We start from the raw sequence: 144179 nt of genomic DNA on the forward strand, positions 1-144179 counted from the left end.
CCATTGTCTAGTTAGAGGTAGATAACAGACATTGATCAGTCCAAAAGGACTTTGATTTTGAAGGAGACTACGCAGTTCTCTACATTAAGCTATATGCTTCTACCTTGTTAAACAATTGGTAAATTGATTAACTTAGCTTTTCGGAAAAAGCTTCACTTTGTTTTGCATGTAATTCAACATTAATGTAAACACTCAACCTCTAGAATCAGTAAAGTAACAGTAAAATAATTATTGAGACAGGAGAAGCTGCTTATTTAAGGACCTTTATTGTTGCTTAACCGGAAATAGTTACCTTTCGTGAACAAAGACCTGTAATTTGATTTTCATTCCGCGCACTTAAAAGTGGAAGTTGTCAGAATATTGGCGCTGTTGACCATACTGAACTGTAATCCTATTTACCCCTCATCAATATACAACTTTAACAACAATCGCTAAATAATAATTAAACGTAAAGTGTATTATTTTTAGTTTGCCCACTCTATCTGCGATCAGTCCAAAAGGACTTTTGTTTGGAAGTAGCCGAACAACGCAGCCTGTACTGCCACAATATTGTTAAACAATTCCGAAATTGATAAACTAGCTTTTCGAAAAGAAGCTTCACTGTTTTGCATTCAATTTGAGGTGAATGTAAAACCCTTGCCCAAATTAAAGCTACATTATAGATGCAGCAACAATTTAGTTCATTATCTGTTTGATTCTACACGCTAAACCGGCTAACTTAATGTGCTATAGTATTTAAATACATTGTACTTCTCAGTCCAGTTTAGGCTAAAACAAATCAACAGCTACTCAATCTAAATTCTCTAATCGTTTATAGATAATATAACAAGATTACTGAAATTAAGATTTAATATAGGCCTAAAAGAATAAATAATTTGTTTGAATCTTTGATCCTGGAAGGTGACTTTAATATTAGTTTTAATTTCTGAATATTAATCTCAGTTTTTGATTGTTAATCTTTGAATATTAACTTCTGATTTTAATTTTAATATTAATTTGGTAAACAATTTTTTTTAATCTTTGATCCTGGGTGGTGACTTTAATATTAATTTTAATTTCTGAATATTAATCTCAGTTTTTGATTGTTAATCTTTGAAAATTAACTTCTGATTTTAACTTTTAATATTAATTTTGTAAACAATTTTATTTATTTTCTGAATCTTTGATCCTGGATGGTGACTTTAATATTGATTTTAATTTCTGAATATTAATCTCAGTTTTTGATTGTTAATCTTTGAATATTAACTTCTGATTTTAATTTTAATATTAAGTTGGTAAACAAAAAAGAAAAGAAAAGTATATATTTTACCAAAAAGAGAACCACCACAAAACTAAAGTGCCTATCAACATTATCACAATAGCATTGTGTTAATAACTTCCAGTAGCCGAACCAAACATGTCTCACCTCACGGAAGCTGAGAAACTGATGGTCCACCTATCCAAGAAAGAAAACCCAGGATATGTGGAAACTCTGACCGGACTACCTTTCGAAGACGTCTCCAAGAAAACCCTGGAAGTGGTTGCACAAAATGTGGGCCAAATATTGAACAAAGACCAAACTATCAAATGCATATCCAGCCTCGGTCTAAACTATGCTGCACAACTCAGGTTATCAATTGCAGATGTCAAAACACAATGGGAGCAAGCTCTCCAAGATCAAGAAAATGCAAAACAAGAAAAGAAAGAGAACGACAAAACCAGGAACGGCTGGAACAAGCAACCAGCGACCTCACTAAAGAACTAGATGGAGCTAGGAAACAGCTAACGGAACAGGAAACGCAGCTAACGGAACAGGAAACGCAGCTAATGGAACAGGAAATAACCCTCAAAGATGCCCTCAAAGAAAAAGAAAAGGAACAAGACCGACGGGAGCTAATGGAACAAGAAACCAGTGACCTGACTGGAGAACTGGATAGAGCTAGACAACAGCTAATGGAACAGGAAACAACCCTCAGGGATGCCCTCAAGGCAAAAGAAACTGAACAAGAAATCCGGGAGACACTGCAACAGGAGAACAAGGAACTGGCTACGGAACTGGGAGACCTAAAAGAAGAAATTCAGGGGGTTCAGAAACGCAAAAAGGACTCAACCGCCCTCATGGAAAACACAGTGAAGATATTGGATGAAGCTAATGAAAAAGTAGCAGACTACGACCACCTAAAAGAAGAATTGCACACTCTCTACACAAAATTCCAACACCTGGACCAAGATCTCTCACACATCACAGCTGACAGGGAGACAATGAAGAAAGACTTACATGAAACAAAAGTGGAACTACTATCTACCATTCATAAGCTGAACAAAGCGAACGCCACGATCCTAGACAAAGAAAACTCCAACACCGACCGAAGGTGGAGAACTGACATCAGAGAAATGGATCTGCAACCAAGAAACCAGTACCCAAGACAGCTGCAATCACCTGAAGCACCGCTCCACTCAGAATACGAAACAAGAAGACCATATAGGGATACATACCCTCCCAGCCAATCTCTGTACCAAGCTGACATGAATCCACGAAGAACGAGGGGAACATAAGATGTGGAGCAGCAGAGCAGAAGACTGGATGACCAGAAAATGGAGCTACAATTCCAACCTGAATGTCGCGGTCAAACCACCGCCCCAAACAGATGGGATGACGATGATGAACCCTCAAGTCCAGCCTATCCACAAAATGCATGGGAAATGCATGACCTGCCACCAGCAGTGTCACTAGATCTGCTATTGAAAATGAGCAGGAACATAGAGAAGTTCAATCCAGACAATCCCACTCAGAGCATTGAGATGTATCTAGAACAACTGAACTCTAATCTTGAACGCCTGCCTACAGCTACAGACGCGGACAAGCTGTACCTGTTGAAGAACACCTCTTCCAGCTCAATCAGAGCCCTGCTTGACAGGCAACCTGCTGGAGAACGCCACAGCTATGACATGGCTTGCCGAACCCTCAAGGCTTGGCACTCAGAAAGTAAAGGCTCCTGCTGCACTACCGCCCTGCACACAAAACAAAAGGCCAACGAAAACCCAAAGACATTCTATGAGAGGCTCCGGAAAGCCTATTTCGCAACAGAAAACCAACCCGGAGGAGAAGAAACTCCCATGTTCAAGTCAGTGTTCATCAACAACCTCTCCCAATCCATAAAACCCTTCATGACGACCTTCGCGAACCAGGAAACCATGACGGCTCTGAAGCTGAGGGACATGGCATATAAATCATGGGCGAACAACAATCGATCCCAAGACTCAAATGTCCATGTGGTGGAATCAGACTCACACCTACAACTAGAAGGAAGAGAACTCCAGAGACCCTACGAACCCAGCACGGTACCATCACACCTTCTCCTACCCCCGACAAGGAAAGGGTCTTCCCCCTTTGTCCTTCTCCCAGAGGAGAAGCTTCAAAGCTTCTGACCCAGCATGGGGTCAGATACAGAGGCCACACGGCCCACAGTATCAGACAAAGGATTTACAAGGAAGAACTTTCTTATGTGGATTTACAAACATATTCTCAAGGACTACATCGCTCATGGACACTATTTCAATGACAGTAGTTGATGTGTTATAATGTGTGTTTTTCCCATTTACTTAGAACGTTGTTTAATTGAGGTTTGATTATAACTTCCCTTCAAGTATAGTTAAGTCAGCCAATCTTGATATCAAAATGATTGTACCATACTAACAAAACCATTTACGAATGTTGTATTGTTATATTCTGAAGTTTGAGCATTCCATGGACAGTTGAAATAACGGAACTCAAAAGGTACAGCTACTTCACACCTAGGCAGATCTCAGGACGACGCCCAGGTGGGGGGAAACTGACCAATGAAAGAGGTCACCTTCACGGGGACCCCCCCCCTTGTTCTTTGGAGTATAAAACCCCCAAACGTACAATCACCCCCGCTTGTTCGTAGGAATTAAACTGAAATGAACGCGTCATTTCTAAACTATTCCTCTCAACCTGCAAATTCACTGAGCGCCCGGAACTTTGGCCAAAGATTCCGTTGTTCTATTTTCGTTGGACGATAACGAAACCATTGACTCTACCCTTCTTCAAACCGACCAAAGTAACTATGATTTGCAATATTTCTTACCTGTGACATATTGGCATGTTGTGATTAAATTGTTGATGTTTGATTGTATTTTACAAATGAGTTAGCTTAACCCTTGCTAAGTCAGTTGCCCTTGCTCGTCCATTGTTACCACAAAGGCCTACCTGTCCCTCTCTACCCCTCTCTCTCTCTCCCTCCCCCCTTTACATGCGCTCTACACAGCCATTGTGTTGCTCGCCCTCATTTGCATCCAGCCACTGTACTACTCTGACTAACCCATAACTTATCTGGTATTTGTTCATTATAATTACATTCTCCTAAATAAATCATTGTGTATAATATTCGCGTATCACTCACGTTATCTGATCTGCTCTACTTTCATAGAATTCACGACTTAAGATTAGACTGATTATTACGAAGGCTATTATTTAAATATTATTCAATAAGGTTTCCTCTATCCCTTCAACAATAAGAGGTGGTGCCCTAAGAACTACATACTTTATTATTTAAATTAAGTATTACTAATCTTAAATGAGCAAACCCCGCTACACTCTTATCCAGAGCGACTTACAGTAAGTACAGGGACATTCCCCCGAGGCAAGTAAGGTGAAGTGCCTTGCCCAAGGACACAACATCATTTGGCACGGCCGGGGAATCGAACCAGCAACCTTCTGATTACTAGCCCAATTCCCTAACCGCTCAGCCACCTGAGTCCCTATATAGAGGATAAGAGGCTTTTAATTAAAAAAACAAGGCTGGCTTTTCTGTGTTCCTAGGGAAGGGAGAACACATAAGGATGTATTTGTTAAACTTTTTTGTGGGGGTTTTCACCATTTCTATCTTTCAATGTCCTATTTATTCTTTTTGAAAAATGCTATAAAAGTGAATGAAACATCCAAATTCAATGAAAGTAGTGAAATGATCATTTATTTAACTTGTGAAGAGCATTGTATGGTACCATACACATTGTTCTTTTTGGTTTGAAATGTTTTGGTTGAAAGAAACACATTTCTGATATGGAAATGATTAGAAAAAGGCACAAAGCAACCCAAGGACAACAGAATGGGTTAAGGGGAGATACCCCAGTGAATAGGGATAACATATCAACATGAAACCTCCCCAGTTGATAACTAATATTAGGTCAAATATTGTTTTCATTACTAGTTTCCTGTAAATGTATGTTTAAATTAGCTAATGATGCATTAAGTTGTAAAATGTGATATAATGTGCATACAATTCCAGAACGGAAATCAGAACATTGCATAAAGACAGAATGAAAATCCTTGTTTCATTTTGTCAACATATTAGAGTCCAAAGTTTTTACAAAGGGCACTTTGGATATCTCGTTTTCATCACTCCATTAATCAGAATATGGTGGCAACAGCCATTGAAGAAAATCATTTGCAAATTGCGCGGCAGACCGTGTTCTTGCTCAGGTTCTCCGCATCACCCACATTATAAAAGTAGGTAGCGAAATAACGAAACGGTATATATAGTCTGTGGGACTGTGAGCGCACGGCTTCGATGTGTCGCATTGGCAACATACGGCTCAAGAAGCTGGCAAAGATACGTAATTCCCTCCGCTGAGAATCTATATCTTTCATAAAGATACTGATGAGGGAATGCAAAAGGGTTTTGTCGGTCTCTAAATGTTCTGGCTCTTCTGAGCGCACCTCTCACTATCCGCGCACCAAGCTCCACAGGATCTTCTATGAATGGTGACGGCATTATCCTCAAGAATGAGTTAGTGGGCGGGAATTTTATACCGGTTGATCTCTGATCTCCAACTTAACCTGCTCCCGACCAGGTTAGCCGTTCAGCATGTGTTACCATGGCGATCTACCCCGGTAACAAGTGATCCTCCGTCGTAGTACAGAAAACCCTGGGTTGAACCTGAAGTTACCTCGCTAACGCCAAATCTTGATTCGTAGTACAGGCCCCAGGTTAGCCGTTCAGCATGTGTTACCATGGCGACCTACCCCGATAACAAGTGATCCACCGTCGTAGTACAGAAAACCCTGGGTTGAACCTGAAGTTACCTCGCTAACGGCAAATCTTGATTCGTAGTACAGGCCCCTAATGCGCACAACTGCTTTGGTTAGTTTTATGGGTCCACATTTGGAAACGTTTTTCACATAGTATACTGACCTTGGTATTTCCAGACTCTAAGAAATATGTGCAACTATGTAAACAATTCTTATTTGGATCTTCTTGTACAAAAGTGACAACATTATGTAATTGTATTGAATCCACCAATACCATTTTCCGTGTCCTTACCAAAGAGTAATATTCAGAAAAAATAAGGTCTGTGTTAAAACAGACGGTTGCAACGTTTTCTATATGGCGGCCTGTGGCAAACCGGTCGGATTTCGCGGCCCTCATTGTTGGCTATAAGCCATAAAAGATCGAAAAGCGTTTTCTGTCAAAATTTAGATTTTTAATGTTGTGTATAGTTAACACCCTAAATTTCATTGTAATGTACAAAAATTATATGATTACTTATGAAAAACAGTTAATTTCAACGGGTTTTGGACATGTTAGCTAGCAAGATTTTCAAGCCATGTCAAATCGAATTATGAAAAGGAGTGGAATCCGTGTATCATTCGTTCTTTCATTTTTCAATTGATAAACCAAAAACCAAAACCCCCAAATTATTCGTTTTTCCGTTATTCAATTGAACAACCAAAATCCAAAAACCAAATCCAAAAACTGGGCACTGACCGAAAATGATTTAGAAATTGTGTTTTTGGTGACCCGGAAGTTGTTACTCATACGCCCGTTGGCTGCGCGCAGTTTGCAGTGTAACCAGAGCGAGAAACCATGGAAACGAGCGTCCACCAGAAAACACAAGGAAGAATGTAGATAGATCCCAAACTTGAAATGGAATGTTTGCACTTTCAGTGTATATTTTGTTGTATGTATTGTACTTGTGTTTTTCATGCCAACAATGTTAATAAAATGATCAAATGCATTCAGTGGCACTCATAATTTCTCTTATTTTCACCGAAAATGTGGTTAGTGGAAATTCTGATTGTTACCATAGCCACATTGGCTGGTGATCAAAAAAGTTAATTTACATTCCTGATGACAACCGAAAAAATCGGCAGGACCTTCCAGGTTAGCCTATCTATTTTGCCTATAAACCCAGCGCTGCGCTAAGAGCCACTTTGAGTATCAGTGGTGTCGACACCATGGCCGCACATTTTGTTCCTCTAAACAATATAAAACTCCATGATTGTTTGAGTAGGCTATCTAGATTAAGAGACATTAGTGGAATACACGAAGAAGTCATTTGGGTCACAAGTTCCGGGTCACCCAAAACAACATTTCTAAATCATTTTCGGTCAGTGCCCCGTTTTTGGATTTGGTTTTTGGATTTTGGTTTCTCAATTGAATAACAAGAAAAACAATCGTTTTTCGTTTCTCGTTTTTGGTTTCTCAATTGAAAAATGAAAGAACGAATGATACACGGATTGAGTGGAATCTTTGAATGCTGTTTTCTCCCTTATCGCTTTTTGACACAGGTCAACTTTAAAATGATGTAACCTCAGTTGTGCTAAAGATATCTGAGTGACTTAAAAAGGTTTGTATTCAGGCGAGTTTGTAGTTTCCAAATATGTATAATAGCCCGAAAAGTCAAATTATCACCATGTGAAGGGTTTCCGCAGGCAGCCACACATTAGCTAGGGAACATTCATTTTGATGCCATAGTAAAAAAAATATATAATAATGTAGAAAACTGAAAAATATCTCTTAGCACAATGTGTACAGTCTTCCGAAATTTATTAAAAACAGACTGTATTTCAAAATCTACAGTTTAAACAGATGACAAGGCTCTTATTTACACTGCTAGCAGATAAGAGAGATGAAATATATGTCTTTAACAGTAGAGGGAGCTGTTCTCTAAAAATCATGTTACCAGTCAAAACCAAACCTTTGAGTGGTAGGGTTTGATGCTGGTGTAAGCCTTCAAAATGGGAATACTGATTGAGCCAACCTCTGACAAGACTCTGACAAGTGAATCATGCATCGTGTAAAATTACGTTTTGTGAAATGGTTGATAGTGTGCTGTACAAATGTATGTGCTGTGTGAACTTTCTGAGAGAATGCTGCAAGCTGTTCTCTATTGAATTATGTGTCCTATATTCTGTCTTGTCCCAGGATCTTGCCACTCAAAGAGTCTGCTTGACATCACTTTACCCTGTAGGTTGCACATTATGTAATTGTGCACCATATCACCATCTTTATAGATAGGATTTATATCATATTACATTCCTGAAACAAACCAGTAATGTTTGACTCAAACCGAGGACCAAATATCAAGATAAATATACAGTACATACTGTATATAGACAGAATATGTATATATCTAGATATACAGTACATATAACAAACAGTGGCTTCAGAAAGTATTTAGGCCCCTTTTAGCAAATTGTATTGTGGTGTAGATTTAATTGTTAATAGTTCCCAATTCATTTACACTCCCTTAACCCTTGTGCTGCCTTCGGGTCACATGACCCAAAGGTTCATAACGAACCATCGTTGTGTTTACCCAATTTTACCCAATACAAAAACAAATAAAAATCATTTTCTTTTAACCTTCGCAATGTGGAGGGTCTGAGACAGCCCGACGGTTAAAAGAAAATGCTTCACTTTGTTTTTGTATGCGGTAAAGTTGTCACAATACGACGGTGGGTAACAATGACTGATGGGTCAGAATGACCCGAAGAGAACACAAGGGTTAAGGCCATTGCACACTGAGTCCGAAATTCGTGTCCGAAATGTTCGCACGTTAAAAAATAAATACGACCTCACGTTATGTCAATCGCGCTTACACACTGCCTCCGAAACTTTCGTCCGTCAAAAAAAAGTTTGGATCGGGTTCGATTTTCTGCGTGTTTCGCATCCATAGCCAGCATTAATTTTGGGAGTTTTTTCGACAATTCAGAGGCACCGAATGTTGAGGCTGACGATTGCGAAAAAATCCATACAAAAATTTCGCACTCAGTGTGCAAAGGCTCATGCCATAGTGAAAACATGTTTTTTGGCATTTTTGCAAATACATGAGAAATCTGTCTTGTCAGGTGCATCCTGTTTTTGTTTAACTAATCCTATCCTTGACATGTGTCTGAAACGTGATTGGACCCCACCAGTGACAAAATGAATGGATTGGACGGAGGAACACACCTGTGTGTATAAGGTGACACAATTCAAATTGCATGGCAGGACAAGAACCAAGCCATGAATCCAATAAACTGTCTGTAGACCTCCACATGAAAATTGTGGCAAGCAATAGGTCAGGGAAAGGGTATAAAACCATTTATAAATCTTTGAGTGTTCCCAGGCCTCAATAATTGTGAAATGGAACAAGTTTAAAACCACCAGGACTCTTCCTTGATGTGGCTGCCTGGCCAAATCGATTAACTGGGCAAGAAGGGCCTTGGTCAGGGAAGTGACCAATAACCCAAGGTTCACTCTAAGAGAGCTTTGGAAGTCATCTACTGAGATGGGGGGACCTGTTGGAAAATACGACCATCTCACCGGCACTCCATCAATCAGGCCTTCATGGTAGAGTGGCAAGACTGAAGCCACTCTAGAGTAAAAGGCATGTGACCACCCACTTGGAGTTTGCCAAATGGTATTTAACTGACTTTGAGAGCATGGGGGAAAATATTCTCTGGCCTGATTAACTAACTGGACTATTTGGGTAGAACTCCGAGCACTATGTCTGGAGAACACCAGGCACTGCTCATCACCTGGCTAACACCACCCCTACGGTGAAGCATGGTGGTGGCAGCATCTTGCTATGGTGGTGCTTCTCAGCGGCAGGGATAGGGAGACTTGTCAGAATTGAGGGAAGGACAACTGCATCCAAATACAGACAGGTCCTTATAGAAAGCAAGGGACAGAGAGCAAGGGACCTCAGACTGGGCTGGGGTAAGGTTAATGTGAGCTGTGACATCATAGATTTAATTGTTGCTGTAGACTGGTTGGGATGAAGATAGCCACCAATGTATCTGTATTCCCCCCACATTGACCTCAAACCTGACCTTACCATAAATAATAAGAGGTGGATTCTCCTTTTCACTCCTGTTTTTTCTCCCGTCAGGAGGAAGCCCAATTTTTATAATTTATTTTAGGACTAAAACGGGTTTGAGAATTCTGGTTTGGAATGGTTAGTTCTTATATGACAGGATATTTTCTGATTTGATTGAATGCCTTTTTATACATTATAAAATACAACAGGTGAGGCTATAGATTTGCAGACTACACAATTATCATGATCATGGTCTTGGATCTATCTCTTAAAAAATGTCAGGAATCTCTGTGTGTCTGTGTGTGTACAAATTAGAATGGGTTTAGTTTCCCACGATAATCTCAAGAACCAGGCACTCTGCAAAATTCATATTTTGCAGGTGTCCTTTGTATAATCCAACGGAGTGCATTGACATTGGATTTGTCACTGATGTTTACAGATGTCAAAACTGCCTGCACATTGCAAATATGCTACCACATTATAATCACCAGCTGCATCACAGACATGGGCATTATTCCTACCACTTTAGCCTCCTTGGTCGTTTTCTTGAGGCATTGATATAGAGATCCACAAACGGGCATACGACAGGAACAATGTTTGTGTGAATTTAGTCTCCTTGTCCAGTTGTCATGTCTTATTTATGCGAATGCAATATAGGAAAATACAATACTATTTTACAGCATTGTATCCACCTTATTCTCAGGGGGTCTACTGTAGAAATGATTATGTGTGCAACTTCCGGTGAGATAGCGAAAGTTGCGGTTTGCTATACGTTAGTCCCAGCCAGCCGTCAACAGTGATTCTTTCTAAAGTAATTTAAACTATAATTTAACTAAAACTGGTTTGTTTTTAAACATATGTTGTCATTTATATTGTTGTTATTATTGTTATAAAATGTCATTGCGGGGCTCTGGTAGGCTACCTGTTGCGCTGTTCGCAGCTGTACTAACAACCAGGCTAAATCTGTGGCTTCAACGACAGTGTGTTGAACACACACCCACAACAAAAAGGGATTGTTCTTGTGACAAACGGTACAGTTTCCATCGCCTGCCAACAGATGAGGAATACAAAATAATGTTGATGAAAACCCTAGCCTTGACGAGACCACCCAAAACACTGTATCGTATGTGTACTCATTTCATTTTGTGGACAAAAAGCCGACGGAGGAAATCCGCATCCTACTTTGTGTTTGGGCTACGAAAGACCTCCACAGATTTAGCTAGTTGCAGTACTGCCAGTAAATGTTTGTAGTAGTGCTCTGGTCCATGAGCACCCAGCCGTTTGTATTTCACTCTGACGATTAAACTAAAACCCAGGACCGGTGATGTGGGACTTTAAGCGCCGGCTCCGGAAGTCGCGCCCATAATTCAGGAAATGGATGGGATCTAGGAATAAGGTGGATAGCACAAAGGAGAAAATACAAAGTTTATGTAACCATAGCAATCACCTTTTAGGCAGAACTGTAGGCTAAGCGCTGTATGGTGAATTAGGCCTACAATCATGACAACTGGCTAAACCATTGTGCATGTAATTACTTCTGTTATGAAGTAAATGTCTAGATGTTTGTGGTGGTAAGACAATTTAACAGAGAACCAATATAATACATTTTGATAAACATAACATAAGCAATTGATAACGTAGGAAACAGCAGACAAATTAAGGCTACATTTTAATTTGCATGAATGTACAATGAATGTTGGCAATTTGTTTAATATAATGAGAAATTGCTTTTATGATGGGCGTAAGTGACAAGAATACATAAGAAGTAGGCCTACTTCAGAGATGACAGAGCATTTTAATTGTGATCTGAGAAATATAGGTACCAAAGCCACTGAGAAGAACTGTCATCACCAGCTGCACCATGGCCACTGCACAATCTATATAATTCCAGGAATCTGTGTGTGTGTGTTTACGTGTCTACCACCAATTTTATCAAAGGGACTGTGCACTGTCTATAGTTCAAGTAATCTGTATTTATGTGTTTCACTGACATCTTCACAGTAGCGGTTAGAACCGAAACTGTACTGTACTGTAGCGAGTGGTACGTGACAGTGGAGTGAGTGGTACGTGACAGTAGCTAGTGGTACATGCCAGTGCCTCCACTGGTACGTGCCAGTGCCTCCACTGGTACGTGCCAGTGCCTCCACTGGTACGTGCCAGTGCCTCCACTGGTACGTGCCAGTAGCTAGTGGTACATGCCAGTGCCTCTACTGGCACCTAGTGGTACGTGCCAGTGGAGCTAGTGGTACGTGACAGTAGCTAGTGGTACGTGACAGAGCCTCCACTGGTACATGACAGTTACTGTTCTGTTGATAGTGGTATGCAAGTGTGTCGTGGCAGTTGCATTGGGTGTCTTGCAGCTTTTGTTTACTGTCGTGTAACTGCCCCGCGGCCATTTTAGAATAGGAGAACAGGCTATAAACTTTTATTTAACCCTTGTGCTGCCTTCGGGTCACATGACCCAAAGGTTCATAACGAACCATCGTTGTGTTTACCCAATTTTACCCAATACAAAAACAAAAAAAAATAATTTTCTTTTAACCTTCGCACTGTGGGGGGTCTGAGACAGCCCAACGGTTAAAAGAAAATGCTTCACTTTGTTTTTGTATGCGGTAAAGTTGTCGCAATACGACGGTGGGTCACAATGACTGATGGGTCAGAACGACCCGAAGATAACACAAGGGTTAAAAAAAATAAGTTAAACTGTTCGTGCTAACAGACTCCAAACCATACTTTTGATGTCTCACTACAAGCTCACCATACAAAGTAGTTGATTTAAACATTATGTAGCGATCTCAGTCACTACGAAGAGAGGTTTTTCTTGAACGAGCACTTTATTACTTCACAACAATGCACGTAAATCACTGCTACTAAACCGTGAGCACGAAGAGGCTCATCAACCAGAAAACACATTTACTTATTCAGGTGTCCCCGCCCCCCGGCTCCTCTGCCAGCCCCCCCGTAGTGCATAGCAACCCCCACATGAGCTTCCGCTGCTGACAGAGAGCAAGGACACCAGCACACAGGCCCACATACATCACAATGAACATGAACTTGAACAAATCAACACATACAAGACACTACATTTATATTGCATATAGTGTAATTGTGTGACTGTAATGTAAAGCAGACTTGTACACACGTAATGAATTAGTAACAAATTATTTTACTCAGAGTAACTGAATTTAAGCGTGCACATGAGCCACCGTTGTAGACTCTCGTCTCTAATGCACATCGTTGTGTTGTTATCAGCGCCTCCTAGTGGCGTATATCATTAATTGTAATAACTGAAGTCAATATAGGCAGCCTACATTTGCATTTCGATACTCTGAGTAAATATAGTTGTTAATAATAGTTCATTATTTTCATATGAAGAACCTTGTCAATTAATGACACCCTATGATTGCAAATGTACTTTCTGGGTATTATACATATTGTAAACTACAAACTCTCCTGGATACAAATCTGTTTAACCCTTGTGTTATCTTCGGGTCGTTCTGACCCATCAGTCATTGTGACCCACCGTCGTATTGCGACAACTTTACCGCATACAAAAACAAAGTGAAGCATTTTCTTTTAACCGTTGGGCTGTCTCAGACCCCCCACATTGCGAAGGTTAAAAGAAAATTATTTTTATTTGTTTTTGTATTGGGTAAAATTGGGTAAACACAACGATGGTTCGTTATGAACCTTTGGGTCATGTGACCCGAAGGCAGCACGAGGGTTAAATCACTCAGATATCTTTATCACAACTGAAGTTACATCATTTTAAAGTCGACCTGTGTCAAAAAGTGATATGGGAGAAAATCCTTTTGTTCGTAATGACGTTGTGAATGTAAATGTCAGTTTAAGTATAGGCTACATTAATAACTTCTCAGCAAGTTATTTCATTGATCGGTTGTTATGGGCTGCTGCAGCACTCAAAAGAGCAGGCAAATTAAGCATTTGATTTGACATGGCTTGAAAATCTTGCTAGCTGACATGTCCAAAAACCGAAGAAATTAATAGTTTTTCATAAGTAATCATATACTTTTTGTACATTACAATGAAGTTTAGGGTGTTAACGATACAAAACATCAAAAATCTCTATTTTGACAGAAAACGATTTTCGATCTTTTATGGCTTATAGCCAACAATGAGCGGCCGCGACATCCTCGGGTTTCCGCAGGCCGCCACACATATTTAACCCTCGTGCTGCCTTCGGGTCACATGACCCAAAGGTTCATAACGAACCATCGTTGTGTTTACCCAATTTTACCCAATACAAAAACAAATTAAAATAATTTTCTTTTAACCATCGCAATGTGGGGGGTCTGAGACAGCCTAGCTGTTAAAATAAAATGCTTCACTTTGTCTTTGTATGCGGTAAATTTGTCGCAATACGACGGTGGGTCACAATGACTGATGGGTCAGAATGACCCGAAGATAACACAAGGGTTAAACAATTCTATTCTAAAATGGCCGCGGGGCAGTTACACGACAGTAAACAAAAGCTGCAAGACACCCAATGCAACTGCCACGAGACACTTGCATACCACTATCAACAGAACAGTAACTGTCATGTACCAGTGGAGGCGCTGTCACGTACCACTAGCTAGTACTGTCATGTACCAGCGGAGGCACTGGCATGTACCACTAGCTACTGTCACGTACCAGTAGCTCCACTGGCACGTACCACTAGGTGCCAGTAGAGGCACTGGCATGTACCACTAGCTACTGTCACGTACCAGTGGAGGCACTGGCATGTACCACTAGCTACTGTCACGTACCACTCGCTCCACTGGCACGTACCACTAGCCACTGGCACGTACCACTCGCTCCACTGGCATGTACCACTAGCTACAGTACAGTACAGTTTCGGTTCTAACTGCCTCTCCATCTTCAGCACCAACTGTCATTCCTACTTCTATGACGAAAATGATTAGGCTACTTGAATATGGCTATAGCTCCTCCCCTATTTCCCAGTGCCTCTTCTGCCGTCTGAGCCTCTGTAGTCAGGGCTGCCGGACACTGCAGAATTATGCCAAAACCTATACGATACAGTACTGAATTGAACAATCTCATGTATTTACATTGAATAGGTTTATATGGAATATGTTCAATTCCCTGTCCTAATGCGCTTCGTTTTTGTGTCGTTATGTCAAACATGAGGAGACAAACTTCATGGCAGGAGGATATAGCCCGAAACTTTTCCAGACTGTTTCTGAGAAGTAAATCTCAGGATCACGAGAAAACAGACGAGGAGGATATCAGGTAAGAAACTATCATTAAAAATCATAACATCAACAAGGTTTTCTAAACGTTTTATGTATTTTCTCACGGGAGGCTACAGCTTTTTGCGACAATGTATTAAACAACTTTCGATGTGAAATTAGAGGACGATAGATCTTGACATAAGACGCAAGTAGCCTTAGCAGTTAATGTACAGTGTGCTACTTCCTACATCTGAATCATATTGAAGACGTATATGTATTCAGTATTAACTATGTTTATTATCTTCATTTCCAAAATAATAATTCAAGCTAAAGTAAACAGCATCCTGATTATTAACGTGACAATCAAGCAGCGGCTGCGTCAACTGGCACAAATTCTGACCATCTGTCACCCTAAAGAAACAAATGTGTTGTTGTAACCCCCTCCACAGTCACAATGGCCCCATGCAAAACACAGCTTCCACTGGCTGTGATACAGGCTAGATAAAAGAGTATTTTAAATCAATTTGTATTGCAAGCCCAAGGCACAAATATCACACAACTGCGGCTCTGAAATGTATTTTACAAGCACAGGTACGGCTACAGTACCATTCACGTACAGTAGGAGGGCCAGAACTGTCTCTGATTGCTACACCTGCCGCAGGTACCACCTTTTGAGAACTGCAGCCCCCAGAGACTTGTGCAAACACAATACATCCCAAACAGGTTTATTCAGGTATTGTGGTTCTGCAAGGAGTTATGTCCAGCTGTCTACGCTGTAGACAATGCACACTATCACAGTTTACTGTGGAAGTCCTATGCAAAAAAACAAGCTGCATAAAATGGGATTGTGCAGGATCCAAAAATGACAAGAATGGCAATTACTCTGTTATTTTAGATAGTACTGCCAAGAGGATTGCATTTTATGGTGTAGCCAATGATCTATTGTTTTGGTTTTTATCCAGTCCCAATGGCCAGGAGAACGGAGTCTGCAACCTAAGCAGTGGGCCAAGTGATAGAGACCCATCTCTGCTACAGGAGCACCTACCCAAGGTACAAAACATACCCTACAGTAGCACCCCACTTCACTGCACAATAACACATAGAGGCCAAACCACTAAACCAGGCAGAAGTGGTCAGTATAGCTGTCCTAGATGTAGCTTCTGTGCTGTATGAGGAGAGAATGTAAACACAGACAGAAGCTGTAACATCAGCGTTACTGGAGCGGGGTGTCGAGGACAACAGGGAAATGCACGTGGCATCTGCTGAAATTTGTATGAGGGTTGCATAAGATGTGGCTCTAGGGCTGTCTTGAAGCTCTCAAACCCTGAGGCAGTGTGTGTTTTTGTGTGTGCCACTTTTTTGCCTGCGTCTGAGTGAGCTGGTGAGTGTGTGCAAGTGTGTGTGCGTGTACAGTATGAGAAAAAGTGAGCGTGCACGTATGATTCCAGAAGCTTTACATGGAATTTGACCAGGATACTGCCAAGTGTGGTTTTGCATGCAGAACTCATAATTACTACACTTTTTTGACTAATTATGGACACAGGCTCTGTCAATAGTATGTACAAAAAGTTCAGTTTGGATACCATCAGTTATGTGGTTGTCAGCTTTCATAACCCCCCCTTTTGCACTTTTCTACTATTAAAATCAATGCCTTCCATTGAGCAGATTTACGAAGTAAGTCTTTGCTATGAAACTGGGTAAGGTAACAGGTAGCTATTTTGTCTATGTTGAATACAGTGTTATCTTTCAGTTCCTAAATTTGCTTGTAGGAGAACTGGCAGTCGGTGCTCCTGTGGGTTTGGTGCTCTCAACGTCATCGATCAGACTGGTAGCTCTGTCACAGAATGAGCTCTTGCTCTACTCTATATACTCAGCCACTCAGCAGAGAGAGATGTGGTTATACTGTATAAGAGATCAAATGTCATCCCTGCTAAATCAGGCCAGCTCCCCCTTTGATGGGGGATATTAACCACAAGCAAGGCATTGACCTGGGAGAAAGTTGCAAATGAGTGTGGTGCCCTTTCTTATTTTATTATGGCCTTCCAATAGTGTTGTGTGTGACTACAAGATAGTCCATTTGCACCAAGCTCACGTCAACATCTCATGTGACTAGTTGAGATGCATGTGTATATGTGTGTGTGTGTGCACGTGTGGGAGGGTGGGTATACTGCACTCTCATGACCAGGAGGAGCTATATTAGGAGCACTTAAAGACTCCAGAGTTTGGGAATGCTACAGAGTCACAACTGCATGTATAACAACATCCAGAACTTACATTGCCTTGAGTACTATTTCATTCCCATTCCCCTGAAATCCTCCAGCTCTTTTTCACACGGCCGTCCATCATGTCACTCAGCCTAAACATGTGGCCGTGGAAGTGGACCACTTTGTCATACGCTGATTTTGTCATATTTTCTCGTGTCACACTGTGCATATTTACAGTGGAAACAGCAGGCATTTACTGTGAAGACTGGAAAAATTTATAGTTTCTGCAACCTTTAAGAAATTGTGACCCATGATAACAAGAAATTATGAAACTCTGTCTCTCAGAGTGGCAAATCAGAAGCTAAAGTCAGGCATACTCTGCTCATTTTGCATGATTCTGTGTGCATTTCTTAGTGTGGTGTGATTTTGTATTTTTGGGGGGCTTGTGACCCTTTTCTGCTGGTAGAAAGATTGTTCTTGGAAAAATAGAAAAGTAGGTCAACAGCAACATTGAAAGGAGGCTGTTTTCCCCCTCAGTTTGTTGGCTTTGTCAGAAGGCCAAACAAGCAGAGAATGGGTTCATCAAAACACACAGTTCTTTCCCCCTCCTCTGACTTGCGGCTGGTACTCTAAGCGGTGAGAGCTAGGGAGAGAGTTAGAAGTAGCAAGGGAGAGAGAGACTACAGTAGGCAGAGAGTGAGAGGGAGATGAAGGAAGAGCGGATGTGAACGAGGGCGTCTGTCTTATGGCGTGAATGTTTTCATTAGGCTGACTAGGTCTCCGTTTTGTACCTTCTTTTCTGAGGTGTGTCTTTGTTCTCCCGTTTTCAATACACAATAGATAGTGTTTTCTTTAAATATCAAGTACTACAGTCGTGGCCAAAAGTATTGGCAGTGACATAATTTTCGCCCAAAAAAGCTTTTAAAACCTATTCAATGTGCATTATTGTTTTCCAGTATTCAATAGAAACGTGAAAACATTTTCCTCAAATACTGAACCAGCAAACTTTGCAAAACACAAAATTTGTCACTGACAAAACTTAAAGGGGTCATTGATTGCGAAACCGATTTTACCTTGTCATAGTTGAATAACGACAGTTCGGTGGGTGAAATGGGCATACAGTGAACCTCAAAGTCCATTGACACCTCTTTCCTATCTAAATCTCACAACTTGAAACTGCAGCTGTAAATGATCGGTTTTGAAAAAGCTGTATTTGTGACGTCACAAATATAGCATCACCTTTGTCACGCCCCAACATTTACATACAGACCAGCCCTCTGGTGTTCTGGCCCAGGATCTCAGACACTAATTTAGCTGCGCGCTGCTCTGTGTACTTCCACGCAAACAACAAAGGAGAAAGTTTGAAGTATATTGAAAATGGACCATCGTAAATCAGAATCAGAATTCGTGAGGTTTTGGTCCTGATGGACCGCAGCCTTCTGCCAGAGGGGAGTAGCTGGAACATGGAGTGACCAGGGTGGGAGGTGTCGGCCACAATCTTCCTCGCACGCCTCAGGGTCCTCGAGCTGTGCAGGTCCTCGAGGGTAGGCAGATTGCAGCCGATCGCCTTCTCAGCAGTGCGGATGATACGCTGCAGTCTGCTCTTGTCCTTGGCAGTGGCAGCAGCGTACCAGATGGTGATGGAAGAGGTGAGGATGGACTCAATGATGGCTGTGTAGAAGTGCACCATCATTGTCTTTGGCAGGTTGAATTTCTTCAGCTGCCGTAGGAAGTACATCCTCTGTTGTGCTTTTTTGGTGAGGGAGCTGATGTTCAGTTCCCACTTGAGGTCCTGGGAGAGGATGGTACCCAAGAAGCGGAAGGACTCCACAGTGTTGACTGGGGAGTCGCACAGGGTGATGGGGGTGAGTGGGGCTGTATTCTTCCTGAAGTCCACAACCATCTCCACTGTCTTAAGAGCATTGGGCCTCATTCACCAATATCTTCCTAAGTTATTTCTTAAATTTGTTCTTAAGAAAGTTCCTAAGAGAAATCTACGTGTGATTCATGACGTGTTCTTAAACAGCAGAATTGTTCGCAGGTGTGTTCTTAGAATGATGAATCCCAATATTTCGTCAATTGAAAGCTCGTGCCCCGTTGCTCCCATTTAGCATAGTTAAACGCCCCGTTAATTCCCATAAAAGGGCATGATATGGCAGGGCCGTGTGCACACTCAGAGAAATGTCAAAACGACGTGGTAAAGACGGTGGAGGCCTCGACAAAAGACAGAAAAACTTAATTTGTATAATTCTGAAGTGGAGGTACAGCTGCAAGAAGTTAGCGACAAACAACACATCATATTCAATAGCGTCAGCTGTGGATACAAAGCAGTAAATAAAACCGATGCATGCAATGCAATTACTCATGCAGTGAACGCTGTATCTGGATAAGTGCGCAGAACTGATGAAGTGAAATAAAATGGTTTAACTTTATTCTGAAGCAAAAAAACATATTTCAAAACAGCCTAGAAGACAGCTGACTGTTACAAAATATCCATGAGGACTGATCTTGGTAGCCTAAAGCGTCCCAACAGGTACTTGTCACTCTCTGCAAATAAATCGGTATGGTCACGGACGATGCGTTCCCTCCTCAGGGGACGATCTGCAAAATTTTGCAGCAGCAATAAACACGCCATTGTGTGATGTTGTCTTAGTGTGCGGAATAAGACTACTTTGGGCCTATAAATACCGTGATAAGTCACTTATTATTGGATGGCAAGGTTCCCTGTTAACATAATTGATGTGAATTGAAGGCAAAGCAAGGCTAATTAATTTAAATAGGCCTAGCACAATTCATACACCATGGCAATTCAAAGTGCTTTACAAATGAGCAGAAGTGTAAGTGTAGTGTGTATTTATTAAAACAAACAAACATTTAATTATGTGTAAAATAATAAAAAAATATTAGTTGCAAGATAATAAAGGAGACAAAATATTCAATTTTAAATTAAAACGGATGAAAACGGTATAACTACTTATTTTTCGCAAACATGTCAGCTCTCAATTGTGCGTAAGAGTGCTCTTGGGTGTGCGTACATTCTGTTCTTACCTAAGAACAAATCCCAAATAAGAAAACATTGGTGAATGCCAGAATCTTCGTGAAAAATGCGTAAGTGGGGTTTAAGAGCAAATTTGTTCTTAAGAACATTTGGTGAATGAGGCCCATTGAGTTCTAAGTTGTTCTGGCTACACCAGGTCACCAGGTTGTCAGCTTCCCACCTGTAATCAGACCCGTCCCCGTCAGACATGAGCCCAATGAGGGTGGTGTCGTCCCCAAACTTCAGAAGTTTGACAGACGGATGACTGTAGGTGCAGCTGTTGGTGTACAGGGAGAACAGCAGAGGGGAAAGGACGCAGCCCTGAGGAGATCCGGCGCTGATGGACCGGGAGTCAGAGACTTGTGTTCCCAGCTTAACGCACTGCTTCCTGTCAGACAGGAACTCTGTGATCCACCTGCAGATGGATTCGGGCACGTTCAGCTGGGAGAGCTTGTCCTGAATCAGGGCGGGGATGATGGTGTTGAAGGCAGAGCTGAAGTCCACAAATAGGATCCTGGCGTAGGATGCTGGGGAGTCCAGGTGCTGTAGGATGAAGTGGAGGGCCATGTTAACGGCGTCATCCACAGATCTGTTGGCTCTGTAGGCAAACTGCAGTGGGTCCAGGAAAGGGTCTGTGATGGATTTGAGGTGTGCCAGCACAAGGCGCTCAAAAGACTTCATTACCACAAAGGTCAGGGCAACGGGTCTGTAGTCATTGAGTCATGTTGGCCTTGGCTTTTTGGGCACATGGATGATGGTGGAGGACTTGAGACAGGCTGGCACATGGCATTAGGGGTGTCATGATACCAAAATTGCAGTAGTCGGTGCCAATAGCAGTAAAATAACACGATTCTCGATGCCGATTTCGATACCAAATAAAAAAAAAGAAGTTTTTTCTAAGATTCCATGTACTTGAACTTCTTTATTAACCCCTAAAGGAGTAGCGTCGCACATATGTGATCGTTCGAATGTGGGTCTCACAGCGTAACGTCTCACATCTGCGATTTTGAACATTCCAACTGAATATTTTCCGATAGACAAAAACTATGCGACAAACGCTTTAGTATGGCTTCAACATGTACTAATGAGAAGGCTAACAAGTAACACTAGCATGGTAGTAGCATTGCTACGAGTATTATGCTAGCTAATTTAGCCAGGAAGCTAACGAAAGCTAGCTAGCTACTGTTTCGGATAAATAAGTTGCGCTGTGGGGACCGTCGGAAATATTTAGAACTCATACGTCTAAAATACTAGAAAAATATCAAAATGTCATAACAAGACATAAAAACATGTGCAATATAGCATAGAACAACATAATAAAGTGCAATTAATGCTCATAGTGCAACAAGTACTGGAACACTGAAGAGTATGCTGCCCCCATCAGTTCTGGAAGAGGCGCAGCACCGATGCTGCTAACACTGGCATCGTCGCTAACAGTGCGTTCACACTGCAGCGGAGCGGGCGGCGCGAGGCGTCGGCTTCCAATTCATTTTCAATGAAACCAGGCGTTGACGCTCGCGTAGGGCATTGTGGGAAGGCGAGCGGAGCGGATCGTTGCAAGTTGGATTTTCTCAACTTTATGTAAATGAGGAGCGTGAAAACGCTAGCGTTGGCCAATCGGATTGGTTTCTTGTTTCTTGTAACGTAGCAACCGTTGGTCATGATAAACATTTCTAGGTTTCACAATTTCAAGATGGAGGAGAAACTTTTCGTAAGTGTCTGCACACCCAGTTCTGTTCAGAACAAAGTTACTAATGTGACGAGCCTGAATTTAAAGATTACATTAAACTAATAATGCATGGTGCATGGTTGCCGATGTCGTCATTGTTCCTAGTGTGTTTTATATAGCCTACTTTTAAATTCAGTCTTGTCACATTACGTGACTATTCTGTGCCACTGCTAGCTCGCTAGCCCAGCCTACAAACGACCGGTGGTGTAACATGTATTCTACTGTAATCTTGCACTAGTAAAATCTTGCACTTACATAAATGTTGTGTAAAAGTGGTATTTTGATCGATATTGTGAGTACATGAACCCAAATCTGCACGCTTGGCCATGACTACAACAGTGACCTTCGAGAACTACAACTCTGTATTAACTTGTCTAACACGCCCCCGAGCGTGGTGTACTGTGGGAAGGCAAGCGATGCAGAGCGTTAAAAAACGCTGCAGTGTGAACGCAGCGTTACTGTGCCTACGGTGCTTCAAAAAATGGGCATCGTATGTGTTTTGTCATTTTAGAACCGGAAGGTGTCGGTAGTCACAGCCTGATGTCACAGCCTCTGTGAGTTCATCCAGACTATTGGTAGCAGTCGTGAACATATCCCAGTGTTAAATTGATCGTAGAGTCCATCGTACGATGGATCTTAGTTGTACGGGACGTTTCCCGAAACCATCGTAGCTAAAGAGGCACTTGAAAATCCTTGTAGATTAACGAGAGCTCCAGACCAGTCGTAGATCGCTAAGTGCATCGTAGCACAGAGACTCAGTGGAGACACACGTAGGCCGACCATGAAAACTACATTAGACTAATGCTGAAAGTTACTTCCGATGGAAAATAAGATTATTTTGTTTCTCTTTTTACAGCAGTTACACTGGAACTGGGATATTTCTTAGTGAACCATACAAGTTAAAGTGCTGAAAAAATATCAGAATCCGGTTTATTCTCAAGTAAATTTAGGTTACACAAAATAATTTGATTTGGTGGGTTTGGCGCATGCAATGAAGGTATTTAAAAAACAAATGTCAGTCTTATTCAAAATACTATAAAATTTAAATATGGCTGTTGTAATGTGCAATAGTAACTAGAAATGCATTAACGTAATGCTTTTACAAGTACAATAACACAACAACAATTGAACATTGAAGATGTTTATTAGAATTATAGGGCTGGTAGCACGCCAAGCCCGGTGGATGAAGAGGCTGGTGGCAGAGCCGAGCCTGATGTTAGGAGATGGTGGTGCCCAGGAAATGGAAAGACTCCACAGGGTTGACTGGGAAGTCACACAGGGTGAAGGGGCTGGGAGGGAGTGAAAACTCATACAAAAATCATAAAAGCCATTGAAGATAGCCTAAGTCCTGCACTGCAGACTTGTCCTCTCTGGTTGTGGGGAATTGGATGTGGTCTGGGATGTGGCAAAGTAATGCAGTTGTGACAGCCTGCACAGATCTTGACACTGAGGCTTTGGAGAGCCCATGTCCATCTCCAATAACCTCCAGAAAACTGCCAGTGGCATAGAACCTTAACACTGCCAGTAGTTGGGTTGCAGGGGTCAGTGCAAAGGACCTCCTTGTTAGCCTCTGCATGTCTGCTTCTATGTGGTTCAGGAGCAGCATTTACATTTACATTTAGTCATTTAGCAGACGCTCTTATCCAGAGCGACTTACAGTAAGTACAGGGACATTCCCCCGAGGCAAGTAGGGTGAAGTGCCTTGCCCAAGGACACAACGTCATTTGGCATGACCGGGAATCGAACTGGCAACCTTCAGATTACTAGCCCGACTCCCTCACCGCTCAGCCATCTGACAATCCTAGCATGATATCATGATGTCATCTGACATATCTTACACTCATAATGAGTATAATTGATCAACCGTCAATTAAAGTAGAGTTGATTATTCATGTCAGAAACAATGATTCAATGTTGAAGACGGGGTATTCATTACTTATGTGTTTGTCATTTGTCACAATGTCATTTGTGGCCAATATGTGAGAATTATGAGATTGCAAACATGGTCTTGGAAAGCTGTTGGCCTATGCAAGATTGTAGATATAGTCAGCACTAGAAAATAAGACCGTAAATATGTTGGATTGAGATGCTTGTATTTGTACATTGAATTATTTTGGCTGCTAGCTGGGACATGCCATGTGTGATACCATTTATATGCATGGTTTTTAACCTTGTAGTTCAATCAAGTAGTAAATATAGGACTCATATATATATATTTGCCTATGGAAAGTGGAGTAGCCTACCAAGAAGAGTTAAAAACCAAGGCACAAGTAATTTGAGAAATAGTTGTTTTAGTGGAGTATGTTCTCCCTGCCGTAAAGCGGATTGTCCCGTATTGCAAAAGGACACCGGCCCGGCTCCGTATTACGGATTAATTCATCAAGTAAAATGGCCCATGCAGTTGCTGCCAGTTATTTAATTCAGAGCATTGAAAACATAAAACAGATGTCACAGAGCAAATAATACCGTCAAATGTTTTTGTATCTTAAAGGTCACATGACATGCTTTTTTTGGATGCTTTTATATAGGCCTTAGTGGTCCCCTAATACTGTATCTGAAGTCTCTTTCCCAAAATTCAGCCTTGGTGCACAATTACAGCCACTACGAGCAGTCCCACAATGAGCTTTCCTCAAGACGCGCTGTTTCTGTGTCTGTAGCTTTAAATGCTAATGAGGAGGAGAGGCGGCACCATGCGCTAATGTTTACAATGGATGTATCGCAATGGCTCGTAGCCCCTTGCTGTAAGATGCCTCGAATTTGCAAATTCTCATCCGATCACCCTGGTTTGCAGAGGTGCACACTCATAGTCATTTCAATGAGGGGAAAGGCGGATAACGCGCGCGCCATAACACCAATAGCAGAACGGTTATCCAAATAACAAAGAAGTGTACAACACTCGCGTTACAGCGTGTGTATTCACACACATACTTGATGCTATCTACCTTCACATTAGCGACAGTAACTTAGCTGTTAGCTGCAGAGTTACAGCCACATTCTAAGGGTAGCAAGCTAGGTAACCATATACAGTAAAGCAACAAAATGATATAGCGTTAGTTAACTTACTTGTCCGAAGTTTGTAGCTGGACCAAGGAGAGTTACATTTACATTTAGTCATTTAGCAGACGCTCTTATCCAGAGCGACTTACAGTAAGTACAGGGACATTCCCCCGAGGCAAGTAGGGTGAAGTGCTTTGCCCAAGGACACAATGTCATTTGGCGCAGCCGGGTATCGAACTGGCAACCTTATGATTACTAGCCCAATTCCCTAACCGCTCAGCCACCTGACTCCCATGATATAATAATACTAATTAAGAATTTAATTTCAGCAAGGCCAGCTTTGTATTGGCTCAAGTTGAGGAAACAGATCGTGGCTGAAATGTTTGGTGCAGACATACAAAACTTTGGGAAGTTGTGTCGGCGCATTTCCAGAGAAAATAAAATGAAGACACTGGGTCTTCAGAGGCTCGGATGAAGGAACTGTAAAAATACTTTTGTTTTCCTTTGTACATCCAAACTGAGCAAATGTAATGCTTGTTCGTTTGCAAGCCATGATGTCTCTGGAGGATAAAAACACTTGCACGGTCCTCAGTTTCTTATGGGCGGGCCAGATTCTCTGGGCGGGCAAAGCAGAGAGAGGGGAGGTAACCTTCCTCCTTGTGACGTCACAAGGAGAGGATTTTCAAACCGAGCGTTTGAGCTTTCATTTTCTCAAAGGCGGAGAAGAATACCCAGGGCTTGGTTTACACCTATTGAAATTTCTAGCCACTGGGGGACCAAAGGCAGGCTAGGGAAACTCATATTAATGTTAAATAACCTCCTAAAGTGAAGTTTTCATGTCATGTGACCTTTAATATTCAAACTCCATGTTGTAAACAGTTGACTTACATAAGAAATAAAATCTCAAAAGTCCTGCATACTTTTCAAAAGGTTGCATTTTTATTTAAGAAATAATAAAAATTAAGTAAAACATTACGTAAAACATTAAGTACAATAAAGTATAACATGTATAAAATGTATGTATACATGTCACATGTACTCAGACATGTAGAGGGATGTATACATATACATCCCTCTACATCCCTCTACATGTCTGAGTTAATCAAGGAAGCTGGAGCAGTAGATGACCTGTGGTAAATTAAGGTAAGAGTACTTTACACCCATATAATACAATTTTTATACACAAAGTAACATAAAATTTTCCATTGGCTGTGTTTGGAATTAAAGGTATTCACTTTGTTAAAAAAATAAAACTGAAAAAAAAAAGTATAACACTTAAACACCTGCTGCGTTCCCTACATCCACCCCCACGGTCAGATGCATGTTTGAACCATCGTATAGTGTGCTTAATGATTTCGGTGTCTGTGGCACCATTGCAGACACTGCACCTCCTCACTGCACCTGTACAAAAATTACCGACACTCACATCCAAACAGTGCCTATTTACCTATACATCAACTCAAAATAATGAAAAGAAGATTTTGTGGGAACCAATTTTCTACTCATGCATGAGTACAGCCTTTGCCTTCATTTGTCAAAACCTTTTTTTGCCAACCCTAACCCTTGAGTGTCCTGTCCCCCTATTGAAGGTATGACTGCAATCTGTTGTATGAAAAACAAATATTAGGAAACCATCACTGGAATTACTCTTTTTTTAAATAAGATCACAGTGATATGCACTCTGAGCAAAATAGTTAAATGAAAAGACAGACTGAAAACTGAAATACTGTCAACATGACCAACTAAAGATTGAGCATAAGTAAATGAGTTGAGACAGTTTTACACAAACCACACAAATATGTAACAATGGAGCTTACCACTACATGGGATTGGTCCAATCCCAGACCTTGCCACTCGGCATGTCGGTGTAAACAGGCGAACACCATCCCCTGTGCACCCACTTATATTTACATTACATTTACATTTAGTCATTTAGCAGACGCTCTTATCCAGAGCGACTTACAGTAAGTACAGGGACATTCCCCCCCGAGGCAAGTAGGGTAAAGTGCCTTGCCCAAGGACACAACGTCAAAATGATGTTGTGTCCTTGGGCAAGGCACTTCACCCTACTTCCCTCGGGGAGAATGTCCCTGTACTTACTGTAAGTCGCTCTGGATAAGAGCGTCTGCTAAATGACTAAATGTAATGTCTGAAAGGGTAGCTCATACTGTATTGGTGAAGTGTCAGTCCTTACTTGCTCATATAAACATAAAAAGCCATTTTAAGCCTTTTATGTTACATACTACAAGTTTTCAGAACTGTGCAGTCATGTTGTTCCCAGTCCTCTCCAGGCTCTTCTCTTCATCTGACTGCTCTATTTATTCTGTCATCAGTGGTGTAGCATGGCCAAAATGATGCTCCATCACTGTACCAGTCAGATGGAACAACTGAAACAGTTTTGGTCTGAATACATTTTACCAAGTGATACATTCTGAAAGAGAAAAACAAAATGTCAGTCAGTCATTCCATTTGTATCCCAGTGAAGAGAAATAATATTGTATCTTTGCACTTGAACAAAGTCCAGGACCCTGCTTTCTTGTCTTACAATAGTGTAAAGGACCCAATATGTTGTTGCCAAAACAATTCACAGCTGGCACTAAAGTGCTTCACTTTGTCAGTGGTGTTAGGAACGAGAGCATTATATAGGGTCTATATTATTTACATTTATTAATACATACATAATACATACATATATATAACTTAATATTATATGATGATCATTAAAAAAAGATTAAAAAAAGAATAATTAAAGAAAAAAAAATATTTATATACAGTGATCAACAAAGGCTTGTGCGATAAAACAAAAATTGTAGGACAAGAATTAAGAAGACTGAACTTTTCCAAATGGACAATTAAGAAAATAAAGTTTCTAACAAGTCGATCTACGTTCCTACCCTCACCTATGGTCACGAACTGTGGGTAGTGACCGAAAGAACGAGATCGCGAATACAAGCGGCCGAAATGAGTTTTCTCCGCAGGGTGTCCGGGCTCTCCCTTAGAGATAGGGTGAGAAGCTCGGTCATCCGGGAGGGGCTCAGAGTAGAACCGCTGCTCCTCCGCGTCGAGAGGGGCCAGTTGAGGTGGCTCGGGCATCTGATAAGGATGCCTCCTGGACGCCTCCCTGGTGAGGTGTTCTGGGCACGTCCCACTGGGAAGAGGCCCCGGGGAAGACCCAGGACACGCTGGAGGGACTTTGTCTCTCGGCTGGCCTGGGAACGCCTCGGGGTCCCCCAGGAAGAGCTGGTGGAAGTGGCCGGGGAGAGGAAAGTCTGGGCCTCCCTGCTTAGGTTGCTGCCCCCGCGACCCGACCCCCGGACAAGCGGAAGATGATGGATGGATGGATGGAAGTTTCTAACAATTAGTAAAGTTTCAGAGCTGCTCTCTGCACCTGACATGGCTATGTGATGCGGTGTCATTATGTAATTATGCTCTACAGTGGCATCAGGTGGTGGATGTGGTGGTGGAGGGAGCCCCCCCCCTCCCCCTTATCTAAACAAAATGTAACAAAATGTAACAAAAACTAGAGAGGGTACAATTTCTGGGGAAATAATAGGGTGTGCTTGCTTGCGTCGGTTGCAGATGGGTCCATTTAATATGAAACAAGCTGAACCCCCTTTGACACAAGCTATTCTAACAACGTTGTCACCGGCAGTATTTTTCAGATGGAATCGCGATTCAAACAGTAACATCTGCTAACTGAAAATATGCCCCCAAACGCGACTTTTAAGTCTAGAGCCCTGCGTGGAAAAGCTGAATTGTGCTACGAGCAAGCTAACTTAGCTTTTACGAGCTGTTGCTAGCCAAACTTCACTGAGGGGATTGTTTGAATGCGCCGGAAATTAAAAACGTTTCTTTTGACATAAAGTTTAGGCTGTGGCATTGAAGACAGCGACGCACCACACAAGCTTTTAAATACATTATTTAATGTGACATTACTTACTGTACATGCAAGTCTTGAATTGCTTAAATGTATAATGCTGCTAGTACACCATGGCATAATACGATACTTGCTGTGCAACAGCAATGCACGTTGTATCCATGCGTCGTTGCTAACGTGTGCTGACGTTGTGACGTACTCTGGCACTGAGTTCCCTTCGTTGACACAAGGCACTTTTTATTTTTTTCACGGAATTTCAGCCTAAACCGTGCAACGGAACGTAAATAAAAACACGTGCTATTAAGACGCCTCTGCGCAAGAGCATAGGTAGAATGTGTGATGATTTAGCCTAGTTTATTGGCAATGATGTTTCATTCAAATAAATAACCTGTGTTGTCATGTAAATCTACAATTCAAGATGCATGTAATTGTCCAGATCTATCTCTGAAGCTGAGTTGAATCACGATAGTTTGTTTGCTAAGCTGTAGTGCTAACCTTACCCACCTAAGGCGATCCTGTTTGCTTCAACAACAGAAGTGGAAACAACTAACGTAATCATTTCAAATGATATCTAGTCAATCTGTTGAAAACACAATAGATTTATTTGTTCATTTTTATTTCAAGTCTCCCCGAACCAGCGGAAAACCGCGGACCTGGCAACAATGGTGTTGCGTCTTTGCTCCGCAGCTTCACTCGTTGTAAACCAATCAGCGCGCAGCTCATCTATATATTCATGAACATAACTTAAAAGGAGAAAACCTAGCGTTTTTTCCTGGGAAAATTTCACTGGATGTATCAGGGGGCATAGAACAGCACTCGGGCCATTTTCAGCCCAAACAATGTTACATACCCTATTCGGAGACCTTAAGGAACAGTGTGAAATACCCCAAAAACCCAGTCAATCACCCCTTTAAGGCCTTGACTGTACACCCAGTTCCATCTGTAAACCAGCCCCTTCATATTTTCAAAGAAAGCTTTCAGGTGAAAAGTTGTGGGTGGGGGATTCTTCATAAATATTCATTTTGGGGCCTCCTCAAACATTAAAAGTGAAACTTGATCCTGACCAGTTATCATACACAACCCCTCTTTGTGAGACGTGAAAATCTCAAAAAGGCAATTGTACGTCAAAACTAGAGAGGGTACAATTTCTGGGTAAATTGTACGGTGTGCTTGCTTGCGTTGGTTGCACAGGGGTCCGTTTTTGAATGACATTTTTATAACTGATATTTCTGTATATTTTATATAAAAATGCATACTTATTATTTATAAAGATTACATAGATTTAAAAGCATTTTTTTTTTTGCTGCTCATTTACAACTGAAAATACGAGTGAAGTGTATAATGAAATAGATGTCTTCTCATTTGCCCTGCAAGATGCAGCCACATCGTTGAATCAAAATGAATAAATTTGGCAGACCGGTGTAAAAATGGACTTAATCTCTATGACTTAAATGTCCTTTTAAGTTTTTCCCTTATCGTGATATTTTCAGGCATTTAGCCTACTCATTGCATTCATTCATTAATAAAGAACCCCCTTTGAAGTTTTTCCCTTATCGTGATATTTTCAGGCATTTAGCCTACTCATTGCATTCATTCATTAATAAAGAACCCCCTTTGAAGATTATTCTACGACGTTACCGGCAGTAAAAAATGGAACCACGATTCGAACAGTACCATCTGCTAAATGAAAATATGCCCCCCAAAACGTAAATAAGCTTGACATTTATTTAGTGGAAAATCGCTCATTCATAAAAAGCTCACTGGTAGCGATCATTGTCAGTAACAACGCAAAATGCGATATAGCCCTGTGTGGAGAAGCTGCCCCGGCAAATTGTAAAACTACGGTGCAGTACTAGACTACTGCACCGTCTTGGTAGCGATTGCGTTGGTTGAATTAGATGTAACATTACGTTGTACAGTTTAGGCTGAAATTAATTATTTTCATGAACAGATTGACAAAGTTTAGGCTGTGGCAATGAAGTTCAGGTTAGTAGTTAGACTTTTGATTTAAGTAAGGGGAGTGCCGAACATGTTCTGTCGCCGTTTGACTTCCTGAACAGCTGTGTAGATGTTTTTGTAGTGTCTCGTGTAGGCTACAGCGTTGCAGTGAGCTACACTGGTTTGAAACCACAGGTAATGATAATTTCACCCACAAATCGTTTACTTGTAATCTAATGTCATAATAAATCCTACAACGAAAATGTATTTGTGAGGAATGTTTATTTTAACGATTGAAAACAGATGCATCATAGACCACTGTAGTATGTGTTGCCCGGGCAACAGAGGCTAATGTCATGATGCTAATGCTTCAGTGAAATAGTAGACTACCGTTTCCGAAAGTAGATGTGGGCCTACTTCCTTAATAATATCAGATAATATTGTACATTACATTTCACAATTGTGTTTCACATCACAAAGTAAAATGAGTAAATAGTTATCACCCTGGCCTCTTTGCTTGTGGCGTTTCTGCAGCTGCCTTGCAGTAAAGCTATAGTTAGCCTAGCTATCCCCCAAGTTAACAGATGCGAAACGAATGTTCTGCTACAGGTAGTCACGCGTGTTTTCGTGACGTAGTGACTTTAGTAACGTCAGTGACTGTGGCTAGCAAATTAGCCACCGTTAGCTTCACTTTTCGCCACAAAAACTTAACTTGAGCCTAAACCATGCAACGGAACGTAAATCCCAATAGAAGCAACTCAATCGCTACCAAGACGAAACTTTTGACACCTAGGTTGTGTATGTAGGCCAAATATTGACTGAGTTTTTGGCGGGCAAAAAGAATAATAATAATATATATGTGAGAGAACAAAGGTTATGCCCTTGCCGAAGGCAAAGCACACCCAATAAATATATATGTGACAGACCAAAGGTTGTGCCCTTGCCGAAGGCAAAGCACACCCAATGAGTTTAGCCGTGTGTATTGCAGTGATTAAACAAGAAAAATTCTTATTGAGTTACTCTTTAACTTGCTCTTTCCTTCTAAATCTATAAACAGTTACTAGTGAGGAAAGAAACGGTTGCGTATCGGAACACACACATTATGTTTCAGATTGGGAGAAATGTAGAGAAATGCTCTGGGCAACACATTCTGGAAAAGGGTCTGGAACATTAGCTTCTGGGTAGAGGTGCTGCTTTTTGTTCCTAGAGTCAGAGAGATAGGGTTCTAGAAAGTCCTGTCTGTCCTTTATGTCCATGTCATCATTGTGATGAACCCCACATTGCGTCTGACGCATATTAACAGTTCACTGTGAAGGGCTCAGTATGTTTTATTGTTGAATATTGTGAGTCACAGCTGAGTCATGGTATGGTGTAGAGATAATAGAGGAGTGTTGAGTTTCCACTTTTATTTTGAAAATGATTAGATTGAAGTTACGTGTGCTGGGTATCAATACTTGTACATACAATTACAAGTACAAGTATGTCAGAGATTTGGTGCGTAAGTCTAATACTGTGTGGCAAAGTGCCATTATGACATACTACATCTGGTAGCATTTAGCAGTATGTAAGCCAGCATGCTTTTCTGGCTATTTTGATTATAATTCAGTGCGCAGCGGAGGAAGAGGGTACAAAAGTGGACCAATATGAACCTGTCTGTTCAGTTCAAGACTCAAACTGATGAGATTCTTCTAGCTTCCCTTGGACTAACTGTTATTGGGATGTTATTGGTGCTCTGTGGTTGAGATGTTATTGTTGTTCTGTAGTTGAGGTGTTATTGTTGCTCTGTAGTTCAGGTGTTATTGTTGCTCTTTAGTTACATTTATGCATTTAGCCGACGCTTTAATCCAAATCGACTTCCAAGAGAGAGCTTTACAAAAGAGCATAGGTCACTGATCATAACAACGAGATAGCCCCAAACATTGCGAGCAGCCAAAACATGAAGCATACATTGTGGGAAACCAAATAAGTGCCAAAGGGAAGAACCATAAGAGCATGCAGTTAAACAAGTTACAATTGAACAACATGAAACTCCCCACAAGAGTGCAAGAGTGTACCTGTAGAAAAAACAAACAGTAAAATATTTCACAGCGAGTACAATAATTTGAAACTGTTACAACTAACCAACAAGAGCAACAAGTCTCTCAATACGAGTCATTATAATCCTGCAGGAAACTAACAGTTTAGTTGAGATGTTATTGTTGCTCTGTAGTTGAGATGTAGTTGAGGTGTTATTGTTACTCTGTAGTTGATGTTATTGTTGCTCTGTAGTTGAGATGTTATTGTTGCTCTGTAGTTGAGATGTAGTTGAGGTGTTATTGTTGCTCTGTAGTTGATGTTATTGTTGCTCTGTAGTTGATGTTATTGTTGCTCTGTAGTTGATGTTATTGTTGCTCTGTAGTTGAGTTGTTATTGTTGCTCTGTACTTGATGTTATTGTTGCTCTGGAGTTGAGGTGTTATTGTTGCTCTGTAGTTGAGGTGTTATTGTTGCTCTGTAGTTGAGGTGATAATGTTGAAGATGAAGTAGTATGCCCCAAACATGCTGCATTTTATGCATACTGCCTGCAATAGTCCATGCTGTAAAGTACAGTTGCAGTACCTACCAAAAGTTAAAGAAAAGTAAGCATTGTTCATTTCCATGGATTGTAATTCTCTGAAAGCAAAACATAGCCAGTTTTAATAGAATCATCATGCATTTAGATTGTTATTAGTCAAATTTAATTTAATCATAGAACATAAAGGAACATTTTGTTATATCTACATTTACATTTACATTTATTCATTTAGCAGACGCTTTTATCCAAAGCGACTTCCAAGAGAGAGCTTTACAAAGTGCATAGGTCACTGATCATAACAACAAGATAGCCACAAAACATTGCGAGTAGCCAAAACATGAAGCACACATTGTGAACAACCAAAGTAAGTGCCAAAGGGAAGAACCATAAGAGCATGTAGTTAAACAAGTTACAATTAAACAACATGAACCGCTATAAGTGCAAGTGTACCTGTGGAAAAAGCAAGCAACAATAATAAAAACAATATATCACAGCGAGTACAAACATTTAAATCAGTTACCACTAACCACAAGAGCAACAAGTCTCTAAGCAAGAGTCATTGTGATCCTTGAGGAAACTAACATCGGGTCAAGCAAACCATTCCTAAGTACCGTTGTACTCCCGGAACAAGTGCGTCTTGAGCCTTTTCTTGAATGTGGAGAGACAGTCAGTGTCTCTGATGGAGGTGGGGAGTTGATTCCACCACTGGGGGGCCAGACAGGAGAAGAGCTTGTGTTGGGACCGGGTGGTCTTGAGCGGTGGGACCACCAGGCGGTTGTCTGAAGAAGACCGTAGGTGACGGGTGGGGGTGTAAGGCTGCAGGAGAGACTTGATGTAGACGGGTGCAGTCCCGTTCACTGCTCGGAAGGTCAATACCAGGGTCTTGAATCTGATACGGGCCATGATAGGTAGCCAGTGGAGAGAGATATCTATACATAGTATTCATATTTCATACCCCTTAATGCCCTTTTTTGAGGTTTGAATGTTTCTCCATATCACTGAGTATGTAAGGGAGGATGTTACATGATAGATTCCTCTTGGCTTTGCTAATCAGTGTTCTCAAGTGTTCCTCATCAGTTTCTACAACTTCACTGTTAAAGCTGGTGTAGGAAAGGTTTGCGAAGCTATCTATTTTAGCTATAAGGATTGCAACAATGCCAAACGATTCAGACCATAACATCCCACCCCCTCCCTCCAAAGCCACTCCCACAAAACACATGACTACAGAACTGCTGGGAGACTAGTCTAGTTAGTCCACGAGAGAGAGAGCTTTTGAGAGACCAGCTTCGTTTTTCCCCCCTGTCGCATTCAAATGTAAGAACACACACAACACTATCATAATGAACATAAAAATAGCTAACGTTAGTACGTTACTACTTTCAAGCTAGCATGTTAGTATTGGGAAATTCTATAATAGAGTTTTAACCTATTGCTGGTGAGCTATCAACAGTTGGCTGTGGTAACGTTAGCTAGGTAAAGTAAGTTATCAGTCAAGTGCTGGGGCAGAGTGAGCGCAGGTAGGTAGGTAGACAGATAGGTAGCCCGTCGAATCATTAGTCTCGGAATGGTCTTAATGATTTGTCATGTTTATTACAGTCCTGTGACGCCATAATTGATTTCATTTTACCGTCAAACCTTTAGATGTATTGGTTGCTATCAAGATGTGAAGTTTATTCCAGCAAATATGAAAAAAACAACATTGCCTACACCATCTGTAAGTCTGCTTACTCACTAACATGGCTGTCATTTTGTAAACAGTGTCTGGCTGACTGTAGCCAGAAAAACTTAAACGTTTGAACTTAATTAGTAGTAAGAGATGCTTCAATTATAGCAAATTGGCTTGGCTGACAATGCAGATATAATCTTGTTCAATAAACAACAAACATTTTGCACCTTTTCACAACATATTTTATGTACATGTCTGATTTCTGAGATATGCATTTCTTTACATTGAAATGATTTGATTCTGATTTGATTATGCCTAAAAGACAGACAAGAATATGTTCCTAATCTAATCCCAGCAACAACAAAAAAACAATTGTCCATCTAAATGATCATCCTTTATATAGGAACACATAGAATCACTTGTACAACAGCAGGTCCATTGAGAACTACCATTCAGACAAACACCCTGGGAAGCAGGTGCTGGGGATCGATAGATCATTTCTTATCGGAGACACTGATGTGATGTCATTGGATGAAGTCTTCCCAGGGGATTGGTTGTGTGACCAGTCACTAAATGATCCCTGCAGCCTCCATTGCTCTGACTTTGTGTCTGGTGTGTCTGGACTTTGAGAAACAGCTGTCTGATTGGTGATGTTAATTCCACCCCTCGGGGCCCCTCCTCCCACATGTCATGGTGTCATGGTTGACATCTGGAATCCGAACAGTGCTTCCAAGTTTTTTCCTCTCCAACGTACGTTCACTGTGCAATTAAATGGACGAACTTCAGCTACTGATGGTGAAAACAGAGACTTTCTTTCATCTTCGGTTTTGTGCTTCACGGAGACATGGCTGTGCGATTTGATCCCGGACACCGCATTACATCTGACAGGCTTTCAACTCGTGAGAGCTGACCGGGACACTGCACTCTCCAGCAAAACCAAAGGCGGTGGTATTTGTTTCTACATCAACAGTGGCTGGTGTGTAGATGTGACAGTGATTCTGCAACATTGCTCTCCGGGTCTGGAATCATTTTTTATTAACTGTAAACCTTTTTACTCGCCACGAGAATTTGCGTCACTCATTTTGGTCGGAGTTTACATGGCGCCGGGTCCACAGGTTAAAGAGGCCCAACGCATGCTCGCCGACCAGATTCTGAGTGTGGAGCGAGCAAACCTGGATTCCCTTGTTATCGTACTCTGCGACTTTAAAGGTGACATGACATGCTGTTTTTGGATGCTTTTATATAGGCCTTAGTGGTCCCATAATACTGTATCAGAAGTCTCTTTCGCGAAATTCAGCCTTGGTGCAGAATTACAGCCACTACTAGCAGTCCCACAAGGAGCTTTCCTCAGAATGCACTGTTTTGGTGTCTGTAGCTTTAAATGCTAATGAGGAGCGGAGGGGCGGCACCATGCGCTAATGTTTACAATGGATGTATCGCAATGGCTGTAGCCCCGTTGCTGTAAGATGCCTCGAATTTGCCCATTCTCATCTGATAACCCTGGTTTGCAGAGGTACACACTCTGTCATTTCAATGAGGAGAAAGGCGGATATCGCGCGCGCCATAACACCAACAGCAGAACGGTTATCCAAATGACAAAGAAGTGTACAACACTCACGTTACAGCATGTGTATTCACACACATACTTGATGCTATCTACCTTTACATTAGCGACAGTAACTCAGCTGTTAGCTGCAGAGCTAATGTTACAGCCACATTCTAAAGGTAGCAAGCTAGGTAACCATATACAGTAAAGCTACAAAATGATATAGCGTTAGTTAACTTACTTGTCCGAGGTTAGTAGCTGGACGTAGGAGAGTTAGTACTGATCCAGAATTTAATTTCAGCAAGGCCAGCTTTGTATTAGCTCAAGTTGAGGAAACAGTAATGGCTGAAGTGTTTGGCGCAGACATACAAAACAAATGCGCCTACAACAGAAGTTATGTAGGTGCATTTCCAGAGAAAATAAAATTAAGACACTGGGTCTTCAGAGGCTTGGATGAAGGAACTGTAAAAAGATTTTTGTTTTCCTTTGTACATCCAAACTGAGCAAATGTAATGCTTCGTTCGTTTGCAAGCCACGATGTCTCTCGAGGATAAAAACACTTGCACGGTCGTAGCTCAGTTTCTTATGGGCGGGCCAGATTCTCTGGGCGGGCAAAGCAGAGAGAGGGGAGTTAACCTTTTTCAAAGGATTTTCAAACAGAGCAATTGAGCCTTCATTTTCTCAAAGGCGCAGAAGGACACCCAGGGCTTGGTTTACACCTATCAAAAATTCTAGCCACTGGGGGACCAAAGACAGGCTAGGGGAACTCATATTAATGTTAAATAACCTCCTAAAGTGAAGTTTTCATGTCATGTCACCTTTAACAAAAGTAATTTCAGCCACAAACTCCCTAAATACAGACAATTCATCAAATGTCCAACCAGAGAAGAGAACACTCTGGTTCACTGCTACAATACAGTCAGTAGAGCCTACCACGCCGTCCCTCGTGCAGCACTGGGTCACTCTGACCATACCATGGTCCATCTGATTCCTGCATACAGGCAGAAATTAAAGCTCTGTAAACCTGTTGTGAGGACATCAAAACAGTGGACCAGTGAGGCTATGGAGGATCTCCGGGCGTGCTTGGACTGTACTGACTGGGATATGTTCACAACTGCTACCAATAGTCTGGATGAACTCACAGAGGCTGTGACATCATACATCAGCTTCTGTGAGGACTGCTGTATTCCAACACGCACCAGGGTGAACTTCAACAACGACAAGCCCTGGTTCTCAGCAGAGCTCAGAAGGTTGAGGTCAGAGAAGGAGGAAGCATTTAGGAGTGGGGATAGAGACAGATTCATGGAGTCGAAGAACAGGTTTAGCAAGGCGGTGAGAGGGGCTAAACGACTGTACTCAGAGAGACTGAAGCGCCAGTTCTCTGCTAACGACTCTGCTTCTGTCTGGAGAGGGCACAGGCAGATCACCAACAAGCCCAGAGCCCCCCACTCCACTAACGACTCTCACCTGGCCAACAACCTGAACGATTTCTACTGTAGATTTGAAAAACAATTGGACTGTCCTGATCTACCCCCTCACACCCATGTGGCCTCCCCCCCTCTACAGTGACGACTCTCTCCATTCAGGAGGGTGAAGTTAACAGACTTTTCAAGAGGCAGAACCCCCGCAAAGCAGCTGGGCCGGACTCTGTCTCTCCTGCCACCCTCAAGCACTGCGCTGACCAGCTGTCTCCGGTGTTTACCAACATCTTTAACACCTCCTTAGAGACATGCCATGTGCCAGCCTGTCTCAAGTCCTCCACCATCATCCCTGTGCCCAAAAAGCCAAGGCCAACAGGACTCAATGACTACAGACCCGTCGCCCTGACCTCTGTGATAATGAAGTCTTTTGAGCACCTTGTGCTGGCACACCTCAAATCCATCACCGACCCTTTCCTGGACCCACTGCAGTTTGCCTACAGCGCCAACAGGTCGGTGGATGACGCCGTTAACATGGCCCTCCACTTCACCCTACAGAACCTGGACCCCCCAGCATCCTACGCCAGGATCCTGTTTGTGGATTTCAGCTCTGCCTTCAACACCATCATCCCCTCCCTGCTTCAGGACAAGCTCTCCTAGCTGAACGTGCCCAACTCCACCTGCAGGTGGATCACAGACTTCCTGTCTGACAGGAAGCAGTGCATTAAGCTGGGAACACAAGTCTCTGACTCCCGGTCCATCAGCACCGGATCTCCTCAGGGCTGTGTCCTTTCCCCTCTGCTGTTCTCCCTGTACACCAACAGTTGCACCTCCAGTCATCCGTCTGTCAAACTTCTGAAGTTTGCGGACGACACCACCCTCATTGGGCTCATCTCTGACGGGGACGAGTCTGATTATAGGTGGGAAGCTGACAACCTGGTGCAGCCAGAACAACTTAGAGCTCAATGCTCTTAAGACAGTGGAGATGGTTGTGGACTTCAGGAAGAATACAGCCCCACTCACCCCATCACCCTGTGCGACTCCCCAGTCAACACTGTGGAGTCCTTCCGCTTCCTGGGCACCATCCTCTCCCAGGACCTCAAGTGGGAACTGAACATCAGCTCCCTCACCAAGAAAGCACAACAGAGGATGTACTTCCTATGTCAGCTGAAGAAATTCAACCTGCCAAAGACAATGATGGTGCACTTCTACACAGCTATCATTGAGTCCATCCTCACCTCTTCCATCACCATCTGGTACGCTGCTGCCACTGCCAAGGACAAGAGCAGACTGCAGCGTATCATCCGCACTGCTGAGAAGGTGATCGGCTGCAATCTGCCTACCATCGAGGACCTGCACACCTCGAGGACCCTGAGGCGAGCGAGGAAGATTGTGGCCGACCCCTCCCACCCTGGCCACTCCCTGTTCCAGCTACTACTCCCCTCCGGCAGAAGGCTGCGGTCCATCAGGACCAAAACCTCACGCCATAAGAACAGTTTCTTTCCATCTGCTACTGGCCTCTTCAACAAGGCCAAGGACTCTCATTGACATTCATTCATTATTTAACCCAGTATCTGATTGCACTATTGCACTATGTTGACCACTCATGCTGCTCATTCTTATTCTTATTTTTATATATATTTTATTTTATATTTAAATTGTTTTATTCTGAGATTGTTTAGTTCTTAGGAATAGTTAAACTTCTGTACCTTTACTTAATTTAAGATTCGTATATGTTTAGTGTTTCCACCTCCCTGCCACAGTAAATTCCGTGTTTGTATAACATACATGGCGAATAAACCGAATTCTGATTCTGATCTCACTGCTTCCTGTCTTCATCTCTGCTATAAAGACAGGAAGTGCTCCTGCATCGGTGCCAAACAATCATACTACAGTTCCACAGCATGAGTCTGTGCTACCGCCCAAAGCCGCTATGAGTCCAAGAGTTTGTGTGTTCCCATCGACTTTTACAGGATATTTGAGGTGTTTCTGAAAATCAATGAATAAAGTGTTTCTCGTGTTGTGTCAAGGCTACAGCTTCATTTTATGACACAGTTCAAACCAGTTTACAAAAACGGCATAAACTAAATAGCAATTTAATAATCTGTAAATCCTATAGAAAATTGGTTTTCTGTAATCAAATATTTAACACACTTACATTTACATTTATGCATTTAGCAGACGCTTTTATCCAAAGCGACTTCCAAGAGAGAGCTTCACAAAAGAGCATAGGTCACTGATCATAACAACGAGATAGCCCCAAACATTGCGAGCAGCCAAAACATGAAGCATACATTGTGGAAAACCAAATAAGTGCCAAAGGGAAGAACCAAAAGAGCATGCAGTTAAACAAGTTACAATTGAACAACATGAAACTCCCCACAAGAGTGCAAGAGTGTACCTGTAGAAACAGTAAAATATTTCACAGCGAGTACAAGAATTTGAAACCGTTACAACTAACAACAAAAGCAACAAGTCTCTCAATACGAGTCATTGTGATCCTGGAGGAAACTAACATCAGGTCCAAACAAGTATTCCTAAGTGCCGTTGTACTCCCGGAACAAGTGCGTCTTGAGCCTTAAAAAAATACATGTTCAAGTATTGGCAGCCAGGCCAGCATCTGTGACGCCCAGCCGGTCCAGAAATGCGTGCCTCGCTGGTCCCTCCCTCTCCCCTGTGCACCACTCATGCGTTGAAGAAGGCTCACTGACAGGATGGATGTAGAGAGAATGCTGCAAAGTGTCGGCTCTATGAACTAAGACCCCCACCAAACACACATAAGCTACTTATGTGTGTTACTTATAACACCCTGTGGCGCAGCGAGGGTTAACTGCATTGTGGGCTGGGTTACGGGGGGGAGGGGAGCCGTGCGGAGGGTTTTATAGGCACATTTGCATCAGAGAGAGAGAGCTGTTGCTGGCTGATTCTGCCGGTAAGGACAGGCTGGTGTGAAGAGAGAGAGAGAGAACGAGAGAGAGAGAACGAGAGAGCAAGAGAGAGACAGAGAGAACGAGAGAGAACAAGAAAGAGAACAAGAGAGAGAACAAGAGGGAGAGAGAGAGAGAGAGAGAGAGAGGGATAAAGAGACTGTTCTGCTGAGTCCTTCCTCCTCTCCCTGCCAGGGTACAGCTGCTACAACGACAGCAACCTCGCCGCTGACAAAGTTAATCTGTGTTTCTTTTTTTCTCTCTCTTTCTCTGTCCCCCTCTGTCCTCCGGTGCGCTTCTATCTCGCCACTTCTAGGTGTTCCGGAGCACCGAGGAAGAGCTCTACGGAGAGAAGCCGGATAGGAGGGAAGGAGCGGAGAAGGGAGTAGCAGAGGGAGGAGGGGAGAGGAGTGTGTCTCACAATGCCGGGGCTTCCTCCCATGACCAGCTCCCCATCCAGCCCCCTGCCGACTCACCCCAGGAGCCTATCTCCTTACCCGCTCCTTTGCCAGTAGAGACCTCCTTCCTCAGAAGGCTAGGCAGCCTGTTCCAGTTCAGGGCTGAACCCAGAGAAACCACTCAGCCCGAGGAACAAGCGAAGGTAGAGGATAAGGAGGAGGAGACGGCAGACCTCACAGGAATGACATGTGGCGCAGACGGGGACCAGGGACACTGTGACATCGCCCAGACGGAGGAGAGCGTGGAGAGACTGTCTCTGTCTGGGACTGACCCAAAGGGTTCATTATCATATCGACTGGTGGACACGGACGCACAGACTGTGGAGACCCGGTGAGTTCTGGACTTCCTGCTTTGGCTTTTGAAGTATTTGTGTGTGGGAGAGAGAACTGTGGTTGTGAAAACTCAACAACTTTGGCTGTTGTCATAATAAAACTGGAGTTAGAAAGTATCATTGATCAAGAGACCATCTGTCAATCCAAACCCCAAAGATGTTCTCATTTGTAAATGCACAAGAGCGCTCTTAACACAAGTACACACAAACACGATAGTTTCCATCACTATGTAAGGGCCTATGCTTTAAGCATGAAGGAATACACAATACCTCACCTTATGACTATGGCAACACCATAGAGGTAAGGCTGATGGAATCCTAGACTCTGTATTAACTCTTCTGTTAGACTATGAGAACTTTATTCTCCATCAGAAGAAATATATACCCTAATGAACGGAATGGAGAACCCTACACAGTTTATTTTCAAGAATTGCTTAGTAGCAAGTTTGTTCATGTCTGTCTTGCTAGCTTGTACATTTACCATGAGCCTTAAAGGGGTTTCATGCAGTAGTCACAGATTCAGAAATGCAGTGTTGCATCATACAGTCCTTTTATAGATTTTATAAACCGATGACATGATTGTTGTCGGGGTTGTAGTAGAATGTGAATGACATTTGTCAACAAGTTAGATCTACAGCCATCTTGTGGTTCATATTGTTGTGGAGTATGAAAACAAAAAAACAAGCATTTTATGGAAGCTCAATTTCTCCCACAATGTAGTTTGTCTAACGTATGTTTCGTCTTTAACCCTCAGTAAAGAGAGCAGTTTTAAGTAACAGGAGGAGTGGGCTTTTCCTAACACTGACAGGACAATAACAAAAGGAACTCCAAGAAAAGACCAGGAATAGAGTGAGTGTTGTGTTACCAGCTTAGAGGTGGATAAACTTCAAAGGCATCTCTAGCGGTCCTGCTAGCAATTACCACCGTTGTGCCAGTTCTGGAATGTGTGTGTGTGTGTGTGTCAGAGCAGCCCCTGGGCATGGGTGTTGGCACCAGCATCAGGGCAACTCGTGAGATCGTCAGCCAAGCGGGCGATGCCCTATCATAACACTGCATGTAACAATGTGGGGGCACATCACCCCTTTGATGCCAGCCAGTGTTTGGGATAACAGTGCTTCTTGGCACCACTGTTGTACGATAGAGCTTTCTAGAATGTGTGCACAAGATAGTTTTACAAACACTATAATTCTTATCTAAATTTAGCTTATGTTTCTAGATATATGTGCAGAAGAGGTTATAAACTCTGTGTGGTAATCACACTTCAGTAAAATATCTTCTTTTTATTCTGTAATCTTGCGTTTTCCCACCACCTTAATCAGTGAGAAATGGAGAGCAATGTGTTATCAGTGGACTTAATAAGAATAAGAAACTTAAGATTTCAAACTCCAACTTCCCCTAACAAAGATAAAATGAAAAGCAAGAATGTGCGCCCTCTTTTAAAAATAAATGGGACTCTGTGACTTCTTAAGCATATCCTAGAACTATGCCCACGGGCAGCATTCATTTTAACTTCTAATTGGGAGTTCCCATGGTTGCTTGTATTGCTGTTTCACAGAAAGGAGAGTTGCGCTTGAGAAGAGGGATCATATCAGTAACATGCTAATAGATTAGCAGGCAGCTTTACATAAGCTCTATAGACAGTTAAACAAGGAAATATAAATTCAGGGAGCACAATTCCTCCCTTACATTCCTGGCTGTCACTGAGGAAAATACTCCACAAACGTACAACTTTATTAGTGTATTTCTCCATGTCAATGTCATTTTGTTGTCTACCCAAATACCACACACACACACGGTGTAACACTGGATTCAACTTAACTGTTCCTTTTGTGATTATCAAAGTGATATGCTGCACAGGAGCTGACAAGAAAGCAATAAAGATAATACATATCTATGCATGTGGGGTTTTGAAGAAATAGGACTAAACTGAATGAAATACAATCAGACATGTGGTACACATACCCAACACAATGTGCCATACTGGTCAGAAAGACCCCATCAACCAAAACAGGCTATATATCATGCTAAGAGGTGATTCATTATAGTACTGTTGCTTTCAGGTTGCACCATCACAGAGGGTTAAGCTTCTAGCTATTTTGCTTCTTGTTTCTCAACATCTTAGTGTTGACTCCAATTGTATGTGGGTTAATCATAATCGCCATGAACCACAAACCAACTACAACATGAATAATATTTTAGTTGAGTGTTAACCAGTAGAAATGTCTTGTTTAGGCCTCAGGCCAAACTGAAATTGACACTGCCTAAGGAAACATTTCCAACCAGCTACTTAATAAAAAAAGACTGTTTAATTGGAGGAAATAAGGACTGTTTAATGACCTGTTCGCTTAGTTAACTGTAATGACTAAAATACTTTAACTAAGTTGAGAGCTGACCTCTGGTTGGCTGAAATGGGCATGAGTCACATGTTCTGACTGATTGTGTTACATCATCCAGGAAGTGATTCCAAATCCTCCCGCTCACTTCCACCAGCGGCTAACAAGGTCTTCACTCCCAAATCCCAGAGCCTGGGATTTGGGAGTGAAGAGTGAAGAGTGGGAGTGTCTGGGCTCTGGGGTTTTCCACAATACACACACATGCGCGCACACGTACATACACGCACTCTTTCTCTCTAGCTTCCTCTCTTTCTCTCTCCTGTGTGTCTCTCTCCTGTATCTCTCTCTATCTGTTTCTATGTATCCCTGTGCTTCTGTCTCTGTCCCCAAAGCTGCAATATAAGATGCACTGTGTGTAGGGGGGTGTGTGAGGATGACAGTGGGTTAGAACTTGGACAAAGCTGGGCTTGCAGAAGGAGTGATCCCTCAGTCTGATTGTTCAGATGGGATTTGAGAGGTAATGGAGTATCAGACCTGCCTGTTTGCAAAAGTTTGATATTTTTCAACTTGTGATAGACACATTAAATAACGTTTAACATTTTTGGTGTGGCGTTTATTCAAGGGCGGTGTTTATTCGAGGGCGGTGTTTAATTAGTAAGAGAGATTTCGTGAATTGTAGCTGCAGTGCAGCCATAGACAACTTTGTTGCTGGCATTGTGACAAATGAATCATGCAGCTAAAAACGCAGGTTTCATTTAGGCTACTACCGCTGACCTCCTTGTCTATTCTTTGTTTGTCTATGAGAGCGGCAACTCTTCTCATTGGCTATCAATTAGGTGTGCGTTGGTAATACAACTGTCTCAAATACAAGTGTTCTACATTGTGTAGAAATCTGAAGCAGCATGCCTAAACGTTCATACACCTTATTTCAAACAGAAAGCTGTGCAGAAAGTTATGTACATGGGTAATAAATACTGGGGTTGAATTTAACCAATTAAATAACCGTTTTCAGATTTCTTTTGTGCAGCGTTTATTCGAAGGCGGCGTTTATTACACAACGTTCATTTTTGGTGCGGCGTTTATCCGAGGGCGGCGTTTATTCGAGGGCAGCGTTTATTCGAAGAAATACGGTAAATCCAAGACAGCATTCCAGCATGTTTGTGTGTATGTGTTTTTTTTGTGTATGTGTCTCTTTCTCTGTCTCTATCTCACAAACACTCATACATACACACACTTTCTCTTGAGTTTAAATACATTATTTAATGTGACATTACTTACTGGACATGCAATACTTGATTTGCTTAAATGTTCATGTATGATGCTGCTAGTACACCACGGCACAATACGATACTCGCTGTGCAACAGCACATCTATGCACGTTGTATCCATGCATCGTTGCTAACGTGTGCTGATGTTGTGATGTTGGCCCCACTGAGTACCCTTTGTTGACACAAGGCACTTTTTGCCACAAAAACGTAAGTTCAGCCTAAACCGTGCAACGGAACGTAAATAAAAATACAAGCAACTCAATCGCTAACAAGACGAAACTTTTGACACCGACGCTATGTAGTCCAAATATTGACTGATCCTTAGGGGTGGGAAAAGAATAATAATATATATGTGAGAGAACAAAGGTTGTGCCCTTGCCAAAGGCAAAGCACAATTTGCGAGAGGGTACAATTTCTGGGGAAATTGTAGGGTGTGCTTGCTTGCGTCGGTTGCAGGTGGGTCCGTCCCCTTACCTTTTTCTCTTCTAGTGACATTTTTCAAGCATTTAGCCTACTCATATTGCGTAATTCATTAGGAACCCCCTTTGAAACAAACGACTGTAACAACGTTGTCACCGGCAGTATTTCAGATGGAGGAGACGAACGTTTTGACACCGACGTTGTGTATGCAGTCCAAATATTGAGAGATCCTTTGGGGTGGGAAAATAATAATAATACCCAGCGCAATTGACTTTGTAGCTACACCGACGCATGTATCATTCCTATTTTGCACTCAATGCACAGCGGACTTTTCTCTCCACAGACTCACGTCGGTAAATTAGGAAATGAACTTGCGCTCCCGGGTGCGGTTTAGCGAAAAGAGAAGGCGTGTTCCGGCGCAAACGTTTCCCTGGTGCTATTTTGCAGTTTCAGAAAACAATTCCACAGATCAGGAAAAACGTAGTCTAAAGTCAGTGACGCGTTATTCAGATGCTATTTTAAGGGCGCATGCTTGGCCCGTGCGCACTGGCGAGGCCAGGGTCTTCTTCTTGCGAAGCTGCTAAATTGTACTGTTACATTGTTTTGATTTATGGTATGGCTGTGTTACATTTCTTTCATGTCAATGATTAAAAAGATTTTCATGAGAAATTTCTATGTATGTGAACTTTATCCGAAGCTAATTTGGGTGGGTTTCTTCTCCCATCCCCATACAATGTCACTCTATCTTTTACGCCCTTGTTGAGAACGTCGGTCTCCTCGGCTGTGAATCGCTCCTGGCGTGCTCCTGCAAATCCGCCATTATAATAGCAATCCGCCATGGAACAAGCGCCCCTGCTCTTAAAGGAAATGTGAGATGACGCTCTGAACCCTCACTGAATTCAAGTAACTTTTTATGCGTGAGCTTGCCTGGTAACAATGATGAACCTGATAAATAGGGCCTGCAGGTTGGATTGATAACATTCTCTCTCAGTGGCGGCATTGTCACTGTGAAGGTAAAGCACCACTGTGCTTGGAACACAGACAGGCAAAGTTCGACACAAGTCAAGGCTAGTGCTCAGAAGAGAGGAATGAGAGAGAGAAAGAACTGAAGATGGGGCATAGAGGGAGAGAGACATGACAGAGACAGCAACTGCTTTGTCATTGAAGGTGAAACTGCTTTTCATGCACCTGAGAGAAGTAGGCCAGGCAACAGTGCTATTCATAGCTCAGCAATTAACTACAACAGAGTAGAGTAGCCACTTAGAGAGGTAGAAAGTATTGGGGGAAACCAATTTAAGGTGGACGGGGGCTTACCAAATCAAATGAAAGGGAAAATTGCCATGTCGAGGGAGAAAGGGAGAGGGGGAGGGAGGTGGATGAGAGAAGTATGCGGAAGACAAGCGACTGATTGCAATAAGACGAGGCCTGATTGAATAAGATGCTTCATCAGGCTCCGCTACTTGGCGGAGTACAGTTACCAAACACTCTCGGCGCACAATCAACACACACACATACACACACAGTTGGAAAGGGGTAGAGCGAAGACTAGATGAAGAGAAACAGGTTTTAGTTTCAAAGTGAGGTTATGTGCTGTGGTGGGGACTGACTGTAGGGTTATATGTTTGAGAAGGATATGCATTTCACACTCATTGTGGCAGGTAGCTTGTGTGGGAGCTATAAGCTAAAGGAATATAATTAATCTTATCCAATACTTATCCAAGGACTAAAAACGAGTTCCAATGTCCAGGGATGTAAATGGAGCATATCCTTGAAATATATACTATATAGTTGAGAGTGTGTGCGTGTGTTCATGTGTGTGTGAGAGAGAGAGACTGTGGGTATGTGTGTGAGACATTTTGAGTGTGATTCTGTGTGTATTTGTGTTAGCATGTGACTGTAGGCAAGTGTGTGATAGTGTATATTTATGTTTAAGTGTTATTTGTGTGTCAGTCCAGGAAGTCAGTAATAGTCCTGTGAGGGCAGGGTGTGTCTGGCTGTGCAGGGGAAGGCTGGGCTCCTACTCAGCTCTCCTGGCAGACAGTCAGCTCTGGGCCGCTGCTAAGTCGGGATGGGGAGACATGGAAACACTGACGGGAAGCCAGGCAGCAGAATGAGCTTCCGTGCACACTCACACAAACTTCCGTCTCTCTCTGTCTCTGTCCTCCCCCTTATTGCTTTCCAGCTCTCTCTCCTGCCAGCATGGAGAGAGGATATGTTCCGTACAGTTCCTCCCTCTGCGTCAGAAATGTTGGCTGGATTGGAGAGTTACTTGGTTGGAATGGTTTCAGCCATTCGGCCCAGGGAGATGGGTTGATATGGTGACGACCCTTTATGTGTGTGTGTGTGTGGGAAGCCAAGCTAGTCTCTATCCTGATTTGAGTTTTCATATCTCGATACTATCAGTACCAGTAAAAGTCTATTCGTATTCTCACTCATCAAAGTGCAAGGTAGACCGACAGATGAACATTCTCAGAAGACTATCTTCTTGACTTCTTGTTGTTGATTGGTCCACGCCTTCACTGTCAACAGAGTGAGTTGACAGTTGACCTAATTATTCATGTTCTCAAATGGGATTGGGGAATTAACATACATAATGTACAAAGGCAGTCTCATTTATGGTCAAAAGGTAAGATATTTGAGTAATTGAGCAGAACAGACACATTAGTGAGTCTTACTTCTAAGCCCCAAGTCTCCATTTCCACTTAGTGACTCATACATTTGAGCATGAGTACAGCACAGTATGTAACAGACTTACCTCCCACCCACATTGTATAGTCAGCAGTAGAACCTGTATTGCAGCCAATATACAGTATATACAGCCAGACCCCTGTATAGAGGCACATTAGGCCCTCATCAGTATCCCATGTTATCAGGACTATAGACGATATCAGCAAGTACCTTCAAAAACCTGATATACCTCAACCATACCATCACAAAGGAATATGTGTCTTGGATTTTACCATCTCTTATGTGTACAAACCACACTAATGCTGTCTGTGTCCTGTATGTAGCTGTTTGTCAAAAAACACTAATGCTGCAGGGCATTGTTGGAAACTGGCAGGCGTCAGGACATGGAGGCAAAATCAGTGTGCTCCTTGTGTTCTCCTCCAGTCTATTTATAGTTGTTGGTGGAAGTTGGTTGCTGTCCCTTTAGGGACAGATGAAGGTTTTGAATTGAAATACTGAAATACTAAAAATCACTGCAGGAACACTTTTGAACAGAGGTTAAATCCAAATGACAAATATGGCTACAAGGACGTCTAGAATGGATGTTAATAATAGAAGCATTGAAAGAGGGATGTTATTAACACTGTAATGGAGTTCTCTTGTTTTGGTTATGTGCTATTTTCAACTGAATGCTGTCAATAAAAGGATTCCAGTTGGCACTCAGTGGTGAGGTGGTTTTCTTGTGGACTCATACTGTCCATAACACATTCTTTTAGTGCCGACTCCAAGTAACAGCTTGAAAACATGGTTTGAGGCCAACCAAAATAATCTTATAATCTAATATCGTCCCCTGACAACTCCTACTGTGTCTGTATAAAATAATGTTGGTTGTGGGAGGTCTTTCACATCCAGTTGATCTGTGTGTTCTGCCTCCGGACAAGCCCTATCTTTGTACAGCAGCTGTGAGTTAATATTTCATGAGGACGTTCTTGATCTGATGAAGGAAGGGCTGCTTATGCATACATGACCTCTACCTTCCCAACACATCCTTTGTTTAAACCAGCACTGAATATACTGTAAGTTCTTCCTTGTATAATTTAGGTATTATGCTCCAATTCTCTCTATTTGTCTCCCTCTTTATTTCTCTCTATATATATCTCTAATTCTCTCCCTCTCTCTCTGTCCTTTTCTTCAGCAGAACCTCGGAGGACTCTCATGCAGGGGACCATGGGAAGGTGTGGCGGGAGGGCAGGGTGTCTGACAGCGGGGTTCTGAGGGACGGTGAGGTGGCTTCCGACGACCTCCGCCTCCAGGCCCTGTCCCAGCCGCCCGTGGTCACGCACAGGACTTACCGGGGACAGAGGGAGCAGCGCAGGATGAGGCGAAGAAACCAGGTAGCCTCGCCCATCTTGGAGGGAGACGAGAGCCAACAGGGGAGGGGCAGTGAAGAGGGTAGCCCCGCGTCCATGCCCTCTTCTGGGCACCAACAAGGAGGGGAGACCCCCTCTGCTTTAGAACTCTCAACGTCTTATCCAAATGACAGTCAAACTTTGTTGACCAATCTCAGCACGGCTCCAGAATCAGAAACCAACGACAGGGAAGCTTGGACTTTAGAAACAAATTCTGCAGCTTTGGGGCCTACTGGGCAATGCCATAGTTTCAGCGACATTCCAGTTCTAACTCAAATTTCAGGGTGTAGTGTCGCAAGTCAAAGTGCCTTCTCATCCTCCAGAGAGGGAGACTCAACTGCGAGGGAAGGTCACTCCACAGACTTCTTTTCTGGGGTGAAATCGTACGGAGACAGCCCTCCTGAGCTCTGGGTGGCTCCAACGGCTGGAAAAATAAGTGTGTCTGTCAGTGAAAGCCCCAGTGTGGAACAGAACCCAGAGATGGAAGTAGGGGAGGACACAGGCAGGGACGTAGACAAGGCTCTGCCTGAGCACACAGGCACCTCACCTGTACTGTCTGCCCAGACTGGGTCCCCTTCGACGGTTGCTGAGTTGCTCAGCGAGCCAGGAGGCGCTGGAGGGACTGCAAACACACACCTGTCTGCTGCTGTTGTCAGCGACAGCCAGCTGGCTCCTCATCGCATTTCAGAGTCAGGTTCTCTGGCTGAGGACAGTGGGATACCTGTTCCAACAGGCATGGTTCCTGACTCTGGGGCTATACTGGATGCATCCTGCGATGCTGAAGTGAAGCCCTCAGCTTGGAGGGAAGTGGAGGGTGGGGTTGGAACGCCTGACGGGGTGCTCTCAGAAGACCAGGACTTGTATGAGGAGGCCCTTCGCTTGGAGTCTAAAATAATGGTTGATAACATTCTGAGGAACGCTCTCATAGCTCTGGAGGGGATACAGTCATCCGAATTCAAGGCAGAGACTCTTCAAAGCACTTGCGAGGAGACTAAGTGTGCTTTACCAGAAGAGAATGTGGAAGATTTCGGACACTCGTTTGAGCTAGATAAGCTACCTGGGGCTAGTCTGTCAGAAGATGGACGTGATACCTGCTCCTCAGCTGCCCCAACAGAACAGGCCCTCTCGTCCTCCCAGGTTCAGGTTGAGGGCATTAAGTCCACCCCATCCTCAGGATACGAGTCCATAGCAGGGTCAGACACTGACATCAGGAGTAGTCCTGGCCCCAATTGCGACAGTATATCCACAATTGGCTCTACTTTGAAAGTCTTGGATGAGATGCACGGAGAACGCTGTTCTGAGGGAACCACAGTCATTGGTCATCTGACAGAGGTTAAAGGGCAACAGTTAATAGATGTGAGCAAGCTGTCTGTTGTGGATGGGGCTTCTCAGCCAGACGATAACAGCGTTGGCGCTGAATACTGCATTACTGAAGTTGAGGGAGGCAAGCTTGGTCCAATGAGCAGTCAAGGTCCCCATGGAGATGGAGGTATAAGCCCAATAGCGAGAGCAAGCAATGAATACAAGCAATGCAAGTCAATCTCAGGAACAACAAATGAAAACAAAGGTCAAGTGGTCTGCTCTGTGAGGGATAGTGACAATAATAAAGTAGAACACATTGGAAATCCACAAGTAGGGGATTTGCCAGTCGGTGTAGCCAAAGATGATAGTGAAAGCAATACACGTTACAATCAGATAAATACTGAATATGATGTTACTCTCCCCAATAACCTTGAATATCCCTATAAGCTCGCTGGTTCTCTAAATAACAATGCTTCACTCACAGAATCTTCCGGAAGGCAAACGGCATCTCTTGACTTACCAGTGACAGTTTCTAATTGTGAAATACAAAACATTGACGGGCCAAACCATGTGACTGTCAAATCAAAACAAGTGTCGGAAGCCAGGCATACGATAGGCGAAGATGTCACAGATATCGATGACAAAGCCCAAAACAGTGGAGCTGGAATAACAGTATCAAGCCTCCAGAAAGTTCCTTTTACAGAATACAACAGGCTAAACGACAACGAGGATCAAAGCTTCGTCCTGGTGGAGACGTACTTAGCAGCAGTGATCGAGGATGGCTCTGACTCGGGGGGTGAGGAGGACGGGGCTTGCAGACCTGGGAGTTCTGTCACCATGGACCGTACTTCCTCACAGAGATCCCCAGAAGACCTGGGCTCCTTTGAGGTCCTGGCATCTATATCAGCCCCAGGCTTCAGTAATGGGGACAGGCCTCAGTGGAGCACAGTGAGAGTGACTCGTTATGATGTCTCTGCCGAGCTTGAGCTCAGTGACTCGGAGACACAGGGACACAGTGCCTCAGTAGCGGCAGGAGGAGGACCAGGAGGAATGGCAGGGTCACATGCAGACCTGAGCAGCAGGCTGTCAGGGATCCATACGTGGGCTGGTCGAAGAGGGGGCCACCTCCCTGACCTGACAGCCTGTTCCGTCCGAGCCCAGGCCTTGGGCCCCCTCCCCCTCCTGGACCTCCACGAGGTAGAGGCCGGGGGCTTCGCCATCATCGACGAGGAGGAGGAGACGGACGCTGTGTTTGTCAACGACACGGGGCCCATGCTGAGCCCCTCTAGCAGGCGCACCAAGGCCTACCCCTTTTCCCTCTCGCCCATCGTCGAGGAAGACAATGTCCGCGAGGAGGCCGGGGAGGGGCGGCTGTCGTGTGAGGACAGGGACCTCCTGGTGCCACCTGCCACCGAAGAGGAGCTGAGGAGTTTGAGTGGAGGAGGTGGAGCTGAGCAGCAGGCGTCGGCGTCTGCGTTGTCCATCCTGTCTCTGTTGCAGTCCGTCAGCGAGCGTCTGCAGTCCAGCGCTCTGCCAGACAAAGACCCAAATGGCTCCTCCTCGCCCCCCTCGCAGCTCCCCCTATGGGAGTGTTTCTTCAACAGGGATCAAGGAGAAGAGGATGGGGAGATGGAGGGTGGCAAACACCAAGCAGTCGATGAAGACCAAAGATTTGCACTGTACCCTCCATGCAACAGGCAAGAAGTTCCTGATAGCCGCATGATTGGATCCTTTAGCAGTGTAGATGGACTCGCAACTGGATGCGAGGAAAAGGCTGATTTGTTCAGTCATCAGATTACTGTTCAGAAACCTGCCGACACGCCATTCTATAAGTACCTGAAATCAGCAGCCTCGATACCACTGGAGTACAACGAAGGTGAACATGAAGCCACTCAAGTCAAAAAACCCAGCGAGAGGTGCACATCATCAAAAACTGATGAGGTAAGAATGATCCTTTTACATTCTAACTAGTCAAAAGACATTTATCAACTTTTTAGAAATCATTATTGCTACGAATGCTATTTGACCCAATTTCACCCCGTTTCTTTGTAGGAGGAAAATCTGAGGTTTTTAAATACCACCCCAAGGCCAACCCTGGTGAGGGGACATCTGTAGTACGACTCTCCCACTGTCTCACTCAGACTAATTTCTGTTCTCATGCTAATTACTATCTGAACGTCCTGGGCAGTCGCTCCCCAAATCGCTGTGCTGAGTAGACTGAAGATGCCATGCCAGTGCCTGTTAGCCGGCCAGAACATTTTCTTTCATCAGCTAATGATACCTTAGGCAGCAGAACCGAAGTAGGGCATCAGCTTGTCTCCCTTTTCACAGTTCAATCTCTACAATGGCCTGTCATAAATGTAAACAAACTAGTGATTATGCAATGGCCCATTAATTTCTTTAAAAAGGCTTTCTCATCTGATTTGGTGGACCTGCAGTTTTTTTTATTCAAGGATATATACTTTAGACTGTTGTCTCTGTCAAAGACTAACAAAGAATCAATACCAAGCTCTACTATTAGGCCAAATCACAATACCCCTTACCCTTACCCCTCGCCCTTAGTTTACCCCTAGCCCTTGTGTCTCGAAACTATGGGGTAAGGGCTACATAATCGACACCACTTGGTTAGGGTTCCGTATATCGATGTCTCCAAAGCAAGTAGTTATGCACTGATATCAAATGAAATTCGCTGCTAATGGAGTTTAGTTAAAACTGTAGACGTGTGGAGTCCATTCAAGGCTAATCAGAGAAATGCGTGACTGTTGTGCGAATCAGCAATGTAACGTAAGCGTAGCAAACTAGCGTTTTTTTTTAAACGTTTCAATAAAGAACATGGTTGCAAATACATGTAGAGGACTGTGTAGAGCACAAAACAAGACTAATTTTTTAATTAATTATTTAAGCTGAAAATATTACATTTATGGGACTCTGGATGATCTGTCCGCCATTGTTGCAGGTTGAGCAGGATTCACATACCCCTAGGTTTCAAGTAAGCTCCCGAAAACAATTGGTTTTAAGGGGTGTATACCCCTTCATCTTAATCCTACACCTCGATCAAAAAGAGTATTGGGACACCACTTACTCTCATGTGAACACGCAAAACTAAGGGCTAGGGGTAAGGGGTAGGGGTAAAACAGAGTATTGGGATTCAGCCTTAGTCTGGGCTGTTTACAGAGAGCACTGCATCCGTCAGTCAGGAACTTGCTCAGGTACTGCGCACTGTCTAGCACAGTGTTGCTCTGGAGTAGCACAGTATAGTACTGTGTAGTTTAGTGTTGCATTGAAGTAGTATTGGAGTTGTCCTATCCAGCCCAACAAAACAGATAAAGAGTGTTGATTTTCCACAAGACTTTGTGTGGGATGCATAGATTATTAGGCTTAGGCACACTACATTACATTTTATATTTACATTTTAGTCATTTAGCAGACGCTCTTATCCAGAGCGACTTACAGTAAGTACAGGGACATTCCCCCGAGGCAAGTAGGGTGAAGTGCCTTGCCCAAGGACACAACGTCAGTTGGCACGGCCGGGAATCAAACTGGCAACTTTCGGATTACTAGCCTGATCCCCTCACCGCTCAGCCACCTGACTCCCTACACTACACATGCAGAGGACAAAAGACTGCATAAAACACAACGTGCTGAGCGAGCTGGCCAAACAAAGCATGGACGGGGCTTTGAAACATTGTTTCACAAGCACTAATACAATTGCTTTTGCAGCACCCAATCACAGTTGTCTGTTAACTGCTCCAAAAGTATGTTGTTGTTGTGGTTCAAACAAAGCAACAAAGCCAGAAAACAATTCACGAGGAAAGTTGGCTGATTCCGTGTTGATGTAGGGATTAACAGAAGAAAAAAATCACCCTCTTAATCATAGAAAAAGGAATGCTCCTTAATGATTGCTTGGGGCACTTCTGGGGCAGGTAGCAGGATTAAGAACAACTAGTATCAACAGTTAAGATACAACAGTATCTTAATTTTATTTTCTCTGGAAATGCGCCTACACAACTTCTGTTGTAGGCGCATTTGTTTTGTATGTCTGCGCCAAACACTTCAGCCACGACAGTTTCTTCAATTTGAGCTAATACAAAACTGGCCTTGCTGAAATTAAATTCTGGATCAGTACTAACTCCTTCGTCCAGCTACTAACCTCGGACAAGTAAGTTAACTAACGCTATATCATTTTGTAGCTTTACTGTATATGGTTACCTAGCTTGCTACCCTTAGAATGTGGCTGTAACATTAGCTCTGCAGCTAACAGCTGAGTTACTGTCGCTAATGGAAAGGTAGATGGCATCAAGTATGTGTGTTGTGAAGCACGGAGACAGACTCCAATAGAGAAGGTACGCCAAAGGGTTTTAATAGCACCTTTTGGTACAAAACAAAAAAACATTAACAAAAACTGAGTTACGTCGGCGTGTTTCTTGTTCTCCCAGGGTTTCTTCCTTCAGCCCTCCTGGCTCATGTGGTTGGTCTCGGTTCTCCTACGGCGAGTCTGTGTAGCACAAAAACATGTCAACCCCCCTATTGCCCCTGTTTGTACTCACCAGGCGTGAGGTAGATGAGGAACAGGTGTGCCTCGTTGAGGCTTTGCTCCTGTAATGAGGCCAACGGGCTGCCAGGCCCATGGCTGACAAGGCCCCCTTGTCACATACCCCCCCCCCCAGGAGCAAAGCCAGGCCCAGCAGGAGAGAGGAATGAGGCCCAGAGAGAGTGGAGGCGGGAGACGCCATCGGCATTGCCGTGGTCGGCCCCGGACCGGTGACGGACATCATACGAGAAGTCCTGGAGGGAGAGAAACCACCTGGTGATGCGAGCGTTGGTGTCTTTGGCCCTTGCCATCCACTGCAATGGGGCATGATCCGTGATCAAAGTGAAGTGGCGACCCAGTAGATAGTAACGGAGTTCCTGGACCGCCCACTTGATGGCAAGGGCCTCTCGTTCTACCACTGCGTACTTCCTCTCTGCAGGAGCCAGCTTTTTACTGATGAACAGAACAGGGAGTTCCTCTCCCTCAAACTCCTGTGACAAGACCGCACCAAGGCCAGTATCTGATGCGTCGGTCTGGACAACGAAAGGCTTCGAGAAGTCCGGGTTACGCAGTACTGGTTCAGTCGTCAAGGCCCTCTTTAACCTTTGGAACGCTTGCTCTGTGTCCGTCGTCCACTCGACCTGCTCTGGCATGGTCTTCTTGGTAAGGTCAGAGAGAGGGGCGGCTTCTGCGGAGAACCCGGGTACGAATCGACGATAGTACCCGGCTAAGCCCAGGAATGCTCGCACCTGGGTCTTGGTTTTGGGCCTCGGCCACTCTAGGATGGCCTGTACCTTCTTCGTCTGGGGCTTAAGAAGACCCCGTCCAATGGTGAAGCCCAGGTAGCGCCCCTCCGTCAGGCCCAAGCAGCACTTCTTAGGGTTGGCCGTCAGATCCGCCTGTCGTAGGGCCCCTAAGACCTTCCGGAGGTGGACCAGATGATCCTCCCATGATACGGAGTAGACAACGACATCATCCAGATAGGCTGCAGCATAGCCCCCATGGGGTCGCAGGACTTCATCCATGAGTCGTTGGAACGTGGCTGGTGCCCCATGGAGGCCGAAAGGCAGGACCCTGTACTGCCAATGGCCGCTTTGTGTACTGAATGCCGTCTTCTCTCTGGCCTCCGGGGCCAGGGGAACCTGCCAGTAGCCCTTTGTGAGATCCAGGGTACTGAGGAAACGGGCTGAGCCCAGCCTGTCTATCAGTTCATCAACCCGGGGCATGGGGTAGTGGTCAAAGGCGGAAACCTCATTCAGCCTGCTGTAGTCGTTGCAGAACCGCCAGGATCCATCCGGCTTGGGCACCATTACAACTGGGCTGGACCAAGGGCTGCGGGACTCCTCAATGATGCCCAGGTTTCTCATACGGACCACCTCTTCTTCAACTGCTTTCCGCCGGGCCTCTGGTACACGATACGGCCGTAGCTGAACGGTTACCCCGGGGGTCGTGTTGATGTAGTGTTGGATGAGTGTGGTGTGGCCCGGGCTTTCCGAGAACACGTCGTGGTGTTGGCTGATTAGCTCTTGAAGGTCTTGGTGCTGGCTTGGGGACAAGTCGTCACCGAGAGGCACAAGGAGCTGTGGGGAAGTGACGGCAGCAGACAGGACGGGGTCTCCCTTGCCTTCCCATTCCTTCAGCAGATTGATGTGGTAGACCTGGTTTTCCCGTCGTCTTCCCTCTTGTCTCACCCGGTAGTTCACAGAGCTAAGCCTCTCGGCGATGAGGTATGAGCCCCTCCAGGCGGCCAAGAACTTGCTCCGGGCGTCTGGAACCATCACCTTATCCCCTGGAGCAAAGACGCGTAGGCGGGCCTGTCTGTTGTATGCTCTCCTCTGGGCCATCTGGGCCTGCTCCATATGTTCCCTCACAAGAGGGAGCACTCTCTGCACCCGGTCTTCCATGGCTCTCACATGGTCAATGGTGGTGAGAAAGGGGAAGGCTGTTATTCCCAGGTCTCCCTCGCCAAGTCCAGGAGGCCACGTGGTCGTCGGCCGTACACTAGTTCGAACGGGGAGAACCCAGTGGAAGCCTGGGGAACCTCCCGGACGGCAAAGAGGACGTATGGGAGCATGAGATCCCAGTCCCTCCCATCTTCGTCCACCACTCGTCGGAGCAGTCGTTTCAAGGTTTGGTTGAACCTCTCCACAAGGCCGTCAGTCTGGGGGTGGTAAACAGAGGTTCGGAGATGTTGGACCCTCAGCATCCCACACAGGTCCTTCATCAGTCGGGAGACAAAAGGGGAGCCCTGGTCTGTCAGGATCTCCTTGGGAACACCCACCCGACTGGCGAGGAGAAAGATTTCTTTTGCGATGGCCTGGGATGTGGCCTTCCGTAGCGGGATGGCTTCTGGCCACCGGGTGGCGTAGTCGACCATGACTAGGACGTATTCGTGGCCCCGGGATGACGGAGGGAGGGGCCCCACGATATCCAACCCGATCCGCTGAAACGGAACGTCTATGATAGGGAGCGGTACCAATGGTGCTGGAGGCGGTCGCCGAGGTGCAGTACGCTGACAAACTGGCCATTGTCTACAGTGCCTTTCCACATCCCCTCTCATGCCGGGCCAAACGAAGCGGTCACAGATTTTCTCCAGGGTGTTAGCCCCTCCCAGGTGTCCACCCAGAGGGTGGCCATGAGCCATCCTGAGGACCGCCGGAACTTTGGTCCTGGGTAAGACCAGCAGATCCACTGGCTCACCTCTGCGTATCGTGTTCTGGTAAAGGAGGCCATTCCGTACCAGGAAGTAGGTATCTGGTAGCCGGCCACCTCCCTGTCGGTCCCCCTCGACCACCTGGACCTGTCCCCAACAGTGTTTCAGGTTCTGGTCTTCCCGCTGTTCCCTCATCAGGGAGCCCCCACCGCCTGGAAGCGAGAACACAGACAAGGGGTGAGAGACGTCTGGAGGCTCACCGTCTGCGTCGGCTTCGGTCTCCTCTTGACCCAAGCAGGCAGGAAGAGGAGGGCTCGTTAACACTCTCTGGTAGGGTTGGTGAGGCGGCGCCCTCTTCTTCCTCCGGGGCCTCACTTTGGCGGGCGACAGGGTCCCCAGGTCTGGCCAGTCGCGCCCCAGGAGGAGGGGAACTGGAAGGCCTGGGACGACGCCTACTGTTACGTCTCGGACCTGTGCCCCAGTCCCCTGGATCTTCAGCGTTGTGGCAGGGACGTGATGGATGTCTCCATGTACACACGCGACGGGAAGAGTGCCTTCGGTGTGGTATTGCGGGTTCAGCACAGAGGGGTGCACCAGGGATATAGAGCTCCCTGTATCCAGCAGGGCCTCTATGGTCCTTCCTCCCACCTTTACCGTCCGGGTTGGTGCTTTGGGCCCTGCCGAGCCGTGTACTGCACACCCAACCTGCCATGGTTTTTCCCTGGATCGGTTGGTGTTCAAGCCCGGGTCTGTAGGCATAGACTCGTCCCGGGTAGTGGGTGCCCGGGAGGTTGGGGCCGGCCCTGGACGGGGCCAATCTCCTCTCTGATTGACCGGAGGGGGCCCCTTGAGGTTGGGGAGGAAAGGCACAGCTTCCCAGTCCCTTTTCCGGGCGCCTGGAATGGTCCGGAACACCTCCGCCTTTTCGACGGCCACCGCCAGCTCCTGTAGATTGGATGGGGTGTGTATGCTGGCCATGCGGCGTTCGTCGGGCCCCAAGGTCCTCAGAAAACGCTCTACGGTGACCCGTTCTGTGATTTCGCCGGGGTTGAGGTGATCGGGCTGCAGCCAACGTTGTGTGATCCTGTGGAGGTCATCGATTCGCTGTCGGACAGGGAGGCCGGGGGTCTGACTCCAGGCATGGTACTGCTGCGCTGCCATCAATGGGGAAAGGCCCAGACGGTTCAGGATTTCTGCCTTCAGCCGCGGGTACCGGAGGGCGTCCTCTGGGGATAACGCCTGGTAGGTCCGTTGAGCCTCCCCCGTGAGGAAGGGCGCTAGGATGCCACCCCACTCGTCCGGGTCCCAGCCTTCACGCCGGCCGATCACCTCAAAGGTGTGGAGATAGGCTTCAGGATCATCGGTCGGAGTCATCTTTGTCAGATGCCGTGATGCAGCCTGTCGGACCACGCCCTCCGCGACACGCATGTGGATCAGCTCCTCTGTTATCTGGCCAAGCCTGGCCGTCAGGTGGGTTGTGGCACGCTGCTGCTCTACAGTCACCTGTAGCAGGTGAGTGAGGACCGCTGTTGCGTTGTTGGGGTCTGGAATAGACCCGTCCCTTCCGGAACCTTCTTCGGGAGAGGTCTGGTGTGCTTCATTGGGGCTCGTTCCTGCCCGCATTCTCCACCACTTGTGAAGCACGGAGACAGACTCCAAGAGAGAAGGTACGCCAAAGGGTTTTAATAGCACCTTTTGGTACAAAACAAAAAAACATTAACAAAAACTGAGTTACGTCGGCGTGTTTCTTGTTCTCCCAGGGTCTCTTCCTTCAGCCCTCCTGGCTCATGTGGTTGGTCTCGGTTCTCCTACGGCGAGTCTGTGTAGCACAAAAATATGTCAACCCCCCTATTGCCCCTGTTTGTACTCACCAGGCGTGAGGTAGATGAGGAACAGGTGTGCCTCGTTGTGTGGCTCCTGTAACGAGGCCAACGGGCTGCCAGGCCCATGGCTGACAAGGCCCCCTTGTCACAGTGTGAATACACATGCTGTAATGTGAGTGTTGTACACTTCTTTGTTATTTGGATAACCGTTCTGCTGTTGGTGTTATGGCGCTCGTGATATCCGCCTTTCCCCTCATTTAAATGACTGAGTGTGTACCTCTGCAAACCAGGGTTATCAGATGAGAATGGGCAAATTCGAGGCATCTTACAGCAACGGGGCTACAGCCATTGCGATACATCCATTGTAAACATTAGCGCATGGTGCCGCCCCTCCGCTCCTCATTAGCATTTAAAGCTACAGACACCAAAACAGTGCGTTCTGAGGAAAGCTCCTTGTGGGACTTCTAGTAGTGGCTGTAATTCTGCACCAAGGCTGAATTTCGGGAAAGAGACTTCTGATACAGTATTAGGGGACCACTAAGGCCTATATAAAAGCATCCAAAAACAGCATGTCATGTCACCTTTAAGGTGTGTCAAACTGGGTAGTGGAGAAAGATACATGGTTAAACACCGGACCAAGTTATTTGTAGTTTAATAATAAGAAATGATGCAATCACAAGAATACACAATGAAAACAACACACCAAGATGTTCTTAGTCTTCACAGAAACAGAGTCCCAGAATAGATCAAACGAAGGCCTTCGTACATTGGGGTTCACCCCGGTGGACGAGAGGGTAGCCTCCCTCCGCCTTCGGATGGGGGGACGGGTCCTCACTGTTTGTGCTTATGCACCAAACGGCAGCGCAGAGTACCCACCCTTTTTGGAGTCTCTGGGGGGGGGGGGGGGGGGGGTGCTGGAAAGTGGTCCTCCCGGAGATGCCCTCGTCCTCCTGGGGGACTTCAATGCTCATGTGGGCAATGACAGTGAGACCTGGAGGGGCGTGATTGGGAGGAACGGCCCCCCCGATCTGAACCCGAGCGGTGTTTTGTTGTTGGACTTCTGTGCTAGACACGGCTTGTCCATAACGAACACCATGTTCAAGCATAAGGGTGTCCATATGTGCACTTGGCAGAATCGCCTGTCAGAAGGAGCTTCAACTCCCACCTCCGGGAGAGCTTCGATCATGTCTCGGGGGGGGGCAGGGGACATTGAGTCCGAATGGGCCATGTTCCGGGCCTCCATTGTTGAGGTGGCTGACCAGAGCTGCGGCCGCAAGGCGGTCGGTGCATGTTGCGGCGGCAACCCTCGGACCCGGTGGTGGACGCCGGAGGTGAGGGATGCCGTCAAGGCGGAGTTCCTTAAGGCTCTGGATGTTGTAGGGCTGTCTTGGTTGACACGACTTTGCAACATCACGTGGACATCGGGGACAGTGCCTCTGGACTGGCAGACCGGGGTGGTGGTTCCCCTCTTTAAAAAGGGGGACCGGAGGGTGTGCTACAACTTTAGGGGGATCACACTCCTCAGACTCCCTGGGAAAGTCTATTCAGGGGTCCTGGAGAGGAGGGTCTGTCAGATTGTTGAACCTCGGATTCAGGAGGAGCAATGTGGTTTTCGTCCTGGCCGTGGAACTGTGGACCAGTTCTACACCCTCGGCAGGGTCCTGGAGGGTGCATGGGAGTTCGCCCAACCAGTCTACACATGTTTTGTGGATTTGGAAAAGGCGTTCGACAGTGTCCCTCGGGGGCTCATGTGGGGGGTGCTCCGGGAGTACGGAGTTTGGTCCGCATTGCCGGTAGTAAGTCGAACTTGTTCCCGTGAGGGTTGGACTCCGCCAGGGCTGCCCTTTGTCACCGATTCTGTTCATAACTTATATGGACAGAATTTCTAGGCGCAGATAGGGCGTTGAGGGGGTCCGGTTTGGTGACCTCAGGATCGGGTTGCTGCTTTTTGCGGATGATGTGGTCCTGATGGCTTCATCGGGCCGTGACCTTCAGCTCTCACTGGAGCGGTTCGCAACCGATGCGAAGCGGCTGGGATGGGAATCAGCACCTCCAAATCTGAGGCCATGGTTATCGACCGGAAAAGGGTGGAGTGCAATCTCCGGGTCGGGGAGGAGATCTTGTCCCAAGCGGAGGAGTTCAAGTATCTCGGGGTCTTGTTCACGAGTGAGGGAAGGATGGAGTGCGAGATCGACAGGTGGATCGGTGCGGCGTCCGCAGTGATGCGGGCTCTGCATCGGTCCGTCGTGGTGAAGAAGGAGCTAAGGCGAAGCTCTCTATTTACCAGTCGATCTACGTTCCTAGCCTCACCTATGGTCACGAACTGTGGGTAGTGACCGAAAGAACGAGATCGCAAATACAAGCGGCCGAAATGAGTTTTCTCCGCAGGGTGTCCGGGCTCTCCCTTAGAGATAGGGTGAGAAGCTCGGTCATCCGGGAGGGGCTCAGAGTAGAACCGCTGCTCCTCCGCGTTGAGAGGGGCCAATTGAGGTGGCTCGGGCATCTGATAAGGATGCCTCCTGGACGCCTCCCTGGTGTGGTGTTCTGGGCACGTCCCACTGGGAAGAGGCCCCGGGGCAGACCCAGGACACGCTGGAGGGACTATGTCTCTCGGCTGGCCTGGGAACGCCTCGGGGTCCCCCAGGAAGAGCTGGTGGAAGTGGCCGAGGAGAGGGAAGTCTGGGCCTCCCTGCTTAGGTTGCTGCCCCCGCTGGATGGATGGGATGGAAGGCCTTCGTTGAGAAAGTGTTTGTGACAGAGATCAGAGAGAGTTCTACCCACTCCAAGTTCTGTCTCCCTGTCCCCGGGAGACAGGTCTTGTAACCCCCCTGACGGGGAGAACTCTGATAAGTGATTGGTCAGCAGACCATGGGGCGGGAATGTGGTTGTCCAATTAAATGTCCAGGGCATTCATGGTGGCACATGGGGGGCAGTCCAAGGATCTGGTGATGTTCATAGAGGGAGGGGGCGGAGAAGATCCACAGGTCTGCTCAGGGAGGGGGGCAGACAAGACACACAGGTCTGAGGTAATCCAAGGGGGGGGGTTCTCCAGGGAAGGGAGTAGATCACCCCAAGGTCCTGATGGCGTGCAGGGAGATGGGAGCTGCGTCTCCAGGGAAGGAAGGGGGGTGTTGTGTCTCCAGGAGAAGGGGTGAGGCCGACCAGGCCAGGGTCAATGATGTATAGGGGGAGGTGGGGCAGGGTCTCCAAGGGGATGCAGGTGGGGCAGGGTCTCCACGGGGAAGGGGTAGATCATCCAGTAAGAAAGGGGGGGGGGACAGGGGGGCAGGGTCTCCAAGGGGATGCAGGTGGGGCAGGGTCTCCAAGGGGAAGGGGTGAGAAAGGGGGGGGGGACAGGGGGGCAGGGTCTCCAAGGGAATGTGACCTCAGAACAGAGTAAATTAGAGTAAGGTAAGCAGATCGGCCAGTCCTGGAGCAGAGAAGAATTACAGTCCCAGCTTTACCTTATCTCTCATTTTGACACTCTGCTCCCAAGAGCTGAGTAGCCCATTGTGCTTGCACCAGTCCCTGAACGCCAGAAACTCGACTCCCATGTTGCTCACTTGACCTCTGCATTTTTGCACGCACACCACAGTGTTACTTAGAAGGAAACATTTCAGCATGACCTCACTTACTCAGAAACATCTTGATGCCTGATCTCATCTGTTCTTTAATAAATCAATTGATCACAATTGGATATATGTTTTAGTATTAAACATTACACATTTGATGTACTTGAGGTAGTGATTGGTATAGCAGCATTGATTAGCAGTACAGTTATCATTCCTTCACACTACCCAGTCCCTGTCTTCTCCTCTTCTCCTTGTTTACTACCCAGTCCCTCTCTTCTCCTCCTCTCCTTGTTTACTACCCAGTCCCTCTATTCTCCTCCTCTCATTGTTTACTACCCAGTCCCTCTCTTCTCCTCCTCTCCTTCTTGTTTACTACCCAGTCCCTCTCTTCTCTCAGAAGTGAGACTTGGGACCTCAGGGCTTATGACATAGTAGAGGTCTAGCACACATCCTGTTCCATGCTAGAAGACCTTTGCCCCTGCCTCTGGATTTTACCCTGTCTGTGAGTTCAACTAAGTAGCCCAGCTAGCTACGATATAGGGTGAAGCTATATTGTTCCTTCAAACTCTTTACAGACCAATTGTGAAACATTTCAATTTCAGTTTTTACTGGTACATTTTGTTACACACAGAACATAAAGTGCAGCCTTCGGTACTTAAGATTATTAACAGGCACCATTTTTTTCTCTTTAAAGGGCTATTATGAATCCTTTGTCAGATTTTAGATCATTGTGATGTCTAGCTAACAAATGTTCAGGTTACTGTGTATTTACTTCTCCAATTTGTCCACGCTCTCTTCCCCTCTCTCCCTACATCTCTCCCTCTGCTAACTAACCGGCTTGCAGATGTACATCTATGAAGGCACATCTTTCTCTGGCGAGAAGAAGGAGTTTCATGCCGACCTGGAGGATGCTGGGATACAGTTCCCAAACGGTGCCTCAGTGCGAGTACTGGGAGGAAGGTAAGAGCAGATAAAACTCTCTATCTTTGTGTTCTGATGAAAATGTACTCTTCAATCGCACATCAAGGTAATTTTGTTCTTTTGGACTTCCGAAATATGTTCGTATCACAAAAATTGTGTATTGAAAGAAGCTCTTAACTTTCCTGACAATTGTCCACGTTCGCTTGCTTCTTGTTGGTGTTGTGTAACAAAGAAAAGGGTTGTAAAAACAGGGAGAAGGTAGTTAAATGGCACATGCTTCAAGATCCCCAAGATTATCTTCTCTTTGGATTTGAACTGGGAACACCTCGTCCCTCTTCATGCCATGCTACTAAACACACAGGAAACAATTACATTTGGCAGCTGGAAAGCATGTAAAACGCATTTGCAAGTTTCCTTCAAAGAAAGCATCAGAATCTTCCGGCAGATTGCTTCTTGTGCATCTTCTCTCTTATCTCTTGGGCTCTTCTCAAACTCACATACACAAACTCACTTTCCTGTCCTCTCAAAGAGACTAAGCAATACGAGTAATTTAAAATATGTCATGTTTTGATGACTTCACATTCATTTGTGTGTACCTGTGTAAATGTGTGTGTGTACCTGTGTAAAGGTGTGTGTGTATGTGTGCTTGTATGCTGGCACGTGTGTGTATGTGTGTGAGTGCGCACGCCTGTGTAAATGTGTTTGTGTGTTAATCTGGCTTGGCTGGCACTGACGGTGATTGGATAACTCATCAGTCTGGCTTTGGGGCTTCTTTCATTGAGAGAGGCCTGACCTCTGATTAATTTGCCTCTGTCTGACCCTGCTCTGGTGGAGTGCTAAATGTTTGATCACACTAAACTCAGCTATATAATAACTCATGTCGCTGGAATTACAGTCTTCTGGAGTGTGTCCTCTTTTGTGTTATTGTTGGAATGCTGCTTCAGCATTCCAACTATTGTTCTTAAAAGTTAAAAGTTTCAGCTAATAAAACCGTTCAGCTATCAAAAAATTCAGCACTTTCTGGTTATGACTTTTCAGCTTTCTACCTCTTATGCTTGAATTAATATAAATCAATATTCATAATATTTTTAACATGGTTTTCCAATTGAGTTTTTTTCATCCTCTTAACTTCTTAAACTTTCAAATCCTTCTTCTTCCTCAATATTTCAACTACAGCCACCATTTACACTTTAAAATGTTGACAAAACATTTTTTTATATCTATTCAAATTGTTTAAATATTTTAAAATTAATTTCAGCTTTCAGCATTCCAACGCATTTTCTTCAGGAAATGCACTTCCTAGTTACTACTGCAGTGCCGATGGAAAGGTGATGACAACCTTATTGGGTGTGCTCAAGCCTTTCTCTCTCATATATATTCTTTCTTATTTATTTTCCCACCCCTAAGGATCCGTCAATATTTGGACTACATAGACAACGCCGGTGTCAAAAGATTTGTCTTGGTCCCAATTACGTTGCTTGTATTTTTATTTACATTCCGTTGCACAGTTTAAGAGGTTACAACGTTTTTGTGGCAAAAAGTGCCTTTTGTGCACAAAGGGAACTCAGTGCTAGCCTATGTCACAACGTCAGCACACGTTAGCAACGAAGCATAGATACGACGTGGATCGATTGTGCTAGGCTGGCTAGACTGTTGCACTATCGTGCCGTGGTGTACTAGCAGCAGCATCATACATTTAAGCAATTCAAGACTTGCATGTACAGTAAGTAATGTCACATTAAATAATGTTTTTGAACTCAAGCTTGGTGCGTCGCTGTCTTCAATGCCACAGCCTAAAGCTTTTTGTCAAAAGGAACGTTTTTCATTTCCGGCGCATTCAAACAATCCCCAGTAACGTTTGGCCTTTATATATATCTATGAAGTTTGGCTAGCAACAGCTGCTAGCTTGCGCGTAGCACAATTTCCACACAGGGCTCTCGACTGAGGCCTAATGGTCGCATTTGGCATTGTTACTGACAATGATCGCTTCCAGCAAACTTCTTTTGAATTAGCCATTTCCCCCTAAATAAATGTCAAGCTTATTTTGGGGGCATATTTTTAGTTAGCGGATGGTACTGTTCTCGCGATTCCATCTGAAATACTGCCGGTGACAACTTTGTTTAGGGGGACAGACCAAAAACTTCCTATCAGTTTTGCTCCGTTTTTCTTTCCATTCCGTATTACATTTACATTTAGTCATTTATCAGACGCTCTTATCCAGAGCGACTTACAGTAAGTACAGGGACATTCTCCCCGAGGCAAGTAGGGTGAAGTGCCTTGACCAAGGGCACAACGTCATCTTGCACAGCCAGGAATCGAACTGGCAACCTTCTGATTACTAGCCCGCTTCCCTAACCGCTCAGCCATCTGACTCGTATGACCCGTATGTAACCTAACGTAACTTAAACTAATCCGAAGTCAGATTTCAGTTACCTCTATTAGTTTTCTCACAAATCCAGTTTTTAGGCATGATTTTAGGTAATTTTTTAAACGTTCCACCGCTTTAAGCCTTGAGTTTTGTGGCACCAAGAGGCTGTCAAGCTCCCTTTAAGAACACCATTGTTCTACGTCACAGAGCTCTGCTTCTAGCCAGGGCGGGAAATATGACTTACATTCTTTGTACATTGCGAGCTAACGGTGTCCGGTACTTCGTTATAAATAATGATGTTAAATCGAGACCACAAATCTGCAAGTGTTTGTCACGTTTGGCGCTACTGCTGTAATGTTAATGTTTGGCCACTTGGGGGTGTATTTAACCTTGAACAGGGCTTGGGTGTTGGGTGCTTGTTGTGACATTGGCATTGCCCATTCTTTTCAAATACCGTATTTCTTCGAATAAACGCTGCAGCGTTTATTAAGTAACGTTCATTTTTGGTGCAGCGTTTATTCAAGGGCGGCGTTTATTCAAGGGCGGCGTTTATTCGAGGGTGGCGTTTAATTAGTAAAAGAGATTTTGTGAATTGTAGCTGCAGTGCAGAGATAGACAACTTCGTTGCTGGCATTGTGACAAATGAATCATGCAGCTAAAAACGCAGGTTTCATTTAGGCTACTACCAATGACCTCCTTGTCTATTCTTTGTCTACGAGTGCGGCAACTCCCTTTCTCATTGGCTATCAATTAGGTGTGCGTTGGTAATACAACTGTCTCAAATACAAGTGTTCTACATTGTGTAGAAATCTGAAGCAGCATGCCTAAACTTTCATACACATTATCTTTCAAACAGAAAGCTGTGCAGAAAGTTATGTACATGTGTAATAAATACTGGGGTTGAATTTAACCAATTAAATAACTGTTTTCAGATTTTTTTGGTGCGGCGTTTATTCGAAGAAATACGGTACCTTGATTTGAACACTTCTGTTTGTTTATGATGGACAAAAAGTATACACTAATTGTATTATAAATAAGTACGGATGAGCCTTACGGTACCGCCCCCCCCCCCTCCTGTCTGAGAGCCCACCCCTATCGTCCTCTACACCGTGTTGACTACATCATGCACCATGCATTGGGCAGAGCCGGATGCTTGCTCTCTGCTTGACCAAAATGTAGCCTAGTCCCATCAGAAAAACAAACCCCAGCGGTTCCGAATTTTTAGCCCAGTTTACTAGTACCGTCTGTTGTAAGAGTGAGGTTGTCTTCGTCTATCAACCTACCTTTGATCTGCTGCAAGGATACATGTCTCGCCTTTGTTACATTTTTACACGTTGACACGCTAGGTAAAAGCTCTGTTACTAATCCTGACATATTTTTTAAAACGCCATCTATAGGCCAATTTTTTGTTTGTAAAGATTTGGTGCAATGTGGTGGCAGAAAACCGGGAAGGGATAGCCTTTATAATGCCTAAAGAAGTACACGGATTATACAAATAGTTTGATTTAAAAAGACCAAAAAGGTCAAAGAGAACAGCCTTTAAGAGAGAAAGCGATTCCCCATTGATCTGTCACATCAGAATTTTGATTTGGGTCACGAAAGTCTTGAAATTTGAGTGAGAATGTCGCCCCGGTAGACCGCATAGTCTTAGGCGGCAGCCATGTCTTCACGTCATGTCACAAAGTCCGTTAGCCAGGCTAGTTTTGCCCGATCACTTGGTCAGGCTATTTAAAGGTATCGGGTTCAAGTGACTTTTGTGCATGGACAAATGAAACATAAATGTACTTGTGCCTCAAAAAGTTAATGTCAAGCCCCAGTGGCCAGAGATATATGATGACCTGATCGACACTCCAAGTGTATTATACCCGGGAGAAGTTCGTCTTTTGCCTCCAACATGCGCAGTTGAGCCTGCTTGACAGTCGTGTGGCGTAGGGTGAAAATTGGTCTATTACTTCCGTTGCTTTGTTCATACTTACCCCTAATACCAAAGTCAGCTCCATTACGGTCTGCCTAGTTTTATCATTAAATACACGACCATCTAACGTTGAGACTAATGCGCTTCTGGTCTGATCTTCAGCTTTAACACTTCGATCCTGCCAGTAGACCTACAGTATTTGGTCATTTAAATCAGTAATTTTGTCCGGTAAGCTACATCTCTCCTCTTGAGGTTTTTGCTTTTCTTTGTATCTTTTACCCCTAAGACTTTGCATTTGGAATTGCAAGTTCTCAATCTTCTGCTCTAGTCTTTCTCTCCCTGTATTGAGCTCTGCATTTACCTGCTCGAACTCATGCGCTACTTGCAAATTCCCTTTACATTGAGCTTTAAGGTGAAAACGGAGTAGTATAAATTGGCCTTAAGTGTAACGTGTTCCCGGTGAGGGTTGGACTGCGCCAGGGCTGCCCTTTGTCACAGATTCTGTTCATAACTTATATGGACAGAATTTCTAGGCGCAGCCAGGGCGTTGAGGGGGTCCGGTTTGGTGACATCAGGATCAGGTCGCTGCTTTTTGCGGATGATGTGGTCCTGATGGCTTCATCGGGCCGTGACCTTCAGCTCTCACTGGAGCGGTTCGCAACCGAATGCGAAGCGGCTGGGATGGGAATCAGCACCTCCAAATCTGAGGCCATGGTTATCGACCGGAAAAGGGTGGAGTGCAATCTCCGGGTCGGGGAGGAGATCTTGACCCAAGCGGAGGAATTCAAGTATCTCGGGGTCTTGTTCACGAGTGAGGGAAGAATTGGAGCGCGAGATCGACAGGTGGATCGGTGCGGCGTCCGCAGTGATGCGGGCTCTGCATCGGTCTGTCGTCGTGAAGAAGGAGTCAAAAGGCGAAGCTGTCTATTTACCCGTCGATCTACGTTCCTACCCTCACCTATGGTCACAAACTGTGGGTAGTGACCGAAAGAACGAGATGCGAATACAAGCGGCCGAAATGAGTTTTCTCCGCAGGGTGTCCGGGCTCTCCCTTAGAGATAGGGTGAGAAGCTCGGTCATCCAGGAGGGGCTCAGAGTAGAACCGCTGCTCCTCTGCGTCGAGAGGAGCCAGTTGAGGTGGCCTCCCTGGTGAGGTGTTCTGGGCACGTCCCACTGGGAAGAGGCCCCGGGGAAGACCCAGGACATGCTGGAGGGACTATGTCTCTCGGCTGGCCTGGGAACGCCTCGGGGTCCCCCAGAAAGAGCTGGTGGAAGTGGCCGGGGAGAGGGAAGTCTGGGCCTCCCTGCTTAGGTTGCTGCCCCCGCGACCCGACCCCCGGACAAGCGGCAGATGACGACGACGACGACGGTACTCTATTTTAGTGTCGTTAACTATGCTAACTTGTTCCTGTAAACCAATCACTAAATCATTAGCTTCTCTAACATCAAACATTTCATTTTGACTTTGACTCATTTGACTCACCAGCATCATGAGATGCGCAGGGCGGAGTTTCTACAACTTCACGAAAAGAGGGGCCTGAGGAGAGAGTTCCGGCAGAGAATGTCTAATATGGGCTCTGGTTCCGGTCTCAGGGGCCTGAGGAGAGTTCCGGTTTAGAGGGGCCTGACAGAGAATGTTTAATATGATCCGTAGACGGGCTCTGGGCCTGAGGAGGGAGCGCTGCCGGAATGAAGGAATATTCACGCTTTTTCTTGAATAGCTTTGCATTTCCTGACAGACAAAAAAGCTAATGATTGGTTCCGATACGTGATATGCAACAACATTTGCATATCACTACCATGAATCATTTCGGTCGAAAAATGTCTTTAAAAAGTCACCAAGAGAGTTGGTTTTACATTGCCAATGTTTGTTTTTTGTTCTGACAACTGAAATGATACATGAAAAGTGTCTAAAATATTATTTTTTTAAACCAGTAACCATGACCGATACTTGGATACACATACGTTAGGCCTTTGCTGTTAATCGTGTGATCATTAATGAGTGGTCATCTCAAAGTACAACCTGATTCAGTTGACGTGAGAAATGGTAGCAGGCTTGCATGTAGACCAAGCGCGGGAGTTCTTGAGGCAGCCAGTGTCTGACGTCACGTTGCTTAAAGACTCATTCAGGGTGCCAAAACCCCAAATGTATGTCTTTCGATTAAAAACTGACTGATTGAAGACTGATGACGTATTCCCACCTAACCTATCTATTCAGGAAGTGTCAGTGTGGTGCCGACATGCTGGAAAAAGTTACAAAGGACTTTAAAAAAGAACACTTTTTTTCTCATTAGAACGTTCAGATTTCAATGCATTCCTATGGGATTTTCATCAACGTGTCTTCAACTTGATTTTTCTCAAAATGTATATGTTTTAAAATTGACTAAATATACCTTATTTTGAAGAAAACAACCTACTCTTTCATTTAAGATATGTCTTCCGGTGGTGGCGACCTTCTATGAAAGGTAGCCAAAGCGGCAAAAACTATAAACATTATTTTCATACACTTTCTCAATGTGTATTGCAACCAACATTTGATAGCATTAAGGGGTAAGTGTCTACATGTTAACTGGCATGTTTGTTTTTAATATCTCGTTAGTAGTCGCTAGTTATAGAGCTAAGAAAAGGACGTGGACCTGAAAATTCCGGTGCCAGATTTCTCAGTGGTGTTCTTAGCTACTGTACATTCAGGCTAACTTAGCATTCGATTCAATGCGTTTGCTACCGGCGTTCCACAGTATTTGACAGTTAGCCTTGGCCAAAAATGACGCGATCTATTGTTCACCCTACTTTGTTACAATAGTTTGTTTCAAAGGGGGTTCTTAATGAATTAATGCAATATGAATTGGCTAAATGCTTGAAAATATCTCTAGAAGGGAAAAACTTTGAGGACGGACCCATCCGGGGGTCCGAGGGTACAATTTCCCCAGAAATTGTACCCTCTGTAGTTAAATTCTGGAATATTAAAGATCCCATATAGGAGTACAGATTCAAAAGGTTCTAGTCATTTTAAGATATAGTCATATGCAGACCCAAACAGATTTTTTTTTTCACTTTTTCTGCGGTTATTCAGACCGAAAATCTGCGGAATTCGTATAGCTTTAAAGAGATTCAACTTTTTTTATATTTTTATTGCAAGATTCCTCACGGGGAAATAAACACTTAATAAATATATAATAAACATTAAATATACTGTATATTTTTTATAAATACATAGAGATTTAACAATGAAGTGCAAGGACATAAATATAAATATAACATTTATAAATAAAACACAGAATACATCTACGGTATCTAACAAACATCAAACGACAAACCAATTCACATTTCCTAAATGTTTTCACATTTGAGATTTTTTAAATTATTTAAACAAAATGTGTGGTGTATGTTGAAGTGTTTGTGTGTGCGTGTTTAGGGCTGAATGCTGTTGAACTTTGCAATTAGCAAAAAAAAAAAATTTCTCAGTGAGGCTCCTTCTATGCTGTCTACTGAGGTAGTGGGGAGGCAAAGATGGATGGGTGCTATGTTTGCTAAGACAGGCAGGGCTCAACCAATTTTTTATTTTTTTTTACTTACTGGCCCCAAGACAATTTTTACTGGCCCGCCCAGTATGCCACTGGCATACTTATATTCTATTTTTTATTTTTTATAACATAATTATTCATAAGTATGCAGTGGCATACCGACATCTCTGACGTTGATAACAAACCAAACCGTTTCAAAATAGGTTGAAAATTGAGAAAGTTATGGTCATTTAAAAAGTACATGTAGCATCAACACAATGTTATGGGTGAGCGAGTTGACCGTCGCAAGATGGCCGCCATGTGCGGACGTTCGACTCTGTTGTCCGGCTACGCGGACGAGACATCTAGTGTTTATATATATCTATGATTCAAAGAACAATACTTGGAATGCTGAAGCAGCATTCCAACAGTAAAGAGAAACAGGAAAATAATAGTGATATATATGTGAGAGAACAAAGGTTGTGCCCTTGCCGAAGGCAAAGCACAACCAATTAAAAATCGGGGTATAAACCGCGGCTTTATTTACAAAAAATACGGTAGTTGTTATGCCTTGCCATCAAATTCGCCATAGAGGGCTTAGCTGTTGTGACGATAACGTAACATTGTTCTCATATTTAATGGATAGAGAGAAACCCTCAGGTTTTGCTAACCTGTTCACCCCTTCATGTTTTTCTGTGGAACGACTCACTATTGCAGGCTCACTCCAGTTAAGGTTTAGAAAGAGGCTTTATGCAATATCTCATGCTTTATGGATGTGGCTCTCTTTTTTGTACAATGGCGGATATCACTGACACACGAGCACACACACACAAACACACAGATGAAGAAACACTGCAGAACTCTGGTCCTTCTGAATTATTTACAGCAGTGTGACATTCCCAAGCCCAAAAGTAGGAAAGGAAAACAAGACCGTCCCCGACCATGTGAGTGGTTGAAAATCTCTCCACTGTCCACAGAAGCCAGCATAGACAGGAAAATTAACCTCTTTGCCACAATATTGTGACCGTCTCCTCTTTGCCCATAAACTTCTTATGCTAACAACTGAAACCACCCCTCTTTTGTTCACTTCTAAAACTAAGAGGAAGCTGCCTGGATACAGTTGTTTCTCAAGTTTTTCCTTAAACTGTCAAACTGCTCTTGCTTAGATTTGAGTCTGCTTGTGCAGGAGCCAAATATCTATTTGAATGCCTATTGTGAATGTCCTCCTGTGAGTTCTCCAGACTTATCTCCAGACCTATCCTGTTAGAAGTTATTGATCTCTGTCTCTCATCGCACAATAGAACCGGATGGGAAAGGAGGCATCCATGTTGTTACAATAATTCTGTCTGTCCGAGTCCATTTAGATGGACTTCTCCTGATTAATACAAAGAAATCAATGATAATGTTTTTTTTTTTATTGCTGTGTACCACTTGCACGCTTATATGCACAAACCAGACGCTTATGTAAATGTTTGCTGTGCACACATTATCCCGGTGTCATTTTAGAATCCCTCAGTGTTTGTTTACTCTATGCAAGCTCTCTGAAAGTTAAAAGGTAGCTCTGTAGCCACGTCATGGCATGACAGAAGGCTTCTGCTGGTGCTCCCCCCGCCTCCTGTTGTGTTCCGTGGACGTGTAGTTTAGGGGCATGAGTAAGCCTCTGAATATTTCAGCCAAAGGAAAATGTAAAGTGAGAGAGCAGGATTGATTTCCATTTGTGCCAGTGCAGCGCCAAAGTGTCTTCTCCTTGAACACTTATGAATCATCATTACAACTGTTGTGTGGGTGGGTGTGTGTACGTGTACCTATTTGTGTGCAAAATAGACTCGAAGTGTGTGTGTGTGAGAGGTGTCTTTGAATCCCAAGCCTCATCACCAAGGAGAGGAAGGTGGGGCCATGTTTCCATGGCAGCTGCCCAGCACTGTTTGCGTGTGCTTTCAGCAGTTGGTGGCTGGCATTCACGAACTATTTTGCGCTGTGTGAGAGAGACAGAAAAAGAACAAGTGAGAGAGAGAGATGGCAATGGGGACTGAGACAGTGTGTGTGTCCCGTAGCTGGCTGCTGTACCTGGAGCCTGGCTTTATGGGGCCTGGGGTGGTTCTGGAGGAGGGTGAGACTGTGCTCACCCACCAGCCAGGACAGCACACCACCCAGGACAAGCCCACTGCCATCACCATTGGCTCCATCAGAAGACTTGTCAAGGTGAGGATCATTAAGCACCAGCAGACATTGTAACTGTTGTTCAGAATCAGCCCCACATTGTTTTGGAGATTGTTTACAAAAATAGGAGCCAGTTGTTTCATATCCAAAGTAGTTGTGATAGCCGTTTGAACTCTAGACAAGGTTTAGGAGTCCAGACTGTTTTCTCACTCGTTCACACACACTAGGCATTGTATTAGAATACAACTGATAAACCAATTTTGTGAAATGTCTCCATGTCATTGTTTCTTTCTCTGTCAAACTCACTCTTCAGGACGACAACACCCCAGAAATACATCTCTCTCGGCCCGCAACGTCGGCACAAGATACTGAATGCCTCTGCTCTCAGACTGACAGCCTGGAGACACACATACCTGTCCACCCGTCAAACCTGAGAGTCCAGTCTGGATGGTAAAACAACCAACTCGTAGCCTGTTAAATTGTAGAGGAACTTGATACCATGATGCGTGGGAAGCTGTTACACGGTAGCCACTGGTTACACACACTGAAATAGGAAGTCCAGAGCAAAAACAATGGAAGGGAGTGACTCAGTAAGGGGATGCATCCTTGCCAAGTACCACATTGTTTCAGCGACCTGTTGAATTGTTTAAACACTGAGTCAGTGGGCTCTGAACGGGCTCACAGGCACCTGCTAGGGAAAGGCTGTTTCCTGCTCAAATGGACAAATCCTTCTTGGTGGAAGTAGTGAACTTAAAAACTCCATACTTTATGTCTGACTTGAAACCTCAACTAAGAGTACTGGAGTCCTACTCTATATACATGTAAAATAAAATTTGTGTTGCCTTCGTAATCCAGTGATTATTGCTTGATTTTGTTTACCCTCTTAGCTGGCTCGCCTACGACAGTCCCGGTTGTCATGGGAACTATGTGGTTATGGAGGCTGCTGGTTTATCGACACCTGGCCCGGGTAAATCCAAGGTCACCAGTGTGAGGTCACTGCGACCTTTGAGAAGGGTAAGGGTTACAGAGGGGTCAAAGATCATTCTGAGTAGACAGTTCCTTGTTTCCATAAGCAAGATTTGGGAGACTCCATTTTGTTTAGCATTTATGGAATTAGCTGACACAGAAACGTACATGACAAAGAAACATATCCAAGGTCTTAGATCATTTTATAAAATAATGGAATAGATGACGTGGAAGAATTTGGTATGCCAGTGGAGAGCTTGGAAAGGAAAACCACTGTCTGGTTTTAAAGATGGTATAAGGTTGTTGTTTTTGTCTATCTGATAGGGGGGACTCAAAGTGAGAAGACCTTTCGATCCTAAGGTAAGAGCATGTGACTGGATTACCTTACAACAGGAAACCCTCAATCTGACACTTAACTACAATAATATTCCAAAAAGATCACCGTGTTTATTATTGATAATGAAATTCCTTCTCCATCATCAATCACCACATCTGTCTAGCACAGTTAACCAAAATCCAGCAGTGTCAGAAGTGACCTGTTGCTTACTGCTGTTACTGTTGTTTCATACTGTAGATACTGGTGTTTGAACAGACCCTCTTCCAGGGGCGGGGCAGAGAGCTGCTGGGCCACACCCCTCTCCTGGGGACTGCTACTGGACTGAATGGGGTGGCGTCACTCCGTGTGATTGGTGGAGTGTGAGTGTCTGTGTCACTGTGCTCTTTCCTCTCTGCCTGGTTACTTACACACAGCTGTTGGAGATAGATGAGGGCTTTCACTTCTAGACTCGGATGAATGAACATTGCCAGACCTCCTTTTAGTAGAGAGGAATGAGTGTGTATGTGGTGTGTGTATTTGTGAGACCGGGACATTTTTGGATGTGCTTCAGGGACCAGGGTATAATTGTTTACATACTTGGTCTTTAGGTGTGTCTTCAGCACAGTTTCACAATTACTTGATGATGACATTAATCAGGAATGCTTCTCCTACACTTATCCAAAAGCATCCCGCCTCCCTTTGCAAACATGAGTGAAGTGTGTGTGTGTGTGTTAGCGTATGCATGTGTGCTCAAGGTACAGGGATGATTTATTATGAATACTCTTGATAACATCCCAATTGTAAAAAAAAAACTAAACAACAACAAAAATATATTTTTTAATATATACAAACCCTCCACAATCATAATCAATCAAACTATAAAAATGAATTAACCTTTTGTCTGTACCTTTCCATGGCTGCAGTTCAAATGTTGATTTGTACCAGAAAACACCCATATGGTCATCACAGTATCACTGACTCACAGACTTCTATTCTAGCTTTGTTAGGAGAAATGCGTGTGGGAGTATTTGCACCTCACTTGACCCCTGACCTTTGGTGTTTGACAGATGGGTGGGCTACACTGGAGAGGGATACACAGGGCGGCAGTATTTACTGGAGGAGGGGGAGTATGCTGACTGTGAGGAGCTGTGTGGGACCGATCCTCCTCTGCTGCTCTCCTTCCGCTTCTTACAGGCTGTAAGTCATCTTGTTTTCTTCATTTGCAATGTCAACCTCATGTGACGCTGTAGTGAAAAGCGTGTCTGGTGTTTTTTAGTTTTTCTTTTTCTTGCATATTACAAAAGTTAAAGTGTTGAAGTAGTCACTCAATATCATAAACACCATGTTTATGATCACTAAATACTGATGAATTGTTCTTGTTTACCCAAGCTTCCAGTTGAGTTATGGGCGCATCATGCGTGATGTGATTTAATTTGCATCACTAATTTTAGCGTGGATAGGGGGTCAATGGTCCACTAATAATTGCTAGATGGCGCTTTTTGCACGCAGCCAAGGCAACGTCAGAAACCGAAGTGACCTTCGTCAATCTGTCATTCATTTCTGTGTTGATAGTCGGTGACTATTTCATTAGAAAGATTGTTGTCTAGCCCTTCAATCATTCAGCAAAATGTAATTTATTATAAAGGATGTCACACACGTTGAGGGTTAGACTTCAGTTGGTCTATAAATGCGTAGTCCGACATTATGAACATTCTATTGTCGGCTGACAATGATCACGTCGTTGTCCCGAGTCAAAGGTATAAACACACAGAGACATCATAAATGGTCTGATAGATCCAGGCATAACAATTATTGTTCATAATTTAGTGTCAGGTAGTCTAAGTAGGCCTATTGCAAATATGAGAGGCAAGTGTCACTTCTCACATTTCTTCTGAAATGTGTCCTTTCATTTATTACTGTAACATTGGGACACCCCCCTCTACATCCTTTGGGCCCACCACCCATGGGAGGAACCATGGGAGTCGGGTGCGCTGCCACATGAGTGGCAGTGAAGGCCAGGTGCCTAGACGGACCAGACCAGGGCGGCGAAGGCTGGCTCTGGGGACGTGGAACGTCACCTCGCTGGGGGGGAAGGAGCCAGAACTGGTGAGGGAGGTGTAGCACTACCAGTTGGATCTGGTGGGGCTTACCTCTATGCACAGTCTTGGCTCGGACTCCATATCCCTGGATAGGGGATGGACTCTATTCTTCTCTGGAGTTGACCAGGGTGTCAGGCGACGGGCGGGTTTGGGGATCCTCAAAAGCCCCCGGCTGAGCGCCGCTATGTTGGAGTTTACCCCAGTGAACGACAGGGTCGCCTCCCTACGTCTCTGGGTTGTGGGGGGGAAACCTCTGACTGTTGTCTGTGCATACGCACCGAACAGCAGCTCGGAGTATTCTGCCTTTTTCGAGACCCTGAATGGAGTGAATGGGAGGAACGGCCTCCCCAATCGGAACCCGAATGGATGTTGGTTGTTGGATTTCTGTGCTACTCACGGCTTGTCTATAACAAACACCATGTTCGAACATAAGAATGCTCATAAGTGTACGTGGTACCAGAGCACCCCAGGCCGAAGGTCGATGATCGATTTTATAATTGTGTCGTCGGATCTGAGGCCGTATGTTTTGGACACTTGGGTGAAGAGAGGGGCTGAGCCATCTGGTGGTGAGTTGGGTCAGGGGGTGGGGGACAGGGTTGGGGAGAAACTGATTACAAGTAATTGGATTACTGTAATCTGATTACAAAGTAATTGTAACTGTAATCCGTTACTTTACTGGGATTTTTTTTAAAATCAGATTACAGATACTTTTGAAAAATATTGAGGATTACTTATACATTTGGGAGTAGTCGAATTTCTTTTGAAAAATGTATCCTTTTAATTGCAAAATTGGCTGTTTTATCATTGGTCATTTTCTCCATGACGTTTCACATTTGCTTAACAGACACACTAGCTTGTTAAAACTTTGATCATGGCTGCCTAACAAAGTCAAACGCAAGCGCAAACATCATGTTGCACCAACACACTGCATTTTTCTCCTGGTGTTTCAACCATAAATTTCTGCTCAAAGAAGAAAAAGGCAAAAACACAACAGTTCAATGCCTAGGGTGAAGCTCAGGGGCGTCTTTAGACCCTTTTTACTGGGGCACGTGCCCAGTATAAATCTGCTGTGCCCCAGTAAAATAAAAAGTTGTAGTTTAAACAATTTACTTTATTAGTCAGTGCATTAATTTAGATTGATAATCCCTGGAAAAAAAAACGTTAAAAAAAAACTGTAATGAATGCGAAAAAAATGTGCGCGCTCGCATTAACTATTGATGTCCCTGCCAAAGCTGATATCAATATTGCGTCCCTGAACTGTTGTATCGTGGGTTAAGCAAGGGTAGTTTCTATAGCCGAGTAGTGCACGGTGTGCAGCAAGCTTGAATGAAAAAAATGGGATATGAATAGGGGCCTGTGCCCAAGTAGAGCTTTATGTCTAACAACGCCCCTGGTGAAGCTGCTGTCTGCGTCAAAAGATTCAACTTCACACTTGAAGCATTTGGAGGTAAGGCTATTGGCTAATGATAATTGGCAGCAGGTATACATACGTGTACTGGTTACATAAAAGTTGCCGTCCTCCGCAATAGCAAGCACAAGTTAAATGGGGTTAGCTAGATGGCTAGTCAGCTGCTAGCCCCTTATTTAACCGATTAGTTGGCTAACTAATTAACTTGAAACATTGTCAAGTACAAAAAAAATTAATTGTGGTGAAAGGTATGCTGTATCTTGGCATACATCTATATCCTTTTTTTCTTTTGGTGCACTACCACTGGCCATCAGTCCACCTAGAGTGTAATTCCCTTATTGACATAAATTGGGGTGACCTTTCTATTTATTTTGGAGTGCTACTGTATGTCTTGCTGCAACCGTTTCTGGGGTGCAACATATATATTTTTTGATTTAGTCTTATTCCAGGTTATGTAAACAAACTTCAACTGGTTATAAAATAGGTTTTGAAAGTAATCCAAAAGTTATGGAAAGTAATCAGATTACATTACTGAGTCTGGGTAATCCAAAAGTTATGTTATTGATTACAATTGTGGATGAGTAACTAGTAACTGTAACGGATTACATTTAAAAAGTAACCTACCCAACCCTGGTGGGGGAAGACTCTGGACAGACCTGGTAAGCCCAAGCGAGTAGTGTGGGTGAACTGGGAATGTTTGGAGGAGGCCCCTGTCCGCAAGATCTTAAACTCACACCTCCGGCCTCAAGGTCTTGGGTGCCTCAAGGGGCGGTAACCCTCAAACATCACACGCCATTGTGCTACAAAGTTTGTCTGCTAGCATTTTGTGCTAGCTACCTATTTAAACAGAAACCGCTCTTCACAGTTATTGGTTAAAACAAAGGCATGCAAATGTCCCATGGCTCTTCTTTCATTGGTTCCCTTGCATAGACCTGGCGTGCGTGCATGTTTGAGTGTGTGCGCTCTCTGACCCCTCTAAACTTGACCATATGATTAACTATTTTATGGCCTCCAGTAAGATAGTGGTCAAGCCCACTTGTTTACGTAAGCCTAGTGTTACCCAGAGTTCAGATTTGGGGGTAGGCCTCTCTTTGCACAGAAAGCTAAACACAGTATCATTTTATACAGAACAAAAGTGTTACATCTTCAATTTTTCCGACAGACCCGAAACTGGATAAGCGGTTGACAATGCATGGATGGATGTACATTGGGACTCCAGGTTTCCCAACTCCATTCAGTAGGCTATCTTTCTAGTGCAGTCCCCATAGAAATTGATCAGCCTATAATAGCTGTAATGTTTTGTATGTAGGCTGTGTTTGTCTGTACAAAGTGTTGTATCCCATCCCCCCTCCATATCACCAAGTAGTGAATCGGCAGATTTGGTCTGGAGTCAAGTACCCTTAAATATAATGTTTCACAAGTAGTTATGTCAACTTTCAAGCATGCCTTCTGTGTGTTTGGCATACATTTTTGTTGTACGTTCGTTTTAGCCTACATCCACGGACTTAATAGAATGAATAGGCTAATCTCGGGCATTGCGCACAGGATTAATTTACAGTAATTTAATATACTCATTTACTCATTTATTGTAACTTACTTGACTCATGTATACCTCTTGATATTTCAGAAATGCATTTTTGTTATGTGTATCTGCTTTACAAAACATAGGCTACTTCATTTTACCATCACAATTATTGTTATCGCTAATGGCCGGGTTTCCCAGATTCGTTAAGAAGCTCTTAACACTAAGAGCTTCTTAGGAACGTTCTAAGAGTGTTAAGAGCTTCTTAACGAATCTGGGAAACCCGGCCAATGTCATCACATGGGGAGTCAGGTGGCTGAGCGGTTAGGGAATCAGGCTAGTAATCAGAAGGTTGCCGGTTCGATTCCCTGTGCAAAGTGACGTTGTGTCCTTGGGCAAGGCACTTCACCCTACTCGCCTCGGGGAGAATGTCCCTGTACTTACTGTAAGTCGCTCTGGATAAGAGCGTCTGCTAAATGACTAAATGTACTGACAAATAAGAATTGCGCTTACCTGTCGACACACAAATGTCTATGTAGTGAAAAAAAATGCACTTCATAGAATTCAATTCAATTTGTTGTCAACATTTTGCATAGGCTATACATATTTTGCTATACATCAAATTTAATTTAGGTTATAACCGTCTGAATTACATACTTGTGCAAGGGAGCCTTTGCGACATCTGCTGATAGAAAAGCAAATCTCAGCCTTGAAAGGTAGAGAAAAAAATGGGAGAATGCGCAGCCGTCAGCAATTGAACAGAAACCGGAGGAAAATAGCTTTTCCCTGTGTGGGTATTATACTGGGTGATAAAACATATCTAAAAAAGCAGGATCCTGGAATTTGATCCAGTGCGAAGGTATCTTTTTTTTCTTCTCTTCACTGCGGTGAAATGACCGGTGTTACGTCCCAACTGGTTCCCAATTTAACTGGTTCCCCAGCTGTGCGTGCACCTATCAGTCTGCCTCTATCACCAGATTCGTCAAAAATTCACAAACATATTACTGGCGATTTTCAAGTCGGATCTCATATTTGCTGCGGCAAATATGAAAGTAGGCCTATAGGCTACGTGCACACTACATTAGGCTACCATTCGCGACAAAATAAATGGAGACAAAATAAAACATTTGCAGGCTCGCATGAAGTGGGATTCGATCGCACTAGAGCAAAAATACGTGCGCACCATAGTCCGTTGATTTACACCGCGAGCTACACTAGCTCACAAATTTTAGCTAAATCGTTACGTATTTGTTAACTACGTTGGCCTTCAGGTAACACTTTGATTTGGCTTCTTCTGAATCAACTGGTTCCCATAGACACTACCTGAATGTAGGCTACTATGCACATATTTTGGGTTGTTTTCGAGGCAATAGCCTTATTTTCCACGACATCACAGCTCCTTCTGACACCACATATTAAAAATTCATACTAAGAACGTCGCTGCTAACCCAGACAATACGATCAAAATATGCGTAACACAGCATGGAAACATTCAATTCCTACTACATTACAGCCATTCACGCCATAATAAATTATTATAACATTTATTTATTGTTATAAATTATAACAATGCATGTGTTTTTGCTCGTGGGATCGAATCCCACTCAAATCTTTTATTTTCTTAGCTTCCATTTATTATGGCGTGAATGGCTGTAATGTAGTGCTCACTACATTTGTTCAGAATATACAATTATGAAATGAATTGATTTCAAGATATAGCGAATAAACACTCAGCCATAGGCTACACGAAATCGCATAGGAATTGAATGTTTCCATGTTGTGTTACGCATATTTTGATCGTATTGTCTGGGTTAGCAGCGACGTTCTTAGTATGAATTTTTAATATGTGGTGTCAGAAGGAGCTGTGATGTCGTGGAAAATACGGCTATTGCCTCGAAAACAACCCCAAATACGTGCATAGTAGCCTACATTCGGGTAGTGTCTATGGGAACCAGTTGATTCAGAAGAAGCCAAATCAAAGTGTTACCTGAAGGCCAATGTAGTTAACAAATCCGTAACGATTTAGCTAAAATTTGTGAGCTAGTATAGCTCGCGGTGTAAATCAACTGACCATGGTGCGTACGTATTTTTGCTCTAGTGCGATCGAATCCCACTTCATGCGAGCCTGCAAATGTTTTATTTTGTCTCCATTTATTTTGTCGCGAATGGTAGCCTAATGTAGTGCGCACGTAGCCTATAGGCCTACTTTCATATTTGCCGCAGCAAATATGAGATCCGACTTGAAAATCGCCAGTAATATGTTTGTGAATTTCTGACGAATCTGGTGATAAAGGCAGACTGATAGGTGCACGCACAGCTGGGGAACCAGTTAAATTGGGAACCAGTTGGGATGTAACACCGGCGCTCGGCACTTCGAATGATAACACAAAAACAATCACACCCTGTCTGAAGGCGTGAAAAGGTCTAGAATATTTCAAGGGAGATTTCTCTGCTAGAGCATTCCAGCTTTACAAAAAGTGAGCATACACTGTGATAAGCAACCAAGTGCCAATGGGAAGAAACATAAGAGCAAGTAGTTAAACAACTTACAAATTAAACAACATGAACCTAAAAAATGCAAGAGTGTACCTGTAGGAAAGCAAGCAACAACTAGACAGGGTACAATTTCTGGGGAAATTGTAGGGTGTGCTTGCTTGCGTCGTTTGCACAGGGGTCCGTTTTTGAATGACATTTTTACAACTGATATTTCTGTATATTTTATATAAAAATGCATACTTATTATTTATAAAGATGACATAGATTTAAAAGCATTTTTTTTTGCTGCTCATTTACAACTGAAAATACGAGTGAAGTGTAGAATGAAATAGATGTCTTCTCATTTCCCCTGCAAGAGGCAGCCTCATCGTTGAAACAAAACGAATAAATTTGGCAGACCGGTGTAAAAATTGACCTAATCTCTATGACTTAAACGTCATTTTAAGTTTTTCCCTTCTCATGATATTTTCAGGCATTTAGCCTACTCATTGCATTCATTCATTAATAAAGAACCCCCTTTGAAGATTATTCTACGACGTTACCCGGCAGTAGAAGATGGAATCGCGATTCAAACAGTACCATCTGCTAACTGAAAATATGCCCCCCAAAACGTAAATAAGCTTGACATTTATTTAGTGGAAAATCGCTCATTCATAAAAAGCTCCCTGGTAGCGATCATTGTCAGTAACAACGCAAAATGCGATATAGCCCTGTGTGGAGAAGCTGCCCCGGTAAATTGTACTACTACGGTACAGTACTAGACTACTGCTGTGTTCGTCTTGGTAGCGATTGCGTTGGTTGAATTGGATTTAACGTTCCGTTGTACGGTTTAAGATGAAATTAATTATTTTCATGAACAGATTGACAACGTTTAGGCTGTGGCAATGAAGTTCAGGTTAGTAGTTAGACTTTTGATTTAAGTAAGGGGAGTGCCGAACATGTTCTGTCGCCGTTTGACTTCCTAAACAGCTGTGTAAGTTAGATGTTTTTGTCGTGCGTAAGCTACAGCGTTGCAGTGAGCTACACTGGTTTGAAACCACAGGTAATGGTAATTTCACCAACAAATCGTTTACTAATGTCAGAATAAATCCTACAACGAAAATGTATATGTGAGGAATGTTTATTTTAACGATTGAAAACAGATAACGCTACATCATAGACCACTGTAGTATGTGTTGCCCGGGCAACACAGGCTAATGTTATGATGCTAATACTTCAGTGAAATAGTAGACTACTGTTTCCGAAAGTAGATGTACTTCCTTAATAATATCAGCTTATACTGTACATTACACATCACAATTGTGTGTCATATCACAAAGTAAAATGAGTAAATAGTTATCACCCTGGCCTCTTTGCTTGTGGCGTTTCTGCAGCTGCCTTGCAGTAAAGCTATAGTTAGCCTAGCTATCCCCCAAGTTAACAGATGCGAAACGAATGTTCTGCCAAAGGTAGTCACGCGTGTTTTCGTGACGTTAGTGACGTAGTGACGTTAGTAACGTCAGTGACTGTGGCTAGCAAATTAGCCACCGTTAGCTTCACTTTTCGCCACAAAAACTTAACTTCAGCCTAAACCATGCAATGGAACGTAAATTCCAATAGAAGCAACTCAATCGCTACCAAGACGAAACTTTTGACACCTACGTTGTCTATGTAGGCCAAATATTGACTGAGTTTTAGGGGGGCAAAAAGAAAAAAAAAAAGAAAAAATAATAATAATATATATGTGAGAGAACAAAGGTTGTGCCCTTGCCGAAGGCAAAGCACACCCAAATATATATGTGAGAGAACAAAGGTTGTGCCCTTGCCGAAGGCAAAGCACACCCAATAATATAATTTACAGCGAGTACAAGTAGTTGACTCAGTTGCAACTAACCAACAAGTTGCAAGTAACCAACAAGTGAAAAAAGTCCCTCGGTAAGTGTCATCGTGTTCATGGAGGAAATAAACTAACGTTGGATCCAACAAATCTTTCTTAAGTACCGTTGTACTCCCTATTAACTGTTTAGTCCGCCACCACTTAGGCTAATAACTTCTGTTAAACTTGAGGGTGTCAAACGAACGACAAAATCAGTCAGGAAATGCATGTCACCCTCTGTATATGGTTAATATTGCACGCAGCACGGATTATTTACCACAGACCGAGGTGGCACCACAGGTCCAAAAGTGGTGGGGTAAAATGTGCTATATTTTTTTGGAGCAGCAATGAGTTGTTGAGAGGGGTGGTCGATGCTCTGCCCCTGGGGCCAGGTTGGCTGTAGCGAGGAGATCACTGTGACTGACAGGTGCATTCAATTGTTGAAGTCAGTGTATGAAGTAGTGCGTTACAGTCAACAGAGTAAACAAACGTTTTTTTCCCATTTTAATAGTAGATACATTAAATGCGCTCAATACTCCGCTGAGTCAAAAGTGGTGGGGCGGGGCCCTACCACTTTGAAAAGTCAGTCTGAAAAATCAGGCCAGTCATTCACGTTCGTCACCAGTCTGACCTACTTTAGCCGCCTTTTTCCTCATCCTATCCCACACATTTCCATAAATCCTCTTCACTGTAGAGCTGAAGTCTTATTTTAGCATCCTCTGAGTCTGCTCCTATCAAGAGGTAGAAGCTGGCTGATAACTAACACTTTCTGTGCTCGCTAAATCCCTGCTAGGCTAAGCTAGGCTACGCTTATAACAGGATTAGACAGGTAGAGCTAATTGCTAGCTGTCGTGTCTTTCCTGTGTTCATTAGCATTCTGCCTCTCCAGCCCTCATGCCCTCTGGCTATTACTTCGCTCTTTTGATCAACTCAGAGCTGACGTTAAATCAGCAGTAGCCACCTGCTACATTGTTCAAAGCTCCCATTGTGAAGGGTGCTTGCTATGATTGGGATCCAAAATACTCCATCCATAAGCTAAACGCAAACACTATGCTTATGCAGCTTTAATCAGGCCTTGTACATTTTGAGGCTACTCAAATATGAAAGGCAAAGCTCAATCACAGAAAATGACTACTGTCTGTTTGAAATATTGTCAGGCGACATTCATGATCTAGATCTATAAACTGCTTTGTGTAATCGTTGTTGTGTTTTGAACAGGACTTTATAGAGCCCTCACTGTCACTCCTGGAGGAAACTGGCTCTCCACCAAGAGCCGATAAGACGGATATCTTGGATCTGAACATCCCTGATCTCAAGAAGGCTGGAGCCACTGACAAAACCACATCCATATGTGTGAACAATGGAGTGTGAGTATATGGCCTTAAAACATAATTGGAAAAAACAATATACAAAATACAGTTGACCAGTGTTCTTCAACTGGTCTAACCTCAGAACCCAATTGACATGACATGTAAGTACTCAGAACATAGGTTACACCCATGATAAGCTAACATATAATATAATAAACCTCCAAAATATACAAAATAATAAACAACACAGGCTGGACTACAGTTTCTTTCCAAGGGCCATCCGAATGCTTCGGTATCGCCTGCCAGAAGGCAACGGGGTAAAAAGACTGAAGGGTGGGTGGTAACAGTCTCTTAGAATCCTGCCAGAAGCCTGCCAGCCAGGCATTGTGTATGGTAGGTGTCCTGTAGGGTAGGGAGCTTCCTGCCGATGATGAACGCAGCAGACCGGACCACACTACGTAGGGCCTTGCGGTCCCTGTCTGTGCAGCTCCCATACCACACTGTGATGCAACCAGTCAGTATGTTGTCTATAGTGCATCTGTAGAGGTTAGTGAGGATGACTGAGTCCATGCCAAACTTCTTCAGTCTCCTTAAGAAGAAGAGGCGTTTCCGGGACGCTTTGACCACCTTGTCCATGTGAGCAGACCAGGTCTGATCATTGCTGTTCTCCCCGAGGAACCTGAAGCAGCTGACCTTTTCCACTTCGGATCCGTTGATGTGTAGGGGTGCATGCTCCTCCTCCTGCCGCCTCCTATAGTCCACAATCATCTCCTTAGTCTTGCTGATGTTGAGAGAGGTTATCGTCCTGACACCATGATGTCAGGGTATTGTGGGCAACATTGTGGGCCTCGAGATGAGGCCCACAATGTTTGTGTCATCAGCAACAAGGAGGTTGGAACTGTGCGTTGCCGCACAGTCGTGCGTGAACGAGGAGAACAGGAGAGGGCTGAGCACAAAGCCCTGGGGGGGGCTGTGTTGGTGATCAGTGTGGATGAGGTGTGGTCACCGATTCTCACTACCTGCGGCCTCCCCATCAGGAAGTTGAAGATCCACTTGCATAGGGAGGTGCTTAGTCCCAGGTCCACAAGCTTGGAGGCGAGTCTGGAGGGGATGATGGTGTTGAATGCTGAGCTGTAGTCAATGAACAGCATATTCACATACATATTCCCTTTGTCCAGGTGGGAGAGAGCGGTGTGCATCGTCTGTAGACCTGTTGGACCGGTATGCAAACTGCATAGGGTCCAGGGTGGGAGGCAGCAAGGAGAAAGCTATCAACTGGGTGTCTCACGGTAAATGCGTGAGCACCCTTCAAAATAAAAGCGCACCATTGGAAGTTCGGTAACTTATAAAAAAATATGTTTGAGCCAAAGCAGACGTCCGCGACCCTCTCCACACCAGCTGAGAAACACTGCAGTAGACCATTGCAAGGGTCTTTCTCTATACTCTAAGTCACTTCCTCGTTAGAGAACTGTGGAACTGCGGATGGTTTACATTCGCCCTCTGTGACAAATAAATGTTGATTTGATTTGACTTGAGACTGTGAATGTGCTGGGTTCACCTGTGTTTCAGATGGGTAGCCTACAGTGAACGGGGCTACAGGGGAGAACAATATGTTCTGGAGAAAGGCAGACATCCTAGCACTCTGGACTTCAGCAGTGGCAACCGGCAAGCTGCCAAGTCTGTCCAACCCGTCCGATTGGTGAGTTCCACAGCCATGTTAAAAACAAAAAAAGGCTTGAAAGGGGTCATGGTGTATCATGGTGAGATTTGTGCTGTCCAGGCGAGCTTTCTAGAGAGTTCTGTGATGTGAAGTCCAAGTGGGCATCGCTTGACATATCTGTCCCTTTTCCAGGATTTTTGTGGTACTGGAAAACTGAGACCATTGGTAAGTTATCTACAGGACATCTATATACAACAGATATTTATAACCCTATCCATATTTAGAATTTCAATATCAACAAAGGACAAAAGTCCACGCTCCAAAATCAGAAGCCGTAAGCACTTTCAAGGATAGCCAGGCTACATTATATCCCTCTCCCTGTTTGCATCTGTCCCTGCAGCTAGCCGTGTACAACCAGCCTCAGTTTGAGGGAGAAGCTAAAGAGTACGAGGGTGAAGTGATGAACTGTGGAGCCAACACCCCCAGGTCCCTCAGGGTCATTAGGGGAAGGTGAGTTCCACCCTGGCCTCTACATCCACACTGATAAAGCAACAGTAGTCTCTTATCGATGGTTTGATGAAATGTTGTTGTTGCTGTTGTCCTATCATGTACAATGTAAGGTTGTTGTTGAGATGGTGTTGTTGCTGCCCTGACTGATAGAAAATTAAGAATTGTGTACTTCTGGTCCTTGCTTATCTGCTGTACTTACTGTCGTGTCTATGCGACTACTTATTAATAAAATAATCAGGCTTACTCTGAGGTTAAGTTCACATCCTTATTAAACACTACACTCCTCCCTTTTTAGATTAACATTACACTTACTATGCACTATTTGTTTGTCACTTCATCATCTTTTAAATTAATAAGGTGTAAAATTTGAACAAACCAATTGTCAACCTACTGTCCACTAATGCTAACCCTAACCAGAGTGGCAGTCGCTAGTTTGTTGATAGTTGGAGTGTCTTTAAACGAGACTACATTACCACTCAAATTAACTACTCAAGTGTTGCCACTGTGGCTGTGTAAAATATTCCTTGGCTCACTGGTTTCTCTCCTGACTGGATAGAAATACATTAGCGGTGTCAAACACAGGTACATGGCACACAAATGCAAATACAAAGTTAATTCAAGGTTGAAAAACAAACAAAACTGCAGGCACACTGCACAATAGAGTTGTGTAGGCTACTGTACCGTGTGTCCCTGGTTGACCCACCAGGCGGATGTGTGTTTTTGTGTTCCTCCCTGCTCCTCCCACCACTCTCCAGCTGGCTGCTCTTTGAAGACGAGGGTTGCTCTGGTAACCAGTATGTTCTGGGAGAGGGTATTTATCCTGACCTCATTTCCTGTGGCTGTCTGACCACTTCTGTCAAATCGCTGAGGCCCATTCCCTATGTGAGTGTACTGCATCAATACAATAAGCTGTGTTTAGCTGGCGCAGGATAGCAGAACATGACCACACACACAGCATTATTCAAATTAAATCCAGGTAAATGTCACACACTTTGTTTTAGTTGATCTAAAAGCGCAAATAATTATTGTGCAAAACAATTGTGTGCAATAATGTACCGTTGCCATACACGTGATTTAAAGTGTCCTGTTTTCTCAGCACATGGCTCTTCGCTCAACTAATATGGCCGCCTGTGTTGTCACTGTAGAATTTCTCTGAGCCGTCGCTCAGCCTGTTCAGCCTGGACTCCTATGAGGGTGTAAAGACGGCTGTCGTGACCCCCCTGGACAGCATGAACAACATCTTCACTCAGTCTCTCCGAGTCGACAGCGGAACGTAAGACCTTTTTTAAAACATGGTTTTGTGTCGACATGTTTCTACAACACTTAGCCTACTGGAAAACATGTCTAAATTGAACTCAACATCAAGCCTGTTTCACACAAGATTTGGCTGCTACCTTGGGTATTAAGTGCATCCAGAAAATATTCACAACGCTTCACTTTTTCCACATTTTGTTATGTTACAGCAGGGGTCACCAACCTTTTTGAAACTGAGAGCTACTTCATGGGTACGGAGTCATACGAAGGGCTACCAGTTTGATACACTCTTCTTAAATAACAAATTTGCTCGGTTTACCTTTAGTTATATATTATTATTAATGGTAGTCATCTATGTGAAGACACTGATCATGTTAATGATTTCTCACAATAACTATCAACAATGACTTAACAAGGTGGGAAACAGATAATATCAATATTCAACACTTCATTTCTATTAATCTCAGCAATTGTTTAAATTTTCAGATGATCACTTCTACATTCTCCAAAGCAGCACAAACAAAAATAATTGCAGTACAAACGATTGAGACTATTTTGATGATGTTTTGCGTTGGGTGTATAAGTATATGGTTTGGTGGAGGGCCAACTTCAATCAGGTATTTTAATGCCCGTAGCGCGCTACCCAATGGATAGTTAGCATGGTAGCTTTTGTGACAGGTAGTGAAGTGTCTCTCCACATTGTGCAGCTTTGCCGTCGCCACATTCGCCCCGCAAATGAGACACTAGCAGCTTTCTTTCACAGTAGAAAAAAGAACTGTTCCTCCCATTCACTGTGAGAATGATCTGTATTTTTGATTTTTTATGCCATGTTTTTGGGGTAAGAAACCGCATTCAGCTCCCCATCTTCGCTGCGCCCGCCAGCTTACACTCTCCACGAATGCTGAAGTGTTGTCATGCGCACAATACTGGTTTTTACTTTTATCAATAAAAGCATTTATTTATTTATTTTAAGATATCGTCATTTTCAAATATTTATAAATGCAAGTGTGATTAAAAAAGAATAGCAACAGAATAACATTACATTTTAGACTCAAGTTGTGGCAAGTTGTGCTATTTTTAGAACCATGTTGTGTGTTACAGCCTTTGAATCCTTAAAAAATGGATTCAAAAAAATAAATCTTTAAATTTCTACCCACAATACCCCATAATGACAAAGTGGAAAAAGATTTAATAGATTTGCTAAAGTTAAGAATGAAAATAATTAGTGCTTTCAGTTAAACGCTTTATTACGGCGTTAACGCAAACCAAGCCCCCACCCCTCGCCCCTCGGCTTGAAGCAACGGCCCCGGTGGATGTAGGTGGTTTTGCATTTCTTGTTAGACTTCCGGCTCTTCCGGTCGTTTTTATTCTATTAACTCCAGTCAACATTTACAAAACTATCTCCCCCAATAATTTTTGTTCTATTCTCGAACCTGGCTCATACTACTAGCTTTTTCATAGAATAATTTTTCCTGATTTGAAGTTTGAAACCAATCCGAAATGGGTAAACTAGCACCCCATGTATTTGCTTACGTCAATAAAAGTTGCCTGCAAATGTGCTCGCGGATACTAACAGGGCACGAGCACAAAAGTTCACATTGGCCAATAGCCGATTTCCCTGGAGCTGAAAGAAATGGCTCGAGTTGCCTGCCCTGTTGTAGCAAGTTTAGCAAATGGTTGTCACACATACATGAAATGTTGTTAATATAGTTTATTCCCGTTATTTTAAAACAGATTTGATTTTTCGTAAAAACGTTCATGACATGATGGCAAATATTATATTATGTTAAGCGTGAGCATAGATTGTTGACATGTCTATCTGGAGCAAAGACGAAGATTAATACTTTAACTGATAACCACAATAGGAAATGATATATATTTAAATAATATTAGTCTTGCCTTCAGAAGCTTTTGTTAAACACACTCATTATTCTTTTTTTGATCGTGTCATCAAACCAGACTGCTTTTGTGGGACAATGAAGGTCCTCAGTGACTCTATGTTTCACCCCCACTTATATCTGATGGAAACGTCTTGTATATAGTTCTGTTAATATGCCCCTTTCAAAGGCACATGTTCAATAAAGTAGACTATATTTTAGACACACTTCTCAATTTATTACATTATTACCAAGTCTTGTTAGATCACATTATATCCATTAATAGGCGTTTGGTTTTGTAGGTTGAACATATAAAACACAGGCCACATTTCTACACTGATGTTAAATTGAAGGCAGTGTGAATTCGTGGCATTTCGTTTGAATATAAAGTTGACAGTAAGCTATGGTAAGTCTGCATTATGGAAGATTTCTGTAAAAAAAATAACTATTGAGCTTTCTTTGCCTGGCGAGAACAACGACGGAGCTAAGTGGAAGTGGAAAGATGGCGCGGTCCAGTTTCGTGCTCTGGCTTGCCTCACTGCGCCACTGAGCACTTTTCATAGAAATGAATGGGGACGCCATCTTGGAAGACAAAACTTGCTTCCTCTAGTAATATTAACTCTATGACGCAAACCCCTTTTAACGGCGTCAATTTTTTTATCGCGAGATTAACGTTCTTTTTGGCCTAGCAAACTTTGTAGTTTTTTTTTCACATGCTGTTGCAACAACTACTGACGTTAGAAAGACTACAACACCACACCGGATCTAGCTAGGCCGGAAACAAAACAACAGGCACGCCGCACACACTTATTTGGGCTTGCGAGCCGGCTAAAGAGTAGTAGCAGAGCCTGTTTTTCTATATTACACATTCTCTGGTAGTAGGCTAACGTTATGTTTCGAGTGGATGGCGAGCGCGAGACGCCGAAATGGATGCCAATAAGATTCTGAATGGAAAGTTTAGGCTACTTTTAAAAAGTTGACAAATGGTTCCATTGACATGACCAAAGTGATCTGTGTGTTTTGTCGTTGTGAACCGAGCTATCATCGCAGCACCAGTCTCAAATACCACTTGATGGCCAAGCACACAACTGATGCGAATTCACCGGACCCTCGTCAAAGCCAGGCGATTGCAATGTTGTTTTCAATTAAAAAAAAAACCAATTGCATTAAGCAATCCGATCCACTTTTCCATGTTGATAAGAGCATTCAAATGAGAAAAAATTATGGGACAAAAAGAAATCAAGGGACATTTAGAATAGATAAAAATGTGCGATTAATCGCGAGTTAACTGTGACATGAATGCGATTAAATATTTTAATCGTTTGACAGCACTAAAAATAACATGTGCATAAGTATTCACAGCCTTTGCTCAATACTTTGTTGAAGCACCTTTGGCAGCAATTATAGCCGAGTCCTTTTGAGCATGATGCTACAAGCTTGGCACACCTATTTCTGGGCTGTTTCTCCCATTCTTCTTTGACCTCTCAAGCTCCATCAGGTTGGATGGGAAGTGTCAGTGCACTGCCATTTTCAGGTCTCTCCAGAGATGTTAAAGTCTGGGCTCTGGCTGGGCCACTCCATTCAACATTCACAGTTGTCCCAAAGCCACTCCTTTGTTATCTTGGCTGGGTGCTTAGGGTCGTTGTCCTGTTGGAAGATGAACCTTCTCTCCAGTCTGAGGTCCAGAGTACTCTGGAGCAGATTTTGTGCATACCTGCAGCCCAGGGTGTATGTCCAGCTGAGAAGTAGTTGTGAGGGCTCGGTGCTGACAGCTGAGGACGTCCAGGGAGACTCGTCTCCAGCCAGAGTGTCCCTGATTTATATACCGTATTTCTTTGAGTAAACGCTGCAGCGTTTATTAAATAACGTTCATTTTTGGTGCTGCGTTTATTTAAGGTCGACGTTTAATTAGTAAGGGTGATATCGTGAATTGTAGCTGCAGTGCAGCCATAGACAACTTCGTTGCTGGCAAATGAATCATGCTGCTAAAAAAACAGGTTTCATTTACTACTGCTGACCTCCTTGTTTATTCTTTGTCTATGAGTGCGGCAACTCCCTTTCTCATTGGCTATCAATTAGGTGTGCGTTGGTAGTACAACTGTCTCAAATACAGATGTTCTACATTGTGTAGAAATCTGAAGCAGCATGCCTAAATGTTCATACACGTTAGCTTTCAAACAGAAAGTTATGTAGGCCCTACATGTGCAATAAATACCGTTTTCAGATTTTTTTGGTGCAGCGTTTATTCGAGGGCGGCGTTTATTACCCAACGTTCATTTTTGGTGAGGCGTTTATTCAAGGGCGGCGTTTATTCGAAGAAATACGGGAATCGGGCTATTAATCAAAAGGTTGCCGGTTCGATTCCCGGCCATGCAAAATGACGTTGTGTCCTTGGGCAAGTTACTTCACCCTACTTGCCTCGGGGGAATGTCCCTGTACTTACTGCAAGTCGCTCTGGATAAGAGCATCTGCTAAATGACTAAATGTAAACTATTTTGAGTGTCATGGCAAAGGCTTTCAATACTTATGTACATGTGATTTTTTTTTTTTTATAGATTTGCAAACATTATCATTATGGGGTTTTGTGTGTAGAATTCAGAGGGAAAAAATTAATCATATCCATTTTGGAATACCGCTGTAACATAACAACATGTGGAAAAAGTGAAGCGCTGTGAATACTTTCCCGATGCACTGTATGTATACGTTTGGGGTATTTACAAACTTCTGAGAAGAGCTTTTCCCTTTTTTTGTCAGTTTTTTTGTGTGTGACTAAAGCCAAGGCCCAGAACTAACTGCTGGTCTGTGTTGTCCCTCAAGGTGGGTGGCATACGAATATGCTCACTACCAGGGAAGACAGATGCTGCTACAGCCGGGGCAGGTGCCCAGGTGGGGGGACCACAGTAGCTGGGACTCCATCTGCTCCGTACGGCCCCTCAGACAGGTGACACCACGGTTAATCTTTCCTCTAAAACATGGGCCTGCTTAAGCAGATGCTGACAACATTGACATATTCTGGATCACACAAAATCAATTACATAGAATTTGAAACCTGAAGACATTTCAGCTTGTTGAAAGTGAAGAGTTTGTTCCACTGAAGTTACCAGATGATGTTATTGTGGAGGCTGTACAGTTGTGTGTGTTTGTGTTGTGTTGCAGTGTGTAGTGGTAAGCCACTTCCCACAATGACATTGAGCGGTTTATTGTCTGTCAGAGAAGCTGTGGAGCGCTGGCCAGACTGCAGGGTGGAGGGGATCGTTATTGTGCTGTTAGCTCTCAGTGCCTCAGCGACATGCCAGGGACTTTGAGCTGAAGCCTGCTGGGTTCTGATAAAAAACCCTTTCTGAGAAAGTTATTTATACCCCTGCCTTGTGTGTGTGTGTCAGAGAGAGAGACAGAGAGTAAATATGAGTTGGATGGATAGTCAAGGCAAGGGTTAATGAGGATGCAGGTATGTCTATACATTTACATTTATGCATTTAGCAGACGGTTTTATCCAAAGCGACTTCCAAAAGAGAGCTTTACAAAAGTGCATAGGTCACTGATCATAACAACGAGATAGCCACAAACATTGCGGGTAACCAAAACATGAAGCATACATTGTGAAAAAGAATCCCAAAGGGAAGCACCATAAGAGCATGTAGTTAAACAAGATACAATTAAACAACATGAACCTCGAAAAAAAAGTGGTGTACCTGCGGAAAAAAGAAAGCAACAAAATATATTACACAGCAAATACAATAGTTTTAAGTCAGTTACAACTAACCAACAAGAGCAACAAGTCTCTCAATAAGAGTCATTGTGATCATCAGGTCCAGACAAACATTCCTAAGTGCCGTTGTACTCCCGGAACAAGTGCGTCTTGAGCCTTTTCTTGAAGGTGGGGAGACAGTCGGTGTCTCTGATGGAGGTGGGGAGTTGATTCCACCATTAGGGGGCCAGATAGGAGAAGAGCTTGTGTTGGGACCGGGCGCTCTTGAGCGGTGGGACCACCAGAAGGTTGTCAGAAGAAGACCGTAGGTGGTGGGTGGGGGTGTAAGGCTGGAGCATAGACTTGATGTAGTCGGGTGCAGTCCCGTTCACCGCTCGGAAAATCAGTACCAGGGTCTTGAATCTGATACGGCCGTGATGGGAAGCCAGTGGAGGGAGATGAGGAGCGGGGTAACATGGTAGCGTCTGGGTAGATTGAAGACCAGGCGGGCTGCCGCGTTCTGAATCCTCTGGAGAGGGCGGGGTGCACATGCTGGGAGACCGTGTTGCAGTAGTCCAACTTTGAGAGGACAAGTTCTTGGACTAGCAGCTGGGTGGAATGCTCAGACAGGTATCTCCTGATCTTCCGGATGTTGAGACCGCAGCAATGTGGGCTGTGAGGGAGAGCTCGTCATCCATGTCTCTTCTCCTGTCTCCTGTCCCCGAGGTTCCTGGCAGAGGATGAACGGGTCACCGTCGCAGATCCCAGGGTGATTGAGAGATCGTGGGAGATGGAGGGTTTGGATGAGGAGTTCTGTTTTGGCGAGGTTCAGCTAGAGGTGGTCATTCAGGCGGAGATGTCTGTGAGGCAGGCCTCGATCCTAGCTGAGATCCCTGGATCAGTCGGGGGGAACGACAGGTACAGCTGCGTGTCGTCAGCATAGCAGTGTTAGGAGAAGCCATGGGAGGTGATGATTGGTCCAAGCGAGGGGGTGTAGAGGGAGAAGAGGAGGGGTCCAAGGACGGAGCCCTGTGGGACACCAGTGGAGAGCTGGCAGTGACACTTTGCCTCCCCAGGAGACCTGGTAGGATCTTCCCGACAGGTAGGATGAGATCCACTGAAGTGCAGTGCCAGTGATGCCCATTTCAGAAAGTCTGGCCAGCAGGATTTGATGGTTAACCATACCAAATGCTGCAGAAAAGTCCAGCAGAATGATGACGGATGACCTCGAAGCCGCTCTGGCAGACTGGAGGACAGTGGTGACTGACAGGAGGGCAGTTTCTGTGGAGTGGCCAGTCTTGAAGCCCGATTGGTTGGGGTCAAGCAGGTTGTTCTGAGAGAGAAAGTTTGACAGTTGGTTAGACACAGCGTGTTCAATTGTTTTAGAAAAGAAGGGTAGCAGTGATACCGGTCTGTAGTTCTGGAGGACGGCTGGGTTAAGGGAGGGTTTTTTGAGTAGAGGATTAACTCTGGCCTGTTTGAAGGCAGAGGGGAAAGTGCCGGAAGTAAGAGAAGAGTTAAGGACATGGAGAAGAAAAGTTATGATGGAGGGAGAGATGGTTTGAAAGAGAGGAGAGGGGACTGGATCAAGGGGACAGGAGCTGGGGCGATGAGAGAGAATGAGGTCAGAGATCTCTGCCTCGGACAGGGGAGAGAAAGAGTTTAGACATTTAGTTGGGTCAGTCATAGAGGGTGAGTGGGTAGGAAAGGTGGGTTCAGGGAACCGACTGCTAATGTCAGCAACTTTTTTCTCAAAGAAGGAGGAGAAGTCGTCTGCTGTCAGGGTGGAGGGTAGGGGAGGTGGGTTAAGAAGGGTGGAGAAGGTAGAGAAAAGTTTGTGAGGGTTTGAGGCAGAGTTAATTTTGTTCAGGAAGTAGTGGGTTTTAGCATCGGTTATGCGGGCAGAGAAGGATTTGAGGAGGGAGTGATACTAATTGAGGTCCAGACCGTCTTTGGACTTGCGCCATCTCTTCTCAGCTGCCCGAGGATGGACCATTCTTCACGAATAATATCCGTGAGCCACGGGCAGGAGGGAGAAGATTGCGCAGGCCTGGTTGACAGGGGACAGAGAGTGTCGAGTGATGCAGTTAGTGTGGATAACAGGTTGTTGGTGGCAGTGTCAGTGGGGTGGGACATGAACTCGTCAATGGGAGGGAGGGAGGATGTTACAATGGAGGAGAAATGAGAGGGGGATAGGGAGCGGAGGTTGCGGCAGAAATTTACGAGGGATGTGGAGGTAGGAGGAGATGGAGGGAGAGAGACAGAGAATTGGATGAAGGAGTGATCAGAAATGTGTAGTCGGGTTACAGAGGTTAAGTCAGTGATACAGTTACGTGTCAGGATGAGGTCGAGCTGTTTTCCTGCCTTGTGGGTCGCCGGTGTGTTCAGCAGCTTCAGGTCGAAGGAAGTCAAAGAAACTTGAAGTCGACGGCCTGCGTTCCTTCGAGGTGGATGTTGAAGTCCAAAAAGGAGTATCAGCTGGGAGGACGTTGAGGAGCATGTCCAGCTCCTCCACAAAGTCGGCTAGCGGCCCTGGTGGGCGATAGAGGACAACAAAAAATGCTTTGATAGGATCAGTTAGCATCACATAATGGTGTTCAAATGATTTGGCAGTAACAGAGAGTGGGGTGGATGTGTATTTAATATGTGGGGAAAGAAGCAAACCTGTCCCACCACCACGAGTGGGTGACGGAGAGAGCAGCTGGAGTTGAAGTGTTCTCTGGGCGGATCCATGTCTCTGTCAGCGCAAGGGCGTGAAGAGAAGCATGGGATGCAAACGCCGGGATGAAGTCTGCCTTGTTCACAGCAGACTGGCAGTTCGTCGGCCATCCTCGGTGGACTCCCGCAGGTAGACTCCCTGTCTTTGTTCGACCGAGTCTTCGTGCACCGAGGCTGCCAGACGAGGCTGCCACTGCAGTGCAAGCCGCCTTAAATATGCTAAGCACAGCCGACGATGGCCCTAATTATAATGTCAAGATAGCTGGGTCTGCGGCGACAAGTACCCATAAACTCGCTAGCTAGTTACCATAAACTAATCTAGCTGATGTATCCTAAAGCTCTGCCCGTGAGACTAAGTCTAGCTAACACAATTATGAAACAAGGTCAGATTAACCCACTAGTAAGATGACAGTCACGACGTTCACTCAGCAGAAACACAGATGCACTCACAAGTGTGTGTGTGTGTCACCGCACTTGATAAGACAGATGGGATCCGGACCAAGGTCATGGTGATATACATCGGATTCCCACTCAGCATGCTTTGACTGAGGCTATCACTTCACATTGACATATTGTTTACACTGGTATAAAGCTGAAACCTTGCATCGGCCTCTATGAATATATAAGCTATCTGTGCTCACAGAGCCCTCGTTGCTACAGAGTAGATGGACATGAACGGAGGTCAGGAATGGTTAGCCAGTTCTGTCCTGTCGTGCTATTAATGATGAGTCAGTGGTATCATGCTGACTTGATCCCTGCTGCCTAGAGAGAACCTCCCAGTTCCAGCTCACCCACAGTATCTCCACTTCTGTGCAGTTCTAAAATAATCAGATTCACCCGTCATGAATGATAAGTTATGGAAATGCTTCTGTTAATGTACGAGCCACGTAAGGATGCTAGCGGGTGTGTCTCACTGAGAATAATCATCGTAAGCTAACAGCTGTATGTCAACAGACTCAAAATTGTTGATATGTGCATAAAACAAGTTCTGAAGGTGATCACAGAATAATGATGCATTATGGTGTATTAATGTTTCTGTTAATTTGTGTGTGGGTGTGTAACGTGTGTAACTTGTGTGTGTTTTTAACGTGTGTGTTTGTAACATGTGTGTGTGCGTTCCTGCAGCCCAGGGTGTATGTCCAGCTGAGAAGTCGTTGTGAGGGCTCGGTGCTGACAGCTGAGGACATCCAGGGAGACTCGTCTCCAGCAAGAGTTTCCCTGTCCCCGTCCTGCTGTTTGGACACGCAGCGCTGGCTCCTCATCGGCGGCCTTCTCCGCTGCAAGGTGTGTGTACATGTGTTATCTCAGCAAAGACGCCTTCATTATAAGATGAAGAAAAACATTATTTTTGTATTATTTGAGATTCAGTATAATTTCCTAACTCAAGTTGAAGAAGCGGGTGGCACACAATCATGCGACCATGTCTAGGTATGATATGCAGCTGTGCTCATGATGGGAAGTCACTGTGCAGGGGGTGCACACTTTCCTCTGTGTGCACACCCACGAGCTTGCACGTGTGTTCTGTGCAAAATCAGCCTCGAACAATCCACATGCATGCAGAATATTCCACTAAGCCCTGCTCTGGCGACAGACTAGTCAACTGGGGGGTGAGCTGGGAGGTTGTTGTGGACCTGGACTGCTGCTTCTAAACTGTAGCTGTTCTAAATATGGAGCCGGAGGCTGGCCAGCTATCTTTAGCTCACAATTGAAATTCTAAGTAACGGGAGGATTGGGATTTGAGGATGACACGTGACGCTCATGTAAGGTATTACAGGACATGGTTGTATGTGCTGTTTGTCACTCAATAAGTCATGTTGCATGTGGTTTGGTGGGGGTGCATGTGTTTGTGTGTCTGCCAGCATGTATTCCACATCTGCATTATCATCACTACGTAAGACAGACCGAGATTGTGGTTGGTCTCATCTTGCAAGCTCCTGTTGTGTTTGATTGAAACTTGTTGTTCGCTCCGCAGGCTGGTAAAGGGTGTCTGTCAGTGATCGGTGCCAAGGCGGTCGCGGGGGCCAGAGTAGCCGTGTGGCCTGAACACGGACGCACACACCAGAGATGGAGCCTGAACCACAATGGGACCATCTCCTCCCATCTCCACCACAACCTTGTACTGGACTGCAGAGGTAACCACATTAACCATGCGGCCATGCATGCAGTCTTCTTCTCTCTTTTTCACAGTAGCTTCTTCTGCTGTTAAAAGTCAGGATCCAGCTTGGTTTTTTTGGTGGTTGGACTATGCTATGTCTAGCCAGTTGCTCTAGTTCTTTCAATAACTACTACCTAGTATTCTTTTGATGCAATTCTGTCCACTGAATGGTACTTGTTGTTGTGTTTTTTGTTTCAGGTGGGACAGGTTTTGACAAGGACCACTTGGTTGTCAAGGAATTTTCCTCTGACCAGGCTACACAGTACTGGGACATTGAGGTGGTATAGGAACTAATTTTACCAGAGGAGGTGTAAAAACTAATATTCCCATGAAGTAGAGATACCTGCCCAAAAGCCCTGCTAAGTCCCAGGCTAGTGGATTTTGGGATTTAGAGTTTGGGTGGATCACGTCTGCCCAGACAGCTTGCCTCAAAACGAGAGGAGTTTCATTTGCAGTGTCTCTTGTGTTTTCTCTCAGGCGCTAGATACCATCACAGCAGTGTTGACACATTGAACAGTGTGACAGTGACCCAGATACTCCGAAATGCACTCTTTGCCAACTCCTGTAAAAAATCACACATTGGTCTGGACGTGATGTACAACTGAGAGAAGGCTAAACCTAAACTACACAAATACTGTTGAGCAGTATTTGTGTAGTACTCAGTCACTCAGTGATATGATAGGTTATAGCTACCACTACATTTACACATTTGAAAAAGTATGGAAGCGAGCCAGTTATATGTCCTAATTATTCAGCCTTTCTCTGTTTGAGGTTATATAAGTTTGGATTTCTACTTCTGATGTTTTCTCTCAAGCATTTTTGCACTACCATGAGTTTTCACTTGAAGTGTCCCTATGCCCTCGAAATACAGAATGAAAGGTAAAAAAAAAAAAAGCATCTTTTCTTCACCGATGTCAAGGGTTCCCACCACTGAGAGCAATCTTAATCCTTAAAACATTACATGGGAACATAAACACTATGATTTTGTCCCCCTCAAGATTAATTACCACTGGTCCTCAAGTGTTTTTGACAAGAATGACATGGTATTTTCACTGGAGGAAAAAATGCAAACATTAATATATACTGTGTATTATACTAAGGAATAGATTCAAAATATTCACAATAAAACAAACATGATGTATATAAAGCTGATTTAACAGTGTGTACAGGCGAGAAGGAATATTATTAAAGACGTTTGTTTTTTATTTGTGATTGATATTAAAGGTAGGTGTCATATGTTGACAACTTGCTTTAATTGAGAGATTAAACCCTGTTGCAACTACAAGGCAATCAAAAGCTCTTTGAGCTTTGGAGGTTGGATTTGACATTCACATCCATTTGTTTGAATAGTCAAACATAAAGATACAGTAAAATTAAATGCTAAACGGGTGGTATCATTACTGCTAGTTGAATTAACATTTCATATTAATATTTGCAACAGTTGCAGGCAAATAGTTTGTGGCTCTAGCATAGAGGTATCAAAACCCTTCCCATGTTGTGTTCTGCAGTGTTGGTGTGACCAACAGTGTCAAAGCTGACAAAAGCATTTACGTCAACGTTTGCATAACTAGTGTATGGGGAACAGTCTGAGCGGTGACAGGTTTATCTTATCTGTTCTAGTCAAATCTTATCTGAGGAATGTGTTGCCTTAAGTTGGTTGCTTATAATTACACTTGGAATATGGTGATTACTCAAGCAATCTTAGTTCCAGTGGTCGAATAATTCAATACAAATGCATATAGATATACACTATTCATGCACATGCATGATAACATCCCCTCTATGATACCAAAATTCTATAAAACAGGATATTAAGTATGCCGTTATTTATTCATAGATGTCATTGTTTAATTGAGACAACTGCCGGGTTTGCTTAGTCGGCCGGTCAGCACACAACCAGCAAGCTTTCTGTCCAGAGGGCCAGGGCCAGGTTAACCTTGTCTCCATCTGAGGGCAGCTCCAGCTGGGCCACTGGGATGCATTCTGCCCCCTGCAGCTGACTGAGAGCCTGGAGGTGGGTAAGAGGGAAGCGCAGGCCCCGGGGCTGAGGAAAGAGAGAGGGAGAAATAAAACATACACAAACAGCACAGTGTGCTACTAAAAACATCACCGTTCAGAAGATAAACATTCCACTTCATACTATTACTTTGGGATATAACCAATTGAAGCCATGTTCCATATTCAGGTCAGAGCCCAGAGTCTTGGGTGAAGGCATGCTTGTGAGGGTGACATCTTACCTGAGAGTCTAACACTTCATCCTCCTCATCGTCATCCTCGTCACCACCACTCCCTCCCATCATGTGTGTCTCCCTGTTGTTTCTCAGAGAGTGTAACACAAATACCACCAACTCTGTGGCCTCATCCTGCACACACACACAGTAGGAAGTGATCACGTTTTTGCGAACTTTATGAAAATCACCCCAAGAAGACTGAAGCGTCACTCACTGTTCTATCCTGACTGGCTTCGAATGTCACCAGAATGTGGTCCTTGAACCTCAGGCACACAGTATCTTCCAGCGCAGGCATCTTTCCAGCTGTGAAATGACACAATCACACAGAGCAAGAAGCTTATCAAAATGGTGGGCAATCTAAAACGAACATACTTGTGCACGTGCGCACACACACACCTGGTGAGAGGTCTCCCTGCTGCAGTGTGTAAGGGGGAAGTCTGCTGGTGACAAAGTCTCTTTTCATCTCAGTGGAGCGCAGCTCCTGTTTGTCCTGCTCTATCTCATCTGCCAGGCCTCTCAGGAAGGTGGCCAAGCGCCCGCTCGTGTCTGAAGCCCCACTGGCTCCCTGCGAACCAGAGTGCCAGAGAGACAGACACGCAAGGAAAACACAGAGAAACACACACACACAGTCACTCACAGTCGAAGTGTAACGACTGTGTTCGTCAACGCTTGACAGTAAGTCAATTTCCTAGAATGGATCCGTCCAACATGCTTTCAGAGATAAGCATGTTTACAAGCTTATGCTGTCTGGACCTGTTACAGTGTTCTCTCTGCACTGTGATTCGCTAGACAGAGTGTAATCTGTGTCACTAGATGTGACAGCGCAAAACTGCAGAAGAAAGTTGACTTGGATTTGCAAGAAAATTCTGACAGAAGTTTTGGTATTTGAGCTGTGGTGAAACTGCAACCTTTAGAACTATAAGTCAAGTGGACAGTTGGCAAACAGAATTGTAATACAGTTATAACAGTCAACATGCCTTAAGAAGTACTAAGTGATAATTTTTTACTTTACATTTAGTCATTTAGCAGACGCTCTTATCCAGAGCGACTTACAGTAAGTACAGGGACATTCCCCCGAGGCAAGTAGGGTGAAGTGCCTTGCCCAAGGACACAATGTAATTTTGCACGGCCGGGAATCGAACCAGCGACCTTCTGATTACTAGCCTGATTCTCTAACCGCTCAGCCACCTGACTCCCCGAATTTTTCGGGGAGTCATGAGTATGAGTTCAAGAATAGAAGCCAAGTCTACGCTATCCCTGCCGCTGTGGAGTATACTGGCTCACCAGTAACAGTCTGCGGGACATGCCCTCTCGCAGGCTCACATCTCTCTTCATGGAGTCAAACAGGAAGCTGGGAAACACATCCAGCAGGAAGTCTCCCCATGACCTGGGGGAGGATATGAGATCTTAGGTCAAAAACAGGGGCTGATTTTGATGGATGGCAAGGTGTCATTTCAGAGCATTACAGAGGCATACAAATGAAACATGTCAACTTTATTGTTTCTCCCTGACTTGAGATTTGACAAGACTGTGCTGTGGGATAACTGGAGAGGGGCACATCCAGGGGAGGCTGGGAGGAGTTCAGCTTTTAGCAGCAGCAGCTGGCCTTACGTACGAGTTCTGATAGGTGCTGAGGGTTAGATGGGTGGAATGTTCCACTCCAACGGGGGTGTCAGCCTGATGAATGGTTCCTCTGGGGAAGTACAGAAGATCACCAGCCTGTATACAGAAAGACCAAACCATCTGTTCCATGTTGCCTGCATGACGGTTCGTCCCAGTCATATTATGGACGGACCTGTAGGTCAACATGACTTTCACGTCTTGCACATGGCTTGTATTTCATTCAAAGCAATCAAAACATGCAGGGTATAAACAAGACTGAATTTGCAATAGCTGCAACAACATATGCGCATGCCATTTTTATGAACAAACCACCCAACAGACAGACAAAGTGAACTATTGAGATGCTAGCTGCTCCTAAAAACTATTGAGAACACAAACTTCCCTGTTAATATTAAAGTCAGTCAGCGAGCGACCTGGGTTCCACCTGTACCTCAGGGTTTTGCAGTACCTTGAGGATGATGTCGTGGGTGGGCATGCCGATGCGATCCTCTGGCTCCAGGCTATACTCTCTCGCCAGGGGCACAGTGGGACTGTAGAGCCGCCAGTGCTTCTCCCCCTCCAGCTGCAGGATGAACACCTTAAGGGGAAAAAACGTTTGTCATTAGCAGGTAAAGAATAGACATATGCACGACTGAAAAAAAATCCCAAGACTGGTGTCCTTAAACATCTGAAACCAGTGTGTTAAACAGTACTTTGGCCCAGTCTCAGTGAATTCTGTATGTATATGTGCGATTAAGATTAAATAACATTTGGTCAGTGTAGTGTTGAATCTCTTCAATTTGAATTGAATTGTTGCTGGTTGTTATTTAATCAGTGGAATGTTGTTGTACCTCAACATCGTCGTAGTGGGGAGGTAGTCCCTGGGACTCCTGGGGGGTGATGTAAACGTTGGAGCCCACCAGAGCACCAAAGAAACACTCCAGCTTCTCCTGAATGTGCCATAGTTCATCCTGAACACAGACACCACCACTTGAAGACTTCAGAACACACACTTCAGAACTTTCTACTCTCGGCATGCCGGTGTGTGCAACATTTGTACTTTATTGCCTCCAAGTGGTTTGCTGAGACCCTTACACCCACACATTTGACTTGAGTGTCACAGGCATGAATGACTAACTGGCTAATGCAATAAGACACCAAACTATTTATAGATTAGCTCTGTGTTGAGAAAGAAAATAACTACAGATAGGCTAACACCACAGTTTTTAGAACTTGCTTCTTCCTCATATTCAAAATCCATCACCTTACTTTGAACCTTTGTGGCTGGTGGAACTGGATGGTTGCTCTCTTCTGGTCGAAATCCTTCCTCAGCTGACTGTAGTTGACACGACCTGTCTTGTTCAGCACTTTTTTCTGTCCCTGGACACAACGACAAACGTTTAGGTCCCGGGCATACTCCAGCCCCAGGGAAGAAAGCTCCTTCAGGTCTGAGAGCTGGAACAGAGACTGGTTGTAGGACGCCAGGGCTGGGTCAGCTCTCTGCAAATGGAGAGGCTTCTTCTCCCAGTAATCCCGAAAGAACTCATCCTGACTCAGAGGTGAGATCAAGCTCTGGAACAGACTGGACGGGGTGTCAAAGCGCAGGGGGGACGATACACCGTTGGAGACAGTCTTTCTCTGTTTGCTGGGGACGTCCTTGATGGAGGCTGCTCGTCTCCCTTTCTTTGGCATTTTCAGGCTGAGAAAGGAGAAGTGATCCAGCTACTTCGGTTGTCTTTGCATTCAGAATTAAAGTGTAGACCGATAAATTAACGGTTATTTGGTAGCATAACAATTAGACAGCCCATGTTTAGACTATAACACTGTTTACTATAATATGGTAGAGGAACCAAGATACAACGTGTTGTTACAGCCGGGGTACTGTATAATATGTTAGCTACAAGCTACCAGTGAGTAGAAGCTAAATTCCCTTTTTACCAAGCTAACTTGTTCGTCAATGTATCATTATCATTTACATTCTCTAAATAAAGTACTAAGAAAATTTACCTTCTCAGTTCCAGTGTATGAACCACACCTGTTTAAGCCTGTTTAAGGATATATTAGACATTCTCTGACCACACGTCAAGAACGGCAACATGTGAGACTTGTGTCCCACAACGTAACATGTCCGACAAGAAACAACTCATTTAATTCACACTCCGTGGATCACTAAACAATATAATTATACAATGAACATATTCAGCTCCAAAGACGGATTATACACTTTGTGATGCAAATACTGTATGTGATTGAGTTATTTGTTCATATTTTATAATTATATATATGTTTGTATAATGTGCCAAATTATCCCCCGAGATCTCCCTGGCTTTAGCAAATAAAAACATGAGAAAACCTCTCAGGCTACAGTACGTTAGAACAAATATTAAAGTTTACATTTTTTATTAGATGACATATGACTGACATACAGTACAACAAGCAGAGAATATAGACGATTCTATCACAAAAGCATAATAAACAGTTTGGTAGGCCGCAAGTGAGATGTTATTTTAATGTTAGATGTGAAGTACACAAGCCTCTACTTCAGTAAGCGGAAACAAATTCTGAAAGATTAAATCAATAGAAAAGGTATCTTTATTTACAAATGGTCTCTTTTTATCTTTGCCATTTTGTTTACGAGTGGAATGGCAATCCACCTGTTACATTTCTATAATATCCTTGATTGCTGTGTGTTGCCCATCCTTCAAATTCAAGACTACGCAATCAAACAAAAGACTAATATGGAGTTCAAATATAAAAGCCTATTTCAGTCTATCCCACTGCCCCAACAAAACATCTAAATACAAGAAATGGTGAACGTCCCTCTGAATCAGAAGTCTTGACAATGGTAAAATAAAGCTACGTGAATTAAGTTCTGTGTGGAAGGGGGAGGATTCTGTGTTTCAGTTGACTCACAAAACAAATACACAATGTCTTTTAGTAGGGTGGGGGGTGAATTCTGCCTTGTTCCACAGACCTTCGGCTCAAGTTGAGACAGGAGGGTGTGAGTTTGTGTGTGTTGGTTTGCAAGTGTGTGACGATTCCATCCTCAAGCCGTTCTGCACGTGTTCATGGGGTCTCCTCTGTAACTTCTGGCTGGGCATCCGTCACTGGGAGCTCAAGCTTCTCACACTCAGTCAGTTTGACGGATAAGTGCTGGGAGATCTCATTAGGGTCTGTGTACAGCATGGCAGGCACGTTCTGAACAGAGAGAACAGTCTGTCAGGACAGTGATGCTTTATGGTGGAATTATCTGTGTCCTGTGACTGCCATCTAAACTGGTCTGTACTTCTGAAGAGGGGGGGAGGGGGGGAATCGTACCTGTAATTCAGAAATCTTGCTCTCACGGGTACTAAACTCTCTCAGCATGTAATTCTGTCCCGCCTGTTGAGAAATGCATCAGTGTGATCAAGGATTTCTCCATGTCAATACAAATCCTGACTTTCTCGCCACTTGACGTAACTTGCGGATATCCAATGGCTACTTTAGTTACGTGCCTCATGATAAAGCCGTGTGTCATTTATCCTGATGAGTACTCCATCCACTCGCAAAAAGAACCGCAGCAGCAGGAAGAAACTGGTGGGCATTACTCTCTGCATCACACACATGAAACATGAACAACAAGTCATTCTTCACCCACACTAATGACAGCCCCTAAACAATGTTGTTTCTTGAAAGGAAATCACTTTGCAAATGTGGCCTCTCCCACCTTTCTACACATAAAAAAATTAAATTATAATAATTTGTTGGTGGCATCTAAGTGAATACACAAAACACTACGCAGCTAAATTATCTTTTCAGAATTTCGCATGGATTGACATGGCCATTGTTATTGCTACCTGGCACAGGCACGATTTTGGTTGCATGTGTTAGCCTAAAGAGTCAGTTCCTCCATTAGGGATATTTTGAACTCACTATTTTGACACTGATCATGGACACGCCGTGGTCATGGAGCTCATCTTCAAACAGCAGCACATCGTCAAAGAACATGATCTGCTCTCTGGCCTTGAGCTTCTCCATGTCGATGCGCTCGGATGTTTCAGTCACCTTGCAAATGAACAGCAGACTTACTCAGATACTGACGCAAAATATGTGAACTTCGGCAGTGCAGAATAGTTTCGAAAAAACACAAAATACTTCTTTAATGACCAAGGTGTTTACTTTGTGACATGCCTTGTAAGTGGTACAGGGGCCCGTTCTCCGTACGTCGCTTATTACATCCGAGATCAAATGACACATCCAAGATGACATCATCTTGCTTATCATGATCTGGCTAATTCAGTTCTTCGAACACACTTGTTGTTTATGATTAGTATAGCTGGATTGAGTTATACGTTGGTCTAAAAGGGGGTATGTATCGATAGTAGAAACCTTAATCAGCAACGCTGCTCACATAAGTCTATGGCTGCTCACCATGGCCAAAAAGAGCGCCACGTTTTTTCCGCAACAGAGCCAACAGAGCAACAGCTTGCTCGAAGGTTACTCCGAATTTGAAGATTTAATCAGAATGCCAGGGAACACCTCAGTCTGCAAATTCAAGAAAGAGGGCTGGCAAAAAGTAGCAGACCAAATTAAATGTATAGTAGTGACCACGTTAGATGTTTTATCGCTTATTACAGTAAGCTAGGCCTATGTTTTTTTATTTTAATACTTTGTTTATCATCTTTAATGTCATAATGTGATTGCAACAAATTTATGATGTAAATGACACCCTCACAAAAAAAACGATAGGCTATATCTCTCAAAAAGTATAGTCTATTAGCATATCGCGCTGTGCTTGGATCTATCTATCACGCAATGAGCAATTAATTCGGTTTCATGTTAAATTCTGCTAATTATTCTTACACCTTCCGCAACAGATTGTTGTCGTAAAAACGGACAAGACATGTCTGTGACAGACTTCCTGTATCACCTCTGCTTAGTCGCAATCAAATCTTGTTTACATAAAATAAACCTGCTCCCGAGCAGGTTTAAGCTAAAGGACTTGTTGTTTTGACAGCAAGTCCAGAATGAGCTTCGAAGAACCGAACAATCCAAGATAATGACAAATCGTCAACAATCAAATCTAGCTAACTGAGTTAGCGACGTACGGAGAACGGGCCCCTGCTCTCTAATAATGAGAGGAATCTGTGTGTGTGTGTGTGTACGTACAAATTAGAATGGGTTTAATTTCCCACGATCACAGAAAGAACCGGGAACTCTGCAAAGTTCATATTTTGCAGGAGTCCTTTTTATTATCCAACGGAGTGCAGTAGCCTACTGCGATTGAACAACTAGTACATAGTGTCCATGATCAAATTGGTGGCGCACACACACAGATTCCTGGAATTATAAATAGGGCACAGTGCCTGCGATAATGTTGGTGACACACACATATTTCTGGAACTATAGATAGATGCAGTGCCCATGATGCAGCTGGTGATGACAGTTATTCCCAGTGGTTATGATCTGTCATCTCCAAAGTATTTGTTCAACCTCCACATCTATTCTAGTCAAATTGCCAATGCTGTGGTAGCCAACTTTTATGCAAATGATTATGTAGCCTTCATTTGTCTGATGGTTCCTACATTGTAAATAACTTAGATGTTTGTGGTGGTAAGACAATTTAACAGAGAACCAATAAAGTTGGTCAACGTAACATAAGCAATTTATAACGTAAGAAACAGCAGAGAAATTAAGGCTACATAATCATTTGTATGTAGCTATCTATAATTCCAGGAATCTTTGTGTGTGGCATCAATTTTATCACGGGCACTATGCACTATCTATAGTTCAAGGAATCTGTATGTGTATTTCACTGACATCTTATTCACCAACTGCATCACGGGCACTGTGCACTAGTTTATTATAACTGGAGGATTTCACGATCTTACCCTAATCTGCAAGTCATCCCCTATAAAGGTGCCTCTGTAGTCTGTGGTGTATGTCCAGTCATAACGCTTTACTACTTCTTTAGAGTGTTCTGAATCAGCTCTGCAAATACAAGGACAAAAACCTTTACAAAGTATCATCCATCACAACCACAACATCTCAACCAAAAATCTCTAAACTTTTAACAACGATTGCAAATCTACCATTCAAGCTGCATAGCCACCTGCTCTCTTGCCATTCCTGTGCACATGCCACCTTTACAGAGTCCTGCATGTTGTTGACTCTCTTCAGGGCGTCGACGGCGTTGAACTCGATCCCATAGCCGTCTGTGTGCTGAATGCGAAGGACGTTGTCCCCAAACAGCATCTCAGGGAGCGAGGGCATGCTCATCTCTTCAGCTAACCTGGGACGAAACGGACCGGACTGAGTTGTTAATAACCTTAATAAAAACCAAGTATGACCATAATACCCTTGCAGTTACAAGGTAGTCTCTGTGCCCAGAACTCAACTTGTTCAGTTACAATGGGGATAAACGTACCGCTCAATGTCTTTGGACTTCATAATATGAGTTTTTGCCGCCGTCACCTTCCATGGTCCAAAAGTGAAGTCCTGTTTACTGCTCTTAAATCCATGGGACACCATGGCTGACAGATTGGCCAACATCAACAGGCAATTTACCTATAAATGTCAAGAGGCATAATTAGCACCAGGTATGTCATCTAGATTGCTAACTTCAGTCTACTTTAGAGAGTGGTCGCCACAGTGGATAACCATACTCTGTTTATGATTAGTCGCACGCTGCTAGAAGGCAAAGCGCTACCTAGCCCTGTCCTCCTGTTTCGGATGCAATTCAACACCAAGCCTAATACGTCTAGCCTCAGATGGGAATTTAGGGTTGGGGATGGGGTAGCAAATCATCGTTGCATGCTCTGCCACGGATTCACCTAACGTTGCTAGCTGGCTAGCCATCTGCTACATTTTGACTGGCTTTATAGCTAGAGCTAACTAGGCTAGTCTGATGCCCCCGCTCATTGGATAATAAATAATCTGGTAGACAAGTCAGCAAATTATTGATAAGTAGCTAACCAATGTGCTAGTAACACATTAGAAAAAAATATAATTGTGCTATTGACCAAAAACAAAATCCCTTACGTATCAATGTTTTGATAATCAACTTGCGTCCAACGTCCATGTACTTTGAGAGTCTTACAACTGCGTCCGGTGTAGATAACGTTGGTTCTAACTTTGGTTCCGCCTAAGTCTAATTGATGAAACGGTGATTTGCATTTTTGGTATGTTGTTATCTATGGTTGTCACAAAAAAACTGCTGATCCGCTGATCTGCTTCTCTGACACGGACTTACCAAGGACAAAAGTAATTATTATATTCTCATTATCCAACCGAAAAGGATTATCTTTATCTGTAACATCTCTTGTGGCTCATTAATAAACCTCTTAGAGTCGAGCGTTTCATGGACACCATTCCTCTCTGGACAGTGCTGGTGTCAAGGCTTGTAGTGTAGGCTATAGTAAGTATGGAGAAACTGATGATGGTCTGCTAATGTAGAGCACACAGGAGGAGGTAGTAGCGCAGAGAAGGCACACTGTGGTCAGACTCCTGGGGCGTAGAAGTAGGTAGGAGGATTCTGTCTACGAAATAAAGAACATGCCAATGATTTTACATATCCTGTTAGAAATGTAGACCATATGCTTTGTTTCTAACTGGGTATTCTATTGTTAAGCTAATGTGCAGTGTTGTGCTGTAGTACTTCTTTTGTGCAGACCTCAAAGTGAAAGACCAATGGTAAATTTATATCGTACAAATACGTGTACTCATTAAGATAATGCCCATCACTGGCAGAAACACACCACAGCCGACCACTATCAAAACCCAGATAAAAGGAAAATCTGTATGTTCTGCATCAATTTATTCTAAGTATTAATATTCTGTGTGTACTAAGAACATCAAAATCCAACTAAAATTGTGAGTGATATGCTGGTTAAGAGCAGACTGGCTGACCCAGAAGGAGTAAAGGTCATGCTGTTTTGGAGGAATTAAACCAAGATTACCAAAATGTTGGGTATTTTAGGAACTCAACTAGACATTTATTGGACAGTACAATAAACTAGTACACTTTCTGACTGTGCTGTCGTTCTATGAGTTCAGCTGCCATCAAATATGAGGAGATCCCTGCTGAGGTCCCCTTCATGACCAAGACAGTTCACATGCAAGACACCATCGTTGAGGCTAGGCATACAGCTGCAACTCACTGTGACTTCCTTGAGTGGTGGAAATGGGATAGTATTGGTGTAGCCTGCGAGCCAAAATGTGGTGGATGTCGTTGTGGGAACTGCCAGCCTGGAGGAAAGGAGATGACCTTAGCAGAGGAAAGGGAATTTGAAATAATAAAAGATGGCCTGACGTACATCATGGAGGATGAACACAGCAAGTATCTACACTGGGATGCGAGTTATCCTTGGATAATGGATCCTGCTTGTCTTCCCAACAACCGGAGTGGAGGGGAGTTTTTGAGGAGGCCATTAAAGGAATGGCCAATAAAGTCAGCTGAGGAAGTGGTAACTGACGCCAGGGACAGCATCAGTAAGAGGAAGGCCTTTTCGGCAGTAATGACAAGAGGTCAAGTGAAGAGATGCCGAGGGGTCACCACCCAGGAACACACCAAAGCTGAATACTCGGAAGCTGATTCAGAAATGAGACAGGGTGAAGTTGCGCTGGGAGTAGCACTTTCCAGCTCAGCCGTCAAAAATCTTTTGGAGGTGAAGAGATTTAGCTGCTTGTCCAGCCTGGTGAATGTTGTTGCTTGGGTAAGACAGGCTGCTGATAGCTGGCTAGGCCTTAAAGACCAGACCGGAAAGAAATCAAAGTGGGAGGCATCGCCCTCGAAAGAAGAATCTAAAACTCTTGTGCTCAATGTTGAAGACTGTGAGTATGCCTTCAGAACTCTCTGCTTGGCAGCTCAAGAACGCACAACATTTCCTGACACTACCCTCAACCGGTTAGTAGTGGTTAGGCACAAAGATGGACTCCTCCTCTGCGGCGGCAGAATTCAGATCTTCAGAGAAGACAAATCTTTAGTGCCTATTCTCCTTCAAGATGCGTGGATTTCTACATTGCTCGCACAAGACACCCACAATGTTAGTCATGAGGGTATAGCAGGAACACTGTTGAGGATGAGAAGAAAAGCCTGGGTGGTTAAGGGAAGAACGATTGTCAAAAAAGTAGTGGACAATTGCGTAATCTGAAAGCAAAATGATGTCAACAAATAATGAGCGACCTACCCCCTGAGCGAACCGCGCCAGCAGCTCCATTTCAGTTCACTGCCGTGGACCTATTTGGGCCATATGAAGTGAAAGATGAGGTGAAGAACAGAGTGAGGCTGAAGGTGTGGGGTGTCGTGTTCAGTTGCATGGCATCCAGAGTAAGCAGAAGGATTTCTGCTTACTTATCAACGATTTAGATCACTGAGGGGACACCCCAGCAAAGTATGGTCTGACCCAGGCACCAACTTTGTTGGGGCCAAACTTGCCTTTGAAGACCTTTATCGGTTCCTGGATAATCTGGAAAGGTCAGGAGTGGAGGAAAAGGTGGCCAAGAATGGCACAAAATGGTCTTGGAAGATCCATCCTGCCGACTCACCTCATAGAAATGGAGCAGCTGAAGCGGCAGTGCGGACTGTAAAGAGAGCCCTCCAGAACGTAGGTGGTAATGGAGTCTTCACATGGGGAGAATTCCAGACCTTTGTGTATATGGCGGCCAATCTGGCCAATGAGAGGCCTGTAGATGCGAGAGCACAAAGTCAAGAGTATTGCGTGTAGTATATCACTCCAAACTCTCTCCTGCTGGGGCGGGCGAGTTTAAGAGGAGACCCAGGAGATTTCCAGTTTGAGGGTTACCCCTACAAAAAGCTGAGAGTGATCCAGTTGGGGGTGAATAAGTTCTGGAAGAAGTGGTGTCAATTAGCAGGCCCGAATCTCTTTGTAAGGAGCAAGTGGCACACGAGGGAGAAGAAAGTTGCAGAAGGAGACGTTGTTTGGCTTGCAGATCAGAACGCCTTAAGAGGTCAGTTCAAATTCGGCAGGGTGATCAGTGCGTTTCCTGACGAGAAAGGAGTCGTAAGAGACGTCAAAGTCAGAACGTTTCCCAGTTATCCAGTCAAGAAGCCATCCCGTGAAGAACATGGTGGGAGAACCTCAGCGGTGAGGAAGCTTTCCAACAAGATCCCTGCTACAATCCTACACAGAGACGTCAGGCGTCTTGTTGTGTTGATTCCAGTGGAGGAGCAATGAAGAGAAGATCGGCACGCTCCAGAGAAGAGTGACGTGACCTCCTTAGGTTCTGGCACCAGGAGCTCAAGTGGGAGGTGTGCTGTCAGATCGTAACTGGAAAGGGACTTTTGTTTGAGGAAATTACAACTTTTATTCTGAAACAGGAAGTGGTCCTCATGCCAGGAAATAGGAAGTGCAGAGTCACTTAAGCACATGTAGTGTGTGTGAGTGTTGGTAAAGCACATGGTGACTGCTAATGGATGGTGAATTGGGGATTTAGCTTGCTGGGCATTTCCAGGGATGCTACTGGTAGGATAATGGTTTGATGATGGTATCTGTTGATCTGGTTAATGGTAATCTATTGTAAAAGTGTGCTTAAGTGTTTTAGTTAGTAATTTATATCTGACTGTGTGCTCGTGTTAGTTCATTTAGTTCATGTAATGGAATGTTTATTGTAGAGTGGGAGTAATGCTCGTTTGAAGTATGTTGTTTGGTGAAACGGTGTAAGGGTGAGAATAACCTGAAGGTTGTTTGTGTATTTGATGGAGGGCAGTTTATGAGTGCTGTATCTTCTGTGTTTGTTTCTTGTAAAGGTTTTCAACCCGAAAAGACGTGTTGCACTGAAAAGAAGTATTTAACCCTTGTGCTGCCTTCGGGTCACATGACTCAAAGGTTCATAATGAACCATCGTTGTGTTTAGCCAATTTTACCCAATACAAAAACAAATAAAAATAATTTTCTTTTAACCTTCGCAATGTGGGGGGTCTGAGACAGCCCAACGGTTAAAATAAAATGCTTCGCTTTGTTTTTGCATGCGGTAAAGTTGTCGCAATACGACGGTGGGTCACAATGACTGATGGGTCAGAATGACCCGAAGATAACACAAGGGTTAAACCAATGACTAACTAAAATAAATCAAAGAAGAATGAAGAAACCGTCTGAGTAGTTTCCATTTTAATCCTGTTGGTGGACAAGGCCTTGTCAAGTTTGGGCAGAAGCTAAGAATCCCCTGATAACTTGACACTGACCTCTCCGGGAACCATCATCTTATCGTGGTGGAGAGGTTTGTGTGTCCTTATGAACCTGAGGGCTGTGTGGAGCACCAGGCTCCTACCAGGAGCCTGGTGCTCCTGGTAGGGTCTCTCAAGGCAAAGTGGTCTCAGGTGAGGGGCCAGACTAAGAAGGTTTGAAAAAAAACTACATGATATATCTATATAGAGGAGGAGTTACCCTGCCCGGAGGAAGCCCGGAGCCCCCGTCTGGAGCCAGGCCCAGCACAGCCCGAAGAAACTACGTGGCACCCCTCTCTACATCCTTTGGACCCACCATGGGAGGAACCGTGAGAGTCGCGTGCGCTGCCACATGAGGCAGTGAAGGCCAGGGGCCTAGACCGACCAGACCAGGGCGGCGAAGGCTGGCTCTGGGGATGTGGAACATCACCTCGCTGGGGGGAAGGAGCCAGAACTGGTGCGGGAGGTGTAGCACTACCAGCTGGATTTGGTGGGGCTTACCTCTATGCACAGTCTTGGCTCAGGCTCCATACCCCTGGATAGGGGATGGACTCTATTCTTCTCTGGAGTTGACAAGGGTGTGAGGCGAACATTGCGGCTGAACTCCGCAATGTTGGCGTTTACCCCAGTGAACGACAGGGTCGCCTCCCTACGTCTCTGGGTTGTGGGGGGGAAACCTCTGACTGTTGTCTCTGCATACGCACTGAACAGCAGCTTGGAGTATTCAGCCTTCTTGGAGACCCTGAATGGAGTCCTGTATAGGGCCCCAGTAGGGGACTCCATAGTACTGCTGGGAGACTACAACGCGCACGTGGGAAATTACAGGGACACCTGGAGGCGTAATTGGGATATGTTGTCCCGGAGGTCTCCGGAGGCAGTTGCAAGGTACCGGTATCTGAACCCAAATGGATGTTTGTTGTTAGATTTTTGTGCTAGTCACGGCTTGTCTATAACAAACACCATGTTCGGACATAAGGATGCTCATAAGTGTACCTGGTACCAGAGCACCCTAGGACGAAAGTTGATGAACGATTTTGTTATCGTGTCGTCGTATGTTTAGGGTTGGGTATCGTTTGGATTTTTACGATTCCGCTGCCGAACCGGTACTTTTTAAAACGATTCAGATTCTTCAACTGATTCTTGAAAAACTGAAAAATTACCCCTTTATAGAGTTTTTTTAAAATAGAAAATTATTTAAATGTAACAATATATTAATGTTTAAAAAAACGTACATATATAATAAGTAAACATAAGTCACGTAACACACAACTACAATAATTAAAAAATTATATAACAGTCACACTATTATCAAATAACAACAAAATAAATGTTAGTATGCTAACTAAACCAGCTTCAAACTTTAGCAGTTCTTTTGCAGAAAAATTACCATATTTGCCTTCTCTGGCAAAATACAACACCTCTGCTGACCTATGCACGTAATCATTTTGAAACATTTGTTGCATTTTGTGATGTCGGAATCTTTGCTTGTGAAATACAGCCACACTTTCGACCGCTTCGCTTTAGGCATTTTAAATGCACTAAAAGCTAGCTAGCTAACGATAGACTAGAAGAACAAGTGTAATATGTTTACTAGCAATCACGTGCAGTGAATGGTTAATATGCTTTTACGTCCGTTTTGGTGAGCCCAGAGGGAAAATATGTCATTTTAAAAGTAGCCTACATTTACGGTAGCTAGCTACTATGGAGGCCGCAGTATGGGACTCCATAGTACTGCTGGGAGACTACAACGCGCACGTGGGAAATTACAGGGACACCTGGAGAGGTGTAATTGGGATATGTTGTCCCGGAGGTCTCCGGAGGCAGTTGCAAGGTACCGACAGGCCAGAAGGGCTGCAGCCTCTGCTGTGAGAGAGGCAAAGCAGTCGGTGTGGGAGAAGTTCGGAGAAGCCACAGAGAAAAACTTCTTGGTCCACCAAGGCGCTTCTGGAAAACCGTCTGCCACCTCACGAGGGAGAAGTGGGGAACCATCCAAGCTGTGTACAGCAAAGATGGGACACTGTTGACCGCAACTGCGGAGGTTATGGGGTTATAGGAACACTTTGAAGAACTCCTACATCGGTGATCCAATTCCTGTACATCCAAAGTCGAGTTTGTTCCATGTGGGGGTTGGCCTCCGCCAGGGCTGCACTTTGTCACCAATCCTGTTTGTGATATTCATGGACAGGATATGGAGGCATAGTCGGGGTGGGGAAGGGGTGCGGTTTGGTGCAGGCACGCTTCAACACTGCTCATTGCTAAACACGATGTGTCATTGAGCGTTCTGAAAGGGTTCTGAAAAGACGCTTTGCATGCCTTAACCCTTGTGTTATCTTCGGGTCATTCTGACCCATCAGTCATTGTGACCCACCGTCGTATTGCGACAGATTTACCGCATACAAAGACAAAGTGAAGCATTTTCTTTTAACCGTTGGGCTGTCTCAGACCCCCCACATTGCAAAGGTTAAAAGAAAATTATTTTTATTAGTTTTTGTATTGGGTAAAATTGGGTAAACACAACGATGGTTCGTTATGAACCTTTGGGTCATGTGACCCGAAGGCAGCACGAGGGTTAAGTACTTACGAGTGGATTCACAGGGAGCATGCAACATAATACTTGCCTGTATTGTCCTGCACAACATTGCTACCAGGCGCAATGTCCCTCTCTGTGATGACATTTATGATGCACCTGATCCTGTTGAAGACCAATACCGACCTGGAGGTCTCTCAGAATGAGGGACTGACTGGACGTGCATTAAGGGATGCAATTGTTAGAAATAACTTTTGACTGGTTAATCTCTGATAATTGTGTACATTTAATAAAATACAGTGATGAACGTCAGTTAAAAATACAGATGCTATTTTTGTTGACAGCTGCTTAGGAGATTCATTTATGGGGATTTATTTATTTTCTAAGAAGGCTTAAGTGGCCTAATGTCTAATTTGTCTACTTTATCGGAAAATATATATAAATAAATGTATATGTACTACATGATACAAATATAGTTTTATTTGACCAATTTCAAGTTTTATTACATTTTGTTGTTGAAATCCACCCTAAATCCACCCTTCTGCTGGTATCAGAATGATCTAGATTTTTTGTCCTACTAAAAAGTTTTGAACAACACATTGAAGCAGTGGCGGCTGCTGGTCTTTCAAAGAGGGGAAGCTCATTTTCGGCCTACATCCTAAAAATGTTTTATTTATTTGGCTATTCACTGGCTAGTTCACCCCTACGACCTAGCCTACTGAATGAATGAACGAACGATCTAACAAAACAATATTAATCAAGGAGGAAATGTGGAAATTAGGTTCAACTGAAACAAGGAACGTGGTGTATAATTGTATGAAATGTATGATGAAAATTGGTTTGCAATTTCGCCAAGCAAATACCAAGAAAAAGGTTGCTGCAGCTTCGGTGACTTTTTGTAGTACAAAATTACTGTCAATCAAAAGGAGATGCAGTCTTTCGACAGACCCTCCAATCATCACGCGGAAACTCAGCGTCCAGGCCAGCCCACTCCTCCATTCACCCCCAGAGACGCTGAGCGTCCGAGGCGGGACCTAATCTCAGCATTCATCCAATGACCGTATAGTTTCGAAGCACTGAAAACAACTGTTAAAAGCAGCCCCATTTGAAGTCCATGGAAGCTGAGCTTCAACAGGGAAATGCACTGTGACGCTACGGGAATGTATGAGAAGGAAATCATTCAGTCGACCTGCTAATATATGTAGCTGATTCTAAAATAACTTTTTGAAATTTTAGGGGACGCTGAGCTTCCATTGCAGTCTTAAATAAATCGCCACTGTATTGAAGGTTTGATCCAGATCAAAACCAAGATTGGATTACGTGATCTAATCCAATTTCAGAATCCTTTTTTAATTTTGAACAATCCATTTTCAAGATTTGATCCAATCCAAAAGCCAAAATCCGATCAGGGGTGCGTTTCCCGAAAGCGTCGTAAGCCTAAATTGAATCGTAGAATCCATCGTAGGACGAATCTTAGTTTTACGGGCCGTTCCTAAAGACATCGTAGCTAAAGTGTCTCTTGAAAATTTGTAACTCTTGAAAGTGCATAGATTAGCCTACTCCTTACGAGCATGTTTGGGAAACGCAGGTAAGAAATATCGATGGTTTCGTTTTTTGCTCTATCGTTGCTACAATCCATCGTTATTGGAAAACGCAGCCCTGATCATTTCTGAACAACTGGCCCCTGGTGCTCCGAAGCGGACGAAGCATCATCAGTGTACATGGTCTCTAGTTAAATTATTCTGCATTCATGTCTCGTGGTGTCAGAATAATCTGAAAAATGATATACAGACTGAGAACATTTACGTGAATGTAAATTGGCAGCAGTGTTGGGGGTCAGATTACATTTGTCTGTAACGCAGTAATGTAACGCATTACTGTTGATAACTTCAGTAATCGCATTACAGTTACTAATACAAAAATGTCTTTACTTGCATTACTGCGATCTGCATATCGAGAGGAGAAAAAAACAACAAATCAAACTTCCCTTTACAGTGGGCTACGTGTGTTTGCTTAACACTCGTCAGTTGACTTAGCCCCAGAGTTCAGAAGGCGAAACAAGAATGGCAGAGATGCTTAGGACGTCTTTTGAGGGATGGAGGTATACCTCCATCCCTCAAAAGACCCTCCCTCAAAAGATCCCTCAAAATGCACATTACTTCGTATTAGTTGCGCGAAAGGACAAAAACGTAACTGTACAATGTACATTGTGCCCACGCCAAAAACACCTCCACCGCCGCGAACACAACCTCTAATCTGTCAAAGCATCTTCAACGGCTAATAAATGCTATCTCAAGACTATAGCCAGAGAATGTCTAATATAGAACTGTGTTTATCTATGTTTAATACAACTAAATGCCCCGATATTTTCACCTTGTATGCATTGCAGTAGGCTACTGTGTATGAGTTCTCTTTATCTCGCACGCTACTTCACCAATTTAACAATCCTAAAAACCAACTGCAACTTGAATCAACTATTTAATGATTCAGCAATTCAGTATTTCTTTTTAACTTACTGGGGGAGTAGGATTTTGGCAACACTGTTCATCATACCTGCCGAAATCCCCCCCACCCCATATCTTGGGGCTATATGATCTGACACACCCCAAATTTATTTTGGTGGCTCCTCATGCCCTGTAAAGTGTGCCAGAAAAAGCTTTTGATACTAGTTGCAAAAATGTAAAAGTTAGAAGGGGAGTAGCATTTTGGCAACACTGTTTTTCATACCTGCCGAAATCCTCCCCCCCCCCCTCATGTCTTGGGACTATAAGATCTGACACACCCCAAATGTATTTTGGTGGCTCCTCATGCCCTGGAAAGTGTGCCAGAAAAATCTTAGTAACTAGTTGCAAATATAGCTGCAAGCAGCGATGCGGGTTCCTCTGCATAATGGCAAAATATTATAAACATGTACACTGTAGAAGATCGAGACCTGGACAACAAGAGAGCAAAACTACTTCATGTTTGGCCAACAACAATAGGCTGAACGGGGATTTGAACTCATGAGTATAAGGTTACAAGTCAGTCTCTCTAGCCTCTCTGCTACTAGCGATGTGTCGTTCTTGAACGATTCGTTCATTTTGAACGAATCCTTACAAGGACTCGGGAGTAACGAGTCCTCTCAAAGAGTGATTCGTTCAGTTTCTTGTGGCCGCGCATCGGGACTGTCGCATAGGCTCGTCCAAGTAAACAGAAACGATTCGTTCATTTCCCGTCTCGGTCTTTCTACGAGTCTTTGGATAATTTTTCACGTGACCTGCATAGGCTCTGTAGTGGTAGCTAGAGGAAACGAACGATTCGTTGATTTCCCGACTCGGCCTTTCTACGAGTCTTTGGATCATTTTTCACGTGACCTGCATAGGCTCTGTACTGGTAGCTAGAGGAAACGAATGATTCGTTCATTTCCCGACTCGGTCTTTCTACAAGTCTTTGGATCATTTTTCACGTGACCTGCATAGGCTGTGTACTGGTAGCTAGAGGAAACGAACGATTCGTTCATTTCCCGAATCGGTCTTTCTACGAGTCTTTGGATCATTTTTCACGTGACCTGCATAGGCTGTGTACTGGTAGCTAGAGGAAACGAACGATTCGTTCATTTCCCGAATCGGTCTTTCTACGAGTCTTTGGATCATTTTTCACGTGACCTGCATAGGCTCTGTACTGGAGGAAACAAACGATTCGTTCATTTCCCGACTCGGTCTTTCTAAGAGTCTTTGGATCCTTTTTTCACGTGACCCACATTGTATTTTTTAGTAGAGGAAACAGTTTCCTCATTGAAGAACCAAATCAGTAAAATGATCCGAACTTCCCATCACTATCTGCTACACACCAACACACCTGAGATTTCATGATTAGTAAGGGCTGAGTGTTAACTTTTTATAGGATATTGAAACTCTTCTTGAGTTGATCTTTCCAGACTCTCAGTCAATGCACAACTAACAATAGTCATGTGGGCAACTGGGATAGGGCAGAGCTCATATTCAGCTCCTTGTGAGAATAGCCTGTGACAGTACAGCAGCCGACTCTCTGGTCCTATTAAACTACACAACATGCACAACCAGGGTGACCAACACGATTATATTAACTAACCAACAATAACATTACAAACATTTAACTGAATGAACACAACAACTGAAATCCCTTGCACGGCTGTTGTAACCAAACTATTTTCCACAAGTCTTTGCGTTTTTTGACATGCCGCACTGCATGCTGGGTACCCAAGGGCACTGACGCTGATTATCTAGCTGTGCTCCGACTGTGTGATATGAGTATTAGTTTTTGGTCAGCTTTGGGACAAAGGTTAAGAAACGGTTGACATTTCAAGGTGAAATTGCATGAAATTGCGCATGGTATTTCAGAATGATGTCTGCCTGTTTAACTAAACAAGTAATAAAAATTGACAGGCCAAAATACTGTGCCTGGATTCGAACCTGTGACCTTGCACTTTGTAGGACACCGTTTCAACCCATTGAGCTACCCTCAAGGATGAGACTACGTGGTCAGTTACTGTACAAAAAAAGGAAGCCGTTTCTCCTGTAGCACGGATTGTTCGATTTGGCCAAAGTTTAAACAGCTCTAATTCAATGATCTTTTGACATATCAAGGTGAAATTGCGCATGGTACTTCAGAACGATGTCATCCTGTTTAACTAAACAGATATTCAAATGTAAGACAGGCTCAACCACTGTGGCTGGATTCAAACCTACGACCTTATACTTAACGGGTCACCGTCCCAGCCCATTGAGCTATTCTCAGTGTTGAATAGTGTCATGTTCAGTTAGTGTATGAAAAAGTAAGCTGTTTCTCCTGTGGTAAGCGTTGTTAGATTCAGCCAAGGTTGAAACAGCTCTAATTCAATCATATTTTGACATACCAAGGTGAAATTGTTTATTGTACTTCAGAGTGATGTCATCTTGAACCCTATTAGGTTTGAAAAACCATCATTCAAAATGACATTTGATTTAGTGACACAAACGTATTGAGGCAATGTGGACATTTACATAAGTACACCCCTTTCAGCCATTTTGTATTTGATTCAACTGTCTTAAGTAACGTTTTTAGATACATCCATGATACATATCTGTTCAAATTTCAAGTCAATTAGAGCTTTGGTTCAAGAGAAGAGGAATTTTGAAGGTTTTCCCAAATTATCGCTGTACAGGATAATCCATCATGGTGGACCTTATGGGTCCTTGAGGCTTTTTTGTTCCTCATGAAAAATGAGCCATGCACACCAAGTTTCAGAAGAATTGGAGCAATGGGGTGGAAATGACATCACTTTGAAAATCGGACTTTTGGGCGTGGCCTGTGGCGCCCCCTACAGTCGAAGGTGTCCCATATTTGGTGTGGGGGTACCCACTTGGATGTAGTATCAATGTGCCAAATTAGAAAATGTGTTACCAATAACATGTTGAGTTATTGTGGCGCAAGGAGAAGAAGATTATTATTAATAATAATAATAAAACTAACGAATACAATAGGTTCCCTCCTACCGGAGGAACCCTAAATATAGCTGCAAGCAGCAATGGCGGATTCCTCCTTCAAAATGGCAAAATGTTGTAAAATTGACATAATAGATAGTTACACTGGGATTAACCAGAAGACTTGAAACTGTAATTTCTGTCAGAATAAATAAAATAAAAAGTTTATACCTTTGCCTGGATTAGAACCCACCACCCTTCGCACATCAGCACTGCGTCTCATCCTACTAAGCCATTCGCAGACTTAGACATTTGTTTGTTCAGTTTTTGTATCAGGAAATAAGACATTTCTCCAATGGCAAGCATTGTCAGATTTGGTTAAAGTTCAAACAGCTGTAATTTAGTCCTATTTGAATATGGGACATAACAATGGGACAACGGGATGACTGGGTTGCTGCTGTAAAGAATAGCTTACTCGTAGTGCTTTAAAAAGGTTGTTTGGAGTGCCATAACTTGTCATGGAAGGGAATTTCAAATCATGCCTAGCATCAGTGGCAATTTGTCCTGGCTTAGGTTACTGAAATGAATTTGTGCAACAGGCAAGGGATCCACCTGAACAATCAATATACTTCATTAAAGCTAACTCGGTTGTGAATCTGACACTACCATGCATAGACTCCAAGTAGCTAGCTACTGTGGTAAACCTGTCTTGTTTTGCAGTGGTTTACACAGTCTCGCTAAACAGATGATCGGAGTGTTGTTATGGGCTCAAATAAGCACTCATTGCTATGTTTTACAACCGGAGGATTGATCGGAAGACTAGAAACCGTTTTGTCAGAATAAAAAAAACAAAACTATGCCTATGACTGGTTTTGAACCTACAACCCTTTGCTTACCAGCACAACATCTCAGCCAATTGAGCCATTCCCAGACATGGATTACACAAAACTGGATAATAAAAACAGCTGTTTCTCCAATGGCGAGCATTGTCAGATTTGGTCGAAGTTCAAACAGCTGTAATTCAGTCATATTTCGACACGTCAAGGTGAAACTTTGCATGGTACTTCAGGGGAATGTCACCTTAAAGCCTATTAAGTTTGAACCATCCTTCAAAAATACATTTGATTTTGTGACACAAACATATTGAGGCAATGTGTACATTTACATAAATACACCCCTTTCAGCCATTTTGTATTTGATTCAATTGTCTTAAGTAACATTTTTAAATACGTCAATGATACATATCTGTACAAAATCTCAAGTCAATTAGAGCTTTGGTTCAAGAGAAGAGGAATTTTGAAGGTTTTCCCAAATTATCGCTGTACAGGAAAATCCATCATGGCGGACCTTATGGGTCCTTGAGGCTTTTTTGTTCCTCATGAAAAATGAGCCATGCACACCAAGTTTCAGAAGAATTGGAGCAATGGGGTGGAAATGACATCACTTTGAAAATCGGACTTTTGGGCGTGGCCTGTGGCGCCCCCTACAGTCGAAGGTGTCCCATATTTGGTGTGGGGGTACCCACTTGGATGTAGTATCAATGTGCCAAATTAGAAAATGTGTTACCAATAACATGTTGAGTTATTGTGGCGCAAGGAGAAGAAGATTATTATTAATAATAATAATAAAACTAACGAATACAATAGGTTCCCTCCTACCGGAGGAACCCTAAATATAGCTGCAAGCAGCAATGGCGGATTCCTCCTTCAAAATGGCAAAATGTTGTAAAATTGACATAATAGATAGTTACACTGGGATTAACCAGAAGACTTGAAACTGTAATTTCTGTCAGAATAAATAAAATAAAAAGTTTATACCTTTGCCTGGATTAGAACCCACCACCCTTCGCACATCAGCACTGCGTCTCATCCTACTAAGCCATTCGCAGACTTAGACATTTGTTTGTTCAGTTTTTGTATCAGGAAATAAGACATTTCTCCAATGGCAAGCATTGTCAGATTTGGTTAAAGTTCAAACAGCTGTAATTTAGTCCTATTTGAATATGGGACATAACAATGGGACAACGGGATGACTGGGTTGCTGCTGTAAAGAATAGCTTACTCGTAGTGCTTTAAAAAGGTTGTTTGGAGTGCCATAACTTGTCATGGAAGGGAATTTCAAATCATGCCTAGCATCAGTGGCAATTTGTCCTGGCTTAGGTTACTGAAATGAATTTGTGCAACAGGCAAGGGATCCACCTGAACAATCAATATACTTCATTAAAGCTAACTCGGTTGTGAATCTGACACTACCATGCATAGACTCCAAGTAGCTAGCTACTGTGGTAAACCTGTCTTGTTTTGCAGTGGTTTACACAGTCTCGCTAAACAGATGATCGGAGTGTTGTTATGGGCTCAAATAAGCACTCATTGCTATGTTTTACAACCGGAGGATTGATCGGAAGACTAGAAACCGTTTTGTCAGAATAAAAAAAACAAAACTATGCCTATGACTGGTTTTGAACCTACAACCCTTTGCTTACCAGCACAACATCTCAGCCAATTGAGCCATTCCCAGACATGGATTACACAAAACTGGATAATAAAAACAGCTGTTTCTCCAATGGCGAGCATTGTCAGATTTGGTCGAAGTTCAAACAGCTGTAATTCAGTCATATTTCGACACGTCAAGGTGAAACTTTGCATGGTACTTCAGGGGAATGTCACCTTAAAGCCTATTAAGTTTGAACCATCCTTCAAAAATACATTTGATTTTGTGACACAAACATATTGAGGCAATGTGTACATTTACATAAATACACCCCTTTCAGCCATTTTGTATTTGATTCAATTGTCTTAAGTAACATTTTTAAATACGTCAATGATACATATCTGTACAAAATCTCAAGTCAATTAGAGCTTTGGTTCAAGAGAAGAGGAATTTTGAAGGTTTTCCCAAATTATCACTGTACAGGAAAATCCATCATGGCGGACCTTATGGGTCCTTGAGGCTTTTTTGTTCCTCATGAAAAATGAGGCATTCACACCAAGATTCAGAAGAATTGGAGCAATGGGATGGGAATGCCATCCCTTTGAAAATTTGACTTTTGGGCGTGGCCTGTGGCGCCCCCTATGGTCTGATGTGGCCCATATTTGGTGTGGGGGTACCCACTTGGATGTAGTATCAATGTGCAACATTTATGACAAGGGACTTTTTGAGATATTGTGAGGCGCAAGGAGAAGAAAAAAAAAATAAGAAGAATACCAACAATAACAATAGGAACCCTAATAAGAATTTTTAAGGCAACACTAATAATTTTGAAGATTAAGAATAATAAGATTTTGGCAACACTGTTTTTCATACCTGCTGAAATCCCCCCCCCCCCATATCTTGGGGCTATAAGATCTGACACACCCCAACTATGCGGGGATGTGGACAATCTGGAAGGCAACACTAACTGGGTAATAGCTTGTTAACTGGTATTGAATACAATACTTTTTTCACTACTAGACACATTTATAATGAAGCATTGGTATTTCTTTGTAGAAGAGGTCATGTTATTATAGATGACAGTGCCAGTTTTTGCCATTCCTAATGTTTGATCATTCATTATCATTCCACAAATTTGTCTTAATGTTTATCCAAAATCTCAGGTTGGCTGTGACAGCTGCCTCAGATGGTTCCATCACTTGTAGCAGAGTGCCTAATTCATGCCGCCGCTTTAACCTATACGGGTCACGTCAGGAACGCGGCTTCCACTCATGTTAATGTGGGAGTGGTCCCTGCGTATGGGAGTGGTACCTGCGTATATTAGGGTCCTCCGAATGAATGGCAAGGGAGCGAGAAACAGACACAGGAAACAGACGGAGCCTGAAGGAGTTATCCAGTTATTTTGAAATACGAGTATCGGTATACGGTACTAAATACGGTATCACACCCTAGTTAATTGGCAGGATTTTGGGCCTGCCTGGCCCCCGAACTTTCACTACCTGGGGTTGCCACCGTTACAGAGTGGCGCCCGAACAGGGACTTGAACTGAACATTTGGAGACTTGGTTGCTGACCTTTTCGGACTCTGAAACCTTGAACTCTTTGAACTCTTTACAGAGACAGAAAGAAAAAAGAAAAAGTACATGACAAAAAGTACATTGTATATATATTGTGCTATATGTGTTTTGTGTACAGTGGTGCATAATTGCTTTGCAGTGCTCTGTGTGTGTGAAAGTACTGTGGGGTTTTTGGAAAAGCTCTTCTTGCTGTGCTGATTCATGTTATCTTGTACTAAGTTGGTTGTTTATACTTGTATAGCTACTTGGGTTATAGAAACAATTTGCGTGCTTCATCATGTCTGCGGGAGATCAGTCACGGTCACATATAGTGTGTACCCCACAAAGCATGTTTCGCATGACACAATACAATCCCCTTCATGATAGCACCCGCCTTCCCATTCCTTTGATCTCCAAGGCTTCTAATGATGCAGAGGTAGAGCTGTCCCCTTCTACATCCTTTAGGCTGCAACTTGAGACTTCATGGGCTTGTCCAGATCCTCCAATGGAGGCTACACAACCACCTCCATACCTAGCAAGTAACGAGGACATGTCACTGGCAACTCCACCTTCCGTCTCTGGTTCAGACACCTCATCACAGCGTGAATTGCCGGCTGTCCTACCTACACCTGGGAGGACAGCTATACAGTCTTTGGACCAACTGAATCCCTCACCTACAGGCCCGCTTGGGAACCTGGATGAGAAGACCATCAGTACTCTTACTAAAGAAATGTCACAGAGTTGTTTCCATCTAGAAGCCAGACCCAAGTCTTTTGCAGATAGAACAGGAGAAGAAATGATTAACCTAAACACATTTGTAACAGACAGCAAAGCTGAACTTGTAAATGAAATGGAGAAAATGTTAAAAGGAATGAAAACATTGGTTGTGGAAGAAACAAAGGAACAGAACACAACACAACTTGGGGTCCTTCGCTTTATGATGGAGCAATTACAACAGGAAGTCCAGCAGGATCTCCGTAACCACCAGGGAACCGTTGCTGTCAATCATGGAAATCTGTCACAAAAGATGGATCACTGTATCAGAATGATGGATAAGATATGTACTTCTCTGGGCAGTTTAGAGGCCTATGTATCACAAGGACACCGTGAGCAAGACAGTAAGATGCAAGCTCTTGACAATAAGATTGAAACTTGTTTCGCTTACACTAACTCACTACTTTCTCAAGTGAGACCCTTGTTCACTCATACCATGCCTTTGTCTGCACAGTCATCAGTAACCCTGCCTCTGTCTGGTACGATGAAAACTGATCTGACACATCTTAGGTTATCTTTTCCTACCTATGGCAGGTCAAATGATGATCCTGATCCTGTCTTGTATTTGGCTAAGTGCCGCGATTTTCTGGCTGTTCGCCCTCTTTCAGATCCTGAGATTCTTGCTGCTTTTAGGACAGTTCTTCACGGTACCGCCCGTGATTGGTGGGAAATTGCCATGAATAATGTTGTGACCTGGGCAGGTTTTGAGAAAAGGTTCCTTTCTGCTTTCTTGTCGGACGACTACCAGGAGGAACTCACAGAACGAGTAAGGAGCCGTAAATAGGGAGAGGGTGAATCCATTTGAGATTTTGCCTTTTCTTATCGTGCTCTTTGCAAACTCTGGAAGCCTGAGATTACCGAGATGGACGTTGTGAGGATGATCTTGAAAAATATCAAACCCCAGCTTGCTAGTTACCTCCGAGGTCGGGCTCAGTCTGTGGAGGAACTGGTGAAACTTGGCCATCAGTTGGAGAAAGACCTAGACCAACACTCACTGCATGAACATCGCCTTGCTTACAATAATACAGCATTTTGCAGAACTGTTTAATTGTATTAAATATGAGCCTTATCATGTTGGCAAAATAGAGGAGGAAAGTACTTGTTTTCACCCCAATGAGGTTCTCAGTGCCATTGGGCAACTTGCAGGAAAGAAAGCTAGTGGCCTGGACAACATCACAGCAGAGCACCTAAAGTTAGCTGGCCCCAGGTTGGCAGTGCTATTGTCTGTCTGCTTTACTGGGATGGTGACTCATGGTATTTTGCCAGACTCCATGCTGTCAGTAGTTCTTGTCCCAGTTATCAAAGACAAGGCTGGAAAAATCGGAAGCATTGATAACTATAGACCCATAGCACTTGCCAGTATTCTCTCTAAAGTGCTAGAAAGATTAATCCTCGACAGAATGAGTGAATATTTAACCACCACTGACAATCAGTTTGGCTTTAAGCCCAGGCATAGTACCGACCTATGTATTTATGCTCTTAAAGAGGTAGTTGACACATATAGAAGGCAGGGCTCTACTATGCTTGTAAGGTTTATTGATGCATCCAAAGCATTTGACCGCGTCCACCACTTTAAACTGTTTAATAAGCTCAAGATTAGGGGTGTGCCCAGTAGCTTTGTACGCATCCTAGCTTACTGGTACGCAAACCAGAGCATGAGAGTAAGATGGGGGAGCATCTTATCTACCCCTTTTAAAGTTGGTAACGGGGTCCGGCAGGGCGGTATATTATCCCCAGCCCTGTTTAATATATATATGGACGACCTTTCCAGGCAGCTGGGGGGATGCAGAACAGGTTGTATGATAGGTGATTCCCTGGTCAACCACTTTATGTATGCTGATGACCTAGCTTTACTATCCCCTAGTAGCAGCGGGTTTCAACAGCTGCTTAACATCTGCTCTAATTATGGGGTTGATTTTGATGTTCAATATAATGCCAAGAAGAGCGTGGTAATGGTCTGTAGAACTAAGGATGACATGGATATTAAGTTCCCTGCCTTTCAACTTTCTGGGCAAACTCTGGGGGTGTCCAGTAGTACCAAATACTTAGGGCACATTATTACAGACACATTGAAGATGATGCCGACATGTTCAGACAGAGGAGATTGCTCTATGTCCAAGCTAAAATGCTGGTTAGAAAATTCCACCACTGTACACTTGACGTTACAATTAATTTGTTTAGAGCCTACTGCACCCCTCTCTATACAGCTCCACTCTGGGTGAATTACAAGAAAGAGAGCTTGCGTAAATTGAAAGTAGCCTATAATGACTGTCTTAGGATACTACTGAAGAAACCCAGGAGTACTAGAGACAGTGAGCTGTTCTGCAATGTGGGTCTAACCACCTTCGTGGCCTTGTTGAGGAATCTTACTTTTAAGTTTATGAGTCGGCTTGACCGACTCATATTGAATTTTATAATTGATCTGATGACAGACCCTGGCCGTAGCTCTGTCAAGTACACCTCTAAGATCTGGGAACACTGGCATGAGTGCCTTTTTTAGCCCTTCTTTCCGTGCATATTTCTATTTAATGAATTATTTGTATGTATTGTTTGTTTTTGGTGTTTTTTGTGTTTTTTTTTGTTTGTTTTTTACCATGTGGGCCTTGAGCCTGTAATAAAGTTTATATAATAAGCACTCACAGCCACAGACACAGAAGGGTACTTCCAAACCTTTGGAGCAGCCTCCTGTGACTTGCTGGCAGTGCAAAGGTCAACACCCACCTGGTTCGTGCCCTCGATATCAGCCCCCTGCTGGTAGCTATCAGTCTCCACAACAACCCTCAAAAAGCATGCCTCGACCTCCCAAACCTGGACAACAAGGCACTGGAAAGTTTGGGGTAACATCCTCCACTCGTGGCACCCTTAAGAAAGTGCTGACAACCAAAACTACAAAGGAAGTAGGACCTGGTGCTCGCAACATACCTCAACAGTTGGTAGTTCCTTTGAACATTGGCACATGGAATGGCAAGGCTATCGTAGACACAGGTGCGAGCTACACTCTTATCCATGTTAGTGTGTGGAAAGCACTGAACAGACCCAACGATGACTTTAAGCCTTGGACAAACTTTTCTTGGCTAATGGAGAAACAGAGACACCTCTTGGCTGGGCTGAAGTGACCATTGATTTGAGTCACAATGCTTGCACCTTACCAGTAGCAATCCTATCTCCAAAAGCACTGGCTTACAGGGTAGTCCTTGGTCCTCCGTACTATCTGTTTTGCAGTGGACTGCAGATTCATGCTGCTGACTGTCAGTATAGTTTCAAGGGCAGACCAGAGACATTCCTGTTTCAGCAGAGCGACGATCAAACAATGAACTACAGTGTACTGCCCACACTCACACTATTGTCCTCTATTCCTCCCCCATGCTTACCCCCTCAACCTGTTGTCTTAACAGCTCAAGGTTACATTGATCTGGCTGTAGCAAATGCTGACGTGGAAGAATGGGAAAAGGCAAGCCTTAGACAACTCTTGGAATCCAAACCTGATCTGTGCTGTTTGACTCCAGGGAGAACCAACGTTTTGCAACACCACATACACACCAACACTGAAGTACCGTCGAGGCAGAACCATACAGGATGTCTTGGGAGAAACAGCGCGTTATAGAACAACATCTGAAGGAGATGCTTGATAGAGGAATAATAGAGCCATCTTACTCCGGCTGGGCCTCTCCAGTCGTTATGGTACCCATGAAAGATGGAGGGCTTAGATTCTGTGTTGACTACAGGAAACTTAACGCTGTAACAGAAACTGATGCTTATCCATTGCCGAACATCAATGAGCTGTTGGAGTCGCTGGCTGGCTGTTCTGTCTTTACCACCCTAGACCTCAATAGTGGCTATTGGCAAGTCACCGTGGATGCGTCCAGTATAGCCAAAACTGCTTTCATGACACACACTGGTCTCTTCCACTTTAAAGTCATGCCTTTTGGTATTAAAAACGCCCCTGAAAGTTTTCAACGTTTGATGGAACTGGTACTGGCTGACCTGAGAGGAAAAATATGTTTGCCTCGTCTACCTGGACGACATTGTTGTATACTCACCCTCTGTGCAACGCCATTTCCAAGACCTACAGGCAGTGCTCGAAAAGCTTTGTGCTTCTGGACTCACCGTAAACCTGAGAAAATCCAAGTTCTGTCTGCACAAAATCAAATATCTGGGACACGTGGTCTCTGCCAAGGGTATCGCTGCAGATCCAGTGAAGGTTGACGCCATCAGAGCCTACCCAACCCCAACAACATCAAAGAGGTCCAGCGCTTCCTGGGTTTAGCAGGCTGGTACCATCGATTCGTACCCGGGTTCTCACAAGTGGCGGATCCCCTGAATGCCCTTAAAAGGAAAGGACGTAGATTCCAGTGGAGCGATGAGTGTCAGAAGTCCTTTGAAGAAACACCTCACTTCTCCTCCCATCCTGGGACACCCTGATCTAAACCTTCCCTTTTTCGTCTACACTGATGCCAGTGACGTAGGACTTGGTGCAATCCTGGCCCAGAGGAAAGGAATTGGGGCATGAGGAAGTGCTCGCGTTTGCTAGCCGAACCTTGAATAAACCAGAACGTAACTATTCGCCGACTGAAAAAGAATGTCTGGCAGTTGTCTGGGCGTTAGAAAAATGGCAGCACTACTTGGACTCAAAACTGTTCACTGTGGTGACTGATCACGCCTCTCTACAGTGGGTGCTGAACAGCACAAAAACTTCAAGCCGTCTTCTCCGATGGGCACTTCGTCTTCAGAAGTTCAACTTTTTGATTGAGTACCGGAAGGGAAAACTCAATGTTGCACCCGATGCTCTTTCAAGGAGTCCTGCTGGATCGGTCTGCATGCTGGCTACAAGTAAAAAATAGTCAGATGACTTTCCATTCTCAAACACCACCTTGTGGGAAGAACAGCACACTGACCCTGGAATACAGAAGGTCATGCAAGACATGGCGGAAGGCTGCAAAGACTCTGAAGAAAAATACACTGTGGTCGAAGACATACTGTACAGGAAGATTCCCCTGGCTGACAACAAATACCCTTTTCGAGTTTGGGTGCCCAAGACACTCTTACCATCTCTCTTACAAGCGTATCATGACTCTCCTTTGTGTGGCCATCAAGGTATGTTTAAGACGTACAAACGAATCCATGATGTGGCTTTCTGGCTTAAAATGTGGGAGGAAGTGAGGAGCTATGTCCGTGCCTGCGTGGTTTGCCAGACTCGCAAAGGAGAAAACAAAAAACCTAGTGGAAAGCTCCAACAGACAGAAGTGAGCTATCCAAATGAAATGCTGGGAATCGACATCATGGGGCCTTTACCCTGCAGCCCAGAAAGAAAGGAACACCTTCTTGTGCTTGTGGATTACTACACTCGCTGGGTGGAAATTTTCCCCATGCGCACAGCATCCGCACCAGTCATTGCTCGCTTGTTCCGGAAATAAATCCTCACTCGCTGGGGAGTTCCAGACTTCATCCTTTCGGACAGAGGATCTCAGTTTGTCTCCAACTTGTTCAAAGAACTTTGTAGGAACTGGACAGTAACCCCAAAACTGACAACAGCCTACCATCCTCAGACGAACCTCACTGAAAGGGTGAATCGCAACCTAAAGTGCATGATTTCATCCTACATTGTCGAAAACCACAGAAAATGGGATCAGTACTTACCCGAATTCCAATTCGCCCTAAATTCTGCCGTCCATGAGACCACGGGTGTATCCCCAGCCGAGCTACACCTTGGGCGGAAACTTCGGAGCCCCATGGATAAACTACTGAAGGGTCAAAATCTTTCCCCCGATGCTGCCGGATATGATGTAGTACAACACATCAAAGATCTGCAAAATAAGGCAGACCTCAGCAGTAAGAAAGCAAAGGCGAGACAGCTGAGAAACTATAACAAACACCGAAAAGATGTTACATTCTTGCCGAAAGACAGGGTATGGGTGCGCAACCATCCTCAATCTTCCAAAGTAAAACACTTTTCTGCGAAGCTGGCTCCGAAGTGGAAAGGACCGTACAGAGTCTTGCGGCAGCTAGGCCCAGTGAACTTCGAAGTGGTAAAAGAAGACACTGGAGAAGGTCTGTGCAATGTACATGTGAACAATATCAAGGCTTGTTATCCAACTGCAGCCGAGATTGACAAGCAAGAGACAAAAACTGTATGACATCTTCTGGGAGTACTGTTGTGCTCAAATCCAACTGACAGGAATATGTCTGTGCTGCCTGCCGTAAACAGCCCTGACCTGTTTTCATGATCAAGCCTCAAACTTGTTAAAACTCTTATTTAAATGATCACAATTTCTTTTTTTCTACCTTTTGTTAAATATATCATTATAGGTTTTTGTTTAAAATAAATGTGATGGAACCAATCAAAATGTCATCATTTATTAGATGTTTTTCACTAGCCATTCACAAAGGGAAGGTCCAGGCTTATCAGGTACTAGAACCAAGCACTGTACACAGCAAATTTGAAAGCATTAAATCAACACTCACAGTGTTAAAATTAACACTTTTTCGGGGTTTATATAGGTCCACACTAAATAGTTAGTTAATCCAACACTTTAAATAGTCTTACTTTTTTTACACTTGCTTAGTGTAAAAACAACACTGTAAGTGTTCACCGTTAACACCATTAGTGTTTTACCCCCTCATTTAAACCAAGTTAGTGTTGAAATTAGACTAGGTGTGTCAGTATCTCAACACCAAGAGATTTATTTCCGCACTTATAGTGCTCATACAAACCCTGATTAAGGTAATTAAGTGTAATTGGTATTTTGACTAAAAATACATGTGTGCAATGTGCATTCAATTAAATAAGTCAAAACGCTGTATCAGTTTGAAATTTTATTTTCAACAACACAGTTGAAACAATTACACCAACACAAAGGAAGGTACAATATACTCCCATATGTACACTGCAGATCAAAAGGCCTGTAGAACTTCAAGCTGTTGGCTTTTACAAGTTCACCCAACTCACAGTATCTCTCTACTAGATGTCCTCTTCCACATTGGTGTCGGTGTCATCAAAGACTTGCTGCAGTTCTGGCTAAGACAAATTTGCCCTTAACTGAAAAGTAATTTTAACAGCAAAAAATATATATAAATAGGTTTTGTTAGTCACCATGCACTAAGAATAAACAATAACCTACTTTTGTTAATGGCACTTGTTAATGTTCATAAAAAAAGTAAACATTTTCTAATACATTATAAAAATCAAAAGTTGTAGGCCTATCTGTTAACATAAATGCACTATGAATTTTATTTAAAAAAAAGGTTATATTTTTATTAACTAATACTAAAGTTAGTTAATGGTAAAGAAACACATGAAATTCCATGCTTTTTGGCGTAAACGTCATACCCAAATTAAAAGTGGTACAGCTCCCATATACTTTGACACTGGGGTGTTCCTGACATCATTGGAAAGGTAACATTCTAAAATGTTTTCACAAAAGTGTCAGGGTGACTCTAGGACTTACTGACAGAGAAACAAGAGGCTAGAATGGCTAGAATAACTTTATAACAGTTGTATGCCTGCTATAAACCATATTATGCTTTGTGAGTGGGCTTAGTTTAATCATGAGTGTCTTTCATTTGATGTGTGGCATGAGCATATATTTAGAAGATTTAATGCTTTAAAGTAAAAAAAAAACCTTTATAAGTGGAGGTAAAATCAGCGTTACAGGGGACAAAGTGTGCCGTACACAGTACAGTGATTCTTAATGTTTCAACAAATTAGACCATATTGTAGAGTGTTAACATACACAAGCCCTGTGTACTTGAGTTGGCTTATATTTCAAGCATATTTCTATATGACTAAGTACATTTCTAAGCTTCTTACCTTCATTGAGAAAACCTAGACTTGCTGAGATATTTCACACATTTCTTTACACCTTGATACTGAACTTTAACCAGCATGATGAAAGCTGTTGGTCAAGAAAAAAAACAACTGATTATGACGTTGTTAATATTAAAGAAGTTCCCGCGAGCACCCCACAAATGTTACATTAAAGTAAAATTGGAGCAAATTAATTCGTATCTACTATCATGTAATTGTAGTAGCCTACATATTGCAGATGAAGTATGCACGTGGTCTCATATGATGAGCACACGTTAACTTAAGTCATACTGGCAGAGAGTTCAGCTAAACGCTTCTTGCTTGATTAATGGATAAATGATCTCCGCTGCCTTTTACATTGCAGAGAAGGATAATCGCTGTAGGCATAGACTATGCTATACTTGTAAAATATTGACCATCCGAAGCTGCGCATTTTATGTGCACGTAAAAATAAATAAATAAAGATTTGCGCATTATTGCTGCTCACTTAAAAAGTCAAATAACGTTCAGTTATACTAAAATATTGTGTTGAATACGCCTTATTTTAGCAGCACAAATAACGTGAGCCCCGAGAAGGGGATGTGGATGCTGTTATTTGCCTCATTAACCTGTTAATTAGTTAGCGTCACACATATGTGATCGTTCGAAAGCGGGCCCCACAGAGTACCGTCACACATGTGTGATTGTGAACATTCCAACCGACTATTTTCCGATAGACAAAAACTATATGAAAAACGCTATATTATGGCTTTAAAATGTACAATTAGGAGGCTAACAAGTAGCACTAGCAGGTAGTAGCATAGCTACGAGTATTATGCTAGGTTGCTAGGTAACGGAAGCTAACTAAAGCTAGCTAGCTTCCGTTTTTCAAAAATAACTCACTCTGGTGGAAGCGTCGGAAATATTTAGAACTCACTCGTTAACAGGTTAAACAGTTAACATTAAGCTAAATCACAGACTTTATCCTGTTATCTATCACAGATTCAAATATATAAGAAAACTTAAGTTCAAAACTGCTAACTAAAATAAACTATGCAACTCTTACCTCAGTTTGCCAGCGAACTGGCAAAACGGCCTCGAGATCAGATCGATGGTCTGTCGTCGTATATGAAAGGAAATAAAGTTAGCACTCGGACGATGTTGAGAAACGTACTACCAGGGTTTTTCCTGGGTCAAAATGGGTCTTCTGTGCTCCAAAAATATATATATATGTATATATATATATACAGTACAGTTAGGTCCATAAATATTTGGACATTGACACAATGTTCATCATTTTGGCTCTGTATACCACCACAATGGATTTGAAATGAAACAATCAAGATGTGCTTTAAGTGCAGACTTTCAGCTTTAATTTCAGGGTATTTACATCCAAATCAGGTGAACGGTGTAGGAATTACAACACATTTTATATGTGCCCCCCCCCCCCCCTTTTTAAGGGACCAAAAATTATTGGACAAACTAACATAATCATAAATCTAATTGTCACTTTTAATACTTGGTTGCAAATCCTTTGCAGTCAATGACAGCCTGAAGTCTGGAACCCATAGACATCACCAGACGCTGGGTTTCGTCCCTGGTGATGCGCTGCCAGGCCTCTACTGCAACTGTCTTCAGTTCCTGCTTGTTCTTGGGGCATTTTTCCTTCAGTTTTGTCTTTAGCAAGTGAAATGCATGCTCAATTGGATTTAGGTCAGGTGATTGACTTGGCCATTGCAGAACATTCCACTTCTTTGCCTTAAAAAACTCTTTGGTTGCTTTCGCAGTATGCTTCGGGTCATTGTCCATCGCACTGTGAAGCGCCGTCCTATGAGTTCTGAAGCATTTGGCTGAATCTGAGCAGATAATATTGCCAGAAACACTTCAGAATTCATCCTACTGCTTTTGTCAGCAGTCACATCATCGATAAATACAAGGGAACCAGTTCCATTGGCAGCCATACATGCCCACGCCATAACACTACCTCCACCATGCTTCACTGATGAGGTGGTATGCTTTGGATCATGAGCAGTTCCTTCCCTTCTCCATACTCTTCTCTTCCCATCATTCAAGTTGATCTTGGTCTCATCTGTCCATAGGATGTTGTTCCAGAACTGTACAGGCTCTTTTAGATGTTTTTTGGCAAACTCTAATCTGGTCTTCCTGTTTTTGAGACTCACCAATGGTTTACATCTTGTGGTGAACCCTCTGTATTTACTCTGGTGAAGTCTTCTCTTAATTTTTGACTTTGACACAGATATGCCTACCTCCTGGAGAGTGTTCTTGATCTGGCCAACTGTTGTGAAGGGGTTTTTCTTCACCAGGGAAAGAATTCTTCTGTCATCCACCACAGTTGTTTTCCGTGGTCTTCCGGGTCTTTTGGTGTTGCTGAGCTCACCAGTGCGTTCTTTCTTTTTAAGAATGTACCAAACAGTTGATTTGGCCACACCTAATGTTTTTGCTATCTCTCTGATAGGTTTCTTTTGATTTTTCAGCCTAACGATGGCTTGCTTCACTGATGGTGACAGCTCTTTGGACTTCATATTGAGAGTTGACAGCAACAGATTCCAAACACAAATACCATACTTGATGAACTGAATGAACTCTAGACCTTTTATCTGCTCCTTGTCAATGAAATAACGAACTCCCATGAGGGAATAACATACACCTGGCCATAGAACAGCTGAGCAGCCAATTGTCCAATTACTTTTGGTCCCTTAAAAAGGGGGGGGGGGGGGGGGCACATTTCAAATGTGTTGTAATTCCTACACCGTTCACCTGATTTGGATGTAAATACCCTGAAATTAAAGCTGAAAGTCTGCACTTAAAGCACATCTTGATTGTTTCATTTCAAATCCATTGTGGTGGTATACAGAGCCAAAATGATGAAAATTGTGTCAATGTCCAAATAATTATGGACCTAACTGTATAATTTTTTCTAATCAATGTATTTATTCACAGGTGTTTTGCATCTCCCCCCCCCTCCCAGGTTAACAGGTTAATGTAATAGTCTAATAGCTAATGTAATATTGCACATATTTTCGTCCTATTTCCCCTAAAGCAATAAAGTTAGGCTACTTAAAGACACCTTACACTCATAAAGTATGTTCTAAATGGCATAAATGCTGCCAATTAATAAGTGACGTATAACTTATTGTAAATGGTCAGTAGCCTAGCCTATCGATTAAGGTAGGCCACTCTGAAGCATGTACACTGCCTGCTTCATTTGATCTTGATAGGCTAAGCATTCTGTAGCAAATACTAACAATAAACCCACTTTTTATTAATTAAAACTACTTCAGCATAATAATGCACCTAAAATTTTAGGTTTGAATCAACAGACAATTTAGCTAGCAGGGGAAGAATACAGACAACGAAAATCACCAGTTAACTTGATTTAAATTTGCAAGAACTATAGACTTATACAATAACAGGCTTAAATGAACTGACAACATAAATTATACGACTTACAGTTCTCAAGGACGCACACACGCAATCTCAACTGCGGTGTAAAGCGCGTGTCCGTGCAATTCTCCGACATGCACTCTAACAATCACTGCTGATAGACGGCCTAAAATGTTGTACAGCCTGATTTCTGATAACGTGGCGGCAGAAATTTAGCCATACAGGACACACTGCACTATATATTATCATTCCAGGTTAAGAATACCAATGGAGGCTGTGTTTGAAATCGTAAATCAAACTTTTGTCAGCATTTTGAGTGGAAATATCATTTGCATTTGTACAGGTGTACTCATGCACGTCGGGCTGGCCCTCGCAGCGGAACGACAGTTTTGTGGCCACTCTGTCCATTCGCGCACCTCACAGTTACGTATTGATCAGACAAGAAGACACGCTTATCAACTCGATTACTATTGATCAAAACAGAACGAGGGTTCGGCTGTAGCCTACTTGAAACATACTAATGAGAACATATTCGCTGACATGCATTGCACACGTGATGAACACAGGTTTTTTCTTTTCTACATCACTGACTTTTTTTTGCCTTTGGCGCTCGGGATTTGTCATTGGCGCTCGGGAAAACGGCTTTGGCGCGCGCCAAAATTGTCTCAATGCAGGAAAAACCCTGACTACTAATATTATTCTGAATTGTGAGAAACGTAAATGAAACATGAAAATTGGTAAAAACTTAAGTGGTTATCAAATATTATACCTGTTTGAACTCTCCTCTCCTCATGGTCGCGTCCGCCATTAATCAAAAAGGAAACGATGTGCAAGAACCGGAAATCAGAATCAACTCATCACCAGTGTCAATTATGTCAACTCACTGTAATTACGCTGACTCAGACCACTGATTCACTCTGTAAGTGTTGATGCCATTTAAATCAACACCAGAATCAACACTTTTTAACTCTGAAAAATTAACACCATAAAAACAACTCTAAACTACACTGGATATTTTGCTGTGTACATTGCAAGTTAGAAGATACTAACTAGGCTATGGGAAGCAGGATCTATAAAATGGATATGATTGTAAACACAAAACAGTTGTGTGGCAAGTAGTTTACTGAGAGGGAAATATAGAAGTTGAATTCTGGTAGGGACCTGTGAGCAGGGGCCTTTTTCTATACATTTGTAAAATAATGTAGGTATACTCATTTACCAGACCAGAATTGGTATAGTGCATTTAGTAAGTAGCCTATAACAGCAAGTACAACGGAATCAAGAATCAGAAGTGAATAGTTCTACTAAAAGTGATTTGTACAAATGAATTCAAAGAAGGATGCTCGCTTTTACCAGACAGTGTCATAACAGCAGTCGCAACTACAACATAATTCACATATTACCTCATTCCGATAATAGGACAGTGTAGCACAACATCAACATCGTTTCTCAAGTGCAGCTCAACATTACGTCTTTTTTCGTGAGACATTCATTCAGATTTTACATGTAGCACGACATACAAATCGTATAGGCTCTCAAGTGCAGCGCAACATAACGTATATTTTAATGAAACATGAATTAAATAGCCTACTGACAGTTTCCTCAACGCCTAAAACGAGGGAACCTAGGCTTAACATTGTAAAAATCGCCTCGGTTCGCCAATCTACACATGGCAATACGCTAGGAATGCAGAGCGCGTTCACGAGTAGGGGAGTGGGATTCTGCGGGGGAGTGAGAATTCGGTCCAACACCGACACCAGCCAAGCAGCCACGACTTGACTTTCAACATCAGTAGGTTACCAAAGCAGAGATTAACAGGCTTGTAGCAGCATACATAGTAGAGGAAATGTTGACATTTAAAGTTTTAAGCATTATTTTATTTTGAGACATTTTGCTTACTGCCGGTACTGTAGCCTTGTTATGCTTGACAACTTTTAAGTTGATGTTCACAACATGTTTGTCAGCTCTGTGGTATTAAGAACACACTGCTTTTTGCACTGGACAATACAATCCTGTACCATTTGTATTTTTTTTTATATTTGTATTTTTATATTGTAAATTACTGCAACTTATATTTTATTTTATATTTTATTGTATAGTTTATTTTTAATCTAATTCCATTGCTAGTTGTACCCTTAGTTTGCTAGATATGTACCCTTAGTATAGTTAGTCCTCATATTTAAATTTTAGATTCCTATATGTTTAATGTTTGCACCTTCCTGCCAAAGCAAATTCCTTGTCTGTGCAAACTTTCATGGCGAATAAAACCCTTTCTGATTCTGATTAAAAAGCATAAAAGAGAGATCTGTCCTTATTATAATAAGTATGAGTTGATTTGGGCATATATATATTGTTATTTGGCAAGTGCATCTCAGGTGATGTCACGGAGTAATCCAAAAGTAATGTAACTAGTAGTGTAACTAGTTACTTTCAGCAGTGAGTAATCTAGTAAAGTAAAGCATAACTTTTTTTTTAAGTAACTAGTAACGTGTAATCTATAACTTATAGTAACTACCCCAACACTGCTGAGCGGTTAGGGAATCGGGTTATTATCGGTCTATTAATCAGAAGGTTGCTGGTTTGATTCCTGGCCATGCCAAATGATGTTGTGTCCTTGGGCAAGGCACTTCACCCTGCTTGCCTCAGGGGAATATCCCTGTACTTACCGGAAGTCGCTCTGGATAAGAGCGTCTGCAAAATAACTAAATGTAAATGTTATGAGTACACAGATTTCACTAAATTTGTTTATTTTGCTTTTATGTTGTGAAAGTCAGTCTATCCTCACATGGCTGGAACTTTCTGGTTGAAAATAATGTCTCTCATCTTATATTCATTTCACTCTTACATTTAAACAATGTCTTGGCCAAAAGTTAAGACCTTTGTTGAAGGGTATGAACTGCAGTGACACCTCCTCAGGGCAGGTTAAGAGATGTATATACACCTGACACTCCATTTGGTAATGTGAGTGGCTTGGCCTATATACCAGAGAAGAAGACATCCAAAAACAGATCCGAATTTGAGCTCAACTTTTGTGTTGATGTGCGTAAAAGGCATATATAAGAGTATACTTAACCAAACGAAGATCTTTTTATTAAGCAAATGTCAATTTTAGTGTCACAGACTTCTCATATCTCAATTATCATGAAACAAAATGCGGCAACATGTCAGCTTTTTATTAACATGATAGTTGATGGGTGATGGGTTTCAGTTCAGGTTTCAGGGCTTTCATTAGATATACATTTAGATGTATTCTAAGTATTCTATAAAAAGTTGTTTCTGTGTGTGTCTGGTTGACAACTTGATACATGGAAATTCAGGCAACAAAATTGTTGAGTTGATATATGTATTAGTAAAATACTTTAAAGACAGGATTAGTAGCACATAGATATATTCCTGAACTAGGGGTTCAGTCCTTCATTGCGCAAAAAAACCCAGTATTATCAATATCATTTTAACAGTACCATGAAATATTATTGACAAGGTTGGTGGGGAGTGAAAGCATAAATGTGTCACCAGGGTCAAGAAAAGCATTACCCAAATCTAAACTACCTACAGTATGCCCTAACCTCCACCGTACTAGTTTTCTTAGGTTGACGTGCATAAAAAGGTCATAACACAAGTAGCATTTTGAATGGCTCATGGAAGATTGTGTACTTGTATGTATGTTGTAACGGCAACTGCTACAAAGTAACAATAAAAGTATATAGTAACATGAGTATGGTATTTCCAGACATGAACACTAGGGGCCCTATTTTAACAATCTGAAACGCAAAGCGCAAGTAAATTTGTGGGCTGGACTCCGGCGCTGTTGCTATTATACCGGCGGGGTAAATGACTTTGCGCATGGCGCAAATCTAAAAGGGGTTTGTCTGAAGTAGCTACATTATTAATGGGTGTGGTTTGGGCGTAACGTGCAATAAACCAATCAGAGCGTCATCTCACATTCCCTTTAAGAGCAGGCACGCTTGTTCCATGGCGGATTGCTATTATAACGGCGGATTTGCCAGGCGCACGCCAGGAGCGGTTCACAGCCGAGGAGTACGACGTTCTCGTCAGGGCCGTAAAAGATAGAGAAGTGACATTGTATGGGAAAGGCAGAGTAGTTTTCTCATTGCACTAAGTTGCCCACTCATTCTGCTCATTCAAATTATTTTCTTATTTTTATATTTTATTTTTTTAATTGTTAGATGTTTTAATTGTTTAGTTCTTAGAATTAGTTTAACCATTGTACTCTTTTACTTAATTTAAGACCCGTATATGTTTATTGTTTGCACCTTCCTGCCACAGTAAATTCCATGTTGGTGTAACATACATGGCGAATAAACCAAATTCTGATTCTGATTGGGATGGGAGAAGAAACCCACCCAAATTAGCTTCGGTTAAACAGGCATGGGAGAATATTGCCACAATTGTTACAAATCAAGTTCACATACATAGAGATTTCTCATGAAAATCTTTTTAATCATTGACATGAAAGAAATGTAACACATCCATACAATAAATCAAAACAATGTCATAGCTTTGCAGGAAGAAGACCCTGGCTTTGCCAGCAGTGAGCACGGGCCAAGCATGCACCCTTAAAATAGCATCTGAATAACGCGCCATTGACTTTAGACTACGTTTTTCCTGGTCTGTGGCCAGAGGCGCCG

General features: G+C 43.6%; 3 protein-coding genes across 6 annotated transcripts; 1 reads left to right on the top strand and 2 right to left on the bottom strand.

Annotated features, from left to right (window-relative positions):
* Positions 1-15069: 15069 nt before the first annotated feature.
* Positions 15070-101878, top strand: LOC134039285 (uncharacterized). Of its 4 annotated transcripts, none has more exons than XM_062485040.1 (22): positions 15070-15336; positions 16241-16328; positions 41487-41959; positions 49844-53300; positions 53412-53456; positions 64783-64898; positions 74700-74847; positions 75119-75255; positions 75693-75819; positions 76096-76131; positions 76346-76467; positions 77155-77284; positions 86686-86834; positions 88347-88476; positions 88630-88662; positions 88838-88947; positions 89703-89829; positions 90093-90220; positions 94896-95019; positions 99610-99768; positions 100457-100616; positions 100838-101878. In XM_062485040.1, exons 1-22 carry the CDS (start codon positions 15221-15223, stop codon positions 100924-100926), a joined length of 6204 nt encoding a protein of 2067 aa, XP_062341024.1. In that variant the 5' UTR covers positions 15070-15220; the 3' UTR covers positions 100927-101878. The 4 variants fall into 4 exon arrangements, with proteins under 4 accessions (XP_062341024.1, XP_062341025.1, XP_062341026.1 ...); XM_062485041.1 differs by having other exon boundaries at positions 49847-53300; XM_062485042.1 differs by lacking the exon at positions 53412-53456.
* A 572-nt stretch (positions 101879-102450) lies between these two features.
* riox2 (ribosomal oxygenase 2) lies at positions 102451-106628 on the bottom strand. Its single transcript, XM_062485077.1, has 11 exons — positions 106554-106628; positions 106480-106507; positions 105742-106171; positions 105324-105443; positions 104942-105070; positions 104486-104589; positions 104155-104257; positions 103267-103435; positions 103085-103173; positions 102877-103002; positions 102451-102683 (listed from the first exon to the last, which is right to left on the bottom strand). The coding sequence occupies exons 3-11, from the start codon at positions 106162-106164 to the stop codon at positions 102525-102527; spliced, it is 1422 nt and encodes a 473-aa protein (XP_062341061.1). The 5' UTR covers positions 106165-106171; positions 106480-106507; positions 106554-106628; the 3' UTR covers positions 102451-102524.
* Positions 106629-106855: 227 nt separating this feature from the next.
* tiprl (TIP41, TOR signaling pathway regulator-like (S. cerevisiae)) lies at positions 106856-111647 on the bottom strand. The gene is made up of 8 exons (XM_062485103.1): positions 111493-111647; positions 110879-111018; positions 110564-110743; positions 110343-110442; positions 108385-108516; positions 107967-108062; positions 107791-107853; positions 106856-107670 (listed from the first exon to the last, which is right to left on the bottom strand). Exons 2-8 carry the CDS (start codon positions 111001-111003, stop codon positions 107539-107541), a joined length of 828 nt encoding a protein of 275 aa, XP_062341087.1. The 5' UTR covers positions 111004-111018; positions 111493-111647; the 3' UTR covers positions 106856-107538.
* Between the last annotated feature and the right edge of the window lie 32532 nt (positions 111648-144179).

The sequence above is a fragment of the Osmerus eperlanus genome, chromosome 19, assembly GCF_963692335.1.
Source record: "Osmerus eperlanus chromosome 19, fOsmEpe2.1, whole genome shotgun sequence".
Lineage (NCBI taxonomy): Eukaryota > Metazoa > Chordata > Actinopteri > Osmeriformes > Osmeridae > Osmerus > Osmerus eperlanus.

Bases quoted from the DNA above. Each gene is read 5' to 3' on its own strand.
- LOC134039285 (XM_062485040.1), top strand. From the start codon at position 15,221: ATGTCAAACATGAGGAGACAAACTTCATGGCAGGAGGATATAGCCCGA. The intron at 41,960-49,843 runs GTGAGTTCTGGA...CCTTTTCTTCAG, and splicing joins GCACAGACTGTGGAGACCCG to CAGAACCTCGGAGGACTCTC. The intron at 88,663-88,837 runs GTAAGTTATCTA...CTGTCCCTGCAG, and splicing joins CTGGAAAACTGAGACCATTG to CTAGCCGTGTACAACCAGCC.
- riox2 (XM_062485077.1), bottom strand. From the start codon at position 106,164: ATGCCAAAGAAAGGGAGACGAGCAGCCTCCATCAAGGACGTCCCCAGC. The intron at 105,071-105,323 runs GTACAACAACAT...TTTCCCCTTAAG, and splicing joins CCCACTACGACGATGTTGAG to GTGTTCATCCTGCAGCTGGA. The intron at 102,684-102,876 runs GTAAGATGTCAC...CTCTTTCCTCAG, and splicing joins ATGAAGTGTTAGACTCTCAG to CCCCGGGGCCTGCGCTTCCC.
- tiprl (XM_062485103.1), bottom strand. From the start codon at position 111,003: ATGTTGGCCAATCTGTCAGCCATGGTGTCCCATGGATTTAAGAGCAGT. The intron at 110,443-110,563 runs GTGGCTATGCAG...TTGTATTTGCAG, and splicing joins CAGGAATGGCAAGAGAGCAG to AGCTGATTCAGAACACTCTA. The intron at 107,854-107,966 runs GCACGTAACTAA...ATTTCTCAACAG, and splicing joins ACACACGGCTTTATCATGAG to GCGGGACAGAATTACATGCT.